Source organism: Rhinoderma darwinii, chromosome 4 (assembly GCF_050947455.1).
Source record: "Rhinoderma darwinii isolate aRhiDar2 chromosome 4, aRhiDar2.hap1, whole genome shotgun sequence".
In the NCBI taxonomy this organism is placed as follows: Eukaryota; Metazoa; Chordata; class Amphibia; order Anura; family Rhinodermatidae; genus Rhinoderma; species Rhinoderma darwinii.
In genome coordinates this window covers 182,969,065-183,113,243 of record NC_134690.1, presented here as the reverse complement: position 1 = coordinate 183,113,243, position 144,179 = coordinate 182,969,065, and the positions used below count along the sequence as shown (strand labels likewise).

Genomic DNA, 144,179 nt, shown 5'->3' with positions numbered 1-144,179 from the left:
TTCACAAACCCCCCTTTTTCTCATATTAACTTACATAAATTGTGTATTATGATTATAAAACTCAAACAATATATCAATAGGGCCACAACTAATATCATGGCATCACCAATATCTGGTTTGGGTATAGGGTCCCACCAGTGCGTTGACAAGTCCTGTACATCATCATCATCCTCTACTATCTTCTGCTCTTCACTGACTGTCACCCTCAGGGTAACCCACACAATTGTGGAGTCAGACTGTACGGTGGTGTCCAGAGGGGGATTTATTATTACCCTCCTCCTGGTCACTTACTTATTTAAACACTTGGATGCTGCAAATGGGTTCACTTAGTTTTTTTGGTCTTTGCTTTACTCTGATCTTTGCTGATGTCGTCAGGACTTGACTTGGTCATTCTCATCTGTCAGACACACCGTCTCTTTTAGTATATGGGCTGTACTGTGAGCCTGGGGTGAGTTCCCACGTAGACGGATTAGTGGAGTTTTATTGTGACTACCGCAAACCCTCCGCATCTGTCCTCTTCCTCCGGTAAGTTGCTTGTCTGCACAGCTGCTTAGAATTGTGACACTGCCGTCAGTTCAGGAAAAGCGCATTGTACTGGCTCAATCTACACCTGCTGCATCTCAGTGATGGAGTTCATCATGTTAAAGTCTTTTAGTTCAAGTTTACTGGCACTTGGTTGCGACCCCCAACCCTTGTCAATCGTTAAAATAAATGCTAATCTGGTGATAACATCATCTACATAATATAAAAAATGTTCTAAGTAAATACCATAACAATTTCAGGCCCTTAAACTAAATCAAACACACACCTTTATATAAGAAAAACTTATCCATCCCTATGGACAGGGCAACTAGAAGATGTGTAGTTACTGGGTACATTACTGTTACACTTTTCAGCTGGATTTGTACCTTGTTTTGAGCTGATTACCTGGAACAGCTTCTACGCACAAAAATATACACAGATTCCACATGTTTATGTGACAAATATCGCATACCAATTTTTCTTACTCTAATTTGTATTGCCTAGGAAGGCCTCTCAAGGTCTGTTCTCTTTGTGGGAGGCAGGTGTGACAAGGTTGGCACCGGTCTGCCAGGACTGTTCTGTAGGCAAATCAAACAGCTCTAAAAGAATTTAGCAGCATCAGCTGTAAAACCCGGGGCCTACCAATTAGATCTTTCCAAATCGATCCTTGCAGTCTTGGGGCATATGTGAGGTCACACCATCAATACAAGTGCCATCAAGAGTGCCTTGGGTGCTACCAGTTTACCTTCCTTTATCCATCCACATTCTGTTAGAATCTGGTTGGGACACTTCCTGTGGAGAAAAATCTTTTTCATCGCATAATCGTTAATTGATCTTAATCAGATAATTCAATTGAAGAAAAACATTAACAAATAACATCTTTACATTAAACATTCACATTGAGCAGTAACTAGATAGTGATACACGCAAATAGATTTTTCTTCTTTATATACAGACTGCACAGAATTTTCTGCTCTAAAATTTTCCTTTCACAGCAAAAAAAGTTTTCACATGGGAATATCCCACTGCCGTACCTTTTATCTGATGCCTACAATAGTCCAATGCTAAGGCACACTGGTCTAGAACTTTACAGGTCTACACATACGAGCACATTTCCATACACACCTACCTCGAGTAGTTGTATGTTCTGCAGTCGCTGGGATGGGTAACCTGGCCATGGTGCACTTTTCATAGGTGCCTTTGCTGCTTTACCTATGTCATGCAATGCGCATATCATGCAGGCTGCTACAAACCTAGTGGTAGCATTATTGTATCCAGGGACAAGCCAATTTAATGATACCTGGCTGCACATACTCTTGTTGTGAGTTCTCTCTTCTCTTGCTCTCTCAATTGGCTTACCTAATGATCCAATAAAGTTCCTACTACCAATGGGCCCATAATTGTGGGCGATGCCAAAAGCGTACCTTGAGTGAGTGTAAATGTCGACCGTCTTACCTTTTGCCAGCTTACAAGCCTCAGCGAGCACCTCCAGCTGCGCTTCTTGAAATGAACATAAAGGTGAGAGTGGTTTCTGAAAGATTTTCCTGGTGCACCGTATCCTGTCTTGTACATACTGTATATGATGAAGTATCTCTACATTACAAATTGACATTGGAAACGCATATTACATATAGATAGAACATTTCAAAAGGATGGAATTTTATTTTTCCACATTCATCTGATAATCCAGGACACTTGTAAATCCCACCCACCAGGTCCTGTAAATACCTGATTAATGCAAAAACAAACAAATTATGTTACTGAAATCTGGCATAAAATGAACAATGTTCAGACAAATATTTTTGTTTTGCCTTCTCCCCGTCTAAATCTGTAAAAACTCATCTGTGGGTGACGTCACCTCGCCCTCCTGGGTAAATTTGCTTGACGGGGATGGTCTCTTACACACTAACTCATATTGGGTGGAGACTACAGCACAGCATACCCAGTGACATATTTATCGTTCTGGAAGGATCTGGAAACAAGTACACAGAAAAACCTCAAAATGTAGGTTACTGTCATACACATTTAGGCCTCATGCACACGACCGTATCCGCAAATACTAACCGCAAATTCCGTATTGCTTTATAGTCATCAGCAAATTATCAGCAACGTACCCATTTCTGCTGAATGGTTTCCGCAAATACGGTCCGTAGTGCATCCGTATTACATCCGTATATACGGATCCGCAAAAAAAGTGGTCTGGTTGATGGGAAATACCCTTTGTGTCACTTAGCAACACTTCTGTATTTGCGGATGGCTATCCGTATTTGCGGACGCACCTCCGTAGCCATCCGCAATTTTGGTTTCCCCCATAGACTTCTATGGAGGAGTCCGTGCCGCAATTGCGGACCAAGATTGGACATGCTCCATAGTTCCCGGCACAGTTCTGCGGAACGGACACTCATCCGTAGCAATACGGAAAGGTGTCTGCATTCAATGGAAGTGAATGGGTCCGTTTTTGCGGACCGCAATTGCGGTCAGCAAAAACGGAGGCTTTTTACGGTCGTGTGCATGGGGCCTTAATCTGTGTTAGGCCCCATGCACACGACCGTGCCCGCAATCACGGCCCGCGATTGTGGGCACGGCCGGCCGCTGACTGACAGCCGCATTTTCGGGCCGTGCTCTAGCACTACGGAAGGGTGTCAGTGCCATGGAAATGTTCCGGGAATTATGGAACATGTCCGTTCTTTTGCATTTTGCGGGCCGTGCTCCCATACTTTGTATGGGAGCACGGCCCGAAAATGCGGCTGTCAGTCAGCTGCCGGCCGTGCCCGCAATCGTGATTGCGGGCACGGTCGTGTGCATGGGGCCTAACTCATTGGGGTCTCATACACATTTTGTAGACCTCCTAGAACCAAATTCATTAATTCAAAACAAAACAAAAAAATACAAAACAAAACAAAATTGTACCTGATCAGTCTCCTCACTACTCCCTCCTATTTGAATTCTGCGAAAGTAACGTTGCAGGGTTCAAAACTACATATCTCAACATAATAAGGGCAGGCAATCTATCTGGAGGTCACTAGTTTGGCCCCCTGTAATAAACAACAGCCTGGAACAAAAATGACTTTCTCCTGACGAAAATACATTTTATCTTTAAAATAACTTACAACTATTTACCTGTAAAACATCATACATTTTCAAAAATAACGTTTAAGCAGTACTATAGCACGTGCCTGCATGTGTGAAAACAAAAACAAAACAATTGTAATAGTTTATTCAATAAAACAGAAAATAATATTAATTACTGCAAACCAATAAAATATATGTGGGAGTAGGGAACAGTGGGGGTACATACATTTTCAAGAACCCGTGTCCCACAATATCTGTATTTTAATTCATTTGAATTAACATCAAAACGTTCCAACATTAAATCTTATCACATTATAACACATAAATATGCAACGTAACTTTTATCTTTTTGCAGACAAATCCAGCCGGCTGTAATATTTTTCTCACTTGGTGTACTTACGGACAACAGCGCATGCACAAAGATAAGAAACATTCTTTTACACAGTGGAGAGGAACTGATTTTAACCCCATACACAAGACACTAACATTTTTAGACATTACTGCTGTTAAAAATAAGAGCATACAATATAGATCTGCTATATTGTGGCAACTAGTTTCACACATGTTACATTACACACGTCTCGCACACCACACAGATGTCACATCACACCCGTTCACATTACACTCCCCCGTTCTGACCCACATTAGTCACTGCAATGTACCCGGCTGCTCCGTTTTCTTCACTCTTCCTATCAAAATTTACACCTGTTTTCAAATTGTTCTTTCTCTCATCAACTTACTTGTAACCACCTGTAATGACTTACTTTGTCATTTTAAATTATGCCTTATTACTCCTGGCCATCCACCATCCCTTTCTCAACTTTCCACAAACCATTCTATTTATCACATGCAACATCCATCTTACCGCTGCCAGCCTCTTCAACAATTATTTTACAGTGTGTTATTTTGCCTTCACATTCTTTACAATTAAAGCCCCAGCTCCTTTTGCTCATTCTACTATAATGATGGTCGGGACCCGTGCCCCAAGGCTGGCCCACATTTTTGTCTCACTTTCTCCTGACCCCATGGTCGGAGAGCAGTAGGGTGATTTCCGGTAAATGCCCGACCTCCGGGCAAACTGGCCACGTTTACCGACAGATATCTCAGACCAGTCTATCTCCTAGATTGTCTTACCAATACGATATCAAAAGTCGTTCCTCCAGATGTTCTAGCAGTAGGATATATTTTCCTCTGATCCCTCACTGTATTGAACATCAAGAACAGTCAAAATGCTGCCAATCAACAATTGCAAGACCAAATTCCTCAACACAATCGACATCCATGAACCTCCATTGAATCAAACAGGAGTTGGTCACATTCATTTCAAACATCTACAAACCCCTCACTGTCGGGGTATAGCTTTTGGTTCATACAGGAGGACCCTTACACACAGTATTACAAGCTGCCAGTGTGTCCTAAAAGTGTATCAATGGTTATTCAAAACAACATTCAAACTTTTCCCTGTTGCACTGGATTCTCCATTATCAGGACGTAAAGAGGCTCTGTCACCAGATTTTGCAACCCCTATCTGCTATTGCAGCAGATCGGCGCTGCAATGTAGATTACAGTAACGTTTTTATTTTTAAAAAACGAGCATTTTTGGCCAAGTTATGACCGTTTTCGTATTTATGCAAATGAGGCTTGCAAAAGTACAACTGGGCGTGTTGAAAAGTAAAAGTACAACTGGGCGTGTATTATGTGCGTACATCGGGGCGTGTTTACTACTTTTACTAGCTGGGCGTTGTGTATAGAAGTGTCATCCACTTCTCTTCACAACGCCCAGCTTCTGGCAGTGCATACACAGCCGTATTCTCCAGAGATCACGCTGTGTCGTCACTCACAGGTCCTGCATCGTGTCAGACGAGCGAGGACACATCGGCACCAGAGGCTACAGATGATTCTGCAGCAGCATCGGCGTTTGCAGGTAAGTCGATGTAGCTACTTACCTGCAAATGCTGATGCTGCTGCAGAATCAACTGTAGCCTCTGGTGCCGACACGATGCAGGACCTGTGAGTGACGTCACAGATCTGCACTGCCAGAAGCTGGGCGTTCTGAAGAGAAGTGGATGATAATTCTCGTCAGAACGGCCAGCTAGTAAAAGTAGTAAACACGCCCCGATGTAACACACATAATACACGCCCAGTTGTACTTTTACTTTTCAACACGCCCAGTTGTACTTTTGCAAGCCTCATTTGCATAAATACGAAAATGGTCATAACTTGGCCAAAAATGCTCGTTTTTTTTAAATAAAAACGTTACTGTAATCTACATTGCAGCGCCTATCTGCTGCAATAGCAGATAGGGGTTGCAAAATCTGGTGACAGAGCCTCTTTAACCATTGAAGCCCTTGTGGTACTACAGGATATTACTCACAAATATCCAACTTTTCTGTCACCTACAAACAGTCAGTACCTCCCAACTATAATCCCAGAGCAAACGGGTAACAGAGTAACTATTAATCCTCAACGATTTTACACAACAACTAAATAACAAATGACACACTACAACAGAGCAGCACAAGGTTTGTTTTTTTCCTCACTGTCCAAACTACAATCCTTTCATTTCAAAAGCTTCACATGTGAGTTTCAACTTCTCTCCGCCATGCGCTACATCACCGCATTCCAAAGGGAAAAGGTGTTACACTTCTCACAATTTTTCTGGTTAACAATGTAATTGCTGGCAAAAATTCTCTCATGTTTTTCATATCAACAGTTCAAGATCACTTACGCACCTGCAATCTTTCATCAGACAAAAAGTTTCAACATACCTTTTTGGATCCATCTTTCATATCACTGCTGGATAAAGTGCCCCGTCCAGAAGATGTGGCGTCATGACAGCTAAATTCCGAGGCTTATGCAATACATGTGTGAATGGTGTAAGAATAAGCTCCTTACCTACCGCGTTTTTTGGTAATTCACAGGTATAAAGCGCCAGACCTCTCTAGTGACAGCTATCAGATGAGCAATCTTTTTCAGCACCGTTACTGTCGTGGAAGACAATGGCTCAAAATATATTAGACTGAAATTTAGACGAGTGTTCCAAAAGACACTCACGCTGGGCACTTTATCCAGCATCCTAATCAGAATATTTCATAGAGATATATATCGAGAGAGGAGAAATAATACACAGACGCTGCTGGTATGCTCAAAATACTCCACTGGAGGTTTATTTCCAAACTCAATTATAATAATATCATTCAAATGGGGTGTAGACTTGAGGTTAACCAATCTGAGGCAATGTGATAATAACTCTTATTCAGCCAATAGCAGACCATAAGAATATTTCAAATACATAATTTGAATTCTTCATTAAAATGCTGACATCAGGTAAGACCTGGAGACAAGCATATAATGGGCAGTTGTTAGTGGTTTGTTCTCATGGGGGAATTTGTTGAGATAATGAGAAATAGTTGCACTTTATGTCTGGGCGTTCAGCCAACCCACTAGAATGGGTTATGAAGGCCACACGTTTAACACATGAATATAAGATGTTTCTTTGAATTATATAGAGGAAAGTTCATTACAAAATAGAGAATAATTATTTTAGTAATTCGGCATCCTGCTTGATAATTCATAATGTAATTTCATACAGAGAATATAAGCAAATAAACCATCCTTCACAGTACTAATGCTAGGAGGGCCACCTCGGGAGAAGCCGGTATGCTCGTCTGGCATATTTTATTGATATGTTGAAAATCTGATGCCAAAAAATGCAAACGTTTCGACCATTCCCACCAAATATGCAAGAAAGATCCAACCTCTTTACCACACTTCCAGCAAACAACTGAATAAGTGCTATACATTTGTTTTAACCTAACTGGTGTTAGATACCATCTAGAGATTATCTTGTACGCATTTTCCTGAATTTTGATACATCTAGATGTAAATTTAGGAGTCCTAAATATCTTCACAATATCTGCTGAAGAGAATGTGCTATTTAAATCTCTTTCCCACACTCTTATGAAATATGGCACAACCTCGCCCTCCAACCCAGCTATACGTTTACTAAGGTGTGATAATAATTTTGTAGGTGATCTGGATTGCAACCAAAGTTCTTCGAACCACGATAGTGGTCAATATATTCCAGTAGCCGGAAGGCAGGGACGTACCAATTTGCAAATAAGACTATATTGGCAAGCATTTAGTGTCTGACAAGACAATTTCTCCCTAGCCTGCTCCAATGACAGTAAAGTACCATCCAAGTCCAATAATTCCCACGGGGAAAGAGTGTTATATCTAATAGGTAGAGGTAGAGTGTGGAAACCTCGTTGAGAAGTTGCGATACAGTCTCGCAACTGAGTGAGTGGGGAGGGATGGGACGAGCATAATGATCTAATCTGTAAATACTGCCATATTGACATTGTTGTCTGTGGCAAACCTCTATAGCCCAAAGTCGAGGATCGCTGCACATCATTCTCTAATAACAATTGTCTTAATGGTCTCTGCATTAAGTGTTCTCTTATATCAACCCAAGATTTATGTGGTGGGTTGCGAAACAAATCCACTATTCTCCCAAGATGTGCTGCTTTATAATATTTGGATAAAGAGGGAAATCCAATTCCTCCCTTTCCGACTGGTAATTGCAATATCTTGAATGAGATTCTTGGTCTGGAACTATCCCAAATATAGTCTGAGCATATTCTACGATATTGGTTAAAAAAGCTCTTTGGTAAAGAAATGGGTAGTGCTTGTAACAAATACGTGTGTAATGTCTGTGGTCGCTGACCACGAACTCCTTCCATCCAGTTGACGCTCGTCTCTACAGAGATGTCTGCACACACGGCCATACTGCTCCACGGTGATTGAGATAATTGCTCCAGAGCACCCTGGGCTAGAAGAAGGTCCCAGCCCCATCCTCCCACACCTGAGCTTTGTTGTTGTATTCCAAGTCTGTCTTGCAAATGGTCCCCTAGTGTTTCCTGCTCCCAGTGTTCCCTGTTCCTTTATTCTGTAACCTGTATCCTGATCTAGTGTCGTGCTTAGCTGTAGCCGTGCTGTGCTGTATACGACGCCTGTCCTGCTACTCCATGCCTGACATCTACCTGCTGCCTAGTTCCTGCCAAACCTGCCTTGCTACTGTCCGAGCTGCCATAGGTACCCTATATAAACTATAGACTCTGACCTGCGCCCTGTTGGCCAGCTGCCATACCATCCATCAAAGAGTTCAACATATTTGTTCTGCCTATCCAAGACAGAAATGCTGGAGACCAGGAACTTAAGATTGAGCGGATAGTAGACAATAGTTTCTTATAATTCAAAGTATATAGTTGTTTCAAGTTAGGGGAAATGTTCACACCCAGAAAAGTCATGTATTCCGAAGGCCAAGAAAAAGGAGAGTTCTTCATCAGGGATTTTATCTGTGTTGCAGGGAGTGTTTTTATTTAGAGCTTGTGACTTTGACATATTTATTTTAAAGTTAGAAATATGTCCGAACATATATAAGATTTGCTGTTTGACTGGAAAGGCAATTTTTGGGTTTGAGAGCAATATCAATATATCGTCTGCATATGCCGCTAATTTATGTTCTAATTTCCCACAAATTAAGCCCTTTATCACATTGTTTTGTCTGACAGCTTGCCTCCATTGCTAGTATGAATAGCAACGGAGAAAGGGGTCATCCCTGTCTTGTGCCATTGTTAATCTCTACTGGTTTAGATAAGATATCATTAACCTTAGGCCTTGTGCACACTTCCATCACCGTTTTCACGTCCGTTTTTCATGGATCCGTGTGTCCGTGATTGGAACAGTGTGCTTCCCGTGTGTACTCCGTGTACACTTCGGTGTTTCAGTTTCCGAGAGGAAACAAACCCGTTCACACTATGTACACAATATTGTGAGTGCCGCACATGCTATTCCCTGTCCAGCGGTACTCACTGTCCAGGGTGCTGAAAGAGTTAATGCTGATCAGTGCAGCCCTTTAACTCTTTCAGCACCCTGGACAGAGACTACGGCTGGACAGGGAATATAGATGATTAAAGTTTCATTAAAAAAAAGTTACTACTTACCCAGAACTCCCTGCTTGCCTGCTTCTTCCTCAAGTCCGGCCTCCTGAGATGATGTTTCAGACCATATGACCACTGCAGCCAATCACAGGCTGCAGCGGTCACATGGACTGCCGCGTCATCCAGGGAGGTCGGACTGGATGTCAGAAGAGGGACGCGTCACCAAGACAACGTCCGGGGTACATATGAACTTATTTTTCTTAATATCGCTGCGTTCCAGCACTGATCAGAAGCCTCTTCCCTCTATCAGTGCTGACAGAGAGAGGAGGCTGCCGATTAGTAGTGCAGTATCTGTCTGTATGTGTACCTCTGCCTTGCTGGAAATCTCACAGAAAAGATTCAGAAGTGACAGGATTCTAACTACACATCACGTCCTGGCTGGAGGTAATGTATATTCATTGTCAGGACACTGCAGTAACGTTAGTGTTTGTGCATGTGGCTGCACACAGCGATATAGCTATATCGCGATGTGCAGTGTAAATGAATGGAGAGAAGTGTATGACGCTGATTGGTCAGCATCATACACTCCTCTGTACAATGCCCACTTGGTGTAAAGTAAAAACACGCCCACTTGGGCATTAAGAATTTAATTAGCATAAAGCTAAAAATCGCTCATAAAGTGGTAAAAATAGATAATTTTTCTAAATAAAAAGCACTGCTGTCACCTACATTACAGCGCCGATCTCCTTATGTAGGAGATAGGGTACTTATAATGTGGTGACAGCGCCTCTTTAAGTCAGGATGCTACAATTTTAGCGTATAACTTTAAGTCTATATTCAATAGAGAGATAGGCCGATAGTTTGCACAATTAGACGGGTCTTTACCAGGTTTGTATATCAGCGCTATATTTGCTTCTAGAGTTTGAGAAGTAAAGGGTATCCCTCTAACGCTGAATTAAAGGAATGTAACATATGTGGTGCTAAAACCCCTATAAAGCTGGAATAATAATAAAGAGGTAGGCCGTCTGGACCTGGGACTTTTCCTTTAGGTGTAGATTTCAGAGCTGTTTTGAATCATCATTGATTTCAATGGTGACGGATCCTGTGCAAATGGTTTCCATTTGTCACCGTTGTGTAATGAATAGCGAAGTCAACTACGGTATTGATTCTGTCAAAACGACGGAACCCTTACACAACGGTGACAAGCGGAAACCAATTGAACTGGATACGTCACCATTGAAATCAATGGTGATACAAATGGAAACCTATGATTTCCGTTTGTTTCAATTTGGATTCCATTCATGTGTTTTCCTGACGGAAAGCTCCGACGGAACCCATGAACGGAGTCCTGACATAGATGTGAACGAAGGCTTAAGTATGTTTTTTTGGTCAGATCTTAAAACGGTGGTCAGGCACATTGATGCATTTTTCAGATGTCCATGTATGGGACTTGGTGGCATTAATTTAACAGACATCAATCTCAACAACTTGATGACCCAACCCGTGTTGTTGGAGACTAGCTGACCAACACCTCAAACTACACTGACATTTCTCTTGACCAGCAAACCATGGCAGATGTGTCCACACTTAATTTTTATTTGAATTGCATTAAGTTATACAATTTGTCATGATACCAATTCAATACAATTTTGCAAAATCCAGTAAAATGTTAAACGTATATGTGTTCTTTGCATGGAAGTCTATGAGTGACAGATGGGCTATGGATAACCTCCATCAGAGGCATCTGGTAAAAATTTTTATATGTTAGACGTTTACGTTTTTTTAACATAGGAGTCTATGGGTGACGGATAGCCGACGAATGCTACTGATGGCTATTGCATATATGTTGTTTTGACAAGAGAGTCTATGGCCTACGGATGGCTGATGGATGGCATCCATTGGAGGTCTACTTTTTTTACATGTTTGTTTAACATCTCATGCCATGCATATCATGTTATGTCTGGTATAGAGAGAAAGTCCATTTACATCACGTTTTTCCTCTACATTTAACATGTATGCCGTGAAAGCTCTTGACGTACATGCTGAACGTGTCCATAGGCTTTCATTGCCAAATGGAAGCCAAAATAGTGTCCTTTTGTCCCCATCTGACTGGTATAAAAAAGTGTACCACAAAAAAGAAGGTATGGAGGACTACGCTATTCCATCTAATGGTATACTGTAAAAAAAATGTGTACTTTAAGGAATGCCATAATAGCCTATGGGTGATGAATTCCACTATATGGCATCCATCCCTGGTCTCTGTTGAACTTATCCATCTAGAAACTCCAGTGACGTCACTGTCCATAAAGTTGTCACTGAAGCTTCAAAATGGTCAAACCCATTCCTACCTGCAACTGAGGACTATGGAACTTGTGTCCTGTGTTCTGTGATCTAGCGCTTTTACATCAGCAGTTAAAAGATGCAACAAACATCCAGTGAGAAAATGCAGAACCCCCACTGTGCAAGGATCTCTCACTCATTAACCCCATCATTACCGGGTTGCTTGTGGCTGGAGTGCAACACTTCCAGTACCTACACATTGTGTACACATATGGGGATGTTATATGTGTGAGGGGGAAGGACTCGCAGGTCATCAGCAGATTACTCTCTAATCCATACAGTGTGTTAGTATAAAGTTCCCCAGGCAGCCCCCAGAGTCCGGCTATATACATAGATAAGCTATGCCATGCAGCAAGGATGCCCTGACGTTCAAACTTTTAGTATGCAATGGAAAGGAAGAGGCAGAGACTCAGCTCTGAGGCTCTGTTGCCTATGTCATTAGTGGAGCTGCAGCACAAGTGAGGAAGAGGTTAAGCAGCTGAACACAGAGACACTGAAATAAATTTATGTGGAGAGCACAGAGTATGCCCTTTGTGGGCACCTCACTCTTACTACTACTTTTAGGCTTATAGCTACCTTTGAAGTGTTATCAAGCAATTAACAGACAAGGATCGGGAGGGTCAGATTCTGTGACTAACCACTGCCCATCAACTGCTACCTAAAAAAATAGATTTCCAATCAGCACCTTTTTAAAGAAATTTGATTACTATACTACCCACCCTGGAATCGCCTACTGAGCAGAAAACATAGATGACATCTCTATAAATGACAGCTTCTCCTCGCTGCAAAATTTCTCCTCTCCACTATGTACTGAGAAATGGCCTACACACTGGATGAAATTTCCCCCCACAGGTTTTCTAATACGAAATACATCTGATCCCTCCACGCCAAAATGTGGCATGTCCAATTCAGACCTCTTACGTTGCTTATGGTGCTGTACCCACAAACAACACTTCTGGATGAGACTTAGACATTTTGTCACAACCCATCTCATATGTAACTGCCGTACTGTTAGGGATCTGCCAGGTACTACGTCTAGGTATACTCCTGGGATTAATCAATCCACACCTGAGGCCAGACCTGTTAGACTGACACCATCTCCCACCAACCAGGGTGGCAGGCTCAGGAGTGGGAGAGCCTATCGCGGCCTGGTCAGTCGGCGTTAGCTCCGCCCCCTGTCCTTTATTACCTGCCGTGTTCTCTTCCTCAGTGCTTGTAATTCTTCTGGATCCCTGGCCCCACTGCTGCTTGCTCCAGCCTGCTTCTGCCATGCTTCTGCCTTGCTGCAGTTCCGCTTAACCTGCTTCGCTTTGCCCCTGGCTTGCTTCCTTCTCCGTGCTCACGTTGGTATACTCCACTTCATCCTGGTCCTGACTATTCATTCACCGCTCCGTTTCCTCGCGGCGTTCCGTGGGCTACTGCCCCTTCCCTTGCGTGTTCCCTGTTTGTTCTCCCGTGCACTTAGACAGCGTAGGGACCGCCGCCCAGTTGTATCCCGTCACCTGGGGAGGGTCGTTGCAAGTAGGCAGGGACAGGGCGGTGGGTAGATTAGGGCTCACTTTCCCTTCACCTCCTTCCTGCCATTACATAATTACAAGCCCATACCTAGTCTACCATTCTCCTACGCTGACACTATCATGGACCCCCTTGAGACCCTGACCCAGCAGATGCAGGGCCTCTCCCTACAGGTCCAGGCCCTGGCCCAGAGGGTCAACCAGGGTGACGCTGCCTTAGTAGTACCCCTCACCTCACCTCTAGAACCCGACCTCAAGTTACCTGACCGGTTCTCAGGGGACCGTAAGACGTTTCTCTCCTTCCGGGAGAGTTGCAGACTGTATTTCCGCCTAAAACCCCACTCCTCAGGTTCCGAGAACCAGCGGGTGGGTATCATCATATCCCGACTCCAGGAAGGGCCCCAAGAGTGGGCCTTCTCCTTGGCTCCTGACGCCCCTGAACTTTCCTCTGTTGATCGCTTTTTCTCTGCCCTCGGACTCATTTACGACGAGACTGACAGGACTGCTTTAGCCGAGAGTCAGCTGGTGATCTTACGTCAGGGTAGGAGACCGGTTGAGGAATACTGTTCTGATTTTAGAAAGTGGTGCGTAGCTTCTCGGTGGAACGATCCGGCCCTAAGGTGCCAGTTTAGGTTAGGATTATCTGACGCCCTGAAGGATCTGCTGGTTAGCTACCCCTCTTCTGACTCCCTTGACCAGGTTATGGCCCTAGCAGTACGACTTGACCGACGTCTCAGGGAACGTCAGCTTGAACGTTTCAATGTGCTCCCCTCTGACTTCCCTGCGATTCCCCCCGAGGTCCCGTCTCCTCGCCCCTCCACGGAGGACTCGGAGGTACCTATGCAACTCGGGGCCTCCATGTCCCCTCGATAACGTAGGGAGTTTCGCAGAATGAATGGTCTCTGCTTCTACTGTGTGGACGACAAGCATCTACTGAACACCTGTCCCAGGCGCAAGAATAAAAAGCCGGAAAACTTCCGCGCCTAAGTGATCATCGGGGAGGTCACTTGGGCGCACAGGTATTTCCCGTTAATGTGAAACGCAATAAAATTTTGCTTCCCTTTCAGGTCTCGTTTGCTGGCCGGTCTGCCACGGGCAGTGCTTTCGTGGATTCTGGCTCATCTGCTAATATCATGTCTGTGGAATTTGCTATGTCTCTAAAGATGCCTTTTATTGATTTACCTTATCCTATCCCTGTAGTAGGTATCGACTCAACCCCCCTTGCTAATGGTTATTTTACTCAGCATACTCCTGTTTTTGAACTCCTGGTTGGCTCCATGCATTTGGAGCAGTGCTCTGTACTGGTGATGCAGGGATTATCGTCTGATCTGGTATTAGGTCTTCCCTGGTTGCAGTTGCATAATCCCACGTTTGATTGGAATACTGGGGAGCTTACCAAATGGGGTAATAAATGTCTTATGTCATGTCTTTCTGTTAACTCTATTTCTCCCCGGGAGGAGGTAAACACGTTTCCGGAGTTTGTTCAGGACTTCGCCGATGTGTTTTCTAAGGAGGCCTCCGAGGTGTTGCCCCCCCATAGAGATTACGATTGCGCCATCGATTTGGTGCCTGGTGCCAAGCTTCCTAAGGGTAGGATATTTAATCTTTCATGTCCTGAACGTGAAGCTATGAGGGTGTATATCCAAGAATGCCTGGCCAAGGGTTTCATTCGCCCCTCGACTTCTCCTGTAGGTGCTGGCTTCTTCTTCGTGGGGAAGAAGGATGGTGGTCTTAGGCCATGCATTGATTATCGTAACCTGAATAAGGTCACCGTAAGGAACCAGTACCCACTTCCTTTGATTCCGGATCTTTTTAATCAGGTTCAGGGAGCCCAATGGTTTTCTAAGTTCGATCTACGGGGGGCATATAACCTTATCCGCATCAAAGAGGGGGATGAGTGGAAAACTGCGTTCAACACACCCGAGGGTCATTTCGAATACCTGGTAATGCCCTTTGGGTTGTGTAATGCCCCTGCTGTCTTCCAGAATTTTATTAATGAAATCCTGAGAGATTACCTGGGTAATTTTCTTGTTGTGTACCTTGATGACATACTGGTGTTTTCCAAGGACTGGTCCTCCCACGTCGAGCATGTCAGGAAGGTGCTCCAGGTCCTTCGGGAGAATAATCTGTTTGCTAAGACTGAAAAATGTGTCTTTGGGGTACAGGAGATACCATTTTTAGGGCAAATCCTCACTCCTCATGAATTCCGCATGGACCCTGCCAAGGTTCAGGCTGTGGCGGAATGGGTCCAACCTGCCTCCCTTAAGGCGTTACAGTGTTTTTTAGGGTTCGCCAACTATTACAGGAGATTTATTGCCAACTTCTCAGTCGTCGCTAAGCCTCTTACGGACCTTACTCGCAAGGGTGCTGATGTCCTCCATTGGCCCCCTGAGGCCGTCCAGGCCTTTGAGACCCTCAAGAAGTGCTTTATCTCGGCCCCCGTGCTGATTCAGCCCAACCAAGAGGAGCCATTTATTGTGGAGGTTGACGCATCCGAGGTGGGAGTGGGGGCCGTCTTGTCCCAGGGTACCAGCTCCCTCACCAATCTCCGCCCCTGTGCTTACTTCTCTAGGAAGTTTTCGCCCACGGAGAGTAAATATGATATTGGCAACCGCGAACTTCTAGCCATTAAATGGGCTTTTGAAGAGTGGCGGCACTTCCTGGAGGGGGCCAGACACCAGGTAACCTTCCTTACGGATCACAAGAATCTGGTTTTCCTAGAATCGGCCCGGAGGCTTAATCCTAGACAAGCTCGGTGGGCACTATTCTTTACCAGATTTAATTTCTTGGTTACCTATAGGGCTGGGTCCAAGAATATTAAGGCTGATGCTCTGTCACGTAGTTTCATGGCCAATCCTCCTTCCGAGAAGGAACCTGCTTGTATTTTACCCCCTGGTATAATCGTTTCTGCCACGGATTCTGATTTAGCTTCTGATATTGTGGCTGATCAGGGTTCAGCTCCCGGGAACGTCCCTGGGGACAAACTGTTTGTTCCCCTGCAATACCGGCTAAGGGTACTCAGGGAAAACCATGACTCCGCTCTATCTGGTCATCCTGGCATCTTGGGCACCAAACACCTCATTACCAGAAACTATTGGTGGCCTGGGTTGCCTAAAGACGTTAGGGCTTACGTCGCCGCTTGTGAGGTTTGCGCTAGGTCCAAAATCCCTAGGTCCCGACCTGCGGGCCTACTACGTTCCTTGCCCATTCCCCAGAGACCTTGGACCCATATCTCCATGGATTTTATCACCGATTTGCCCCCATCTCAGGGCAAGTCGGTGGTGTGGGTGGTAGTAGACCGCTTCAGTAAGATGTGCCACTTTGTGCCCCTTAAGAAGCTACCTAACGCCAAGACGTTAGCTTCTTTGTTTGTGAAACACATCCTGCGTCTCCATGGGGCCCCAGTCAATATCGTTTCTGACAGAGGGGTACAATTTGTTTCCTTATTTTGGAGAGCTTTTTGTAAAAAGTTGGAGATTGATCTGTCCTTCTCCTCCGCCTTCCATCCCGAAACTAATGGCCAAACGGAAAGGACTAACTAATCCCTGGAACAATATTTAAGGTGTTTCATCTCTGACTGTCAATTCGATTGGGTCTCATTCCTTCCCCTTGCTGAATTTTCCCGGAATAACCGGGTCAGTAACTCGTCAGGGGTCTCCCCGTTTTTCTGTAATTTCGGGTTTAACCCAAGGTTCTCCTCCGTTTCCCCTGATTGTTCCAATAATCCTGAGGTAGAGGATGTTCATCGGGAACTGTGCACAGTCTGGGCCCAGGTTCAGAAGAACCTAGAGGCGTCCCAGAGCGCATAAAAGATTCAGGCTGATAGTAGACGTTCTGCTAACCCCCGGTTTGTCGTCAGGGATTTGGTCTGGTTGTCGTCCAGGAACTTGCGCCTTAAGGTCCCGTCCAGGAAGTTTGCTCCCCGATTTATTGGACCTTATAAGATCATTGAAGTCCTCAACCCTGTATCCTTCCGTCTGGAGCTGCCCCCATCCTTTCGCATACATGACGTCTTCCATGCCTCCCTCCTCAAACGCTGCTCCCCGTCCTGGTCCCCCTCGAGGAAACATCCTGTTCCCGTTCTCACCCCTGAGGGGGTGGAATTCGAGGTGGCCAAGATTATGGACAGTAGGATGGTCCAGGGCTCCCTCCAGTACCTGGTCCATTGGAGAGGATACGGGCCGGAGGAGAGGACTTGGGTACCTGCCCGTGATGTTCACGCTGGGGTATTGATCAGGAGGTTCCACCTTCTCTTCCCTACTAAACCGGGTCCTCTTAGTAAGGGTCCGGTGGCCCCTCATAAAAGGGGGAGTACTGTTAGGGATCTGCCACGTACTACGTCTAGGTATACTCCTGGGATTAATCAATCCACACCTGAGGCCAGACCTGTTAGACTGACACCGTCTCCCACCAACCAGGGTGGCAGGCTCAGGAGTGGGAGAGCCTATCGCGGCCTGGTCAGTCGGAGTTAGCTCCGCCCCCTGTCCTTTATTACCTGCCGTGTTCTCTTCCTCAGTGCTTGTAATTCTTCTGGATTCCTGGACCCACTGCTGCTTTCTCCAGCCTGCTTCTGCCGTGCTTCTGCCTTGCTGCAGTTCTGCTTAACCTGCTTCGCTTTGCCCCTGGCTTGCTTCCTTCTCCGTGCTCACGTTGGTATACTCCACTTCATCCTGGTCCTGACTATTCATTCACCGCTCCGTTTCCTCGCGGCGTTCCGTGGGCTACTGCCCCTTCCCTTGCGTGTTCCCTGTTTGTTCTCCCGTGCACTTAGACAGCGTAGGGACCGCCGCCCAGTTGTACCCCGTCGCCTAGGGCGGGTCGTTACAAGTAGGCAGGGACAGGGCGGTGGGTAATTAGGGCTCACTTTCCCTTCACCTCCTTCCTGCCATTACACGTACATCCTTTGTTTGTTGCCTTTTTGGCCTCCTGCATGCTGACTCTCCTACTAGACTCAAACCGGAAAATAAACGGTTCTACATATCAGCTTCACATAAAACTATATTACACTGTGGGATTGATTCTACCTCTCCCACCTTATGTATTTTACAGGACAATTTATTTTGTAAGGACTGGATAGAAGCCTCCCTGAGTAACGAGAAACAAGTGAAACTGTTTTCCAACTTTGGAACAAATTCATATTACTTTTACCTTCACACAATAAATAAAAATTAAAGCAATGCTTTGTTCTCACCAATAGGTACTTACAACAATGCTGCACAGACTCTGATATCCTGAGATTATGTCATAGCTAGCTTTTTGGACCTCATCCTCAGAGACCAAAAATATATTTGTCCTCTATCATTAGATGCCCGAGCATCCACCTACTTACCCCCTCCCCTTTTCTTTACTTGATTGCTGTTTTTACGATCTGTCTCATTACCAGGGGCGTAACTAGGAAAGACTGGGCCCCATAGCAAACTTTTGACTAGGGCCCCCCCTCCCCTGGGTGTCACACAACCCCCCCTTGTAGATAGTGCCTTTTTTACAGCCCCCCCCTGTAGATAACGCCATACAGTCCCCCTGTAGATAATGCCATACAGCGCCCCCCCTGTAGATAACGCCATACAGCCCCCCCCTGTAGACTGTATGGCGTTATCTACAGGGAGGACTGTATGGCGTTATCTACAGAGGGGTACTGTGTGGCGTTATCTACAGGAGGGACTGTGTGGCGTTATCTACAGGGGGGACTGTGTGGCGTAATCTACAGGGGGACTGTGTGGCGTTATCTACAGGGGGGGCTGTGTGGTGTTATCTACAGGGGGGAATGTGTGGCGTTATCTACAGAGGGGGACTGTATGGCGTTCTCTACAGAGGGGCTGTATGGCACTAACGCCATACAGCCCCCACTGTAGAAAACGCCATACAGCCCCCCCTGTAGAGAATGCCATACAGCCCCCCCTGTAGAGAACGCCATACAGCCCCCCTGTAGGGAACGCTACACAGCGCCCCCCCCCTTTAGGGAACGCCATACAGCGCCCCCCTGTAGGGAATGCCATACAGCGCCCCCCTGTAGGGAACACCATACAGCGCCCCCCCTGCAGGGAACGCCATACAGCGCCCCCCCTGTAGGGAACGCCATACAGCGCCCCCCCTACAGGGAACACCATACAGTGCCCCCCCTGCAGGGAACGCCATACAGTGACCCCCCTGTAGGGAACGCCATACAGCCCCCCCCAAAAAAAATGCGACCTATAGTGTGTCCTACAAATAACATGCATCCCCTATCCACAGGATAGGGGATACATGTGTGATCGCTGGCATTGATAGGGAAAACGGGGGACTGAAAGTCCCCCAAGTTCTCCATGACTAACCTCTGACTTCCGGCGTCTGCACAGCTCAATAAAAATGAAAGGAGCGCTGGTCACGCATGCCCACAAGCGCGACCGGCGCTTCATTCATTTCTACGGAGCTGCTGACACAGACCCCGGAAGTCCGAGGTTTGTGATGGAGAACTTCAGGGGACTTTCAGTCCCCCGTTCTCCCTATCAATACCAGCGATCACACATGTATCCCCTGTCCTGTGGATAGGGGATACATGTCTTTTGTTTAATGGCAGAGCGGGGAGATACCTCCCTGCTCTGCCATAGTGTTCAGTGGCGTCCCGCTGTAGCAGCCATAGCGGCTGCTAGCGGAGCCTCCGGCCATGGTGGGGGCCCGTGCCGGCGGGCGACACGGGCCCCCTCATGCCGCGGGCGCCGTAGCAGTCGCTACGGCTGCTACGGCGGTAGTTACGCCACTGCTCATTACCCTATTTGTTACATTGATACTTATTTATCCGATTATAACTTAATTTCATTGCATTGTCTACTGTGGTAGATAACTGTTTGACAACCCCCTCTTCATCTTTCGTTAATATGTTAAAAATTTCTAAAAGCATTCTTGGAAAAAAAAAATCAGATATGTATGATTTTCCACAATTTGGAGAACAGTAGACCTTTTCTTATTTACCTATTGTGCCCAAAAGAGTCTGAAACGTTTAATGTGTCCAATAGTCATGATACTACCTGACTTTGTGATCAGATAAATTGTCCTAGACTAAAATAATATACTTTACCCAATGAAGAGTCATGCTTCTTGGAGACACAATGGGCATCAAATTTAATCTATGATAGGATATCTGTTCCTAAATGTTCTAATTTAGTTGGCTTCGTTTTTTTAACAAATTTCTAGCAATTTAAAGAAAATCATGAGACATTTTAATGATCAGAATGTACAATAACTTCTTTTTAACTTTTTTTTCCCCCACAAAAGACCATATGAAATGTGTCAAATCAAGACATTTTAAATGTATCTTTTTCTGTAGAACACTTCAAAAGCTAGAAGTCTTTTTATACACAAGCCACTGGAAAAGAACATTTAAATTGTATAATATAAAAAGTGTTTACTTTAACAAAACCTGTCAGATGTTTCTTAAAAATGTATTGCAAGTAAAAATATATGTATGCAGTATGTTCTTCGTATTATTGCTATTATTATGTTTTATTTCTGTTGCTCATATAGCGGCAACGTATTCTGCAGCACTGTACAGAAGTTGTCCTCATTCGCTGTCCCCAGTGGAGCTCACAATCTAAATTCCCTATCTGTATATTTTTGTTGTTCTTGTAAAATTCCAAGAATTATTTCAAATACCAAACTATACATACTATTTATACTGGAAAATAAAAGTTATTAGATTTTCTCCAATAAAAATTAATGATCAAAACTTACAACTCTGCCCTTTGCCATGCCAAACAAACCAATTTCACCTGTCTCATATCCACACTAATAATGCAAAATGACTATTTCATACCGTCAATCTCTCCTTAGTCCTAAAGTGCAGTTGCTTATCACAATTCTCATTGCTGTAGACCTGGCCACTTATTTCAAAGTTCCAATTGATGTTCATCTGACTTGATATTATCTCCCAGTTCTAATCTGCCCAGATATTATCTCCCAGTTCACAGTCTCTAATCTGCCCTTCATCTCCAAACTCCTGGAATGCTTGGTCTACTCTCGCCTTATCCGCTATCTCTCTGCTAACTTCATTATAGACCCCTTACATTCTGGTTTCCGCGCTCTACACTCCACAGAAACTGTCCTTACTAAAGTCTCAAATGATCTCTTGGTGGCAAAATCAAACGGTAAATACTCTTTCCTGATTCTTATGCATCTCTCTGCAGCCTTTGACACTGTAGACCACAAACTCATACTTAAGATGCTCCACTCTATTGGCATCAAGGACGCTGCTCTTTCCTGGTTTTCCTCCTATCTCTCTGACTGCTCGTTCAGTGTGTCATTTGCTGGTTCTACTTCTTCTTATCCACTTGCTATCGGGGTTCCTCAGGGATCAGTCCTAGGTCCGCTCCTCTTTTCTCTCTACACTGCCCCTATTGGACAAACCATCAGCAGATTTGGCTTCCAGTACCATCTCTACGCTGATGACATCCAATTATATGCCTCTTCCTATGACATCACCCCTGCTCTAATACAAAACACCAGTGATTGTCTGTCCGCTGTCTCTAATATCATGTCCTCTCTCTATCTGAAACTGAATCTTTCTAAAACTGAGCTCCTTGAGTTCCCACCATCTACTAACCTCCCTAAACCTGATGTCTCCATCTCTGTGTGTGGCACTATCATAACTCCTAAGCAGCACACCCACTGTCTCTGGGTTATTTTTGACTCAGATCTTTCCTTTACTCCTCACATTCAATCACTTTCACGCTCCTGTCATTTTCACCTCAAACATCTCCAGAATCCGCCCTTTTCTTATGGAGGAAACATCCAAAACTCTCATTGTTGCTCTGATTGACTCTCGTCCTGACTACTGTAACTCATTACTAGTTTAGTCTTCCCCTCACTAAAGTCTCCCCTCTCCAATCTATCCTTAATGCAGCAGTCAGGCTCATATTTATGACCAACCGCTAAACCAATGCCTCTAATCTTTGCCAGTCACTGCACTGGTTGCCCATCCCCTTCAGAATAAAATTCAAATTTATTACTCTTACCCACAAAGCTCTCCACAGTGCTGCACCTCCTTACATCTCCTCCCTCATCTCTGTCTACCACCCTACTCAGGCTCTACGTTCTGTTTACGACCTTAGATTAAAATCCTCCATAATCCGAACCTCCCATTCCCATCTCCAAGATTTTTCTCGTGCTGCACCACTCCTCTGGAATGTGCTACCCCAGACAATCAGATTACTTCCCAATATCCACAGTTTTAAATGTGCCCTGAAAACACATCTATTTAGACAGGCCTATAACATTCCCTAATCTGACTCCTTTCCATGGCCCCCCTTTTAAATTAGTCATCAGAATAAGATTCCCTTACACTCCTTCTCTTCATGTCCGTCATACACGGATACTGGCTGGTGACCGGCTCATGCAGCTTTATGTGTACCAACAATGTGTATAAAAAATGGCTGGACTATTGTACAGAACAAACAATGTTACACTTTGTGTCTCCCTTATTTCCTCATAGATTGTAAGCTCTTGCGAGCAGGGTCCTCACTCCTCTGTTTTGAATTGTAAATTAACTTTGTCACTATGTAATGTCTGATATTGTTTGTTTCAGGTTCCCTCTAAATTGTAAAGTGCGGCGTAATATGTTGGAGCAATATAAATAAAGATTATTATTATTATTAGAGGGCTCTCCAGAACCTCGAGGTGAACTGAACCCCTCGATCCGAGATCCGACACAATATGCTTCAGGAAGCCATGCAGGCAGAAGAGGTGTTGGATAAACAGCTTGGCCAGTTGAGGAGCAGACGGAAGACCAGTCAGAGGAACAAACTGGGCCATTTTCGAAAATCGATCCACCACCACCCAGACAGTACTGCAGCCGGCAGAGAGAGGCAGGTCAGTAATAAAGTCCATAGCTATATGCTGCCAGGGAGCAACGGGCACAGGCAATGGCTGGAGCAGACCAGCAGGTCTGGAGTGAGAAACCTTGTTAGCTGCACACACAGAGCAGTAGGAAACAAAGTCCATAATGTCTTTGGGCAGCGTGGGCCACCAGAAATGACGGGCAATCAGATCCCGGGTCTTACGGGTCCCCGCATGACCTGCCAGTCTAGAGGAGTGTCCCCAGTGGAGGACTCTCCCTCGGTCAGCCATGCACACAAAAGTCCTCCCTGGAGAAATGGCCCCAACTTGCAGTGTATTGAACGAGACAATGCAGGATGGGGGTCGATAATGTTCTCTGGCATCTCCATGGTGTCTTCTGTTCCGAAAGACCTGGACAAGGCATTGGCCCTAACATTCTTCTCAGCCGGGCGATAATGGAGCTCAAACTGGAACATGGCAAAGAACAGCGACCACCTGGCCAGACGAGAATTCAGCCATTGGGCCGTCTGCAGGTAGGTGAGGTTCTTGTGGTCCATAAAAATTACGATGGGATGAGCTGCGCCCTCTAGTAGATGTCTCCACTCCTCCAGGGCCAATTTGATGGCCAGTAACTCCCGATCCCCAATCGAGTAGTTGCTTTCTGCGGAAGAGAAGAGCTTAGAGAAATATCCACATATCATTGACTTGCCCTTGGAACCTCTCTGGAACAGGAGTGCACCAGCACCAACAGAGGAGGCGTCCACCTCCAATGAGAACTGTAGGGAAACATGTGGATGATGAAGGATAGAGGCTGACGTGAAGGCACTCTTCAAGCTATTGAATGCGGACTCTGCCTCAGGAGTCCACACCTTGGTGTTCATGCTCTTCTTGGTGAGGTTAGAGATAGGAGATGTTAGTGAAGATAAGTTTGGGATGAACTGTCAGTAAAAATTAGCGAATCCCAGAAAGCGCTGTATGGCCCTCAAGCCTTGAGGACGTGGCCATTCCAGTATGGACATTAAGATTCAGGATCCATCTTGAGACCTCTATTCGAGATGATGTAGCCCAGGAAGGGTAAAGCATCTCTCTCAAACATGCACTTCTCCAACTTGGCGTACAGATGATTCTCCCTTAACCGCAGCAAGACTTGACGAACATGTCTCTGATGCGTCATAGGATCTGGAGAAAGAATCAAGATGTCATCAAGATAAACTACTACACAAACATAGAGGAGGTCACGGAAAATGTCATTAACGAACTCCTGGAAGACCACGGGGGCATTACACAGGCCGAAGGGCATTACTAGATATTCATAGTGTCCATCACGGGTTTTAAATGCCGTCTTCCATTCATCACCCTGGCGAATCCGGATTAGGTTGTAAGCCCCACGCAGGTCTAGTTTGGAAAAAAATCTTGGCACCACGTATACGGTCAAATAATTCTGATCTCAATGGCAATGGATACTCATTTTTCACCGTGATCTGGTTGAGACCCCAGTAGTCGATACAGGGACATAGAGAGCCATCTTTCTTCTTGACGAAGAAGAACCCGGCTCCTGCCGGGGAGGAAGTCTTCCGTATGAAGCCCCGCTCCCAGTTCTCTCTAACATAGGCGGACACGGACAGAGTCTCTGGCAAAGATAGAGGATATACCCTACTAGGGGGAAGGGATGCACCAGGAATCAGCTCGATAGGACAGTCATACACCCGGTGTGGGGGCAGTGTCTCCGCCTCCTTCTTGCTGAAGACGTCCGCAAAAGCAGCAAAATGACCAGGCAATCCTGCCAGTGACTGAGGTAGAGGAGGCTGAGCCAAACGAATCTGTCCCAGGCAACGATTGTGACACTCGGGGCCCCACTGGAGAAACTCTCCAGAGTTCCAGTCCAGGACTGGGGCATGTAGTCTGAGCCAAGGCAGGCCCAGCAGCACGGGGTTAACGGCCTTGGACAAGACAAAAAATGATAGCAACTCGGAGTGGAGAGCTCCCACTTAGAGCCTCAGTGGCTTGTCACATCAATAGCTGGATCTGGCAGAGGAAGTCCATTTACCGATGCCACCGTCAACAGCCTCTCAAGAGGGGTAGTGGGAAATTGAAGAAGATCCACCAGGTCTCTACAAATGAAATTAGCAGCGGATCAAGAGTCCAGATATGCAGAGACCTGATGCGTTCTCTCGCCGGACACTATAGTCACGGGTAAGGACAATTTAGACGGAAGTCCTTTTTTACCCAAGGTGGTCTCTCCTACTAACCCTTGGGCTTTTGGGGACACAGGCGCACATGATGGCCTCCGAGGCCGCAATATAGACAGAGTCCCAAACTGCGTCTGCGTAGTCTCTCCTGAAACGACAGCTTACATCGGTCCACGCTTACAGACTTCATATTGGGATCGGCCTCAGAAGATAACAGAGGTTGCTGCAAGAATGGGGCCGAACTAGGGAGGCCTCACTCCCGACGAGCTTCCTCCCTCCCGACGAGCTTCTTGGAACCGTTCTCGGATCCTCATATCAATCCAGGCGGACAGAAGGACGATATCATCCAGAGTAGACATCAGATATATCAGGCGGCAAGCTCGTTCTTAATTCTAGGGGACAGTCCATGCCAAAATTTAGCCACCAGGGACTCATTGTTCCACAACATTTCTCCCGCCAGGGGGCGGAAGTGGATGGCGTACTCGCCCACGGAGGTGTCTCCTTGCTGTAGGTTCATCAAGGAGGCTGCTGAAGACGAGACTCGCCCAGGCTCCTCAAACACCATGCGAAAAGTCCGGAGGAAGCCCTGGAAGTCACGGGTCTCAGGTCCTTGTCTCTCCCAGATAGGGTTCGCCCAAGCAAGGGCCTTGCGCCGTTAGATGAAAATGCACTTGCATACAGACGGATGTGGATATGGTGTAAAACCTTAAAATTGTTATTATAAATGATTGAAGTCTTAAATATATATATATATTTTTCTATGATTTTGTAATGCCTGCCGCTCCCCTCTCTATATTTACCTACTCCCAGCATTCTGGCCCACGCTGATCCTCTTCTAGCGGTTTCCCACAACGCTGACGCTCCATTCTTGGACCTAGTGCATGAATGCTGACCTTCGCATTCTTTAAGGGCCAGTGCATGCCAAAATAATTTCTCAGCCTTTTCTGGCTATAAAGGGTCCTAACCTTCCTTCCTTGCCAGAGCAATTTGGTTCTTACTAGTGTTCCCTGTGTTCCTGGTGTACCTCTGCTATTTCATCTTTTGAATTCCTGTGTTTTGACCTCATCCTGTACTTTTGACCATCCTTGCCAGCTGCCTGCCCTGACCTCTTGCTAAGAGACCCGTTATGAACCTTGCCACCTGCCCTGACCTTTTGCTATACCAGACCATGTTGATAAGGAAATCATAAACAAACTCTCTTGTTTCACGTTGAAATTAAATAAAAGCTTTATTAACAAAGAAAAGTTAAAATAATACAAGAGAGAGAGAATTAAGAAATAAGAAAAAAATGGCAACGGAGATCCTCTCAAGAGCGTTAGACTGAAGACCTAAAGGTTGAAATTTAGATTTACCTTTTAAAAGTCTTTTTTGGCTTAGTGCTATCAAGGAACCGCATTACAATTATTGGCCGCACAAGAAATGCGGACTTATAACACATCATTCTATTTACATGCTTTATATTGTCTGAATATTATGTCTGTTACCAGTAAAACTTGGCTGTCCTATCTCAGAAGGGCCTTGAAGACCTGATAAGGAAAGCAGTAGAACAAACCTTAGCTAGCATGGTTATATAAAATATATTTTAGAGGCAAAGTATACATATATGTAGCATAAGCATATAATAATGGCAATTGATTATTAGCTATAATTGTTATTTTTCTTTATCAACGTTTTCTCACGCTTCACATGTTAGGTTAGCTATCGCCAAGGGAGCCTACTCTGGGGTTGCCACCTGAGGTTCCTCTGCAGCAAAGTCCATATCCCTGTAAAGGTGTGAAAACCAGGGGCTCCCTTAGACTCTACTCCCCGGTTTAGCCCCATGTCAAATCCCTTGGTAAGAAAGTGTGTTCAAACCATTCTCTGCTTGCCCCGTGACAGAATATCCCACAGGCCCGTGACAGATATTCTTAAAATACTTTTAAAAGTAATTTTTTTTAGGTTCCTTACCCATCTGTTATAAATATAAACATGAGTGAAATGAAAACTAACTTTTCAAACAACTTATGCCAACAGAATACCTGCCTGCCAATAAAAGTCTATGAAAAGTGGAGGGGGAGTGTTAGGGATCTGCCAGGTACTACGTCTAGGTATACTCCTGGGATTAATCAATCCACACCTGAGGCCAGACCTGTTCGACTGACACCATCTCCCACCAACCAGGGTGGCAGGCTCAGGAGTGGGAGAGCCTATCACGGCCTGGTCAGTCGGAGTTAGCTCCGCCCCCTGTCCTTTATTACCTGCCGTGTTCTCCTCCTCAGTGCTTGTAATTCTTTTGGATTCCTGGCCCCACTGCTGCTTGCTCCAGCCTGCTTCTGCCGTGCTTCTGCCTTGCTGCTGTTCTGCTTAACCCGCTTTGCTTTGCCTCCGGCTTGCTTCCTCCTCTGTGCTCACTTGGGTATACTCCACTTCATCCTGGTCCTGACAACTCATTCACCGCTCCGTTTCCTCGCGGCGTTCCGTGGGCTACTGCCCCTTCCCTTGCGTGTTCCCTGTTTGTTCTACCATGCACTTAGACAGCGTAGGGACCGCCGCCCAGTTGTACCCCGTCGCCTAGGACGGGTCGTTGCAAGTAGGCAGGGACAGGGCGGTGGGTAGATTAGGGCTCACTTTCCCTTCACCTCCTTCCTGCCATTACATAATTACAAGCCCCTTACCTAGTCTACCTTTTCCCCTACGCTGACGCTATCATGGACCCCCTTGAGACCCTGACCCAGCAGATGCAGGGCCTCTCCCTACAGGTCCAGGCCCTGGCCCAGAGGGTCAACCAGGGTGACGCTGCCGTAGTAGTTCCGCTCACCTCACCTCTAGAACCCGACCTCAAGTTACCTGACCGGTTCTCAGGGGACCGTAAGACGTTTCTCTCCTTCCGGGAGAGTTGCAGACTGTATTTCCGCCTTAAACCCCACTCCTCAGGTTCCGAGAACCAGCGGGTGGGTATCATCATATCCCGACTCCAGGAAGGGCCCCAAGAGTGGGCTTTCTCCTTGGCTCCTGACGCCCCTGAACTTTCCTCTGTTGATCGCTTTTTCTCTGCCCTCGGACTCATTTACGACGAGACTGACAGGACTGCTTTAGCCGAGAGTCAGCTGGTGACCTTACGTCAGGGTAGGAGACCGGTTGAGGAGTACTGTTCTGATTTTAGAAAGTGGTGCGTAGCTTCTCGGTGGAACGATCCGGCCCTGAGGTGCCAGTTTAGGTTAGGATTATCTGACGCCCTGAAGGATCTGCTGGTTAGCTACCCCTCTTCTGACTCCCTTGACCAGGTTATGGCCCTAGCAGTACGACTTGACCGACGTCTCATGGAACGTCAGCTTGAACGCTTCAATGTGCTCCCCTCTGACTTTTCTGCGATCCCCCCCGAGGTCCCGTCTCCTCGCCCCTCCACGGAGGACTCGGAGGTACCTATGCAACTCGGGGCCTCCATGTCCCCTCGACAACGTAGGGAGTTTCGCAGAATGAATGGTCTCTGCTTCTACTGTGGGGACGACAAGCATCTTCTGAACACCTGTCCCAGGCGCAAGAATAAAAAGCCGGAAAACTTCCGCGCCTAAGTGATCATCGGGGAGGTCACTTGGGCGCACAGGTATTTCCCGTTAATGTGAAACGCAATAAAATTTTGCTTCCCTTTCAGGTCTCGTTTGCTGGCCGGTCTGCTACCGGCAGTGCCTTCGTGGATTCTGGCTCATCTGCTAATATCATGTCTGTGGAATTTGCTATGTCTCTAAAAATGCCTTTTATTGATTTACCTTATCCTATCCCTGTAGTAGGTATCGACTCAACTCCCCTTGCTAATGGTTATTTTACTCAGCATACTCCTGTTTTTGAACTCCTGGTTGGCTCCATGCATTTGGAGCAGTGCTCTGTACTGGTGATGCAGGGATTATCGTCCGATTTGGTTTTAGGCCTTCCCTGGTTGCAGCTGCATAATCCCACGTTTGATTGGAATACTGGGGATCTCACCAAATGGGGTAGTGAATGTCTTATGTCATGTCTTTCTGTTAACTCTATTTCTCCCCGGGAGGAGGTAAACACGCTTCCTGAGTTTGTTCAGGACTTCGCCGATGTGTTTTCTAAGGAGGCCTCCGAGGTGTTGCCCCCCCATAGAGATTACGATTGAGCCATCGATTTGTTGCCCGGTGCCAAGCTTCCTAAGGGTAGGATATTTAATCTTTCATGTCCTGAACGTGAAGCTATGAGGGTGTATATCCAAGAATGCCTGGCCAAGGGTTTCATTCGCCCCTCGACTTTTCCTGTAGGTGCTGGCTTCTTCTTCGTGGGGAAGAAGGATGGTGGTCTTAGGCCATGCATTGATTATCGTAACCTGAATAAGGTCACCGTAAGGAACCAGTACCCACTTCCTTTGATTCCGGATCTTTTTAATCAGGTTCCGGGAGCCCAATGGTTTTCTAAGTTCGATCTACGGGGGGCATATAACCTTATCCGCATCAAAGAGGGGGATGAGTGGAAAACTGCGTTCAACACACCCGAGGGTCATTTCGAATACCTGGTCATGCCCTTTGGGTTGTGTAATGCCCCTGCTTTCTTCCAGAATTTTATTAATGAAATCCTGAGAGATTACCTGGGTAATTTTCTTGTTGTGTACCTTGATGACATACTGGTGTTTTCCAAGGACTGGTCCTCCCACATGGAGCATGTCAGGAAGGTGCTCCAGGTCCTTCGGGAGAATAATCTGTTTGCTAAGACTGAAAAATGTGTCTTTGGGGTACAGGAGATACCATTTTTAGGGCAAATCCTCACTCCTCATGAATTCCGCATGAACCCTGCCAAGGTTCAGGCTGTGGCGGAATGGGTCCAACCTGCCTCCCTTAAGGCGTTACAGTGTTTTTTAGAGTTCGCCAACTATTACAGGAGATTTATTGCCAACTTCTCGGTCGTCGCTAAGCCTCTTACGGACCTTACTCGCAAGGGTGCTGATGTCCTCCATTGGCCCCCTGAGGCCGTCCAGGCCTTTGAGACCCTCAAGAAGTGCTTTATCTCGGCCCCCGTGCTGATTCAGCCCAACCAAGAGGAGCCATTTATTGTGGAGGTTGACGCATCCGAGGTGGGAGTGGGGGCCGTCCTGTCCCAGGGTTCCAGCTCCCTCACCCATCTCCGCCCCTGTGCTTACTTCTCTAGGAAGTTTTCGCCCACGGAGAGTAACTATGATATTGACAACCGCGAACTTCTAGCCATTAAATGGGCTTTTGAAGAGTGGCGGCACTTCCTGGAGGGGGCCAGACACCAGGTAACGGTCCTTACGGATCACAAGAATCTGGTTTTCCTAGAATCGGCCCAGAGGCTTAATCCTAGACAAGCTCGGTGGGCACTATTCTTTACCAGATTTAATTTCTTGGTTACCTATAGTGCTGGGTCCAAGAATATTAAGGCTGATGCCCTGTCACGTAGTTTCATGGCCAATCCTCCTTCCGAGAAGGATCCTGCTTGTGTTTTACCCCCTGGTATAATCGTTTCTGCCACGGATTCTGATTTAGCTTCTGATATCGCGGCTGATCAGGGTGCAGCTCCCGGGAACGTCCCTGGGGACAAACTGTTTGTTCCCCTGCAATACCGGCTAAGGGTACTCAGGGAAAACCATGACTCCGCTCTATCTGGTCATCCTGGCATCTTGGGCACCAAACACCTCTTTACCAGAAACTATTGGTGGCCTGGGTTGCCTAAAGACGTTAGGGCTTACGTCGCCGCTTGTGAGGTTTGCGCTAGGTCCAAAACCCCTAGGTCCCGACCTGCGGGCCTACTACGTTCCTTGCCCATTCCCCAGAGACCTTGGACCCATATCTCCATGGATTTTATCACCGATTTGCCTCCATCTCAGGGCAAGTCGGTGGTGTGGGTGGTAGTAGACCGCTTCAGCAAGATGTGCCACTTTGTGCCCCTTAAGAAGCTACCTAACGCCAAGATGTTAGCTTCTTTGTTTGTGAAACACATCCTGCGTCTCCATGGGGCCCCAGTCAATATCGTTTCTGACAGAGGGGTACAATTTGTTTCCTTATTTTGGAGAGCCTTTTGTAAAAAGTTGGAGATTGATCTGTCCTTCTCCTCCGCCTTCCATCCCGAAACTAATGGCCAAACGGAGAGGACTAACCAGTCCCTGGAACAATATTTAAGGTGTTTCATCTCTGACTGTCAATTCGATTGGGTCTCATTCCTTCCCCTTGCTGAATTTTCCCTGAATAACCGGGTCAGTAACTCGTCAGGGGTCTCCCCGTTTTTCTGTAATTTCGGGTTTAACCCAAGGTTCTCCTCCGTTTCCCCTGTTTGTTCCAATAATCCTGAGGTAGAGGATGTTCATCGGGAACTGTGCACTGTCTGGGCCCAGGTTCAGAAGAACCTAGAGGCGTCCCAGAGCGCACAAAAGATTCAGGCGGATAGTAGACGTTCTGCTAACCCCCGGTTTGTCGTCGGGGATTTGGTCTGGTTGTCGTCCAGGAACTTGCGCCTTAAGGTCCCGTCCAGGAAGTTTGCTCCCCGATTTATTGGGCATTATAAGATCATTGAAGTCCTCAACCCTGTATCCTTCCGTCTGGAGTTGCCCCCATCCTTTCGCATACATGACGTCTTCCATGCCTCCCTCCTTAAACGCTGCTCCCCATCCTGGTCCCCCTCGAGGAAACCTCCTGTTCCCGTTCTCACCCCTGAGGGGGTGGAATTCGAGGTGGCCAAGATTATGGACAGTAGGATGGTCCAGGGCTCCCTCCAGTACCTGTTCCATTGGAGAGGGTACGGGCCGGAGGAGAGGACTTGAGTACCTGCCCGTGATGTTCACGCTGGGGTATTGATCAGGAGGTTCCACCTTCTCTTCCCTACTAAACCGGGTCCTCTTAGTAAGGGTCCGGTGGCCCCTCATAAAAGGGGGAGTACTGTTAGGGATCTGCCAGGTACTACGTCTAGGTATACTCCTGGGATTAATCAATCCACACCTGAGGCCAGACCTGTTCGACTGACACCATCTCCCACCAACCAGGGTGGCAGGCTCAGGAGTGGGAGAGCCTATCGCGGCCTGGTCAGTCGGAGTTAGCTCCGCCCCCTGTCCTTTATTACCTGCCGTGTTCTCCTCCTCAGTGCTTGTAATTCTTTTGGATTCCTGGCCCCACTGCTGCTTGCTCCAGCCTGCTTCTGCCGTGCTTCTGCCTTGCTGCTGTTCTGCTTAACCCGCTTTGCTTTGCCTCCGGCTTGCTTCCTCCTCCGTGCTCACTTGGGTATACTCCACTTCATCCTGGTCCTGACAACTCATTCACCGCTCCGTTTCCTCGCGGCGTTCCGTGGGCTACTGCCCCTTCCCTTGCGTGTTCCCTGTTTGTTCTCCCATGCACTTAGACAGCGTAGGGACCGCCGCCCAGTTGTACCCCGTCGCCTAGGACGGGTCGTTGCAAGTAGGCAGGGACAGGGCGGTGGGTAGATTAGGGCTCACTTTCCCTTCACCTCCTTCCTGCCATTACAGGGAGCAGGAGGAGGAAACAGGGAGAGACGGAAACACAGATACGCTGCTAATACAATCCTTTGTAGAGGGGAGGGGAGCAGGAGCAGAGCAAAAATGACACAGACAGACACTGTATCAGCTTCCTGGTAAGTTATATCTCACGCCCGTTCTGGATTCTCAGCTACATTACTCAACAGTGCTGTATAATGACTTCCATGCTGCTGCTGCTTATATATATATATATATATATATATATATATATATATATATATATATATGTATATATATATATATATGTATATACATACATATATACACATGATAGATAGAGATAGGAGAGCAGGATTCTCCTCTTCTTTGTGTGCTGTTTATAGAAGACACGATAATTGTTAGGCTCCACCCACCAGCTCAGAGACAACTGGAAATCAAAGATGGTGCCTGGGGGGCGTGGCTAGCTACCACCACGAGCAGTCACATGCAGTAGGAGCTCCGTCCATGTCTCAGCGTCTCCACTAATAATCCTGACATAATACTGCCGCAAACATTTCCTGGACCAGGTATACTAGACGGAGGAACAGAGGAGCACTTACTATGAGCAAAACGCGACATTCGACGGCAGCGGACAACATGGCGCCGAAGTTCCTGAGGCGCGGCAAGAGCAGAGTGAAGGGGAGGGGGAGGGGGAGAAGGAGCCAACTCTGAAAGAAGTCACAGCTCAGCTATTAACGGCTATAAGGGAATCGACTACCTCATTGACTACCAGAATAGAGGAAGTTAAAATTGATATTGGCTTGATACGCCAGGATATGCATAAGCTCCGGGACAGAGTGAAAGACACGGAAACTCGCATTTCACAGATTGAGGACGATGCTGCACCTGTGGCTAGACAGCTTGGGGCCCTGGAGAGGGCAGCAGAAATGTGGTCACAAAAATTCAATGATCTGGAAAACCGCCTAAGGCGGAACAATGTACGGGTTCTGGGTTTACCGGAACGAGCCGAAGGTTCGGACCCCAGCACATTCATGGAGCAGTGGATTAAGGATATCTTACCGGACGCTAAATTATCTATGGCCTACGCGGTTGAGAGAGCACACCGAGTCCCCTCTCGCCCCCCCCCCCCCCCAGGGACTGCACCGAGACCCATGCTGGTTAAACTGCTTAGCAGTAAAGATAGAGATACCATCCTGAGAGCTGCGCGCCAAAAAGGTCACATTACCTACAACACGGCATCTATCATGCCTTTTCCAGATTTCTCTGCTATACTCCAGAAAGCACGGGCCACGTTTGTGGGGATTAAAAAGCGCCTGAGAGATCTACAGATTCCATACTCAATGGTTTTTCCTGCAAGACTACGAGTCGTCCATCAGGACAGGTCCCTTTTCTTTAACACGCCGGCGGAGGCCGAAGACTGGCTGAACAGTCGCAATGCCATGGTGCCAAGAAATTTACCATGATGCTGCCTGCGGTGAAGCAGGTCATGGAGCCTGGCAAGGATAGAAAAGTTGGACTGATAGGCTGAGTACCGTTTATTTTCAGCCCAGATTGATTTATTTCTATATCTGTATACTCAGAATTGCACCACTGTGTAAATTACCTGGTAGTTCTTTTCAAATATGTGTGGGGTTGTTTTTTCTTTATTACAAAAAGCATATAACCACTCCTGCTGTATTTTGTAGGTTTGGGTACATACTTGAGCAGTATGAAACAACTGATAGCTGTAAGTTTAACAATATATGTGGCTGATAACACACAAAGTATTAGAGGGAACTGGAGTGAAATTATTTAATAATTGTCTGCAAATACGGGTATATCTTTATAATGTGGAACAAAATGTCTGATACAGCCTGGGAGACGCTGAAGGGGCGGTGCAATAGTCTGTGATAGGTAGATCGTTCTTCACAGACTACCCCCGTGAAAATCTTCTTGATAGGATCTGATTAGTTTTACATCAGATTCGGAGGAAGTTTATAGTTTATTGTGTTAGTAAGTTCCGTCTCTCTTCTTTTCTCTTCTGTTGAAGCTCTCTGTCGTATAATACCCAGTAAATGGTAGTTCTCAATGTATTATCATGGAATGTAAGGGGAATGGGTACCCCAGGTAAACGAACCCAAGTCTTTTCTCAAATACGTGCAAGCGAAGCACAGATGATAAGTCTACAGGAGACACATTCAATTCCAGATACGGTTCGCTTTCTTAGACGGTCATGGATACAATGGGCAGCACATGCCACTTATTCTACCTATTCCAGAGGGGTTTCTTTGCTAGTTCATAGGTCCCTTAGGTGGGAGCCTGGAGTAATCAAAAAAGACCCGGAGGGTAGATACATTTTCATACACGCATGGATTGAATGTCAGCCCTATGTAATACTGTGTGTATATATACCCCCTACACAGGCCTTAGCTGTGTTATATGAGGCAGCGGGCTTCGCTTCAGCATATCCATCCACCGCAGTTATCTGTATGGGTGATTTTAACTCTTTAGCCGCTCCTGGGCTGGATAAGTTCAGGGGCGACGCTGCCCCGGATCCCTTGTCGAGTAGTAGGCCGTCGCCACTGGCAATATTTTTGGAGGAGGTTGGGTGGCACGACCTCTGGAGACACATGTGGCCCAGTGCTCGGGAGTTTACCTGCTTCACCCCTGGGAAGAATTCGATGTCTCGAATTGATTATATCTGCGGGAATGGCCAGATTTGCTTAGCCTTGCAGTCTGTAGAACATTTACCTCGCACGTTCTCAGACCACTCACCGGTCGTGGTGCGCATAAAGGTGACTCAGGAGGGTACACAAATGTTGAGTAGGAAGATACACTCCTTCTGGCTAACACAGTTTACCCAGCAGGACCGTATACCGGATCAATTACAGATATACGTAGGGGAGAATTCGATGACACCTAACCACTCTGCCTACTGGGATGCACAAAAAGCATACCTCAGGGGTTGCCTCCAATCTACCATCTCCTATATAAAGCGAGAGTCGGTTAAAAAAGAAAAAGAATTAGCGGAGGCTTGCACACGGTTGGAAGCACATTACATTTCTGACCCCTCGGAGGTTAACAGACTGACATGGCTGCAGGCGGGGAGACAGTATCTTTTATATCTTACTGAGAAAAGCAAGCGCAGAATGTTTTTTAATAACCAGAAGTATTTTGAACAGGGCAACCAATCTAGTAGCATGCTAGCACACATTATTCACCAGAATAATGCGTCACCGGCCATACTCAAAATCAAAACTAGAGAGGGTACGATTCTGACTTCTACACCTGATATATTATTGGAGTTTTATGAATTCTATAAAGATTTATATGTTACTAGATCTCATAGATCAAAGGAGGAGCTGGTTGGCTACTGTGATCAAGTCAGCTGCCCTAAAATAACACTAGACCAAAGACAGTACCTAGATAGTCCCATTACTATGGAGGAGATAGTGGAAGCTATAACGTCCATGCCTAAAGGGAAGGCCTCGGGCCCGGATGGCATCCCGCTGGAAGTCTATGTGAAGTATATAGACCAGTTGGCTCCTGAGCTGCTTAAGACGTATCATGCATCCCTTGTTGAGGGGGCTTTACCAGATTCATTTTCTGATGCAACTATAGTGGTCATATTAAAGCCAGATAAAGATCCCCTAGATTGCTCATCATATAGACCTATAGCACTTCTTAACGTGGATTATAAAATTCTGACGAAGGTATTGGCCAATAGGTTGAACGCTATCATGCCATCTGTTATAGCCCCGGATCAAACGGGGTTTATTAAAGGGAGAAGTACATCAGACAATTTACGTAGGACCCAAATTGTGTCTCAGATAGCTACGCCGCAAAAAAAGGACTGGGCCTTGGCCTCCTTGGATGCGGCCAAGGCCTTTGACTCTATTGAATGGCCATACTTACTGCATATTCTCCAAAAATTTGGGTTAGGGCCAGTTTTTATACAATGGATAAGCCTCTTATATTCACATCCCAGAGCGGCCATAGCCCTGAATGGGCAGTTGTCTTCATACTTCAAATTGGAACGGGGAACGAGGCAGGGGTGCCCGATATCTCCTTTATTGTTTGCCCTTGCCATAGAACCCCTTGCAATCTTGATTCGACAGGATGAGATATTCCGGGGTACGTGTTTAAATAGGGGCGAGGAACGGATTGCCTTATATGCAGATGATATGCTTCTATATATGTCGAACCCGGAGAAGTCACTTCACAGAGCTATGTCAATTATTGAACTGTTTGGAGACTATTCTGGTTTACGTATTAATTGGGGCAAATCTTGTCCGATGTATCTCTCCCCTACCCGGAATATGGGGGTGGGCCAGAAGATTAGCGGGCTACAAGTGGTATCTCAATTTAAATATTTGGGGATTCAGATAGCTAGATCAGATAATGACATGCTGAAGCTGAATGTAGAACCTTTGTTAGCAACCTTTAAAGACAAATTTAGAATTTGGTCGGCTCTACCTCTTTCGGTGGCGGGCCGGATTAATCTTGTTAAAATGGTGGTTCAACCTAAGTGCTTATATATACTGCAGCACATATTTGTTCCCATTCCCATGGCGTTCTTTAGAGAAATGGATTCTATGTTCATAAGGTTTATATGGGGGTCCTCCAGATCTAAGCTGCAATTAGCCAAACTACAACGGCCTAAAGACCGGGCGGGCATGGCACTCACAGACTTATACGTATATTATTTAGCTGGTCAATTGAAATACCTGGGAGACTGGGTGTCACATGAAGAACCGGTGGGTTTGGAGAGATGTCTGGCAAACTTTCTAGGATTAAGGAAAATGTGGTCAATACTGGAACCTTCGGCTCCACTTGGCAGTAATGCCCTGCCAATCCACAGGGTGGCAAAAAAGTCCTGGGGAGCCGCGAGGCAGCTCTCATGGAATGAACAAATAATGGCAGAAACCCCCTTGTGGCATAATGACACGATGGACCAGATGAGTACTTCACAGGATGCTGGGTTTTGGTCTAATCTAGGTATCAACACTGTCGGGGATGTGTTTAATAATAATGTATTACTTTCTTTTACCCAGCTGGAAGAGATATATCAGATCCCGAGACAGGCATTTTACAAATTTTTGCAATTCAGGCACTCTTTACAGGCCCAGTTTAGAGGTAGAGACATAGACATCTCCTCATATCCCCTAATAGGTATTGTACGGTCCCAGGGACCGGGAGGGCTGATTTCCTCGATATACTCTTATCTCATACACGCCAAAGCAAGCAGGGCAGCCTTTCCGGCGCTGGACAAGTGGCAGGAGCTGATCCCATCCATGGATGAGGAGGCCAGAGATAGCCTTTTGGAATCACATAGATTTGTATCCCCGGCCATTAATAACAAACTTATACAGCTATATATAATACATCAGTGTTACCTAACTCCACTACGATTATATAAAATGAGTAGAAGGCCCTCCCCCCAGTGTCATAGATGCCTTTATAGCCTGGCTGATTTCCGGCATATGATATGGGACTGCCCAGATATCCGCCACTTCTGGACGGAGGTTACTGCCTTGCTTGCTAGGGTTCTGTCGATTCCTGTGTTGGCAGAGCCAGGTATCTGCTTATTTGGGATGATGGAGGAAGACCTGATTTCTCCACATCTTCGAATTTGCCTTCGGGAGACGTTGTTTATGGCCCGCAAATCAATAGCGCTCAGGTGGATGAACGCCCGTCCACCTACCAAGGCTATGTGGATCCAATTGGTAAATGCAGCTATACCTTATGAGCGTATAATGTTTCTTCATAGGAATCGTCCTGAAAAATTCAACTGGATATGGGATAATTGGTGTAATTCGGATCTTACGTCTTACTCAGGAACGGAGATAACGGGTGCTATTAGAGGGATTCGCATATGAGCATTCAGGAGCTAGGTGGAATAGGGTTGAGTTGATTGATCGGCACTGCAGAGGGGGGTACCCTATACTCATATACCTGATCCTTTAATTGTTCATTTTGAGATACTGTATACTATATCAAGAAAGAAATGTAACTGACAAGAATTTGATAAAAAGAGACGTATTTTCTTTTATTGTATTTTATTTTCTTTCTTTTTTGTTTATGTGGTTAATATTTTTTTATTTTTTTTTATTGTATAGGAGTGTTATGACTCTTGTTATGTACTTCACAGTGATTATGAACAGATCGGCCCTGTATATGCATAACTTATGGACATGTCCGCTACGCGGGGGTCCTGCTGCTAACTGTGTTAATGTATTAATATGTCTCCTTCAATAAACTAAGTTTAAAAAAAAAAGATGGTGCCTGCAGAGGGGAAAACTGCTAAAAAAAAACAATCCTGTTATATACAAGTCATATGATCGCCAGATATAGTGTTATTCCTTATGTATACACATATGACAGTGTATTCTGAAAAGTCCCCTGAAAATTTAGGTACGTGTTAAATTAGCTGCTTTTTAGTTAGTGATATTATTGAAAAAAAGAGGGCCATAAAAATTAGCAGCAAATCCCTGCATTTAAAGAAGACCTCCAGTGGAAGCACAATTTCCCATTATAGCACCCACCACCCATCAAACTATTAACTTCATCCTGCTTGCTTCAGATCAGACACCATCTTGAATATCCTATTTCACACTACTTTGTCTTCCTCTGTGCTATGCTGCCAATCCCACGATGCCCCAGCACAGCTTCACATGAGCAGGTGCAGATAGTACCATCTATGCTCGCTGTGCCTAATGAAGACATTGTGATTCCCCTTTCCTCAATAGGATAAGAGATTATAAATAGAGAGATAGTAACTTTGCTTAGCTGTTCTTCATAATGTGTGAGCGTAATCTGTCTAATCATCATCAGTAGCTTTGATAGAGTTTGTGTCGCCCCCCCTTCCCCGTGGAAAGCCTGTGTGGAAAAGTCCATTTGATTTCATCATACAGAAAGCTTTAATGCCTGTATGAGTTACACAGGCTTATCCCTAGTGACTCAAGTAGAAAAAGCAGTCACCGAAGCTTGATTCAGACCATTGCTATGCAACGGTCACAGTGTAATATTTAGTGCTAAATGCAGCTAGAAAAAGAACATGTAAAAAACTGACACATGGAAGTCTTTAATAGAACACATGAAAACCTTTAGATTTGGGTTATTCTTTAAACTTCTTATATTCTATCAGAGGCATCACTAAGTGAACAAATGTGCATTATTTGATGACGACTTACTGATGATTATATCCTCTCCCTTGACCACCCTCCCTAAACTTTACCATCTAATGCCGAAATTTACAGAAAACTTGGCCTTGAAGATAAACACATCGGAGGTGCTCAACATCAATTTACCCAAAAACATAGTTAACGTACTCCAAATTAATTTTGAATTCAGATTGAATAAAGATGAATTGTTTTATCTGTGTCCTCCCTTTATGGCGCTAAATATCCTCCTTTACTGAGAACAGTGTGAGCGGACCTGAAGAGGTGATCTAGTCTTTCTTTCATGGTTAGGGAGAATCGCCTCCAATAAAATAAATGTTTTATCCAGTATAATTTATGCCTATTGCCCCCTCTACCCATGCATATCCACCTCGCCGTGTTGGAGCCAAACCTTTTACGTTTTGCTTGGGTCTTGAAGGAGAGGCATGTCAGGGCCGCAAAATTGTAAGTTTGTGTCATCAGGGAGGCTTGGGAATATCCCAAATTATAAAATATTATCAGGCAGCCTGATTGGACTAGCTTTCACAGGAAGCCACTGCTTGCACCAATTTCCCACAGGACCTTCTCCCACGTTCCTTTTCTAGAATGCAACCTATCCCATAAGGATAGAGAGTGGGAGGGTGGAACATAAGATGATTGTATCTTTACCTTATGGTATAAGTCCTTTAGAGTCGGAGCATGAGCCAGCTGTAGTGGCATTCCTTTATTGATAGGCTATTCACAAATTACCGGACTCCGAAAAACTTTCATTTCCAACAAATTTTTTAACAGTCCCAGAACCGACAATGTTGACATTACATAGAGAAATTCATTTGAATCCTTATGCATCAGTTCTGAATATGTTTCAAGAACAAACCTTAGCTGGAAAGTTTATATAAAATACATTTCAGAGGCAAAGTATACATATATGTAGCATAAGCATTCAATAATTTACTGTGAGACTGAATCTGGGGAATAGCCTACCGCAGGAGCTGGCCACAGCAGGAACAGTAGATGGCTTTAAAAAAGGCTTAGATCATTTCCTAGAATGAAATATCAGCACCTATGTCAATTTATAGAATACCTGTTTGAACATTGATCCAGTCTGATCACCACTTGGGATCAGGATGAAGATTTTCCTTTTTAGAATAGATTGGCTTATGCCTTATGGGAATTTTTTTTTTAACCTTCATCTGGATTAATAGGGGTAAAACAATGTTCTATAGTTTAGCCATATCCCTTCCCTCTCTTTCATGCCTGGGTTGAACTTGCTGGACAATCGTACTTTCTATGTAACTATACGTAATTTTCAGTTCTGTTTTTGTAACTAAAATAAGAATTGATACCAGATATTGCACAAAGTAAAACTGTCTTAAACTTTTATTTGATGTTTCCCTTGTTCTTTCCTCCAGTATCATCTCCTTTTTTATGGTTAAAAATAACTATGCTTCAGCTTTACATAGATATATTGTACCTCTTTATTCTATGCCATTTTTTAACATTACAATACAAATATGCTACAGGAAACAAAATTGGAAGTGTACATATAAAAGTGCACTTATGTGTTATTTTTTCTCTCACATATCGTTAAAAACAGATGGATGCAAAATGTACAAGAATAGCTACAGAAGCATTAAAACAAAAAACTTAAGCTTTATAGCTTTTTTCTTTAGGCTCCATATAAGACATGAAAAGAAGCAATAATACAGGTTTGTAATATTTATTTTGTATAATTAGTTGAATAAAAGAAATAGGAAATTATGAGGCAACTTTGAAATTATGATAAATTAGTCATCTTGTGTATGAATTCATTGGTCTCACACTAAATCTTCTGTTTAATGTAATAACATTTGTGCAAATCAAGTTATCCCAAGTTAAGCTAATTTAAAATCAGATCAAGGAAATCTTAGAAAGCCATTTCAATAGCATAAAAATTCCATATGTTATATAAAAGTTAGCAGTGAAGCAATATATGTTTATAAATGCAGCATTCAACTAATATAATGATAAAAAATAATCATCATGTTTCAATTGTATTATTTTACTTAATCAATATTACAAACATATGAAATTGCTATAATATGTAAACCATGTAAAACAAATAATTAAACTTGCTCCCATGTTAAACTTTACATTAAAGGAAATGTAAATTTTAAAAACATTGTTTTTTTTATTATATCATACTGTCACACCAAGCTCCTATTATCAAGCTTTCAATACCACATTCATTGTTTCCTCGAGCAATTTTGAAGTATCCATTTTCACCCCATGTGTTTCCCCACGAATTTGCAACAATCTGAAACACAAATGTAACATATTTAATTTATTACCGTGATTTAAATGGGCAACAGGAGGCATATGGCTATGGCTGGGGTATGTGGTGATAAGGGGTATGTTGATAATGGTGTGGTTGAGGACTACACCAATATTGGAAATAGGGACGAAGAACAACATATGAAAAGTTTTATTTTAAAGAAACAGTTACATGTGTCGAAAGCAGTGGGGTGATTGATGAAATCTGGTCGCTAGGGCATGTAGCCCAACTGCTAGGTGTGTTAGAAGGTGCTCCACCAAGCCATTCTGCCTTGGCCAGGGTGTTTAGATATAGGGCTTATGCAGCAAACTGAATTTTTGCCCCAAGTGAAGGAAAGTCTACGTAGCTTTGAGCAAAAGGGCAAGACTCTAAGCAATGGGCTGTGTCAACCTAATAAAAAACATCTCTTGCATGGCTCTTGTATTTCAAAATTATTTATGTCTGGGGGTAAATAAATAATTAAATAAACAAATTTCTTTAAAATAATATACAAAAGTTCTGTATATTAAATAAATCCAGGAGAAGGATCAGTGCATTTTTGGACAGCATAATGCAATTGCTTTATTCTCACAGACCAGACAAAAAAAATGCAGCTTAAATAGTTCTACTAATTAAAAAAAACCAAAGCACAATAATCATTAAAGGGGGGTTTCCCATCACAGACATTTATGACATATCCACAGAATATGTCATAAATGTCAGATAGATGCGGGTCCCACCTCTCTATCTCTAGGTATATTATGGCTTATGATATTATGATATTCCTTTTGCTCTTTGGAATTGTTGCATAAGTATTTGTTTTAGTTATTTTTTGAGGATTTGCCATTTAAGTCATTAAAAGCGGTTTTCCTGTCTTGGACATTTATGGCATATCCACAGAATATGCAGTTTATGTCTGATAGATGTGGGTCCCACCTCTGGGACCCGCACCTATCTCTAGAACAGGGCCCCCTAAACCCCGTACTACTGCTCTGTGTTTTGGCTGAAGCGTGTGATTCCAAAAAATAAATTACGGAAACAGCGTAGTGAATGGCAGTTATGGAAGCAGCGTAGCATGTGAGCTACACTGTTTTTGTAACTATCATTCAGTTATATGGGACTTACGGAAACAACGTAGCTCAGCGAGCTACACTGTTTCCGTAATTCATGGTCGAAAATCACACTTTTTGGCTACAACACATAGCAGTAGAACAGGGTTTAAGAGTCCCCGTTCTAGAGATAGGTGCGGGTCCCAGAGGTGGGACCCGCATCTATCTGACATTTATGACATATCCTGTGGATTTGTCATAAATGTCTCTGATGGGAAAACCCCTTTAAGTATAATTTTTACTGTTCTAATTACACCTTGTTGATGAACTTACCCAGAATTTTTCCTTATTTGGACTTAGCAGAGTACCCCATCTGATTAAAAAAAAAACAACAACAACACATAAACAGTACAAAATTGCAACACAGAGAATCCAAATTCAAATCTTGACAGGGGAAATGTGTTCGTGCCAGTTTCTACAGTAGTTACATACCACTATAACTCTGTATTGTATAGTATTTAAAGACGACCTATCATCAGGTCATAGAAAGCGAACCAGCAGACTCACCTTACTACCGCTGTCTCCTGGACTCCAGTGGTGCTTTAATTTTACTTCTACATCCCCCTGTTCCTGAGATATTTCCCCCGGTTGTTTTAGCGCCAAATATGGTAATGAATCTCTTACTAGCCAAGAAGGCATTAATGCCAGCAACAGTGTCAGAGGTTGTGAGCTAGCTCCACCTCAGGAGAATTGCTGGTTTTGATGCCCTCTTGGCTACTAAGCAATTTATTACCATATTTGGCCCCAAAAAAAACAGGGGCCATATCTCGGGTACGCGGTCCATACAAATAAAATGAAAGCACCGATGGAGTCCAGGAGACAGCGGTAGTAAGGTGAGACTGCTGGTTCACTTTCTCTGACCTAGTCACAGTTCCTTTTTAAAAAGTGTCTAAGGGCCTGTTCACATCACCGTTCGCTTTCCGTTCTGGGGTTCCGTCGGAGGTTTCCATCGGGTGAACCCCGCAACGGAAACTGAAGCTGAAACCACAGCTTCCGTTTCCGTCACCATTGATATCCCATTTCCAGAAATCTAGTACAAGATTTAAACAATACAACACTGGCTGCCTGCCGCTGCCGCCACTAGTTGGAGCTCAGGAGCTTACTGGATACTGTTATTATTGAGTTTAACCAGTTCAAGACTGGGCTATTTTGAGCCTTCAGGACTAGACACCGTTTAGCCCTTTTTAGCACGTGTTAGTTAAATGGCTATAACTTTTTTATTTGTTGTGCTAACTACGTGATTTTTGCGATGTTTTTTTCCGTAAGCAATGCAGGTTTCTTTTTTTATCGTTTTTATACACATCCTTTTTGCTATTTAAGAATTTTTATTCTTAAAGTTTGAAAATAATAGTAAAAAAATAAGCTTTTTTACATTTCAGGTATTTTTTTTGGTAATAACATAGTTTTACCCTAAAATAGACCTTTTATTTGTGATTGTCATTGTCTACCGTAAATTTTAATAAACTACATGTCTATATTAGGGTAATTGGGTCCGGGCTAGCATTACGACAATGATTGGCGAGAGGGGAACGTTTTTTTGGGGTGGGTATTTTATGTGTATTTATTTACTTTTATTTTTTTATTACTATGGTCTGCCCTCAAAGGTCAAAAAAGACCTTTGGGGAACTTTATATATATATTTTTCTTTCTTTTACACCATGCTTTTCCCCTGTAACTGGAGCTGCACAGCAGCCCCAGTTACAGGGGAAATCAGCCCTCTCATAGTGACGATTGTCACCAATAGGACTGTGCTGGGTCTAGCAAGACCCAGCAGCAGTCTGTCAGTAACGGCACCCGGCGATCATGTGACCAGTCACATGAACACCGGGATCAATAGAGACAGTCATCAGAGAAGACAGAAGAAGCAAAAGCTGTTTCTATCCTCTCCTCAGGGTCCCCGGCAGTCACTGACAGCCGGAGACCCGACATTCAGCTGCCCGATTGCTTGGGCAGCAAGTTAAAACCTGAGCCGTAAAAAGTCTATGGCTCGAGTTTTAAGGACCCTGACCGCTGGCCGTAAAAACACAGCCAGCGGTCGGGAACCAGTTAATGTTTAAGTAAGTATGCAGTAAACTCCTAATCTTTCAGTATTGGTTCAGTAGTGGCTCCAGGCAGTCAAAATTTTATAATTTAATGCTATGTCTATGCAGGGGATTTGGAGCCCTGCCTCAGAAAATATTTTAAAGACGTGTAGCTCGCTAATTATTTGCAATGTTATATCTGCATGTGAGGCATAACAATTCAACCAATTTAAATCATAAACGAAATAACAGCATGCAATGTCAATCAGCTGCTTCAATGGCCAGCAAGATATTGCCGTGTATTAAAAGAGGCATGGACTCGCGGGACAGGGATGTAATATTACCAATTTACAAAGCATTAGTGAGGCCTCATCTAGAATATGCAGTTCAGTTCTGGGCTCCAGTTCATAGAAAGGATGCCCTGGAGTTAGGAATAATACAAAGAAGAGCAACGAAGCTAATAAGGGGCATGGATAATCTAAGTTATGAGGAAAGATTAAAAGAATTAAACCTATTTAGCCTTGAAAAGAGACGACTAAGGGGGACATGATTAACTTATATAAATATATGAATGGCACATACAAAAAATATGGTGAAATCCTGTTCCATGTAAAACCCCCTCAAAATACAAGGGGGCACTCCCTCCGTCTGGAAAAAAAAGGTTCAACCTGCAGAGGCAACAAGCCTTCTTTACTGTGAGAACGGTGAATTTATGGAATAGTCTACCGCAGGAGCTGGTCACAGCAGGGACAGTAGATGGCTTTAAAAAAGACTTAGATCATTCCTAGAACGAAAAAATATTAGCTCCTATGTGTAGAAATTTTTCCCTTCCCTTTTCTCATCGCTTGGTTGAACTTGATGGACATGTGTCTTTTTTCAACCGTACAAACTATGTAACTATGTAACTACGTATGTAACCAGCATCTAAATATTCCTGATTATCTTATGGGGAAATTTATACTGATAAGACCTTTTGGTAAATCTTCATGTTAAGAGTATTTTTAGGAGAATTGCAGCTCCTCCCTTCAATATATAGCTAAAGAGTTAAATTTATTATGTAACTCACTGAGGAATTCACTCGTGTGTTTTTTTGTTACTCACTGATTTAGGATACTGTCGTAGGTTTACTTGTAGGCCCTTGTAAAACCACAGAGGACGCTATATTATGATGAGGTCAACCTAGTGGAAAACTCAGTTCTACATTTGAATGTACGTTTTATTATATAATAGATTAGCAAACATTATACTGGTATACCAGTTTACATCACTGTAGATTATTCGACAGTATAATATATACCTAGTGGAAATCATTTAACATACATTATGGAAAAATAGGCCATAGAAAACAACAATATAAAAATCAATGACAGCAAATGAAGCATATTGCATGTCAAATTTTAAGATTATCCAGGTGTCCCGTACATTGCACGAGAGTGAGGTGCCTATACTGTATATGGGCAATAGTTGCTATTTACTTCCAAAATATCACAGAATTGACTTCAAATATTCAAAAATTATTCCCACGTTGTCTTGATATTATGGTTTACTTTCCCAGTCCAGTGGCTCAGTGCATAACAGGGAGTTATTTATGCAAATTTTCTACCTATTGTTTTATTGAAAAGTAAAATAAAATACTACCATGATGTGATCACTGTCTAGTGCCACTTATGAAGATTTTGAATTTATTCTATTGTTTAGGGGTAAGATTTAACAGAAAAGATGTTTTGGAAATTGTTCAGAACAACAAGTGCAACAAATTTCTTTGCAAAAGTTCTTAGAGGAAGAAAAAATCACTTTCTCATCCAGGAAACATATTTCACATGTTTTTAGAGAGAGGGATTTCCTTTGTATTGATTATTTCACAACATTAAAAAGCAAGTGGATAAGTCAGGGTGGTATTGTAAAAACAATAACTTACCCAATAACCTTCACTGAATGTGCGCCATTTGTTCCAGGTTTCTTTTCACCCATGGCTGAATATTTGTAGATCCCAGTTTTATAAAGGAAGAAGTCTTCATGAACTGTCAATACAGCTGCAAAGAAGAAAGAATCATGTGAGTATTTATAAGCCATGGATCACCGTTACAAAGGAAATCATACAACAGAAGAGTAACAGGAGCAAACAAAAATGAGTTTCCTACTTATATTTTTTAGGCTCCCCAATGAATAGTTTTATGGTGGTGCTGTTTTTTATACAGAGGCTTGAATACGTTTTGAGCCAATGCTCAGCAACAAATTATGCTCTTGTGGCCATCAGTGTTATTAGCTCTAATAAGGCCAGATGGCTTGTATTGAAAAACATTTTTTCATGGTCAGCTAGAACTGTTTTATGATAGGGACCAGCAAAGGATGTTTTTTCGTGTATTTGGGGAAGGAAGAAGAAGAAGTATGTGATCTGAAATTAATATGTAACTTTTATTAATATGCATTAAATGAAATGAAAATAAACAGTAAAATATCCGATGGTGTAAAAGGTATGTGTGAGTGACCCCCAAACTCACATACCTAGGCCATATATATTGAAGATGTCATTGTTTGTGATTCATGACAAAGTGTTCAAAAAGGAACACGTGTGACTATGCTTCCAAACCAGCAATTGTATTCTCAGGTCTGCGGTAGTGCAGTGTTAAAGCAGGGTAGCTAGTGTCACCACCATGCAGCTGCACTACAGCAAAGTGTGAACATGGGTCTAGAGACTAACCCTCTCATAGGTATGATGTGTGCCAGACCAGGAGCACAAACAGCCACTCAGGCTGTGCTGCTGTGATATGCAAAGACCTTGTGTGTGTCCTTGTTATATAAGAAACCGTGTAGTAAATGAATTATTTATTATGAACTGAATTAGTCGGTTTCAGTAGGGATGCCGGCAACCTTATAAGAATTGAAGCAAACGGGTCAGAGTAGTGGGAGCCACTCATGCCCGTGATGTTCCTGGTTCAGGATGAATGTCCTGCGGCACCCATACACACAATTGCCGCAGAGGGTGTGAATAGTAAGCAGACAGCTGCGCTGTCATGCCTTCGCTCTGTGTGCCAGAGCAGTAGCCTGGAGATAAGCTCTATATCCCCTGCTGTGCCGAACTAAGACGCGTGTAGCCAGCCGCTCATGTGTGACAGCAGAATGCGCTGTGCTGAGCAGCACTGTCACTAAAGCACACGGGTCAGAGTAGTGAAAACCACTCATCCCCGTGATGTTGCTGTAGGACACGGCTGATTCAGGGTGAAATCCTGCCGTACCTACAAGCACAATTGCCGCAGAAGGTGTGAGTATTGAGCAAGCAGCTGCACTCTCACGCCGCCGCTCTGTGGATCAGAGCAGTAGCGTGGAGACCAGCTGTATCTCCCTTGCTGTGCTCGCGCCCAGTGTGAGCTCAGACGCGGCACAGATAGTGTGCCAGAGCGCAGATCCACTGTGAGTGGACCTGAGCTATTTGTGCAGCCCTGTCCCCGTGGGTGACCGGGGTAAGCAGTGATGAGGGAGCCGCACGGCAATTGCACCGGCGGTCAGATTAGAACGGCGGCTGGAAGAAGCGTACAACCAGCCGCTCGTATATGACAGCAGGATACGCTAGGCTGAATAGCACAGCCGCACTGTTAACTGTCGGCTGAATAAGCTGCTGTCAACCAGGTAGGAAGCATTGATAATTCATTAGCCTGTCAGGCATATATGGCCATGTGTTACATCCTTCCCTGGTGTAACACATGGCCATATATGCCTGACAGGCTAATGAATTATCAATGCTTCCTACCTGGTTGACAGCAGCTTATTCAGCCGACAGTTAACAGTGCGGCTGTGCTATTCAGCCTAGCGTATCCTGCTGTCATATACGAGCGGCTGGTTGTACGCTTCTTCCAGCCGCCGTTCTAATCTGACCGCCGGTGCAATTGCCGTGCGGCTCCCTCATCACTGCTTACCCCGGTCACCCACGGGGACAGGGCTGCACAAATAGCTCAGGTCCACTCACAGTGGATCTGCGCTCTGGCACACTATCTGTGCCGCGTCTGAGCTCACACTGGGCGCGAGCACAGCAAGGGAGATACAGCTGGTCTCCACGCTACTGCTCTGATCCACAGAGCGGCGGCGTGAGAGTGCAGCTGCTTGCTCAATACTCACACCTTCTGCGGCAATTGTGCTTGTAGGTACGGCAGGATTTCACCCTGAATCAGCCGTGTCCTACAGCAACATCACGGGGATGAGTGGTTTTCACTACTCTGACCCGTGTGCTTTAGTGACAGTGCTGCTCAGCACAGCGCATTCTGCTGTCACACATGAGCGGCTGGCTACACGCGTCTTAGTTCGGCACAGCAGGGGATATAGAGCTTATCTCCAGGCTACTGCTCTGGCACACAGAGCGAAGGCATGACAGCGCAGCTGTCTGCTTACTATTCACACCCTCTGCGGCAATTGTGTGTATGGGTGCCGCAGGACATTCATCCTGAACCAGGAACATCACGGGCATGAGTGGCTCCCACTACTCTGACCCGTTTGCTTCAATTCTTATAAGGTTGCCGGCATCCCTACTGAAACCGACTAATTCAGTTCATAATAAATAATTCATTTACTACACGGTTTCTTATATAACAAGGACACACACAAGGTCTTTGCATATCACAGCAGCACAGCCTGAGTGGCTGTTTGTGCTCCTGGTCTGGCACACATCATACCTATGAGAGGGTTAGTCTCTAGACCCATGTTCACACTTTGCTGTAGTGCAGCTGCATGGTGGTGACACTAGCTACCCTGCTTTAACACTGCACTACCGCAGACCTGAGAATACAATTGCTGGTTTGGAAGCATAGTCACACGTGTTCCTTTTTGAACACTTTGTCATGAATCACAAACAATGACATCTTCAATATATATGGCCTAGGTATGTGAGTTTGGGGGTCACTCACACATACCTTTTACACCATCGGATATTTTACTGTTTATTTTCATTTCATTTAATGCATATTAATAAAAGTTACATATTAATTTCAGATCACATACTTCTTCTTCTTCCTTCCCCAAATACATAGTTACTACAGGTGGTGCACACCAATGTGATCTGTTTACAACATTGTGAGATAGGTGGTCTTCCACTAGTTGCCTTAAGGATGTTTTTTCTCCTAGTGACTTTGTCTCCATAAGCAGATACCAGTTGAAGTGATTTGGCAAAGAGAACTAAAAGATGGAAACAGGAATAAATGCATTAATAAATCAGATGTGTGAAGACAAATCCTGTTTCAACACAGTCTTAGTAGTTTTCCAGCAAACCAAGGCTTCCAGATTGAGGGGTTGTAAAACAGTGCAATCAAGTTATCAGGTTAGAGGGATCAGGTGGCTGTATTGACTACTTGTTTTACGTACAGCACACTTAGGCAGATGTGCTACTGTGTCCGAAATGTGCAAAATTTTGCCGCAAATTTGTGCCGTTTGGCACAGTTTTGATGTTTGTAGCTCACTAGACACTTTTTAAAAGTGTTTTGAAAAGGGAGCATGTCTCAGTGGGAAAGTTGTGTGGCTTCCTGGAAAGGGGGTTTAGCTTAAAAAGCACCTCTGTGCACCAAAAAATTATCCAAAAAAGTGGCACAAAATTCTGTCACAAAATAAGCCAAATCAAAAGTGATATAAGGAAGTGAAAAGTGTCTAACAGGTAATGCAAGATTTGCCAAAATTATCATGCAGTATGCACCACTGTGAGAAAATTGGCACATTTTGTGACTGTCTGGTCTAAGTTTACATTCTCTAACTGTAAGAGAGCATTAGTAAATTTGAGTCTATCTTAATACTGTCTTGGGCCAATTAGTGGGTCCAACAGGATCATCTAACTTACTGTTATTAATCCATCCAATAGAGGCTCTAATATAAAGAGATCTGTATGGTATTAGATGCTTTTTAACATTTTAAAATAGTAAACACCTTCATAGTTTTGTACACAGGTGGCTAAGTGCAAGACCGGACTAGGATTAAAAAGCATCACTGGCATACAAACTCCGCCAGATCAGATACAATATCGCCCCCCTGTGCTGTGGCATATTTTTATTTACTTGGTCACGTCCCTCACCACTCCCTTAGGGCCGGTTCACATCAGCGTTCGCTTTCCGTTCAGGGGTTCCGTTGGTAGTTTCCATCGTGGAACCCCTGCAACGGCAAGTCAAACAGAAACCACAGCTTCCGTTTGCATTACCATTGATATCAATGTTGACGGAAACATTGCTAATGGTTTCCATTTGTCATCGTTTTGGCAGGTTTCCGTTTTTTCGACTGAATCAATAGCGCAGTCGACCGTGGCATCTGGTATGTCGTTAGTAGCAGATCAAGCCAAGTAAATTGTGAGGTGCGGCCTTCATGGATCAGATTTGTTTATCCATAACATCCAACAGATGCTTGATCAGATTGAGATCTGGGTAATTCGTAGGCCAAGACAACACCTAGAACGCTTTGTCATGTTTCTCAAACAATTCCTGAACAATTTTTGCTGTGTGGCAGTGTGGATTATCCTACTAAATAACGCCACTGATATTACAGAATACCGTTGCCATAAGGGGTATACTTGGTCTACAACAATGTAGGTAGGTGGTACGTATTAAAGTAACATTCACATGACTGCCAGGATCCAAGGTTTTCCAGCAGAACATTGCCCAGAGCATCACATGGTCTCCGTTAGCTTCCCTTCTTCACATACTGCATCCTAGTGCCATCTTTTCCCCAGGTAAGCGACGCACACACACCCGGCCATCAACATGATGTCAAAGAAAATGTGATTCATCAGGCCAGGACATTGTCTTCTATTGCTCCCTGGTCTAGTTCTGATGCTCACATGCCCATTGTAGGCTCTTTTGGCAGTGGACTCTCTGACTGATTTGCAGCTACGCAGCCCCAAATGTAGCAAATTACGATGCACTGTGTGTGACACCTTTCTTTCATAGCCAGCATTAGCATTTTCAGCAATTTGTGCCACAGTAGCTCTTCTGTGGGATAGGACCAGACGGGCTAGGCTTTGCTCTCCACAGGCATCAATAATTCTTGGGCGCCAATCAGCCGGATGCCAGTTCACTTGCCGTTCTTCATTGGGCCACTTTTGGTAGGTAACAACCTAAACATTAGAGTCTATGATATACCAAGTATAAAAGATATAAGTTTATTGATAACAAAGACATAAAAAAATCATTAAAATTCAGAGATGGTTACCACAGTGTGAAAAGATGGATCCCAGACAGTGACAGACTAAATGGACATATGGTTAGGTCCATAATTATTTGGACAGAGACACAAGTGTTGGCATGTTAGCTGTTTACCGAAACATAATGAATATACAGTTATATAATCAATATGGGCTTAAAGTGCAGACTCTCAGCTTTAATTTGAAGGTATTCACATTCTAATTTGTGAAAGGGTTTGGTAATTACAGCTCTTTAATATGTAGCTGCTTCTTTTTCAAGGGACCAAAGGTAATTGGACAATTATCTCAAAAGCTATTTAGTGGGCTGCATGGGCTGTTCCCTCATTAATCCATCCTCAATTAAGCAGGTAAAAGGTCCGGAGTTGATTCCAGGTGTGGCATTCACATTTGGAAGCTGTTGCTGTGAACCCTCAACATGAGGTCAAAGGAGCTCTCGACGCAAGTGAAGCAGACCAACGTTAGGCTGAAAAAAATGAAGAAATCCATCAGAGATAGCACAAATGTTAGGAGTGGCCAAATCAATAGTTTGGAACATTCTTGAAAAAAAATTGCGCACTGGTGATCTCGTGAACTCCAAGAGGACTGGACGTCCACAGAAGACAACAGTGGTGGATGATTGCAGAATCCTTTCCATGGTGAAGAAAAAACCCTTCACAAAATCTACCCAAGTGAAGAACACTCTCCTGGAAGTAGGAGTATCAGTATCTAAGTCTACCATAAAGAGAAGACTTTATGAGAGCAAATACAGAGGGTTCACCACAAGGTGCAAACCATTAATCAGCCTCAAAAATAGAAAGGCCAGATTAGACTTTGCCAAACAACATCTAAAGAAGCCAGCCCAGTTCTGGAACAGCATTCTTTGGACAGATGAAACTAAGATCAACCTCTACCAAAATGATGGGAGGAAGAAAGTATGGAGAAGGCTTGGAAAGGCTCATGATCCAAAGCACACCAAATCCTCTGAAAAACATGGTGGAGGCAGTGTGATGGCATGGGCATGCATGGCAGCCAATGGCACTGGGTCACTAGTGTTTATTGATGATGTGACTGAAGACAGAAGCAGACGGATGAATTCTGAAGTGTTCACGGATACACTTTCTGCTCAGATTCAACCAAATGCAGCAAGGTTGATTGGACGTCGCTTTACAGCACAGATAGACAATGACCCAAAACATACTGCGAAAGCAACCAAGGACTTTTTTTAAGGCAAAGAACTGGAATATTCTGCAATGGCCAAGTCAATCACCAGATCTCAACCCGATCGAGCATGCATTTCACTTGCTTAAGACAGAACTTAAGGCAGAAAAACCCACAAACAAGCAACAACTGAAGACCACTGAAGTAAAGGCCTGGCAAAGCATCACAAGGGAGGAAACCCAGTATTTGATGATCTCCATGGGTCCCAGACTTCAGGCAGTCATTGCCTGCAAAGGATTCTCTGCAAAGTATTTAAAAAAAACACATTTTATTTATGGTAATGTTAATTTGTCCAATTACTTTTGAGCCCCTGAAATGAGGAGGCTGCGTAGAAAAATGGTTGCAATTCCTAAACGTTTCACAGGATATTTTTATTCAACCCCTTGAATTAAACCTGAAAGTCTACACTTCAATTGCATCTCAGTTGTTTCATTTCAAATCCAATGTGGGGGCAGGCAGAGCCCAAATCATGAAGATTGTGTCATTGTCCAAATAATTCTGGACCTTACTGTAAATGCTAGATCAAAATATCACAGTGTATAAATATATGTACCAATATGGAAGACTAGGTGGAATCAGGAAATTGTACATTCCCCAGACTCCGCACAATGTCACAATTAAAGGTAATGGCGAAAAACAACGCAATTCACAGAAGCACTTGTCGTCCAATAGTATAAATCAAGTTTATCTGTATATATATATATATATATATATATATATATATATATATATATATATATATATATATAAAAATATATATATATATATATATATATATATTGTATGATGCATTAGAGCAACTTGACCATCAATAACAATTACTGTCTGGCGTCACACCCCGACGTGCGTTTCGGCTGAAAGCCTTCGTCTATTCCCCCATTCTACCTTGTCTTCCATATAGGTGCATATATTTATATACTGTGATATTTTGATCCAGCATTCATGTCCATTTAGTCTGTTACTGCCTGGCATCCATCTTTTCACACTGTGGTAACCATCTCTTAATTTGAATGAATTTTTTTGTCTTTGTTATCAATAAACTTATATATTTTATACTGTCTTGGTGTATCATAGACTCCAATTTTTTAGGTTGTTATTTTTGTTACTGAGGTTTTCACCATTTATTTCATGGGTATATTGGGCCCACATGCCTTCCCCCCATATATGATATATGCTATATATATGAGATCATCTCTATGATGTGGAGGGGGATTTTGATTGTTCTGCGTATCGGTATAACACTTTTGGTAGGTGCCTTATTAGCCACTGCATACCATGAACATCCCACAAGACCTGCCGCTTTGAAGATGCTTTTTTCTAGCTATCACAATTTGGCCATTGTTAAAGTTGCTCAGATTCTTACTCTTGCCCATTTTTCCTGCTTCCTACACATTAACTCCAAGAAACGACCGTTCTCTTGCTGCTTAAAATATCCCACCCCATGATAGAAGTCATTGTAACAAGTAAATTAATTTTATTCACTTCACCTGTCAGTGGTTTTATGTTATGGCTTATCTGTGTATATGACAAATATATGGTTTTATTTTTTAACCCAATATAAGACAATTGAAAAGTTAATTATTTTTTTTCAGATTAATTGTAGATAAAATTGTACATTTTATTTAAAAAATATCCTTGATTAATGAGTTTCTTTCACATCACTCTGACTGTAACTTCCATTTATGAATATGTATTGGAAACCTCTAGCTAATTATATATAGTTAAGTTCTGAAAGGTGCTATTCAAGGCACACTAGGAGACATTTATCAAAGGGCAAATTAATTAAACTTAGAATATTTCCTGTGATTTACAAAACCTTAATATAAGAGTTATGAGGTTGTCATTTACTTTAATTGATCAGGGTTGTTATCCTATATGGAAAATGCAACAGAGGAAATAAGCTTGGCAGATTTTTTTTTTGTTTTATAAAATAAGAATATAGAGATACTTGGAATTCATTAAATTAGTTGGGTTCTGCACATTTATTCGATTTAAAGTATTAGAAAGGCCAATTTGTATGTTGAATATTTATTAAATGGATGAAAAAAGTTTGACAGTTTGGAAAAGTAATCAATGATATTATGGACACTAAGATACCACTTTAATTTATTTTATTATATTGTATGCATTTTGTCATACATTTTCACAACTCATGAATCCCCATGTGTATTAACAATATGCAGCTTCTCTCTGTGAGCACATTTGTTGTGTGTTCTCAAGACGTCTCCTGCCTATACTTTCTGGAATCCAGCCATATTAGCTATCATGCAGCTCATTTCTCTACGCCCCTGTCTTCCAGAGGGTCTTCTCCCATCCTCTTACAGGTCTCACGAGTTTTATGATATTTTTAGCTTTAATTATAGGGGAGGCGTAACTATAATTCTAGCAGCCATTCTGCACCTAGTGACCAATTACAGTAATTGCTGCCCTATATTAACTCGCAGCCTTGTACTTCCTGTTATGACCAGCAGGTTGTGGACCCACTGGGCCACTCCACCGGTTTGGCTTGAGACCACCTCCAAGAGTGTTATCAAAGTAGTCTCACCGGTCTTCACCCTTTAACCCCATAACAGGAAACTGGTCGTTGCTGCAGGGAGGCTACCAGGTTGCTACCTCTTGAGGTTGTCCCGGCAGAGTAGCTGCTGGCACAGCGGATCAAGAACAGGCACTGGCAGATGATACCTTGATGGGTGGAAGCAGGGTCATAGCTAGAGAAGGGCAGGCGGATGCAACTAGGAGGGTAGGAAGGGGTGGTGCATAGATGCCAATAGTCCTGAATTTGCCAGGACTGCCCAAAATATACAGACAGTCCCGGCAAATTACTGTCCCGGACGTGTGGCGGCAACTGCCATATTCCATATTTCCCCATACGCAGATACAATTGAATATTATGACAGAACAGGAAACTATCTGCTCCCTGCTCGGCCATTTACGTCTCCTGGAGCGGAATCTCGACGCTCTGACTGGGTTTTATGTTCCTAGAGGAAGCCCTTGAAGTCCCTATCCATATATGGACAGTGATGTCAGGGGCTCCTCTTGTAGCGGAATCCTGGGCAGAGTGTTGCCAACCCTCTGGCCGGGTATTCCACTCCTAATTGGAGCCCCTGACAGTGATGGCAGGGGCTCCTCCTGGAGAAGAATACCCGGCCTAAGCATTTCCAGCGCTCTGGTTGGGGATTCCTCTCCTGGAGAAGCCGCTGTCGTCATTTTCCATATATGGACAGTGACTTCAGGGGCTCCTCCAGAAAAGGAATCCCAGGCCAGAGCATCCGCAACCCTCTGGTCGGGGATTCCATTCCTAGAGGGAGACCCAATGGCACTATTTAAATGGAGGGTGTGGCACTATCTACAAGGAGGTTTGTGGGGCACTATCTATAAGGGGACTGTGTGGCTTAATCTACAGGGGGGCTATGTGGCACTATCTATAAGGGGGGCTGTGTGGCTTTATCTACAAGGTGGGGCTGTGTGGCTTTTTTCTCTACAAGGGGGGCTGTGTGGCTTTATCTATAATGGCTATGTGGTATTATCTACAATATGGGGCTGTGTGGCTTTATCTACAAGGTGGGGCTGTGTGGCTTTATCTACAAGGGAGGTGTGAAGCACTATCTACAGCGGCGTGTGGCACTATCTACAAAGGGGGCTGTGTGGCTTTATCTACAGGGGTGTGTGTTTTGCACTATCTACAATGGGGTGGTGTTGCACTATCTACTAGGGGTATGTGTGGCACTATCTACCAAGGGGGATCGTGGCAGTATCTACATTGGGGTGTGTGGCACTATCGACTAGGGCGGATTGTGGCAATATCTACAAGGGGGTGTGTGGCACTATCTACAGGGGGGGTTGTGTGGCACTATCTACAAGAAGGGGGGTTTGGCGCTATATAGAAGAGGAGACTGTTCATTATGTCGCCATATATTCTCATCAGACTCAGTTATACAATCTGTTTTAGTCAGGCACTGACCTCTTTAATTTATTTTCTCTTAATTTATTGTTATGTTAACTGCCTTATATAACTATATTGCGTGCAAATTGTACAAATGGTTTTATCCACGAGTTAAATAACAAAAATGTGGGGGAAAAAATGGACTGCATTGATTGGTAGGGAAAGCAAACATGGTGAGAGGGGAGGAGATGTCAGGAAAGAACTGGGGGGCCAAATGGAATCTTTGCCCTCGGTGCAGCAGTACCTGGCTATGCCTTTCACGGAAGGCTTGTCAAGCTTGTCACCAACAGTAGGAGGCAGACTGACAGCGGGCAGCTAGATGGAAGCTAATAGCAGATCTCTGGAAGAAAGTGGATAGTGGACAGCTGGACACAGGCAGGTGGTGGCTAGAAGGACAATGACAGTTTCACGGATAGCTGTACACAGGCAGGTGGCTGGACACAGATAGATGACAGGTAGCTGGACACAGGCCGACAGCAGATAACTGAATACTGGCTGACAACATGCAGCAATAGCAGACTGGATACAGGCTGCTAGCAGATAACTGGATACAGGCTAACAACACATAGCAATAGAGGACTGGAATCATATGCACATAGGAACCTTTGCAGGATACAACTAGGTTGTTCCAATGTTGCTCAGGCACCAGGTGGATAGTGGAGATGCCCCAGAGGAAGCCGGAAGGGCGAAACCCAGGGTCGGGCGAGAGTGTTTGGCGTGCTGCCTAGAAATTGTAAAGATTTTTACTTACCTTGATGCTTTTATTTCTTGTTACTTCTGTGAGTATGGATTAAACTTGGCGTGGAGCAATCTTTTTTTAGAGGGTGTTGCACTATGTGTCTTCCTTTTTCCATCTATTAGAGACATAAGATCCTTTTCCTACCAGGAGTTCTTTGAATTTGGAGAGAGACGATAAGGAGCTTGGTGGAACTACAAGGATAAGAATTACCATCCACACCCTCATTGGATTGCGGACTGTCCACTGCATTTTTCTGGGAGAGAGTCCATACTGAATGATATTGGACTGTTACCAGTGCCGTCTGAGCGGTAAACTTCACTGTACTTTGGATAGTGGAGGTGCCTTAAATAGCCCTGGCTGGCCTCTCCCCTTAGGAGGCGGCCGAAGCACACGTGCACCGGGGACATTGTGGCCACAAGCAGACTACAACAGCAGACTCCGGTGGCCACCAGAAGAGGTATGAGACCGCCGGCAAGAGCGGGACCTGTCGTTGGCGCAACACTTCCTGTGCCTGATAATTTTGACTTCTCAGTGATCCCGCATTTTTGTGCTTATCTACTACTACACTTCTTGTATACCGAACCCTACATTATATTTGACCATGGCTCATCTGTATTTTTGTGTACCAAACCCTGCATTATGTATGGCCACGGCTGATCTCTCTACTTGTATAGCAAATACTGAATTATATGTGATTGTTACTGTAAACTGTGTAGTTTGCCACTCCTATTGGATTCCATATCTGTGAACCAGCATCATATCATTTAGGGTTTAATTTATATTAATTTCTATTTTAGTAAAAATGCAGAAACAAATTCCACAATTTTCTATTTTTTTTTAAACTCCTTATTTTATTTATTAAACAAAATAATAAGTGTTATATCAATAACGTTTGTTACTCATTAATACCAACCTTGGCATTTAAGTCGTTAGAAAAAGGAGGGAGCCTATCTATTACTCCATGGGTTCCCCACCTACACGATTGTCGGTTACCGATGGTAGTAATGGCAGCTTGGCGACCTAATGAAGGCCCCCAGATCTGCCATCTTTGCACTCATATTAGGTCAGAGGCAGGGTTTAATTACAGTCAGAGGCAGGGCGTAATAGAAGCTGGTATATAGCACACTACAGCAATATATAAGTATAATATACTGCAATATATACGTATTAAAGTGTAAAAGTAAATTTTTACCAAGAAAATTTTGTTTTCGCGCGAATAGATTTTTTCACAAGGAGCACTAGAGAAAAAACACTCAAAAATTTGATATTTAATTTTCCCCTAGTTTGAAAATCCACCATATATGTTTGTAAACTGCTGTTTGGGGACACGGCAGTGCTCAGATTGAAGAAGCACCATTTGGCTTTTGGAGTGCATATTTTGCTGTAATGGTTTCTGGAAGCCATGTTGTATTTGCAGAGCCCCATCAGGTAATTACATAGTTACATAGTAGTTACATAGTATGGTTGAAAAAAAGGACACATGTTCATCAAGTTCAACCAAGGGATGGAAAAAGGAAGGGAAGAATTTCTACAGATAGGAGCTAATATTTTTTTGTCCTAGGAAATCATCTAAGCCTTTTTTAAGCTGTCTACTGTCCCTGCTGTGACCAGCTCCTGCGGTAGACTATTCCACAGATTCACAGGTCTCACACTAAAGAAGGTTTGTTGCCTCTGCAGGTGTCCCCTTGTTTTTTTAGGGGGTTTTACATGGAACAGGATTTCACCATATTTTGTGCATGTGCCATAAATATATTTATATAAGTTAATCATGTCCCCACTTAGTCGTCTTTTTTCAAGGCTAAATAGGTTTCATTCTTTTAATCTTTCCTCATAACTTAGATTCTCCATGCCCCTTATTAGCTTCATTGCTCTTCTTTGTATTTTATTCCAACTCCAGGGTATCCTTTCTATGAACTGGAGCCCAGAACTGAACTGTATATTCTAAATGAGGCCTCGCTAAAGTTTTGCAAAGTGGTAATATTACACTACCGTTCAAAAGTTTGGGGTCACCCAGACAATTTTGTGTTTTCCATGAAAACCCACACTTGTATTTATCAAATGAGTTGCAAAATGACTAGAAAATATAGTCAAGGTTAGAAATAATGATTTTTATTTCAAATAATAATTTTCTCCTTCAAACTTTACTTTCGTCAAAGAATGCTCCATTTGCAGCAATTACAGCATTGCAGACCTTTGGCATTCTAGCTGTTAATTTTCTGAGGTAATCGGGAGAAATTTCATCCCATGCTTCCAGAAGCCCCTCCCACAAGTTGGATTGGCTTGATGGGCACTTCTTGCGTACCATACGGTCAAGCTGCTCCCACAACAGCTCTATGGGGTTGAGATCTGGTGACTGCGCTGGCCACTCCATTACATATAGAATACCAGCTGCCTGCTTCTTCCCTAAATAGCTCTTGCATAATTTGGAAGTGTGCTTTGGGTCATTGTCCTGTTGTAGGATGAAATTGGCTCCAATCAAGCGCTGTCCACAGGGTATGGCATGGCGTTGCAAAATGTAGTGATAGCCTTCCTTATTCAAAATCCCTTTTACCTTGTACAAATCTTCCACTTTACCAGCACCAAAGCAACCCCAGACCATCACATTACCTCCACCATGCTTGACGGATGGCGTCAGGCACTCTTCCAGCATCTTTTCAGTTGTTCTGCGTCTCACAAATGTTCTTCTGTGTGATCCAAACACCTCAAACTTTGATTCGTCTGTCCATAACACTTTTTTCCAATCTTCCTCTGTCCAATGTCTGTGTGCTTTTGCCCATATTAATCTTTTCCTTTTATTAGCCAGTCTCAGATATGGCTTTTTCTTTGCCACTCTGCCCTGAAGGCCAGCATCCCGGAGTCGCCTCTTCACTGTAGACGTTGACACTGGCGTTTTGCGGATACTATTTAATGAAGCTGCCAGTTGAGGACCTGTGAGGCGTCTATTTTTCAAACTAGAGACTCTAATGTACTTGTCTCGTTGCTCAGTTGTGCAGCGGGGCCTCCCACTTCTCTTTCTACTCTGGTTAGAGCCTGTTTGTGCTGTCCTCTGAAGGGAGTAGTACACACCGTTGTAGGAAATCTTCAGTTTCTTGGCAATTTCTCGCATGGAATAGCCTTCATTTCTAAGAACAAGTATAGACTGTCGAGTTTCACATGAAAGCTCTCTTTTTCTAGCCATTTTGAGAGTTTAATCGAACCCACAAATGTAATGCTCCAGATTCTCAACTAGCTCAAAGGAAGGTCAGTTTTATAGCTCCTCTAAACAGCAAAACTGTTTACAGCGGTGCTAACATAATTGCACAAGGGTTTTTAAGTGTTTTCTAATCATCCATTAGCCTTCTAACACAGTTAGCAAACACAATGTACCATTAGAACACTGGAGTGATGGTTGCTGGAAATGGGCCTCTATACACCTATGTAGATATTGCATTAAAAACCAGACGTTTGCAGCTAGAATAGTCATTTAGCACATTAACAATGTATAGAGTGTATTTCTGACTAATTTAATGTTATCTTCATTGAAAAAAACTGTGCTTTTCTTGCAAAAATAAGGAAATTTCTAAGTGACCCTAAACTTTTGAACGGTAGTGTATATCTCTGTCTCGCGAGTCCATGCCTCTTTTAATACACGACAATATCTTGCTGGCCTTTGAAGCAGCTGATTGACATTGTATGCTGTTATTTAGTTTATGTTCTTCAAGTACACCCAGATCCTTCTCAACAAGTGACTCCCCCAGTGTAGCTCTCCCTAGGACATATGATGCTTGCAGGTTGTTGTTACGCAGATGCATAACTTTACATTTATCTACATTAAACTTAATTTGCCAAGTGGACACCCAAACACTTAGTTTGTTTAAATACGCTTGCAATTTCCGAACATCTTCCATAGACTGAACATTACTACATAGCTTGGTGTCATCTGCAAAAAAAAAAATAGTGCCATCCTCTATATCATTAAAAAATAAGTTGAATAATAGTGGTCCCAGCACTGAACCCTGGGGTACACCACTTATAACCGTGGATCATTCAGGGTAGGAATCATTGACCACAACTCTCTGGATACGGTCCTTGAGACAATTCTCAATCCAATTACAAACTATACTTTCTAAACCTATAGTCCTTAATTTACCCATTAGACGTCTATGAGGGACAGTGTCAAATGCCTTTGCAAAGTCCAAAAATACTATAGCCACAGCGGCCCGTCTGTCTAGGCTAATAGTAATAGTTCAGTAGATAACAGCAAGAAGTGACCCCATTTTAGAAACAACACCCTCAGGGCATTTATGAAGGTGTGTAGTGAGCATTTTGACCCCACAAGTGTTTTCCAGAAATAAATGTGCAGCAGATGGTTTAAAATGAAAATTGCAATTTTTACAACAGATATGCCATTTTGGTGCCCAAAATGTTGTGCCCAGCTTTTGCCACTGTGAAAAGATATATCTCTTATTATTATTCTGTGTTTTCTGGTTGTAGAAACACCCCACATGTGGCCCTTATCTTTTGCCTGGACATACAATATGGCTCAGAAGCGAAAGAGCACCGTGCGCATTTAAAGAGGCTCTGTCACCAGATTTTGCAACCCCTATCTGCTATTGCAGCAGATAGGCGCTGCAATGTAGATTACAGTGACGTTTTTATTTTTAAAAAACGAGCATTTTTGGCCAAGTTATGACCATTTTTGTAGTTATGCAAAAGAGGCTTGCAAAAGTCTAAGTGGGTGTGTTTAAAAGTAAAAGTCCAAGTGGGCGTGTATTATGTGCGTACATCGGGGCGTGTATTATGTGCGTACATCGGGGCGTTTTTAATACTTTTACTAGCTGGGCTCTCTGACGAGAAGTATCATCCACTTCTCTTCAGAACGCCCAGCTTCTGCCAGATCACGCTGTGACGTCACTCACAGGTCCTGCATCGTGTCAGACGAGCGAGGACACATCGGCACCAGAGGCTTAAGTTGATTCTGCAGCAGCATCGGCGTTAGCAGGTAAGTCGATGTAGCTACTTACCTGCAAACGCTGATGCTGCTGGCCTAATTTTATCATTTACACTGCCGTGGCAAACAATTGCAGGTGCTCCTACGTCAAATAGTAAAATAAACTCCCAAGAAGTGACACCATTTTGTGTATTGAGGATTTAGACCACCCGTGAGTTTTCCAAAACTTAGTGCTTAGCAGATACTTTAGTGCAAAGTGAAAATTGCCATTTCCCCATATATGCCATTTCAGTGCACAGCTTGTGCCACTGTAGACACACACCCAATATATTGTCATATACTGTATGTGGAAGTAAACTGCTGTTTGGGCACACTGCAACGTTTAGAAGAGAAGGACCGCCATTTGGCTTTTGATGTGTGGATTTTGCTTGGTATTAGTTTTGTTTGGGGTTTTACTGATATTTCAATTTATAATGTGTGGTCATACGTAAGCTTTGTGGAGTACATCAGGGCATAATAAAATGGTATTATAATGGGGTAAATAAATAATAAGATTATCCATAGATGTGTGGTACGCTTTGAAACAGTCTTTTATGCACAGGCCAGGTTTTTTGGGGCACAATCTGTCTCTTTGCAATTTGGTAAAGTGTTGGCTACCTCACTTCCAGCAAATGTGCTTGGGCCCTACCATTCCTGGTTCCCAAATATTAGAACCTTGATAACCACCTCTTGAAACAGAAGAAATGTTCCCCTTTTGCCATAACATCAGGAAGTTTTTACATTCCCCTTAAGGGACCCAAAACTTTTTTATGTTTTCATATCTGCAGTCCTATGAGGGTTGTTTTTTTGCTGGAGTTTTTATTAGTACCATTCTAGGGTACAAGCAACTTTTTGTTTGTTTCTGATTTAATTTTTTTGGAGGCAAGGTGACCAAAAAAGAGTAATTCAGCATTTTTTTTTCACAGTGTTCACATTAAAATTTCTCTTTTGTGCCGCCACATTCTTAGAGATATAACTTTTTTACACTTGCATCTTCACAGCTTTGAGAGGTCTTGTTTTTTGTGACACATGCTCTAGTTTTTATTGGTACTTTTTTGGAGTACATTCAACTTTTTTTAATCACTTTTCATAAAATGTTTTGAAAGGTGGGCTACTAGATTATTAAATGGGATGGGATATGTCACTTACAATGAAAGGCTAGAGAAATTGGGCTTGTTCAACTTGGAAAAAAACGCATTAGAGGTGATCTTATTAACATGTATAAATATATGTGTGGTCAATAGAAAGAACTAAAACATAATTTGAATATTATATAAGCCCAATTTCAAAAATAATTTTTAATACCGAAATGTTGGCCTACTTAAAAGTATGTACAGTATATGCACTCAATACTTGGTCGGGGCTCCAACTCTGCATGAATTACTGCATTAATGTGATGTGGCACGGAGGCGATCAGCCTATGGCACTGCTGAGATGTTATGGAAGCCCAGGTTGCTTTGATAACGGCCTTCAGCTCGTCTGCATTGTTGGGTCTGGTGTCTCTCATCTTCCTCTTGGTGATACCCCATAGATTCTCTATGGGGTTTAGGTCAGGCGAGTTTGCTGGCCAATCAAGCACAGTGAAGCTTGTCAGCAGAGGCAAGCATGAAGTGCTCTAAAATTTCCTGGTAGACAGCTGTGTTGACTCTGGACTTGATATAACACTGTGAACCAACACCAAAAGATGGCATGGCTTCCCAAACCATCACTGACTGTGGAAACTTCACACTGGACCGCAAGATACTTGGATTGATGCCTCTCCACTCTTCCTCCAGACTCTGGAACCTTGATTTCCAAATGAAATGCAAAATTTACTTTCAAAATTTACTTTAATCTGAAAACAGGACTTTGGACCACTGAGCAACAGTGTTGGTCCACTGTTATATCAAGTCCATGGTCAACACAGCCGTCCACCAGGAAATTTTAGTGCACTTCATGCTTCCCTTTGCTGACAAGCTTTATGGAGATGCTGAATTCCTTTTCCAGCAGGACTTGGCACCTGCCCACACTGACAAAAGTATCAATACCTGGTTTAATAACCACAGTATCACCGTGCTTGATTGGCCAGCAAACTCGCTTGACCTAAACCCCATAGAGAATCTATGGGGTATTGTCAAGTGAAAAATGAGACACCAGACCCAACAATGCAGAGGAGCTGAAGGCCGCTATGAAAGCAACCTGGGCTTCCATAACACCTCAGCAGTGCCACAGGCTGATCGCCACCATGCCACGCCGCATTGTTGCAGTAATTCATGCCAAAGGAGCCCCGAACAAGTATTGAGTGCATATACTGTACAGTTAATATATTACCCAAAGGCACTGCAGCCACAATGCTTCTGCAGTTGCTGCTGACAAAGTTCCTCAGTTGTAGTTGGTGAGGAGACCTCCAGCGGGAAAAACAGAACAGCAACTGACCCGCTGTGTGGCTTCTCTCACCTGGTTCATCAGTTGTAAGACATCATGGCAGCACTTGAGCTTACACATGTGGAGGGGGTGGAAAAGCTCCTGGTTTAGGAAACAAACCTGCACAACCATAGAGGTGTCTCTAGCACCTGGCCTCATTGTGGTGGTGCATTGCTACCATTATCATGATTAACATTGACCCATTGGACCTTGTCTATAATTGCTGGACCACGTGTCAGTGGTGGCATGCACCTTGAACCTTACAGTCCACTCCCTCCTATCTATATCCACGCAAAGCAGTAGCATTTCATGGTTGGGCATTTTATAGTGAATATAAGTCATCCACTTATACTCCTTATGATTAGCTTTGATAAAGGGAGGGATAACCACAGTGCATTTTGGAAAGGCTGCCTGCAAGGCCGCCCAAGCTTATGTGATCCTTTTTTCAATCTATAAAGTGGCGGCTGGCGTGAATTTTGCAGTGAAACACTAAAAGTTTGGGATTCTGATGATTCTGAAACTTTTGCGAAATTCTAACTGATTTTTACTTGAAAATAATGGATTTGCTCATCTCTGGAGAGAACCCATGAACTTTAACTGCTCATCTAAATGTGCTAACACCCTCATGTGTTTCTTCCTTTCAGGTCCTCCTTCAGCATATCTATGAGGTCAAGTCTGGACTTTAACTAGGCTAATCCAAATATGCTTTTATTTCAGCTTACACAGAGATGACAGAACCTTCCCAAATCATGATGTCTTGTTTTAACATTTAGTTCTCTAGAGTGTCTGATAATTTTACACCCCCTGGTGAGATGACTATTGGTATCATTATTACCAATTAAAATGTGATTATACCAAAAAATATTCCCACTTATCCATAAATTTCATGAATGTAGACATTCTGCAAAAAAATGTATTAAAAATGTATTTAAAAAAAAAAGTACTGAGCTAGTTCTTGGATTTGTGGATGCTGATTCAGCAATTGAATTACGGACAATGGGGGCTAAATTAGGAATCTTTATTTAAAATGCTGTCATAAAACAGGGACATTTTAATTACAGGCATCTTTAAGATTATAAGATGCCTATGAGGAGCTCTAGGATAGCAGTGTAGAATGTTCTAACACTACCACTTTTCAAAAGAGAACCGTTTGACTCCTCAAACGGAGGTTTGGTTACATAAGGATGGCTGGAGGGTAAATCGGCATACTTGCAAATATCAAGTTTGGCTTATTATTATTATTCCCACAAACATGTAAGCGTGAAATCCCCAAGAAGAAAGGAATTCATATACAAGCTGCTTTGATTAAATCCCTCCCAGCTTTCTATAAATTGAACAGTAGAAGTGCAAATAGCTGTATAACAACTTTTTTTAGAGTTGTATTTATAATTATTTAACATTATTATAAAATTTGAAAACAATAAACATAACTACTTTTATTCGAACAGCAGCCAAAGGATTCATAATAGATCAGATTTTCTGCACAAACAAGAACCCACATAGTGGAGCCAGATAGCAGAAAGCCACCTACTTTTCTGCACCTAAGTTTGTCTCCTTACCATCTTATAGAGGCTCTGTCACCAGATTATAAGTGCCCTATCTCCTACATAATCTGATCGGCGCTGTAATGTAGATAACAGTAGTGGTTTTTATTTTGAAAAACGATCACTTTTAAACAAGTTATGAGTAATTTTGGATTTATGCTAATTAGTTTCTTAATGACCAACTGGGTGTGTTTTTACTTTTTACCAACTGGGCATTGTGAAGAGAAGTGTATGACGCTGACCAATCAGTGACCAATCAGTGTCATACACTTCTCATTGTTCCAGCCGAGCTTCTTTCACTGCACAATCACACTGTAACAATGGGCTGGAATAATGAGAAGTGCATGACGCTGATTGGTCACTGATTGGTCAGCATCATACACTCCTCTGTACAAAGCCCATTTGGTAAAAAGTAAAAACACGCCCAGTTTGTCATTAAGAAAGTAATTAGCATAAATCTAAAATTGCTCATAACTTGCTCAAAAATGATCGTTTTTCAAAATGAAAACCACTGCTGTTATCTACATTACAGCGCCGATCAGATTATGTAGGAGATAGGGCACTTATAATCTGGTGACAGAGCCTCTTTAACCTTATAGCAGCGGCTGTGAATGCTACAGCTGTAATTATGCTTATGATCCAGAGCTTTGCACCAGTCACCTTCATACAACATAGATTTTTGACAAAAATTTCAAGAAAGTTCACATTTACAATGATATGGTACCAAAGGCAATAATTCATGATATAGGAAGTACATATAAACATATATTCATATATGCACACTATATATTCAAACTACTTAAAGTTAAAACTTCCGCCTGTCTGCATAAAAAATCTGTAACTGTTGGAAAAGCATTAAAGGCTATGTACATCTTTGGGGTCTTTTTTTTAAATTGAAATACATTTATTTAGTTAAAATCATTTTGTAATGTACTTTTATAAAATAAAATGAAAAATCACAATTTTCCTTCTGAACCTTCTATGATTTACAGTACATAGAAGCTGCAGAAAGCCGTTCTGAACCAAATCCATCAGTGAGCTGCACTGACGGCTCAGCTGACAGCGGGTTCTTTGTGCTCCTGTGTGATCTTCCAAGCTCAGTTTCGATCAAGTCAAAGTGGTTCTTTTTTACTTTTTCAGAACTGAGCTGTGAATTTTCTTCTTTATTATTTTCTTAATATTATTTCTGCTAAGCAACAGGAATTGTATATTCATAGCCTGATGAATATGAGCTTTGATTGTCTGTGTATATGGTACCTAAATGGGGGACCAGGAGGGAAGGGAAGTGAATACTATAATTCTGTAAATACACTCACCAATAAATAAATAAATATTAAGGTACTGTACCTTGCACTGGACCATTTTCCATTATTTCCTTCATGATCTCTCTTTCCTATATAAAAATGGAAATCAGTCAAGATATGAGATGATTCCTTGTTATATTCATTTAAATACATTGAAACAGTGAACGTTTAATTGAGAACTGTCTCTAAGAAATGATTCCCCACAATCAGTCTGGCATTGGACAGTATAACTTGTTTGATACTGAATAATTAAATTTTCTAATTATTATATTATAAAGGTCAACAACATATGGTGGGGTTTGTTAATAGTATAGCCATATTAAATCACATATAAGTGGTAATCACACAAGATAATATATCATGAATATATTGTACACAATTATTTAATATTGAATACTGTAGAATATAAATATTTGAAGATAAAAGAAAAATATTAAATCCCAGGTGATATAATTGGAACAAGAACTGCAACAGTGAGTGTTGTGGGGATTTTAAGGGTAATAGATTTCTGAAAAGTTCCTGCTGGTCAATGAATGAATCGTCACACCAGGTAAGGGACATAAATAAACTCAAAAAATGCACTAAGCAAGGACAATTACTGATAAAGAGGCAGGTTAAAACCTCACTTCCCAGCAGGATGCAGGCAAGCCACAATTGCTAATAGAGGGAGATTGCAAAGGTGCAGATGCTGATAAAACAACCACTCTCAGGCCTACTATTTATGAGGTGGCTGGCTGCTTAGTATAAACATTGCACACAGATAAGGCTTCTGTAAGTGTGCCAGCCGCACGATTGTGTACTGCACTATGCTGGCATACAGCCTATTATTTACACTCATCATATTCCATTAGGCGGGTTGCACAGTACATATCAGGCGCACCACACATCACTAAGCGCTGACAGTCTATTTTCTCCTAGCATTCACAAGGCCTGGCTGCATCCTGAAAAATTATCCATGATAAACATGAGGTAGTTGATATTTTGGCCAAAATACGCAAGCGCATAGCCTATGTCAGGAGTCCTCATCACCTTGCGAGTCCCTACACTAAACCACTTCACTCTCCACATATAAAATTATCACACCAGGTAAGGGACATAAATGCACTCAAAAACACACTAATTAAGGCCACTTACTGATACAGGAACAGGTTAAAACACTGCTTCCTAGCAGGATGCAGACAGGCCACAATGTATAGATAAATATAAATATATGAATATATGATGTATATAGAAAGCTTAATAGCTAGTGGATTAAATTCACAATCAAGTCCTTAAAAAGAGGTGGTTTCATGCAGACAACCTATTTCCATATGCCCTGTTAGGGCATGCTCACAAAGAGGGTCTCTAGCTCATCCAAGTAATACATAACCGTCCAATCAATTGAATGGTCTGCATTTAATACTACTTTAATCTAAATGTATGGTTGGCTGCAACTTCTCCCGCTGATCAGAGGCAATCAACTGATTGACGGGCTGGCTTAAAACTGTAAAAAGGGTTGTCCTTGTGCGACACCCCCTTTTTAAGTATATTTTGTACTGATTTTAACTCTTCTATTTTTTTAATTCTACTGTATCATAGAGAAGTTTCAAAATAAGCTGTGTAACAGAAGTGATGGACTAAAATAAAATATATATTTTACAGAAGCAATGAGTGTTTGGGCAAGCCTTGACAAAGGGCAGAAAGTCCTGGCTGTCAAAGACATCAAGCATGCACTTTAGGTATGCTCATTCCAGGGTAGATGGTACCCTGCATGTCCCTGATGTGTGAAATATAGGCGTAACTAGAGGTAAGAAAAGTGTTAGAAATATTAAATTGTTCCATCGTAGATGGATTTTATTTGTTTTCTATGCATTACACAATGTACAATATAAACAAAAAAAATACACTTCATGAATCACATGAAGTCTAAATGAAAATAGGTCCTCAATAAACAAATAAATGTGGTAAAAAAAAACAAGTTAAAGTATTTTGTCCAGTAAAAAAAACACTCACATTTGACGGTATTCTGTAAGGGGGGCTGCATTGGTACAGGTAGTTGGCATATTCTAACCGGTTTGGACATGGCTCTGTTGCGTGACTTTTCCCATGTTTATCAGTAACGCTGGACATGTTACAGGTATTGAATGCAATTGTATTATCTTCCATTTCATAGGGGTAACATTTATGGGAGACCAGCCTGCAAGGAAAGTACAATAAATATGTTTAATATTGGTATAAAACCAACATTATATGGATGCAAAATACGCTCTCAAAAATGTGTATTTATACTATATGGCCAAAAGTATGTGGACACCCATCACTGGAAATAAGGAACCTAGCCCAAAACCCTGAAACACAGCCCAGACCATTATCACTCCTCCACTAAATTGTACAATAAGCATTATTCTACTGGCATCCGCCAAAGCTATATTCGTCCATCACACTGCCATATAGTGAAATGTAATTCACCCATCAGAGAACACATTTCAACTGCTCCAGAGTCCATTGGTGGCGTGCTTTACACTACTCCATCGGACGCTTGGCATTGTGCATGGTGTTCTTAGGCTTGTGTGAAGCTGCTCAACCATGGAAAAATATTTTATGAAGCTAACAATTCTTGTGTTAAAGTCACTTCCAGAGGCAGTTCGGAATTCTGTAGTGAGTGTTGCAACAGAGGATAGGAGATTTTAATGTGCCATGTGCTTCAGCACTCAGCAGACCCGCTCTGTGAGTTTGCGTGGTCTATCACTTAGTAGCTGAGCTGTTGTTACTCCTAGACGCTACCACTTCACAATAATAGCAACGGTTGACCAGGGCAGATCTAACAGATTAAAAACTCACAAACTGACTTGTGGCAAATGTAGCATGATATGGCATTACCACATTTAAAGTCACTGGGCCCCTTAGTGCGACCCATACTACTACTACCAATGTTTGTCTATAGAGATTGCATGGCTTTGTGCTTGATTTTATGCACCTGATTGCAATGGGTGTTTCTGAAACACCTGAACTCAATAATTAGGAGGGGTATTCACTTACTTTTGCCCCTATAATGTATCATGCGGTGTGTAATACAACTCATGTGTTTATATGAGTTACTTTTATTTCAGCATTAAAGTGTTTGTTTCTACAAGAATAAAGCGAAACATATAAAAGAAAACACAGGTACAGCTTAGAATCAATATGATCACATGTAATCTTTTATGTAAAATTAACATGTGAATGTCTGATATTTAAGCTATACATGTATTACTGATCCACAGTAGTGTCACTAGTTTGTGTTTATTCTACCATAAAGTCTTCTTGAAACTTATAAGCATGCCAAGAAAGGTCATTTTGATTGCATTCTATTAAATAACTAATAACAAAATGTTTTTGCAGCATATTATATAAAACGCTGAAGTCTTTCAAATGATGTCTTAGAGAGGATGTCACTAGTTTAGTAATGCCCAATCTCCTAGCTAATCTAATAGGCACGTCACAATGATAATGCTAGTGAAAATTGTGTCCCAAAAGTTTATTATTTTAAAAGTTATGAGCATTTTTCTAAATAGGCAAATGAGGCTATAATAGACATATGGGGGTCAACACCAGTGATTCTCCTGAGGTGGAGATACCTCACAGCCTCTGACAGTGCCCAATCAGCATGAAGCTGCTTCACACAGTGTGAGAGACTGAGGCTGGAGGGAAGGGGGATCACTTCAAATAGCCATATCTCCGGCTGTGGACCACATAAAACAGTGGTTCAAGCGGCATATGAAAGATGAGATTCTAGTCTTTCATATCCACCAGGATTTCAGTTTTAGCTGTGAAACAACCGGAGGTATCACCAGTTCAAAACAGTTGGAATGGAAGCTGTAAACTACTAGTATATGATCAGGCTGTGTTGCTGGGCTGGGTAGAGGAGAACTGTATGATGCTGATTAGACAGCGTCATACAGAAAATATAACACCGCCCACAGTGAAAAGAAAGAGTCACCTCCCATTTGGCAAGTATAGTCAAATTAGCACATTTAGAAAAATGCTCATAACTTTGCAAATAATAAACGTTTTGAAACATAATTTACACTAGTTATCAGCATCATAGCGCCTATTAGATTAGTTAGGAGATAGAGCATGAATAAACTAGTGACAGATCCTCTTTAAGCTAGCATTACACGTAAGATAGAAGTCAAATTCTGCAACCACTTTTGTCTTATAAATATTCCCATAAGCATGTATATCTAGATATCCCAAGTTTATGTAAAATGTGGATAAAATATATGAGGTTGTATAAAATTATAAAAAAGGATCTGTTGTTTTTTTTTTTGTAACAGCGCCATTCTTGGGATTACTCATGTACATAAATTGCACAGAGCTGCAATATCAGACACAGTCTATGGACAAGAGTGGCACATTTTCTGTAAAAAAACAGACATGTTTTATAACTTCATACAGTCCCTTTACACATAGATAAAGAAAGCCATATGAATGAACAAGCTGAAAAAGTTTGAATAATGTGGAAAATAATTTTGGGTGTTCAATAGTCCAATATATTGTTTTCTACTATCCAAATAAATAGCCAGCCTGGATCCTGTCAAACAGATAGAATGACATATATTAGAGGAATTTAGAATTCTTAGAATAGTTGATTTCATCCAATCACGAAGTAAACAGATTGCACTAATTGCGTTGAATGGTCAATTACATGTTGCTAGTTTTTTTGTTTGCAATATAATAATAATAATAATAATAATAGTAATAATTAACCCCCTCCCGAAATCCACCGTATATATACAACGCAGGTCAGGTGTGGTCAATAGCAACCACGACATTTAACAGGTTAGAAACAGAGTGCGACCCCCTCAGACATTTCTATCAGCCCCCCTGTGATACCAATCGCAGGGTGCTAATGGTTGGCATGGCAGGCTGGGGGCCTAATGGTCTGCTTCCCAGGTCTGCTATCTGCGCACTTCTATCAAAGGGGATTTCCCATGTAGGACATTTATGACATATCCACAGGATATGGATTTACTAGATTTACTAGTCGGCAGCACATCTCTATAAACAAAGGATGTGCTGCCGACATGATGCTGACATGATGCAAATGTATGTGGATGAACGATCATAGTTAAGATTATTCATCCCTATACATTATTGACAATTGCTCCTTGTGAATGGAGACAACAAGCGCAGATCAACAAGCTGTATCGGCGCTCGTTTTCACGGCCAGGATTGGGCGTTTAGATTGCTAAAGTGGAATTTCTGTAAAGGAATTAGGCTGATAATTAATAGTATCTACTTGATTACTCATATAATGATGTATTTGTAAATATTGGTTTGTCATATAATAATTACAATTATTTTTTAGACAGTTAAAAGTTAAAAAAACATATCTAATTGTTGAGTAAAACTTGGTATGCATAAATGTTAAAATCTTCCTAATATTTACCCACGTTTTCTCAGGAACCACCAAGCACCATCTATGTGCCCTCCTCTACATCCATATTGATTGTGAACATTGCAAGAAATAAAATCCTGAGGAGACAGATTTGAAGTGTGACGACCCTGAGAGTGTATTGCAACTCGATCTGCTGCAACACCTGTAATTGAAACAACGCACATTAGAACAAAATATAAAACAAAATAGCATTTTCATTTTACATACAGTGAAATGTATGGCAAGGCTTAGTTCATACTGCTGCTGTCAGCACTGCAGCTACAGTAGATTTGACAAGAAGAATAGGCTACATAAAATGATTTTTTTTCCGCCATAACGTCGGACACCATGATGGAACCCAAATGCCCCATTGAAAGTCAATAGGGTCCATCATGCTCAGTTGATATTCTTTATACTACGGATCTAGCTATGTATTGTGATTTCTGTTATTAATAGATACCATGACGCAAGTGTGAACATAGTCTTAATTAAAGCGTACCTACACTTTGAGATTACTTTTCTGAATAATCTGTCATATGTGTGTACATGAGGAATAACACTATTTCTGGACATTGTATGATTTGTATCCTTTATTGTTTAGCAGTTTTCCCCTCTGCATGCTCTATCTCTCTAATTCTCAGTTGTCTGTAAGATAGTGGGCAGAGCCTAACTGCTATCATGTCTTCTATACACTGCGCACAGAGAAGAGAAGAATCCTACTCTCCTATCTCTGTCTATCACATACAGTATATAAATAGAAGTAGCAGCATGGAGGAGATTATACAGTAGTAATGAGAGGTGTAGCTGAGAATCCAGCACTTGGGTGACATAGAGATCTTACTGTGAGCAGCTGCTGGATGTCTGCCTCTGTCTCTCTCCTCTTTCTCACTCTGCTCCTGCTCTCTCCTCTCCCCTCTCCATAGACTTCTATGGGCAGCTATCCTGATCCCTGAGTGAGCTGAAAGCCTGTCTTGCCATAAAGCAGCAAATTCAGAGTGCTTGAACAGTATTGGAGGGAGAGGGGGTGAAGGTGCCTGATAAGTGGCAAAAGATGCATTTTTCTCTAATAAGATATATTACAAAGTTTCTTATATTCACTTTGTTCAAAGTGCAGTGCCTATTTAAGAAATGTATACAGAATGTATGCTACTATTAACCCCTTCCCGACATCCGCCGTATATATACAGCGCTATCGGGAAGATGTTCCCGCAAACCGCAGTACAGTTACGTCGCGGTGATGGTGCGGGCCCAGAAGCAAAGCTGGCACCAACACCGCGGGGTGACAGCTGTATTATACAGCTGGCAACCTTCTGTAACGGTCAGGACCGGAGCTATTCTCCGATCTGGTCGATTAACCCCTCAGATGCTGCGCTCAATAGAGAGCGCAGCATCTGAGGGTTTTTTAACCGACCGGCAACCGGAGGCCAAATAATGTGTCTGCCTAGTATGGAAGCAGATGGGGACCTGCCTCAGGCGGGTCCCAATAGGCTTGCTGTCAGTTAATAAATGACAGCTGTAATACACTGCACTACATATGTATTGCAGTGTATTGGAGTAGCGATCGAAGCATCAGGCCTTCAGGTCCCGTAGTGGGACAAGTAAAAAAAGTTTAAAAAAAAGGTTAATAAAAATGTTGTAAAAAGATAAAAAAGCTTCAAGTAAAAAAAACAAAAAAAAAACAAACTGCCTTTTTTCCCATAATAAGTCCATTATTATTGGAAAAAACGAAGAAATTAAAAAAACTATACATAATTGGCATCGTCGCTTCCGTAACGACCAAAACTATAAAACTTTTTTGTAATTTAGTCATATCTCCTCCCAAAAAATGGTATAAAAAGTGATCAAAAAGTCACATTTACTCCAAAATAGTACCAATAAAAACAACAAACTGTCCGGCAAAAAAATAATCCCTGTCACAGCTTTGTTCATGCAAAAATAAAAAAGTTATGGGTCCTAGAATATGGCGACAGAAAACAAATGATTAAAAAAAAAAATTATTTTATTGTGCAAAAGCTGCAATACATAAAAAAAACTACATAAATGTGGTATCACCGTAATTGTATCGACACGCAGAATACAGGTAACATGTAATTTATGGAGACCGGTGAATGCTCAGAAAAAAACCAATAAAAAACGATTCCAGAATTGCTTGAGCCCGCACACAGCTTCATCAACCGAAAAACTAAAAAAGTTATGCCACTAGTAATGCGGTGATGAAAAAACATCCCAATGTGGAGGCCAGAGGGGAACATTCCTTCAGTTTCAGGGCCCTAGTATTTATGAACTAGGAAAGGGAAGGGACATAACACATCTGCTGGAAGCGAGGGTGCCCGTATTATACCAGCACAACACTTTCCCAGCAAAAGTTCCCAAACTACAATGGAGAAAAACTCCCCAAAAGGTGCAGAGCGTTACAAAAGGGGATAACAAAGAAAAACTTTTATCAGTGCGACATTGGCCTTAGGTTGGATGAAGCCCTGTGCAAGATTCTCTATTGCTGCACCCCACAAAACAAAAAATGTAACCACATATAAATATATATATATATATATATATATATAGACACGCACATACTGGAACATATATACTATACATACATAGAGGCACATATTTAGACATACAGGCAAATATACATAATATATATATATATATATATATATACACACACACATACACACACGCGAGGCATGTATATACACATAATGGGTCTTATACAAATACATATAGGTAAATATATGGAAATACAGGCCCAAATATACCCACGCAGGCACATATATACACAGAACAGATAGTTACCTGCAGTCCTGTGTAACACCACAGATAACAGTGATAACTCTCGGAGTACAAATAATGTAGTAGGTATTGCCTGCAGTCCTATATAACACCACACATAACACAGTGATAACTCTCTGATTACAGATAATGTAGTAGATGTTACCTGCAGTGCTACGTAACACCACAGATAACACAGTGATAACTCTCTGATTACAGATAATGTAGTTGATGTTACCTGCAGTTCTATGTAACACCACAGATAACAGTGATCACTCTCTGAGTACAGATAATGTAGATGTTACCTGCAGTCCTATGTAACACCACAGATAACACAGTGATAACTCTCTGATTACAGATAATGTATTAGTCTTACCTGAAGTCCTACGTAACACCACAGATAACACAGTGATAACTCTGATTACATATAATGTAGTACATGTTACCTTCAGTCCTATGTAACACCATAGACAACACAGTGATAACAATCTGATTACAGATACTGTAGTTGTGTTACCTGCAGTCCTATGTAACAGCACAGATAACACACAGTTATAACTCTGAGAACAGATAATGTAGTAGATGTTACATGAAATCCTATGTAACAACACAGATAACACAGTGATAACTCTCTGAGTACAGATAATGTAGATGTTACCTGCAGTCCTACGTAACACCACAGGTAACACAGTGATAACTCTCTGATTACAGATAATGTATTAGTGTTACCTGCAGTCCTACGTAACATCACAGATAACACACAGTGGCAATATTATTGGAAAGCACATCCGCCATACATACACGGATAGTGTTAAGAGGTTAAAGGGATTGTCCGGGTTTAAACTTTTTATGTTGCATCAGGAAAGAAGGGCTTCAAATAAAAAAGCAGCCCATACTTACCAGGGCCGGCGTCAGCACCCGGCGAACCCAGGTGAGTGCCAGGGCCCACTACCCTTGGGGGGCCCACTCGGCCGCTGGGTGCTGACGCTGCCGTTGTCACGGCATCACTGTCCATATATGGACAGTGATGTCAGGAGCAGAGTAGGAGTCCCGGGGCAGAGTGCTAGTAGTGCTCTGCCCAGGACTATGGCTCTGGGGCTGCCTCGGAAAACACTGTCCATATATGGACAGTGACGTGTGGTGCTGCTCCTATAGTGGAATCCCCACCCATAGTGTGGGCAATGCTCTGGCTGGGGATTCCACTCCTAGAGGGAACCCCAAAGATGCAACTACCATGGAGGGGAGCTATGTGGAACTTCCAGGGAGGGGGGCTGTGTGACACTATCAGGGAGGGGGGCTGTGTGACACTACCAGGGAGGGGGGCTGTGTGAAACTACCAGGGAGGGGTGCTGTGTGACACTACCGGGGAGGAGGGGGCTGTGTGGCACTACCTGGGAGGTGGGGGCTGTGTGGCACTACTTTGGAGGGGGGCACTGTGTGGCACTACCAGGAAGGGGGGCTGTGTGACACTACCAGGGAGGAGGGGGTTGTGTGGCACTACCTGGGAGGTGTGGGCTGTGTGGCACTACCTGGGAGGGGGTGCTGTGTGGCACTACCAGAAAGGGGGGGCTGTGTGGCACTACCAGGGAGAGGGGTTGTGCAGCAGTACCTGGGAGAAGGGGCTGTGTGGCACTACCTGGGAGGGGGGCTGTGTGGCACTATCTATGGAAGGTGCTAAACTTATGGGGGTACAAACTGGGGGCCTATATGGGGGCATAAACAGGGCCTAACGTCTATATGGGGGCACAAAGTGACATTTTCTGCCATTTTACTGCCGCCGTGATTTCCCCCACAAAGGGGCCTACTAAGTCTTGTGTCGCCCAAGGGCCCACATAAACCTGGAGCCGGCCCTGAAACTTACCGCTCTCCTCCCAGACGTTCCTGCACTGGGGGCTTCTGTCATCTCTGTTCTGTCTGTACACAGAGTGACTGCAGCGGTGACATCACGTCGACAGTGCATCACCACCGCAGCTAATTACTGGTCTCAGCTGAACTAGCTGAGGCTATTAATAGGCTGCAGCGATGGTGTACAGTCAACATGATGTCACCGCTATATACAAACAGAGAACAGATCTGACGAGAGCCCCCAGCGCAGGAACGTGTGGGAGGAGAGAGGTAAGTATAAGTTATTTCTTTTATTTTAACTCCTCCTGCTGCTTCAACAAAATGTTTAATTTGTATTCTGGACAACCACTTTAAAGGCTATGCCCACCTTTGAAATCGTTTTTTTTTTTTTTTTTTTAAATAATCGGTGTGTTTTGTGCAACTTTCTAAATAAATACTTTTTATTAAAAGCTATTTTTACTTTTTGAGATACAGCTGCTTTGTATTCTGTATACAAAGCAGCCGTATCTAGCGCTGAGCCCTGAATCCGTCAGGCCAGTGGGACTGATGGGTTCAGTGTCAGCAGGTCCTATGTCTCTGACACGCAGGATCCACCTGTTATCGATCACATCTAAGTTATGAACCGTCGACACGCAGGACCCGCTGACACTGAACCCGTCAGTCCCACTGACCTGATGGACTCAGTTCTCAGCGCTAGACACGGCTGCGCTGTATACAGAATACAAAACAGCTGTATCTCAAAAAGTAAAAACAATTTAATAAGGCTCCGTTAACATGTGCGTCAGGGCTCCATTCAGCCAATCCATCTGAGCTTTTCGTCAGAACGGAACCCTGACTGAATCAATAATGTAGTCGACTGCGCTTTTGATTCCGTCAAAACGACGGAACCCTTGCACAACGGAGACAAACGCAAACCATTTGCACCGGATCCTTCACCAATGAAATCAATGGTGATGCAAACGGAAACCTATGGTTTCCGTTTGTTTCAGCCAGGGCTCCGTTCTGACGGAAAGCTCAGATGGAACGCCTGAATGGAGCCCTGACGCAGATGTGAACGAGGCCTTAAATGTAATTACAATGTTGCACCAAACACACTGATATTTATAAAAAAAAATTAAACAAAATGTCAAAGGTGTTCATAGCTTTTCACGTAATCTGAACAGGGTTTAAAAGGACAACAAAAGGTAAATGTGCACTATGAAGGCACTGAATTCTGTGCCCATTTGACATTTATTAACACCTTAGTGCCTTTCGTGCCACCATGGTGCCCATTTGCCACCTATTGCTCCTTTTGCGTCCTTCTGTTTGGAGGCCCCTTGCTGCCCATTTACTGCCCCTGTAGCCTTTAGCACTTTTTGTCACAGAAGAGCAATAACGGGGCAAGAAAATGGCAAATGGGCATCAAGGGGGCACTGAATATAAGGACACTAAAGGGGCAATAAGTGGCAAATAGGCACCAAGGTGGCACTGAATCCTATGTCCATTTGCCATTATTGCCCTTTTTAGAACCCCATCAGTTCCCACATTCAGTCAGTGACTTACCTGCTGGGCTTCCGGCAAACGCTTCCTGTTGGAGCTGGAGATGCCCTGGAGAAAACTTTCCCTCTGTGTCTCCACAAGCCCTGGAAGCGCAGTGTCTCCTCCCTGTCTTGCATCCTGAATGATGTAATCACGCCTGTCTCGTTATTCAGGATGCAGGACAGGGTGAGCAGACGAGCGGTGGCCTGGGCGCGGGGCAGCCAGTATCAGGTCGGTGCAGTAAGTGAGTGGCACCTGACCCGCTGGCATCCCGAGTAGTGGCCATGGCACGGGGCATGTACTCCCAGTGGCGCCCCCCTTACAGTGCGGCGGGCGGCACCCTGTGCAACCGCACTGGTCACACGTACCTAAGGCCGACCATGCCTGTGCATAACAGATTGCTTCACAGCGTACCACACATCTATGGATAATTGTATTATTTACCGCATTATTATACCCTCTTATTACACCCTGATGTATTCCACACAGATTACATATACCCCCACATTATAACTGAAATACCAGTAATAATTCAACAAAACTACTACCAAGCAAAATCCATGCTCCAAATGGCGCTCCTTCCCTTAAAAGCATTACAGTGTGCCAAAACAGCAATTTACATCCACAAGTAAGGCATTACCATACCCGGGAGAACCGCTTAACAATTTATCGGGTAAGACTCTCCAGTGGCACAAGCTGGTACACCATATTGTGCGGTGAATAGGCAGATCAGTGGAAAAATTGCAATTGCGCTTTTATTTCTGAAAAACATCTGTGGGGTCTAAATTCTAACTACACTCCTTGATAAATGCCTTTAGGAGTGTAGTTTCTAAAATGTGGTCACTTTTATTTGGTACATCAGGGGTTTTGCGAATGCGACATGGAGTCCGCAAACTATTCCAGCAAAATCTAGGCTCCAAAAGTCAAATACCACTCCTTTTCTTCTGAACCCTCCCATATATGTAAACAGAAGTTTATAACCACATATGTGGTGTTACCATACTAATGTTGGGGGGCTTTTTCTTCATTATTCCATGTGAAAATGAAAAATGTTGACCTAAATATGCATCTTATTGGAAAAAAAAGTTACATTTTTCATTTTCATGGCTTATTTCTAATTAAATCAGCAAAAAAAACTTTGGGGTCAAAATTCTCACTATACCCCTAGATGATTGCTCGAGGGGTGTAGTTTCCCAAATGGAGTCACTTTTGGGGTGTTTCCACTAAACTAGTACTATAGGGGCTCAGAAACCATTCCAAAATCCAAATGGTGCTCCTTCCGTTATGAGCCATACTGTGTGTCAAAACAGCAGTTTATTACCACAGATGGGGTATTGTTCTAATCGGGAGAAATTGCTTTACTAATGTTGTGGTGCTTTTTCTCCTTTAGTCCTTCTGGAAATGAAAAAAATTAGCTAAACCTACATTTTCTTGAAAAAATTTAGATTTTCATATTCACAGCCTACTTCCAATAGTTTCTGCAAAACACCTGTAGGGTCAAAATGCTCAATATACACCTAGATAATTTCCTCAAGGGGTGTAGTTTCAAAAATGGGGTCACTTATGGGAGGTTTCACTGTTTTGTACCCTCAGGGGCTTTGCAAATGTGACATGGCCTCCGCAAACCATTCCTGCTAAATTAGAGCTCCAAAAGTCAAATGTCACTCTTTCCCTTCTAAACACTGCCATGTGTCCAAACAGCCATTTATGACCACGTATGGGGTATTGTATTACTTAGGAGAAATTGCTTTACAAATGTTTGGTGCTTTTTCTCCTTTAGTCCTTGTGTAAATGAAAAAAAAAATTGCTAAACGTACATTTTCTTTGAAAAAATGTGGATTTTCATTTTCATGGCCTACTTCCAATAATTTCTGCAAAAGACCTGTGGAGTCAAAATGCTCACTATACCCCTAGATAAATTCCTTGAGGGGCGTAGTTTGCCAAATGGAGTCATTTTTGGGTGATTTCCAATGTTTTGGCACCGCAAGATCTCTTCAAACCTGACATGGTGCCTAAAATATATTCTAATAAAAAGGAGGCGCCAAAATCCACTAGGTGCTCCTTTGCTTCTGAGGCCTGTGCTTCAGTCCAGTAGCACACTAGGGCCACATGTGGGATATTTCCTAAAACGTCAAAATCTGGGCAATAAATATTGAGTTGCGTTTCTCTGGTAAAACCTTCTGTGTTGCAAACAAAATGGATTAAAAATGAATTTCTGCAAAAAAAAAAAAAATGAAATTTGTAAATTTCACATCTACATTGCTTTCATTCATTGTTAAACGCCTAAAGGGTTAAGAAACTTACTAAATGCTGTTTTAAATACTTTGAGGGGTGTGTTTTTTAAAATGAGGTGACTTATTTTGGGTTTCTAATATATAAGGCCGTGAAAACCACTTCACCACTGAACTGGTCCCTGAAAAAATAACCTTTTGACATTTTATGAAAATGTGAGAAATTGCTGCTAAAGTTCTAAGCCTTGTAAGTCCAAGAAAAATAAAAGGATGTTAAAAAAAACAATGCCAATCTAAAGTAGACATATGGGAATGTTAATTAGCAACTATTTTGTGTGGTATAACTTCCTGCCTTATAACCAGGTACATTTAAATTTAGAAAAATGCAAATTTTTGCAATTTTTTGCAAAATTTTGGTGTTTTCTACAATTAAATACTGAATGTATTGTACAAATTTTGCCAGTAACATAAATTCCAATGTGTCACGAGAAAACAATATCAGAATCGCTTGGATAGGTAAAAGCATTCCGACGTTATTATCACGTAAATTGAAACATGTCAGATTTGAAAAATGAGGCTCTGTCAGGAAGGTCAAAAGTGGCCACAACGGGAAGGGGTTAAAAATATATGAAATAAAAATGTACAGAGCCAAACACAGAAGGTTAGTTATGACTGTTCAATAGAGCAAAACATCTTTCTTATCGCAGATTTGTTGTCCCAGAGATATTTAGTGATGACGACACATAGCAGTTATTGCCAGGTTGTATGTAATGTATTGATTTGTATAAGCAATGCTAAATTGTAACACAGACTTCACTCTATCAAAAACTATTATTTTCTGAATGGATTTTTCTTATTGCTAACATATATTCCAACATGTTTCACAGCTACATGCGCAGATTGTATTCATTCACATCAGCCCCTGAAACCAGTTTGGCTCTTATCACATACAAACACCTGGGATAATTTGCAGAAAAAATACATTTAATCGATGTATGTTTTTATTGTGTAAAAGAAATCCAAACTACCCAGAAGAAACTTGTGTATAAACATAAAAATTCCGTACAGATGTTCACCTCATCTGACTCAAGCTCTAATCCCAGCGTCCAGGGAACTAGTGTTACCGCCTAAGCCACCATGCTGTCCGTCATCTGAAATAGATACCTCCAACTAACATATGCATAAGGATGAAATCCAAATATCAAGCACTGCGATATCATGCCCTCTGTGACTTGAAAGCAATGGCCCTTCTTTCCAACACAAATACAAAGGTTTTGCCACAAAATGTGGTGGGGAAAAGGATAAATATGGCACTCATGGTGTCTTTGCTTTAATAAACCTACTATAATGTTAATTTAAAGATTCCACAAGGAATAATGTCTAAACTGAAAATCTGTGTTGTCTTTATTGATAATCCCAAAAATGTTTCATATTTTAGCCCATGTTTCAATGTAATTGATTGGGTAAAGTAAAACCACAAGGCAATATGTCCTGATATGACTTTGTTTCAAATGTAACAAACATTTAATGAAAAAGCAGCTTCACACCAACCAAGAAAATCCTTAATAATAAGATACCACTCATTGTCTCTAAAACTTACAGTATGTGTCACGTTTCACCTTTCCCATCTGCCATGTTAGGAAATATAGGAAATACGGTGGGTTTATCATTAAGGCTATCTCAAAGGGCCGTAAACGGCCGAAAAGCGGCCGGTAAGATCGAAAGCAGAACGCCTCCAAACATCTGCCCATTGACTTCAATGGGAAAAACTGAGTTCTGTTCCGATGGGCCGTTTTTTTACACGGCCGTTTTGAAAAATGGCCAAATAAAAATTGCCTGCGAAAAAGAAGTACATGTCACTTCTTGAGCTGATTTCTGAGCCATTTTTCATTGACTCTATAGAAAAACAGCTCCAAAAATGGCCGTAAAAAACGGCTGAAAATCAGGAGCTGTTTTCCCTTGAAAACAGCTCTGTATTTTCAGACATTTTTTCCTAAGCGTGTGAACATACACTCAGGGTCTGTCCGCATCAGTGTTTGCCTTCCATTTGGGCTCTCTCTCTTCCGTCAGAGGAAAGTATCGTTTCTGTTTGCGATACCATTGATTTCAATGGTATTTTTTTGGTTTCCGTTTTTTTCCCCCACAGAAACAATAGCGTAGTGTGCTGTGCTATTGTTTCAGTGAAAAAAAACAAAAAACAGAAACCTAGCGGAACGGAAAACCCCAAAATACCATTGAAATCAATGATTTTACAAATGGAAACAATACTTTACATTTGTCTTTCCGTTCATCTGTTCCTCTGACAGAACAGATGAATGGGAAAGCCCAAATGGAAGGCAAACACTGATATGAACAGGCCACAAAAGTACACATATATAACCTATGTTTACTTCTTTTTTTTTTTACTTCCATTTTTCTTTCCTTTAATGTATTTATTTGTACATATTATAGTCTATTGTTAAAGGGAACCTGTCCATAGGTTTTGAGCCACCAAACCACCTGCATGGCGTTATGCAGCTGGTGTTTAGTATTCCAAACCTGCCTACCTCAAAACAGATGTTTAGGCAATAATCAGTAAAGTAAATGACACCTTATCAAGATGAGCCCGGGAGCAGGCACATGCGCATTGTGCACATGAAGACAGTTCACTGCACATGCGTAGATAAGTAAGGTGTACTGTCATTGGTTTCATTTGCGCAATGCACATGCTCCGATGCTGCCAGACTACTTACTCAGACTTCTTTTGGTACATTTTAATTTTCTTTACTATCTATTCCCTAAATGTCCGTTTTTGAGGTAGGCAGGTTTGGAACACTAAACCCCAACTGCATAACGGTACGCGACTGGTTTATTGGCTCCAAGCCTAGTGACATGTTCCCTTTAACAATAGACTCTAATATAAACAAATAATTAAAAATGCTGTAATAGCATAGATTCAACAATAACAGCAATCAAATGTATATAATTAAAGGAATAATGATATTACTTGCAGTAGAAAATGCCCATGATGCAGCACAATTCTTTTGATCCAAAGGTCTATGGATATATTCAGGCCATTTATATGAAGATATGAAAAACAGCGGGAATTCTTCATCCGGAGAAACGCGATGCTAAAGACAAAAGATTCATTGTTTAGAAGGTAATAGTATGTAAGAATAAAATATGCAAATAGAGAAGATACTAGAAGCACTGAAGCGCTGCTTTTGGAATAAACAAACCACTTTGTTCACTGAATGCTGCCTGACTTTGAACTTTGTAAAATATGTTTATACAAGACTGCAAGTGGAAATATATCAACTATGTACTGAAATTATCGTCTTATATGTATATGGTGCGTAATATGGCCCAGTCTTCCTCATGGCCTTCCCATTATGGAATAGTTGGACATGCAGTGTTTCAAGGGCATCTCCCTTTTTGTCTTGTGGAATATCTAACATTTCTGTACCCTCAAAGTATTGCCTGTGCAGGTGCCACTACACCAAGGTGAGAAAACATGGCTGAAGGCCCTTGAACTTGCTTGAACTTAGAACTGTAAATTTACGGATACCAGACATTCACGATAAAAGTGAGCTGAAGCTTTTTCCTGTTGTCTTTCCTGTTGGATTTATCCTGTTATCACAAGACTATGATGAGTGGCGATTGCTATGGGGCAGGGAGAAGAGCCTGCAAGATGGTGCAGACACATGATCTGATAGCACTATACTGAAGAATACTATATTACAGAGTGAGCCACAATTTTCCTTGAATTGGCTAGTTTAAATAGCCCATGTAACCAACATTGGAGTTCAGCACTGATAGCGTGGGACAGCCAGGGACGGCCTTAGGTTAAATGGCAACATTTCTTTTTACCTCCCTCCCATTAGAAAACATGAGTAGACCACCTGATTATATGATCTGAACCAGTGTTTCTTTAAACTGAGGGGACCTCATCAATGAGTTGCCCCTTAGTTGTAGGGGAAGCAGGTTTCACTGATTTTATCATAAGCTGCACCGGCCTTTCTCTGGCTACAGCAGATTTTGGTTTAGCAACAGAATACACTCATTTTGTACTGTGTTCCGGAAATAAATGAATTGAGTAATAATTTAAATTTTGTCATGGACTTCAACCACCGGAGGAGAGGCCCAAGCCTCACCATATTCTGATGGATGAGACCTCAGGATATAAAGTTTGAGAAGCCCTGATCTAGACTAGCCTTAGTCCTTCAGTCTACTGCAAACCAGTCGGACCTCAATCAAACAAAACTTACTTTACCCTAGGGTTCTATAGTGATCTCAATTTGGTTTATTAGAACCACTGGAGTGTTTTGTGTGGTAATATAGGCACTAAAATGCACTTATAATACAGCAGTGTGAAGGCAGCTTACAGTAAGTCTCTTGATGGACAAAGATATTGACTAGCAATTTTTACCTTTTCATGACAAAGGGTCATTGATGCCCCTGAGTCCAGGTCAGGCGGTAAAAACTGCACATTCACCTTATTCTACAGGTTGATACGATTACGGTGATACCAAATTTATATGTTTTGTCTTATGTTTTACCACTTTTTAAAAAAATAAAACGATTTGCTAGAAAAAAAACCAATGTTTTGTGTCGCCATATTCTGAGAGCCATAACGTTTTTATTTTTCCATCAATATAGTTGTGTGAGGTCTTAAATTTTGCGGGGCCAGCTTTAGTTTTCACAGATACCATTTTGGGGTACATGCAACTTTTTGTTTACTTTTTATTTAACTTATTTGGAGAGCTTAGGTTACCAAAAAACAGCAATTTGCGTGTTTGATATATATTTATTTTTACGGCATTCACCGAGCAGGTTAAACGCTATATTGTGATAGTTCAGACTTTTACGGACTCGGCAATACCAGTTATGCTAACTTTTAATATTTTTTAACATTGCTTTAGTGAAAAAATGGGAAAAGGGGTGTTTTTTGAACTTTTAATATATTAATTATTTTTTTGGAACATTATAAAAAAAAATATTTAACAGTTTTTATTCTTTTTTTAATAGTCCCCCTAGGGAACTTGAACCAACGATCATTGGATAGCTTGCATGATATATGCAGTATATCGTGATACTGACAGTCTCCTTTGAAGCCCTGCCAGGCAGGGCTTCAAAGGAGTAAAAGATGGCAGACCTGGGGGCCTTCATTGGGCCCCCAGGCCGCCATGATAGCCATCATCACTGGCCGATCCCGTTGCAGGGGGGGCGCGATGGCATGTTTGAGGGTGCGCCCCCCTGATTCTAACAATTTAATTGCTGGGGTCGCGTCGGAAGCGCTCTTGCCGGGGATTCCGCTCCAGGAGTAGCCCATGATGTCACTTTCCAAATACAGATAGTGATGTCAGGGGCTTCTGCAGTAGCAGAATCCCCGAGAATAGTGTCGGCCAGGGATTCCGCTCCTAGAGAGAGCCACTGACATCACTGTCCAAATTAACATCAGGGGCTCTCTCTAGTAGTGAATCCCCGGCCAGATCAATCTGACTGGGGATTCCCCTCCTAGAGGGAGCTTATGTGGTGCTATCTAGAGGAAGGGGGGGGGGTGCGATGCTATCTACAGTGTGGGGGTTGTTCTCTACAGGGGGTAGCGCTATCAGCAGGGGGGTGTCACTACCTACAGTGGGATGGAGAGAGTTTATATTTATTGCTCAGATTCTGCATTTTTTTAAATAAATATCCCACATGTGGCCCTAGTATGCTAATGGACTGAAACACCGGCCTCAGAAGCAAATGAGCACCGAGTGTATTTTTAAAAAAAAAAAAAATATTTGAATATGTTTTATACACCGTGTCAGTTTTGAACAGGTCTTGTGGGGCCAAAACAGTGGAAACACCCCCAAAAATACACCATTTTGCAAACTACACCCCTCAATGTATTTATAGAGGGGTATAGTGACCACACAGGTTTTTTGCTGAATTTAGTGGAATTAGGTTGTGAAAATAGAAATCTAAGGCATAAAGGAGAAAAAGCACTCCAACATTTGTAAGAAAAATTTTCTGAGCCCAGCAATACCCCATATGTGGTAATAAACTGCTGTTTGGACACACAGCGGGGCTTAGAAGGGAATGAGCTTTTGGAGCTCAAATTTAGCTGGAATGGTTTTCGGGTGTCATGTCGCATTTGCAAAGCCCCTGAGAGACCAAAACAGTGGAAACACCCCAAAAGTGACCCAATTTGGGAAACTACACCCCTTAGGGAATCTATCTAGGGCAGGGGTCTCGAACTTGGCCGGGTAAGTGGGCCACATATAGAAAAATGTGAAGTTGATGGGCCGCATTACTTTCAAATTTGATACATTACAAAATTATTGTTAATCAATTAGTTATTTAAACTACTATAACAGTACTACATTACTATAACAATACTATAACAATTACTATAACAATTACTATAATAATTCTACATTACTATAACAGTACTACATTACTATAATATTACACTACTATAATAATACTACATTACTATAATAATACTACATTACTATAACAGTACTACATTACTATAATACTAAAGTACTATAATAATGCTACATTACTATAATGCTACATTACTATAATAATACCGCTGGGTTTAAACTTAACGGAAATTTGCGAGTTTTCTCCATGTGCTTATTTTATTAATCCAGTTTTCCAGTTAAAGTGTCGCTAAATGCAGTCCGGGGGCCCAGTTGGCAGCGTTTGGCAGACACACGAATGTCTAGATTGGGCAGTCTCTTTTTAGATAGCGACACAGAGCCCTCTGCAGATCATGCCACAGTGCCCTCTGTAGATACTGCCACACACCCACCTGTAGATAATGCCACAGTGTCCTCTGTAGATAATGCCACAGTACCATCTGTAGATGCCACCTCCTAGATACTACCACAGTGTCCTCTGTCGATACTGCCTCAGTGCCCTCTCTAGATACTGCCAAAGTGCCCTCTGTAGATACTGCACAGTGCCCTCTTTAGATATTGCCACAGTTCCCTCTGTAGATACTGCCACAGTGCCGTCTCCTGGAGGAGCCCCTGATGTCACTGTCCATATACTGGACTGGAATGTGATGTCAGGGGCAACCACAGTGCCGGTGTCCCAGAGCAGAGCACTAGTATAGGCTCTGCTCCAGGACTCTGGGGAAGCTACTGACATCTGTGTCCATATATGGACAGAAATGTCAGGGGCAACGCCAGAGCTAGAATCCCAGGCAGAGCGCTAGTAGCGCTCTTTCTGGGACTCCAGCTCTGCAGCTCTGCTCCTGACATTACGGTCCAAATATAGACAGTGATGTCAGGGCAACCCCAGTGCCGGAGACCCAGGCAGAGCGCTACTAGCGCTCTGCCTGGGACTCCTGCTCTGCTCCTGACATCACTGTCCATATATGGACAGTGATGTCAGAGGCTTCCCCAGAGTCCCGAAGCAGAGCCTATACTAACGCTCTGTCTAGGACCCAGGCTCTGGGGAGGCCCCTGACATCACTGTCCATTTATGGAGAGTGATGTCAGGGGATTCCACAGAGTATCGGAGCAGAGCCTATACTAGCTCTATGCCCAGGACTCCGGCTGTGAGGAAGCCCCAGACATCAGTGTCCATAAATGGCCGGAGGCGGGTTCTTATAGACTTCCATACATGGCAGACCATGAGGTTTCACAAGCGTTTCACTGCTGGCCGGCAACAGGCGAGTGTCAGCTGTCAGGGAGAGCTGATCCCCCTGTTCCCGGACACTGTCGGTTTGGACAGTGCTCATCGGGAATGTCTCAGTAACTGTACGTCCTGGTGCGGGAAGTAACCCCTCGCCAGGACATAGTTTCGTCCTCATGCGGGTAGGGGTTAAGGAGGTATGGACAGGCTGGACAGTGCACTGCAACACAGAAGAGCAGGCTGTTAGAGAGAGTACATCCAGGGCCTACCATCAATATCTCGGAAACTCTGCTCTTTGCAGCTAGCTGATATGCTGAGTTACATAGTTGCATAGTACGGTTGAAAAAAGACACGTCTATCAAGTTCAACCAAGGGATGGGAAAAGGGAAGGTAAAAATTTCTACATATAGGAGCTAATATTTATTTGTTCTAGGAAATTATCTAAGCCTTTTTTTAAACCATCTACTGTCCCTGCTGTGACCAGCTCCTGCGGTAGACTATTCCATAGATTCACAGTTCTCACAGTAAAGAAGGCTTGTCGTCTCTGCAGATTGAACCTTTTTTTCTCCAGACAAAGGGAGTGCCCCTTTGTTTTTTGAGGGGGTTTTACATGGAACCGAATTTCACCATATTTTTTGTATCTGCCATCAATATATTTATATAAGTTAATCATGTCCCCCCTTTAGTGGTCTCTTTTCAAGGCTAAATAGGTTTAATTCTTTTAATCTTTCCTCATAACTTACATTCTCCATGCCCCTTATTAGCTTTGTTGCTCTTCTTTGTATTTTTTCTAACTCCAGGGCATCCTTTCTATGAACTGGAGCCCAGAACTGAACTGCATATTCTAGATGAGGCCTCACTAATGCTTTGTAAAGTGGTAATATTATATCTCTGTCCCGCGAGTCCATGCCTCTTTTAATACATGAGTTCTAACACAGCTTCACCTTTTTAATGGGAAAGTGAGGTACCCTCTGCAGTCGCACAAATAGCACGCCTCTAAGGCCGGCCCTGCCTCAGAATGCTATTGGTGTTAAGCATCCTGGCCATGTACATGCTGAATAACATGATAATAATTACTCTGCTGGCTAATACTGGTAAATTTTGCCTAATTAAAAATGTCTGTAATGTTACTTTTTATCTTCGTCTCTAATACGAGGATTTCACACTCTCTTAGGCCTTATTCACACGAACATGTCCATTTGACGCACGTAAAAAATGCAGCGTTTTTCTTGCATTGCAGTTCCGCATGACATCCGTGTACATTGCCTGTCTGAGTTTTTTACGCGCGTATGTCATCCGTATGTCAAGCATTTTTTACGTCAGCAAAATAAACTGAAGGAGGTGTTTTTTTACCTAATCATTTCTTTAGCAACTGTTGCGTGAAAAACGCATGGCACACGGATGTGCGTCCGTGTGCTGTCCTTGACTTTCACACACCCATTGACTTTAATGGGTGTGTGATGCACAAAAAACGCACAAGTATAGGACATGCAGTGAGTTTCACACTGCGGACACACGCTGCGTGAAAAACACTGTATGTCTGAATGGCCCCATTGAATTGCATAGGTCCGTGTGACGTCCATTGTTTTAACGCACGTAACATGGACGTGAAATATGCTCGTGTGAATAAGGCCCTAGTGTTAGGCCACGTTCACTCGTGGCAGAATTATTCCGCTGCAAATGTTGGTGCAGATTCGGGGCAATAACGCAACGAATCTGCAACAACATTTGCATATTTGACAGGTAATTCAGACGTTGCAGATATCACAGCGGACTTGCCACAGATTTCAGTTTTTGCATTGCAAAGGCTGAAATCCGCAGTGAAATTCCGCTGCTTATCCGCAACATAATGTGCATGCTGCGGAGGGAAAGTTCTGCACCGCAGCCTAATTTTCACACAGTTATTTTCTGCATTGTCTGGACTAAGTTTCCTAAAAATGTATAGAAACAAATTTAAAAAACGGCTGCTGCAGACTGTACGCAGTGGAATTCAACAGCAATTCCGCCATGTCTGAACGGGGGCCTAAGGCCCCACTTGGACGGCGTTGACACAGCTGCGGTGCGGCTGAAAACCTCGCCAACGTGCTGTTCAGCACAGTTGTCAAATTGCTAGTCAATGGTCACGCGATATTGCGGGGAAAACTGCTATATACCTGCAAAGTTGTGTGGCCAATGCGCTTATAGAGAATTTATGTAAGCTGCAAGTGCGGATATTATTGATGATCTAATTTGGGATTGTCAATATTATTGGGCGCACAGAACAGGATATCAATATCCATGAGAATGCAAATACAAAATTATTTTGTTACAAGATCTGCAATTCACGTTTTCTTGACCACATAATGGTTTTAAAGTTGCTGAAATAACTCATGTCTAACAACTGAAAAAAATAAACCACAAAAAAACAAGAAAATGCTCAGCAGTTATTATTTTTTTACATGACTTTCCTGCATTAGGCTTTTTTATATAATTTTGTTGTTGAGTGTCCTGTAGGACAGTGAATAGAACACAAGAGAACTAATAATTTGTTATTGAATAAAGGTTCAAGACCTTTTTCAACCAAGACTCACATATGTCCGTCTGAAAAAGCTGTGTGACTCAAAGTCCAATGTCATATTAATATTATCTAGTATTTTCTTTTCACCGTATTGAGATCTACAAATTCTATTATGTATTGGTGTCAAAAGTACAATGATGTGTACTAAATAATAATGATCAAACATACATAAAGAGCCTCGTTCACTGCTTTATGAGTCACACTTAGTATCAGCTTATAATAGATTCTCTTGGAAAAATTAAATGATAGTTCTTACTCTTTTAGTATCCTGTTAAACTGATTTCAGAAATTTGTAAAAGTGTTATGTAAATAAAACTTATATGCTTTACAATAAAATTAATTTGTCTCCGTTGTACAAGGGTTCCGTTTATTTGACGGAATAAATAGCGTAGTCGACCCTTGGTTTCCGTTTGTGTCAGCCAGTGTCCCGTTCCGACAGAAAGCTCAGACGGAACGGGACCTTGGCGCAGATGTGAACGAAGCCTTAGCTGTGATCGGGACATAGTTAGTACCAGTTTTTTGCCTCAAATTGAAGATAAGAATGTTTATGTTCACTGAGAGCAAGCAGAGATTTTGAAGATTAAGTGCAAATATTTAAAACATTTTGCATAACATTTCAATATGCATTGTGAAGCATTATTTACATTATGTTGGTCAACCCCTCAAATTAGGAGCAAACAAGTCTAGGAAGTTTTCCTATTTCTGATCGAGCCTATGATGAGGAGCTTTAACACTTTCTCAGTGGGAGCCTTGACCAATCAGGTTCAGCTATGAGCGTGTGGCCATTTGGACAGATCAGTCAACTATAAGCATGTGGAGAAAGTTGAAAAATTATGTATTAAGGGAGGGCTGGACAGGAGTAGAACATCAGTGGATATTCACGTGAAGCCATTTTTATGTAATCCTTGATGGCCTTGATGCCCAGAACAAAATTTCACATTTCCAAATGCTTGATTCAAGGACTTGAGTTCACACTTAACTTATTTTTTGCAGAAAATTTCCGCAGCAAATCTGCAGGTAAATCCCAAGTGGCAAATCCACATTGTCCTGATTTTGGTGCAAGTTTGTCTACTAAATACAGTAGAGTGTCTTAAAGAAAAAAAAATAAAGCTATTCTGACCTCCTAAGGCAACACTTCCCTCGTCCTCTGCTGGTCTCTGTACACCCGGCCTCCACCAATGACGTGTCATCACATGTGACCACTGCAGCCTGCAGCCACAGGCTGCAATCCACATCACAACCACTGGATGGCCACACATACATATACACTAAATGGACAAAAGTATTGGGACACACCTATTAATCATTGAATTCAGGTGTTTCTCTCAGTCTCATAGCCACAGTTGTATAAAATCCACCACCTAGCCATGCAGTCTACTTTTACAAACATTAACGAAAGAATGGCTCATTCTAAAGAGCTCACTGAATTCAGGTGTGGTACTGTAATAGGATGCTAATTTTTTCCCACCTAGATATTCCATCGCCAAATGTGGGAGGTATTATTGCAAAGTGGAAGAGTTTAGGAACCACAGGGCCAAATAAAGTTACAGAGCGGGGTCAGCAAGTGTGGAGATGCGTAGTGCATAAAAGTCGTCAACGCTCTGCGGACTCAATAACTGCAGAGTTTCAAACCTCCTCTGGCATTTACATTAGCACGAAAACTGTGCGCCGGGAGCTTCATGTCATGGGTTTCCATGGCCGAGCAGCAGCATTCAAGCCTTACATCACCAAGCACAATGCCAAGTGCCAGATGGAGTGGCATAAAGCACGCCGCCACTGGACTCTGGAGCAGTGGAAACCTGTACTGTGAAATGATAAATCACCTTTCTCTATCTGGCAGTCTGATGGACAAGTCTGGGTTTGGCGAATTCCAGGAAAACGTTTCCTGCCTTATGCATTGTGCCAACTGTAAAGTTTGGTGGAGGAGGGATAATGCTATGGGGTAGTTTTTCAGGGGTTGGCCTAGGCCCCGTAGTTCCAGCGTAGGGAAATCTTAATGATTCAGCCTACAAGACACTTTGAGCAATTGTATGCTTCCAATTTTGTAAGAACACTTTTGGGAAGGTCCTTTTCTGTCCCAGCATGACTCCATAAAATTTGGTCCCAGAAAGGTCCATACAATTTGGTGTGGAAGAACTTGACTGGCTTGCACATAGTCCTGACCTCAACCCCATCAAACACCTTTGGGATGAACTAGAACGGACATTGCAAGCCTGGGCCTCTCATCCAACATCAGTGTCTGACCTCACAAATGCTCTTCTGGATGAATGGGCAAACATTTCCACAGACACACCCCAAAATCTTGTTGAAAGCCTTCCCAGAAGAGTGGAAGCTGTTTTATCTGCAAAGAGGAGACCAACTCCATATTAATTCCTATGGATTTAGAATGGGAGTCATAAAAGCTCCTGTAGGTGTAATGTGTAGGTGTCCCAAGAGTATTGTCTATTTAGTGTATCACAAAATCATGTATATTTTCAAAGCTTGCTATATCAGGCCACACATCTCAGGATATGTTGAGATAAGAAGAAAGGACAAATCTGTATAGTGTTTTTTTTATTTAAAGCTTTTAGTTTCGTGTTTTTGTTGTTTTTTTTAAATCAATCTGGACTTGCAAATTTTGCTGCACATCCGCAGGTAATCTGCGGATTTCATCTTCCCCATTGAATTAAATCGGGAAAATATGCAATAAATCCATTGACTTCATGCAGCAGAAATTGACTGCAGCAATTTTTCTGCATTATGTGCATGAGATTAGTTCAAGTATTCTCACTTTTGCTGCTACTGTGTTCCGCTGCCAATTTTCAGTCCACAAATCTGGATAGAAAAATCTGCAGCAAGTCCATACATGTGAATGTAGCCTAAAGATGATTTTTCTTTCTTACTCTGCCGAAATAATTCTTTATTGCATATCACAACGTGCAACAATTTTTCAGTAAAATTTGCAACATTTCAACAGCTCACCAAATTTGGAAAGTGAAAAGGGGGCGTGATCTCCAAGAAGATGTAGTTTTAATCTAATTTATTAAGTAAAATGCCTAAAAATGGCACAAACTTTGTTGCAAATCTGCTCTAGGTAGGCGTAGAATTGATTTTCTGCCTCTCACATAGTGCAAAAGGTGCTAAACTTATTAATAAATTTGTTCCAAATTACGCCAACTATCTCTTTTACAAAGACTGGTGTAGGATATGTCAGTCTTAGTAAATGTGTGCCATATTACTTTCTTATGTTTCCAAAGTCAAGTTGATAATTATTTTATTTTATAGCTCTTATATACAGGGAAATAATTTGTAGAAACAGGAAAGAAAATAAAACTTTTTCTACTTTTTTCATATTTCTGTTATTTATATTCATATTAAAAGGGTTTTCCCACCAGGGACATTTATGCCATATCCACAGGATATGGACCTGTGTATGGACCAATATATGTGGCAATATTACTGTGTGAAGCACAAAGGGGGCACTATTACTGAGCGGGGGTACTATTACTGTGTGGCGCACCAAGAGGGGGCATTATTTACATCGGGGGCCTATAAATGGTGAGTTTTTGTAGAGGGTGGGGAATAGGTGGGGAGGGTGCTAGAAAAGCGAGGAGCCAAAGATGTTTGTGTTGCAAACACAGCAGAGGCGATTCGTGGCTGGAAAAAGTCGCCATATCGTTTTGGTCCGGATCAAGAAGAAAAGAGAAAGTGAATGACTCCAATGTGAGAAGAAATCACCGGTGAGTCACTGCATATGCCTGTACCGTAATCAGTTATATAGTTTTGTCATGATCTGTGGGTATGTGCACCTACTGGGCAGTACCGCTGAAGCTGGATAGCAGCAGGCCACACAGTGTACCAAGTAAAGTCTATAGTCCGAATAAGGGTACCTGTGTTAGTTCAGACAGTAGCGATGGTTAGGCTCATTTGGGAACTTGTCACCAGGCGTGGTGTAACACAGCAGATGTAATCAGTGGCACAACACGACTCCAACTCTCTAAGGTACAGGAACAAGGTAGCACGGGCTACAAGATACAGGTAGCAGGAACAGGAACACTGGGAACTGGAAAACACTAAGGGACCATTTGCAAGACTAAGGGTATGTGCACACACACTAATTACATCCGTAATTGACGGACGTATTTCGGCCGCAAGTCCCGGACCGAACACAGTGCAAGGAGCCGGGCTCCTAGCATCATACTTATGTACGACGCTAGGAGTCCCTGCCTTGCTGCAGAACAACTGTTTGCTTGGGTCTTGAAGGAGAGGCATGTCAGGGCCGCAAAATTGTAAGTTTGTGTCATCAGGGAGGCCTGGGAATATCCTAAATTATAAAATATTATCAGGCAGCCTGATTGGACTAGCTTTCACAGGAAGCCACTGCTTGCACCAATTTCCCACAGGACCTTCTCCCACATTCCTTTTCTAGAATGCAACCTATCCCATAAGGATAGAGAGTGGGAGGGTGGAACATAAGATGATTGTATCTTTACCTTATGGTATAAGTCCTTTAGAGTCGGAGCATGAGCCAGCTGTAGTGGAATTCCTTTATTGATAGGCTATTCACAAATTACCGGACTCCGAAAAACTTTCATTTCCAACAAATTTTTTAACAGTCCCAGAACCGACAATGCTGACATTACATAGAGAAATTCATTTGAATCCTTATGCATCAGTTCTGAATATGTTTCAAGAACAAACCTTAGCTGGAAAGTTTATATAAAATAAATTTCAGAGGCAAAGTATACATATATGTAGCATAAGCATTCAATAATTTACTGTGAGACTGAATCTGGGGAATAGCCTACCGCAGGAGCTGGCCACAGCAGGAACAGTAGATGGCTTTAAAATAGGCTTAAATAATTTCCTAGAATGAAATATCAGCACCTATGTCAATTTATAGAATACCTGTTTGAACATTGATGCAGTCTGATCACCACTTGGGATCAGGATGAAGCTTTTCCTTTTTAGAGTAGATTGGCTTATGCCTTATGGGTATTTTTTTTTTAACCTTCATCTGGATTAATAGGGGTAAAACAATGTTCTATAGTTTAGCCATATCCCTTCCCTCTCTTTCATCCCTGGGTTGAACTTGCTGGACAATTGTAATTTCTATGTAACTATACGTAATTTTTAGTTCTGTTTTTGTAACTAAAATAAGAATTGATACCAGATATTGCACAAAGTAAAACTGTCTTAGGGTATGTGCACACACACTAATTACGTCCGTAATTGACGGACGTATTTCGGCCGCAAGTAGTGGACCGAACACAGTGCAGGGAGCAGGGCTCCTAGCATCATACTTATGTACGATGCTAGGAGTCCCTGCCTCTCCGTGGAACTACTGTCCCGTACTGAAAACATGATTACAGTACGGGACAGTTGTCCTGCAGAGAGGCAGGGACTCCTAGCATCGTATATAACTATGATGCTAGGAGCCCGGCTCCCTGCACTGTGTTCGGTCCGGGACTTGCGGCCGAAATACGTCCGTCAAGTACGGACGTAATTAGTGTGTGTGCACATACCCTAAAACTTTTATTTGATGTTTCCCTTGTTCTTTCCTCCAGTATCATCTCCTTTTTTATGGTTAAAAATAACTATGCTTCAGCTTTGCATAGATATATTGTACCTATTTATTTTATGCCATTTTTTAACATTACAATACAAATATGCTACAGGAAACAAAATTGGAAGTGTACATATAAAAGTGCGAAAATCGGCGTGCAGGGAGAGGAAAATCTGCCTCAAAGTTCCAAACGGAATTTTGAGGCAGATATTCCTCCCCCAAAATACGTGTGAACATAGCCTTTACAGCCCAACCAGGAAATGCTGCTGCAGATAGATAGTGGATTTGTGTCAGTGAGTGTGTTTCAGAGTGAAAAGAGAATAGATAGTTACATTTACAATAATTTGAAAGAGAGATAGATTTTGGAAAGGGATAGGGGTCAGTCAGTCAGGCCGGATTCACACGAGCTTGTGCGTTTTGCGCGCGCAAAAAACATGGCGTTTTGCGTGCGCAAAAGGCACTTAACAGCTCCGTGTGTCAGCCCCATACGATGCCGGTGTCGGCTGTATGTTACAGCCGACACTTCAGAGTAACTAGCGGCATCGCGCTCGAGCGCGATCCCGCTAGTTAACTCGTTAAATGCTGCGGTCAATACCGACCGCAGCATTTAAATAGTCAGAAAGAGGGGAGCGACCCCCTCTAACAGCTCATCGCGCCCCCCGCAACGTAATCATGGGGGGGGGGCGATGGTTGCTATGGCTGCCTGGGGGCTTAATGAACTCCTGTTAACTCTGCTCTTACCATTACGTAGCTCAGTCTGTTACCTCTACTCCACTCTTGTCCTCAATGACACCTTCACATGATTGGCAAGTCACCACCCCGCACAAGATCCGCACGCTCATCTCCTGAAATACTCTGTGCTGCCTTAAACTCTGTGGACAGGTCAGGATCCTGTTTCTTTTAAATGCTGCACTGTAGCGCAGCATTATATAGTGGATCGAGCGGGTTCCCCAGCAGCATTTAAAAGAAACAGGATCCTGACCTGTCCACAGAGTTTAAGGCAGCACAGAGTATTTCAGGAAATGAGCACGGCCGGTCACGGGCAGCCGGTCATTTTTCCGAGCCGTGCTCCCATTATAAAGTATAGGAGCACGGCCCGTAAAATAAAAAAATAGAACATGTTCTATCTTTTTAACGGCACGGGCACCTTCCCGTGAGAAAACAGGAAGGTACCCGTGGCTAACAGAAGTCTATGGGCCCGCTATTTTGGGTCGAAATTACGACCCGTAATAACGGGTGTTTTTACGGTCGTGTGCATGAGGCCCCGTAATGACGGGTGGCTACATGTGTGCACCCGTCATTACGGCAGCGTTGCTAGGCGAAGTCAGTAAAGAGTCACTGTCCAGGGTGCTGAAAGAGTTAACTGATCGGCAGTAACTGTTTCAGCACCCTGGACAGTGAATTCCGATCAGAATATAGTGTAACCTGTAAAAAAAAAAAAGACGTTCATACTTACCGAGAACTTTCTGCTTCCTCCAGTCCGGTCTCCCGGCCGTTGCCTTGGTGACGGGTCCCTCTCGACATCTGGCCCGACATTCCAGGATGACGTTACAGCCCATGTCACCGCTGCAGCCAATCACAGGCTGCTGCGGCCTCTGCAGCCAATCACAGGCTGCAGAGGCCTCTGCAGCCAATCACAGGCTGCCGCGTCAGAAAAGAAGGTCGGACTGGAGGACTCGTCACCAAGACAACGACCGGGTACGTATGAAATGCTTTTTATTTTATTTTTAATCAGCAGCCTCTTTTCTCTATCAGTGATTGATAGAGACAAGTGGCTGCCGATTTGTATAATATTTTTGACCGGGTTCGGTCAAAACGTGTTCGGCCGAACCCGGTGAAGTTCGGATTCGCTGCGATTCGAACCGAACTTTTCCCGATGTTCGAACCGAAACCGGGTTCGGTTGTCCCGGTTCGCTCATCTCTAGTCACGATAGTGACATAACTCATTGTTTTTCAAATATTTAATTGCTAATAATAGTGCCACCAAAACTATGTATCATTCTGCATCAAGCTGTTATACAGCACTGTTATACATCAGTCTGAGTCCAAGCAACAACTTTTTTTTTTAAATAAATAGCGTAAAAAGCCATTGCTTCCTAACTTTCCAGGACAATCAGGCATACTGTCACTGTACATGTAGTTGTGGCAGTGGAAGTGGTGGATCATTTTTGGATGGCTTGTTAAAAAGCCATTGCTTCTTCCAATACCACTGTGTGTGTATAAATAACATCAGGCAAAAAAACTAAAATAATTTTTGAACCGTTTGTTAATTTTAAAAAGCATAAAAATCTTACAGTGCAGTGGGTTTTTAAACAGGCTGTTTGTTACCACCGGTTACCATTAGTAAAACCATAGCGATGTATGTTGCTGTCACTTTGACATTACTAATGCTGTCTTGGCGTTAAAGAGCTTAAAGAGGCTCTGTCACCAGATTTTGCAACCCCTATCTCCTATTGCAGCAGATCAGCGCTGCAATGTAGATAAGAGTAACGTTTTTTTGTTTTTTTAAAACGAGCATTTTTGGCCAAGTTATGACCATTTTTATATTTATGCAAATGAGGCTTTCTAAAGTACAACTGGGCGTGTTTAAAGTTATGTACAAGTGGGCGTGTATTGTGTATGTACATCTGGGCGTTTTTACTTCTATTACTAGCTGGGCGTTGTGACTAGAAGTGTATGATGCTGACGAATCGGCATCATCCACTTCTCTTCACAACGCCCAGCTTCTGGCAGTGCACAGACACACAGAGTGTTCTCGAGAGATCACGCTGTGACGTCACTTCCCCAGGTCCTGCATCGTGTCGGACCAGCGAGGACACATCGGCACCAGAGGCTACATTTGATTCTGCAGCAGCATCGGCGTTTCAGGTAAGTCGATGTAGCTACTTACCTGCAAACGCTGATGCTGCTGCTGAATCAACTGTAGCCTCTGGTGCCGATGTGTCCTCGCTGGTCCGACACGATGCAGGACCTGGGGAAGTGACGTCACAGCGTGATCTCTCGAGAACACGCTGTGTGTCTGTGCACTGCCAGAAGCTGGGCGTTGTGAAGAGAAGTGGATGATGCCGATTCGTCAGCATCATACACTTCTAGTAAAAGAAGTAAAAACGGCCAGATGTACATACACAATACACGCCCACTTGTACATAACTTTAAACACGCCCAGTTGTACTTTAGAAAGCCTCATTTGCATAAATATAAAAATGGTCATAACTTGGCCAAAAATGCTCGTTTTAAAAAAACAAAAACGTTACTCTTATCTACATTGCAGCGCCGATCTGCTGCAATAGGAGATAGGGGTTGCAAAATCTGGTGACAGAGCCTCTTTAAAAGGGGTTGGATACAGTCCTAGAAGACCTCCAAGTGTCATACACGACTTTCAGGGCAATTGGAGCACTTTTGATTAGGTGACTAGTGTGTTCAGGCTGAATCGAATCTGACAGCTGGCTTGACGGAATCAGATCCGAAACAAATTTTGGGAAATTCACTCATCTCTACTTAGTGCACAAAGCTCAGTAAATGTAGACACAGATTTGCGGTCTGGCAGTTCTGTCAATTGATGAATGAGATGATGGTGACAAAGTTATTTGAGGAAAACAATCAGATTGAAACGTACTGCAGATTGTTTATTTGTCACCAGAAACATGAGTAAGTACCCCCAAAATACTTTGTAAGTTATAAGCAATTTCCAGATTCATTTTTCAGGAATATCGTAGTACAGCCATTAAAAAACTTACCGTCATTTCATTCATGCTGAGGAGTGAAGGAGATGGAGGTCTAGTACCTAAACGATATTCAAATCCTTCCCTCAAAGTCATGCCCCAGAATTGGCTGTAGTTGCCGGCATTCCATCTACAATTAAAAATACATTATTTATTTTCTTTACATTACTCACAGTATATTGTGCTAACAAATTCTGGAGCGCTGTACACAGAGTATATTTTTTCACATCAGTCCCTGAACCCAATGTGGCTGACAAATTAATTTCCCTATTTCAAAAACATACTGAGGCCAATTTCATGGAAAATCCATCATTATGTTTCAGGAGTATGGGAGAAAATTGGCGTACTCAGAGGAAATCCATGAAAAACATAAACATAACCAGATCCAAACACAGCAACCAAAAGACTAATTCTATAGTATAAACTATTTTCGCTAATTAGTAAAAACTAGAATAATTGCCAGAAAATATGACATAAGGCCTTAATCACACAGCATGTATTTGACAAATTTTTTCCGCGTTTTCCGCGCCAAAAAACGTGCCTAAATGCATGCTTTTATCTTCCCATTAACATCAATGGGAAAACACAGTGAAGTGCATACGACGCTTTGTTGCGCTCTCGTGATTAAAAAACGCATTGTGTAAAAAAAGAAGAATGAGGTAAATTCTTGGCGCATAAAACGTGCTGAAAACACGCTGAAACGCACCTAGTTCCCATAGTCAATGGGAGTCCTAATTACGCAAAAAAACACGTCAAAAACGCATAAAAAAAAACATGCCAAAAAACTTGGCAAAAATGCAGCAAAAATGTCTGGACTTTAAAAAAGCGCTTTGCAAAAATGCTAGCCTTTTTGACACGTTTACACGTCGGTTTTTTTAGCACCGTGTGAACAAGGCCTAACTATTTTACTCTTCTAGTATGTGCATACTCATTTGTACTTTTCGGCTATGGACACCTTTGACATAGAAAAAATAATTTTTATATATATTAGTGGTTACATTGAGCTTAAAAAAAGTTGCATTAAGTGTCCGGCTGCATTCGCCATTCCTTAATTTATTTTAAAACCCATTGAAATGCGGTTTGTAATCGTCTCCTAGTTTCAGACTTTTCTCATGTGGACATGTATGTGGACATAATACTTGCTGGATGTGATGTCTGTGAGCCTAGGAGCGCTGCCTTTACTAGCACTCATTGCTTCATTGCTGTACTGCTTACTTTATCTACAGCCATGAGGGATCTCTTCTCCTTTGTGCTGACAGAGATACTGATGCTCCTTAGCATCAGTGTGTGACTCGGATGCTTCTCCTCTCTTCATACTTTGATCTGCTGTGTACAATTTACTATTCCCTTCCTGCTGCTATCTCGAACACTAAGGCTACATTCACACGAGCGTATCAGATTCACACGCATGAAAAACGTGCGTGAATCTGGTCCGTATGTGTTGCGTTATTGCATCTATGCTTTGCGAGGGGCATACGTTATTCATGCACTTGCAAGGCACATCTTTTTTTTTTATTATTATTTTCAATTGAATTGATGTGTAAATCACGCACAGCACACGGATGTGCATCCGTGTGCTGTGCGTGATTTTCACGCACCCATTGACTTCAATGGGCGATTGGGCCCATTCAGACGAACCGTGAATAACGTCCGTTCTGCAGGAGTTTTCATGCAGCGTGTTTCCTTGCCTAAAACTCACTGCATGTCCTATATTGGTGCGTTTTTTCACGCACCTATCGCCCATTGAAGTCAATGGGTACGTGTAAATCACGCACAGCACACGGATGCACATCTGTGTGCTGTGCATGATTTACGCATCAATTCAATTGAAAATAATAATTAAAAAAAAAGATGTGCTTTGCAAGTTCGTGAATAACGCATGCCCATCGCAAAGCACAGATGCAATAACACAACACATACTGACCAGATTCACGCACGTTTTTCATGCGCGTGAATCTGATACGCTCGTGTGAATGTAGTCTAAGAGGAGGAAAATGTAGAGCAGAGAGAGTGAACAGAGATGTTAGAAATAGCAGGACAACCAGCTATGTACAGGAGCTATAGACTAGTAGCAGCAAAATTGTATAATATTTAGAATGTTGCTTAATTTTGCATTTAGGAAGCAAATGAACAATCGGCTGGTTTTCGGGTTTTTAATTTTCGCTTTTTCCTCCCCACCTTCCAAAAGCCATAACTTTTTTGCGGGATGAGTTGTAGTCTTTTGAAGGCACCCTTTCTTGTACCAAAAAATGGCCAAGGAAACGGCAAAACAAATTATTGGTGGAGTGGAATGGGAAACAAGCGCATCAGATTCACGCGCATAAAATACGTGCGCAAATCTGGTCCGTGTGTTGCGTTATTGCATCTGTACTTTGCGAGTGACATGTATTTTTAACGCACTCACAAAGCACATCTTTTTTATTTTTCAATGGAATTAATGCGATAATCACGCACAGCACCCAAATGTGCATCCGTGTGCTGTGAGTGATTTTCGAGCGTATCAGATTCACGCAAGTGAAAAACGCGCATGAATCTGGTCCGTTATGCATCAGTGTTCTTTGCAAGGGGCATGCGTTATTCACGCACTCGTAAAGCACATCTTTTTTTTTCTTCAATTCAATTGATGCATAAATCACGCACAGCTCACGGATGTGCATCCGTGTGCTGTGCGTGATTGTAACACACCCATTGACTTCAATGGGCGATATGTGCGTGAAAAACGCACCAATATAGGACATGAAGTGAGTTTGGGTATGTGCACACACACTAATTACGTCCGTAATTGACGGACGTATTTCGGCCGCAAGTAGTGGACCGAACACAGTGCAGGGAGCCGGGCTCCTAGCATCATACTTATGTACGATGCTAGGAGTCCCTGCCTCTCCGTGGAACTACTGTCCCGTACTGAAAACATGATTACAGTACGGGACAGTTGTCCGGCAGCGAGGCAGGGACTCCTAGCATCGTACATAACTATGATGCTAGGAGCCCGGCTCCCTGCACTGTGTTCGGTCCGGGACTTGTAGCCGAAATACGTCCGTCAATTACGGACGTATTTAGTGTGTGTGCACATACCCTTTTACGCAACGGACACACTCTGCTTGAAAACTCCTGCCTGTGTGAACGGCCCCATTGAAATCAATCGATTTTATTCGTTATTTGTTATTCACATTCGTCTGAATGAGCCCTTATTCTTCCATTGTGTTTTCGTTTTTGTTTCTACGGCGTTCACTGTGTGGTAAAAACTACATGTTAACTTTATTCTGTGGGTCAATACGAATACAGTGATAACAAATTCATATATTTCTTTTATGTTTTACTACTTTTGCAAGAAAAAAACAAAATGTTAAAAATAAAAATTGTTTTGTTTCGCCATATTCTGAGAACCATAATTTTTTTTATGCTGTAGTTTTTATTGGTACTTTTTTGGGTTGCATGCAACTTTTCAATCACTTTTTATTATTTGTGGGAGATAAGGTGACCGGAAAAACAGCGATTCTGGCATTTAAATTATTGTTTTTTTTACTGCGTTTGCATTCACGTTAAATAATATTATATTGTAATAGTTCAGACTTTTACAGACACAGCAATAGCAGTTATGTTAATTTTTTTTTTTTAAATATATTGTTTTTAGAAGAAATTGGGAAAATCTTTTTTTTTAATCTTTTAATAAATAAATATATATATATATATATATATATACACAAGCACACACACACATATATATATATATATATATATAATATATATAAATATATACACATATGTATATATATATATATATATATATATATATATATATATATATGTATAAATGTCACTTTATGTGGTGATCACGTTAAAATGTTTTTACTTATCCAAGTGATTCTAAGATTGTTTTTTCGTTTGCGATATATATAGCTGTATTTACATTTTTTTATTAGTTCCCCTAGGGACTAATGTATTGCAGTATATCAGGATTTTTACAGGCTCTTATTAATTAAGCTCCATTATAGAAGCACAAAGATGGCAGACCTGAGGGCCTTTATTAGGCCCCCAGGCTGCAAAGACAACCATTGACACCCCTCATTTTAACAGCTTAAATGCTGCAGTTGCTATTGACTGTGGCATCTAAGAGGTTAAACTAGCTGGGTCCAGCTCATTGCACTGATGTTTTGGCTGTTTCATAGAGCCAACACGCTCATCTAACGTAGCAAGCTCAGCCCTTGAGCCTGCTCCATACATCACCCCCAGCCCCCGTTATATATATACAGCGGATGTCATAATGGGTTTAAGAACGCAGCCTGTTTTGTACTTCAAGATGCAGCCCCATTTTTCAATTCTAACATGTGTCACTTTATGTGGTGAATACTTTAACCCCTTCCCGACATTTGACATATCCATACGCCAAAGTCGGGTAGGGGAAGTATGGAACGGGCTCACGGAGTGAACCCGCTTCATACAATGCCGGTGTCGGCTGCATGTTACAGCCAACACTTCAGAGTAACGAGCAGGATCGCGCTCGTTTAACTCGTTAAATGCCGCGGTCAATAGCGACCGCAGCATTTAAATCGTTAGAAAGAGGGGGCAACCCCCTCTAACAGCTCATCATGCCCCCCACAATGCAACCGCAGGGTGGCAATGGTTGTTATGGCTGTCTGGGGGCCTAATGAAGGCCCCAAGGTCCGCCATCTTTGTGCTTCTATTAAGCCCTGCCTCCGGCAGGGCATATTAGAAGCCTGTCAGAATCACGATATACTGCAATACATTAGTATTGCAGTATATAGTACAAGCGATCTAACAATCGCTGATTGAAGTCCCCTAGGGGGACTAATAAAAAAAGTTAAACTTAGTCAAATAAAGTTGTTTTTTTTATGTAAAAAAAAATGTTTTCATTAAAAGTAAAAAAAAAAAAACCTTTTCCCATTTTCCCCCTAGAGCATAGTAAACAAATAAATAAACATAATTGGTATTGCCGCATCCGTAAAAGTCTGAATTATTACAATATATCATTATTTAACCCGCACGGTGAACACCGTAAAAAAAAAAATGTATGGCTGGGTTCACACGACCTATTTTCAGACGTAAACGAGGCGTATTATGCCTCGTTTTACGTCTGAAAATACGGCTCCAATACGTCGGCAAACATCTGCCCATTCATTTGGATGGGTTTGCCGACGTACTGTGCAGACGACCTGTTATTTACGCGTCGTCGTTTGACAGCTGTCAAACGACGACGCGTAAAAATACAGCCTCGTCAAAAGAAGTGCAGGACACTTCTTTGGACGTTTTTGGAGCTGTTTTCTCATAGACTCCAATGAAAACAGCTCCAAAAACGGACGTAAAAAACGCCGCGAAAACGGCGCGAAAAACGCCGCGAAAAATGCGAGTTGGTCAAAAAACGTCTGAAAAGCAGGGTCTGTTTTCCCTACGTGTGCACATACCCTAAAGGTAAAATTACGCGTATTGGGAACAATACAGCGTTATACCCATAGAAAGTAATGGGCAGATGTTTGACAACGTATTTGAGACGTATTTTCAGACGTAAAACGAGGCAAAAAACGCCTCGTATACGTCTGAAAATAGGTCGTGTGAACCCAGCCTCAACGTCAGCATCTCTATTTTTTGGTCACCTCATCTCCCACAAAAAATGAAATAAAAAGTGATCAAAACGTTGCATGTACCCCAAAATGGTATCAGTAAAAATTACAGCTTATCCCGCAAAAAATAAGCCGTCATACCACTTAATCAACGGCAAAATAAAAAAGTTATGGTTCTCGGAATTAGGCGACACAAAATAAATTTTATTTTTTACAGGTTTTTACTTGTAAAAGTAGTAAAGTATAGAAAAAACAATATATATTTGGTATCGCCGTAATCGTATTGACCCACAGAATAAAGTTAACATGTTGTTTAATTGCACTGTAAATTCTGTAAAAACGACGCGCAAAAAACAATGGAGGAATCACTGTTTTTTTCATTTTCTACCCCACAAATAATTTTTTCCCTGTTTCCTAGTACATTATATGGCACAATAAATGGTGCTATGAAAAACTACAACTCGTCCTGCAAAAATCAAGCCCTCATAGGACTATATTGACGAAAAAATAAAGACGTTATGGCTTTTGGAAGGTGGGGAGGAAAAAACGAAAATGAAAATCTGAAAAAGGGAAGGGGTTAAAATGCTTTTACTTATCCAAGTGATTCTAAGATTGTTTTTTGTGACACATTATCACACCCTGCAATCGTGTCATAGGGGGGGGGGGCAATGGGACATCAGAGGGGGCCGCTCTATCTTTCTCATGGTTCAGATGTCGCGGTTGCCTCACTCTGGCGTCCCTTGCCAGACCCGCGACGTGATTGCGGGCTGTAATAATGTGTTATAACTGACAGCATATTGTAACTAAGAGGTAGCCTATGGTCAGAGGCAGAGCCTAGTAGGCTTCCGTTCATGTCACACTAAGAGCATATTTCTAGGCCTCCGGTTTCCATAGCAATCCATCAGCACCTCGCGATCGCTCGCGGGGGGATGTGGTAAAGATGGAGTTCCCTCCCTCTGTCAACCACTTAAATTCTGCAGTTGCTATTGAGTGCAGTATATAAGGGGTTAAACATCTTAGATTGAAGCTCGCCCCTTTTCCAGTCATAGTATTTTACAGCCGGCTCCAGCTGTTGATGATGCGGGCCCAAGTCCTGAGCCCACAAAACTTGCGTGCTGTAACTGTACATCAATTTGCGGGAAGCAGTTCCCTCCCATAACGCACCCATACGTCCTAGGGCGGGACGTTTTGATCATGATTTCAATGCTAATTTTAGAACTTATATAGATATATATTTTGTTCTTGATTATACTACATTGCTTTTTTTTTTAAAGTATTTGGACTGCTAGAATATCACAGATTGAGAAAGAAATAAAGACTAATTTAAAAAAAATTATTGACTATTTCATATCTCTACATATAATAAAAGTGTCAACTTTGCGTGTCTGTACATTGAAAATATCAGGAAAAATTAGTTGAAGACTTTTTCAGGAATGCACAACTAAACAATAACGGCGAACTGGATTACACGTTGCATGAAAGTAATATGAATCAATGTTTGCTGGCTATCCAAGACATCTATGGGGTGTAATCCTGTCTGTCAATATGGTATGCCCGCACCAGCTTTGGATGGGGAACTCATTAATAGGGAGTATGCGGCGGAAATAAACTATAATCCAGTGGAACTGGCCGAAACATTGCAAAACGGTGTCTCGAGTCTGATAGCGGAACAGTGCATGATATTTGATCACGTGTGTCATAGCGTAGATGGTACTTTGGGAGAAATCGTGTTTTTAGATGCACCCGGTGGGACGGGAAAAGCATTTCTCACCAAAGTCATCTTGGCCCAAATACGCAATCAAAGCTCTTGCTGTCGCTTCATCGGGCATAGCAGCCACATTGTTGCCCGGAGGCAAAACCGCCCATACAATGTTCAAGATCCCGATTGACTTAAATCTTACAGAAAACCCAGTGTGTAATGTTTCTAGAAACAGCAACAAAGCAAGGGTTCTATGCAATTCCTGCTGAGTAATATGGGACGAGTGCATTATGGCAAATCGTAAACCGGTAGAAGCAGTAGAGAGAACCTTGCGAGATATCAGACAAAATGAACAGCCCATGGGTGGTATGACAATGCTTTTCAGTGGCGATTTTAGGCAGACTTTGCCAGTCATACCACGAGGAACGAGGGCAGATGAAATTAGAGCCTGCCTAAAGAGCTCAAGTCTGTGGCGCATTGTTATACCGAAGCATTTAACAATAAATATGCGGGCGCGAACAGGAGGCAACCCAAATGCAAGAGTTTTCCGATTTATTACTAAAAATTGGTGACGGCACGTATCCCCAAGAAGAAGGGAAAGTTATTTTGCATGATAATTTATGTTGTACTGTTCCATCACTGCAAGACCTCATTTCTTCTGTGTATTGTGACCCAACGCAAATAACAAAACATGAAAACTCTTGGCTATGTGAAAGAGCTATTTTGACCCCTCGCAACGAACAGGCAGCAGCAATAAATGCTGAAATATTGACATGTGTTCTCTATCCACAGAGTCATTGAACAAGAAGACGCTACCAACTATCCGGTGGAACTTTTAAATTCCCTAAGCACACCCGTTCTTCTGTCACACAACATTAATTTAAAACTCGGCGTCCCCATAATTCTCCGTAGAAATTTAAGCCCACCAAAACTATGTAACGGCACCCGACTAAAAATCACATTCTACAACAAAACTTGATAGAAGCTCAGATTTTAACCCCTTCAGGACTGAGCCTATTTTGGCCTTCAGGACGAAGCCCATTTTTCAAATCTGACATGTGTCACTTTATGTGGTAATAACTCCGGAATGCTTTTACCTATCCAAGCGATTCTGAGACTGTTTTCTCGTGACATATTGTACTTTATGTTAGTGAAAAAATTTGGTTGATAAATTTAATATTTATTTGTAAAAAAACACCAAGATTTGGAGAAAATTTGCAAAAATTAGCATTTTTCGAAATTTAAATGCATCTGCTTGTAAAACAGATAGTAATAACACACAAAATAGTTACTAGTTAACATTTCCCATATGTCTACTTTAGTTTGGCATCGTTTTTGAACATTCTTTTATTTTTCTAGGACGTTACAAGACTTAGAACTTTAGCAGCGATTTCTCATATTTTCAAGAAAATTTCAAAAGGCGATTTTTACAAGGACCAGTTCAGTTCTGAAGTGGCTTTGAGGGCCTTATATATTAGAAAGTCCCCATAATTCACCCCATTTTGAAAACTGCACCCCTCAAAGTATTCAAAACAGCATTCAGAAAGTGTATTAACCCTTTAGGCGTTTCACAGGAATTAAAGCAAGGTAGAGGTGAAAGTTACAAATTTCATTTTTTTTTTTACAAAATTCATTTGTAATACATTTTTTTCTATACCACAGAAGGTTTTACCCGAGAAATTTAACTTATTATATATTGCCCAGATTCTGCAGTTTTTAGAAATACCCCACATGTGGCCCTAGTGTCCTAATTTACTGAAATACAGGCCTCAGAAGCAAAGGAGCACCTAGTGGATTTTGGGGCCTCCTTTTTTTTAGCATATATTTTAGGTACCATGTCAGGTTTGAAGAGGTCTTGTGGGCCAAAGCAATAAAGACCCCCAAAAGTGACCTCATTTTGGAAACTACACCCCTCAGGGAATTTATCTAGGGGTATAGTTAGCATTTTGAACCCACAGTTTTTTTGCTAAATTTCTTTGAATTAGTTTGTGAAGATTAAAATCTACTTTTTTTTCTGAAAAAACGTAGACATTTTTAATTTTTTCAAGGAATAAAAGAGAAAAAACACCCCAACATATGTAAAGCAATTTCTCCTGATTATAGCAATACCCCATATGTGGCAATAAACTGCTATTTGGACCCACAGCAGGACTCAGAAGGGAAGGAGCACCATTTGGATTTTGAAATTCTGATTTTGCTGGAATAGTTTTCAGTGCCGTGTCGCGTTTGAAATGCACTGGGAACAAAATAGTGGAAACCCCTGGAAAGTGACCCCATTTTGGAAACTACACTCATCAAGGAATTTTTCTAGGGGTAAAGTTAGCATTTTGACCCCACGGTTGTTTTGCTGAATTCATTGGAATTAGTCTGTAAAGGTAAAAATCAACTTTTTTTTCTGAAAAAAGGTAGCCATTTTTTACTTTTACAAGGAAAAAAGGAGAAAAAGCACCCCAACATTTGTAAAACAATTTCACCCGATTACGGAAATATGCCATATGTGGTAATAAACTGCTGTTTGGACCCACAGCAGGGCTTAGAAGGGAAGGAGCGCTATTTGGCTTTTGGAGCTCAAATTAAGCTGAAATGGTTTTTGGGTGCCATGTCGCATTTGCAAAGCGCCTGAGAGGCCAAAACAGTGGAAACCCCCCAAAAGTGGAAATTACACCACTTAAATAATCTATCTAGGGATATAGTGGGCATTTAGACCCCACAAGTCTTTTTCAGGATTTATTAGAATTAGGCCGTGAATATGAATATCAACATTTCTTCCACTAAAATGTTGCATTTTTTTCAATTTCACAAAAGATAAAGAGGGGAAAAAGCTGCCCAACATTTGTAAAGCAATTTCTCCCGAGTACGGCAATACCCCAAGTGTGGTCATAAATGGTTTTTCATTAGAAAGTAATTAAACCTTTCTGGACTGATCCATTTCTTTCTTTTCCTTTTTAGTTTTTTCCTCCCCGCGTTCCAAGAGCCACAACTTTTTTTATTTTTCAGTCAATAGAGCGGTGTGAGGGCTTATTTATTGAGGGACGAGCGTTCATTTTTATTGGTACCATTTTTTGGTACATACAACTTTTTGAGCACTTTTTATTACATTTTTAGGTAGAGCCAAGGTCACCGAAAAAACAGCGATTTTGCCGTTTTAAATTCTCTATTTTTCACGTGAGACGCTCCATACATCACCCCCCACACTAAGACATGCTATGTCGTGGTGCCCGAAGGGGTTAATGTGCAGCGGATGGTGCAGAGTGAAAATTAAAATTTTCCACTCATATGCCATTTTAGTGCACTATATGTTATGCCCAGTTTGTGCCACTGAAGACAAATACCTCATAAAATATTAACCGGGTTCTCCCGGGTATGGCGATGCCATATCTGTGGACGTAAATTGGTGTTTAGGCACGCTGCAGGGCTCAGAAGGGAGGGACGCCATTTGGCTTTTGGGGCGCAGATGTAGCTTGGTAGTTGTTCTGTTTGGGGTTTTACTGGTGTTTCAGTTTATAATGTGGGGGCATATGTTATCTGTGCGGGGTACATCAGGGTATAATAAGAGGGTATAATAATGCTGTAAATAAATAATAATCCGCAGATATGTGGCCGGTATTGCACTTATAAATGGCTCCCGATCTTATCTGCTTTTGGACACTCTGCACATTTTGCATCGCCATATTCTGGGAGCCAGAACTTTTTTATTTTTTCACCACCGGAGCTGTGTGAGGGTTTATTCGTTGCGGGACAATCTGTAGGTTTTCATTGGTACCATTTTGGGGTACTAGAAATTTTTTTGATCACGTTTTATTCCATTTTTTGGCAAGCAAGGTGACCAAAAACCATCAATTCTGACAATGTTTTTTATTCTTTTTTTTATGGCCGTCACCCTAGGCTATAAATGACCATTATACTTTATTCTGCGTGTCGATACGATTACGGCGATACCAGATGTATATAATTTTTTTATGTTTTGCAGCGTTTGTGCAATAAAATCACTTATTTGTAAAATAAATAATTTTTTGTGTCACCATATTCTAAGAGCCATAACTTTTTTATTTTTCAGTCAAAAAAGCGGGGCTTGTTTTTTGCGGGACGGTATGTAGTTTGTATTGGTACCATTTTGGCGTACATGCGACTTTTTGATCACTTTTTATTGTATATTTTGGAAGGGTTGGTAACCAAAAAATTGTGATTCGGGCACTGTTCTTCGTTTATTTTATTCGCTGTGTTCACCGTGCAGGAAAAATAATATTATAGTTTTATAGTCTGGGTCGTTACGAACGCAGCGATACAAAATATGTGTACTTTTTTTAACGTGTTAATTTTTTTCCTATAATAAAAGACTTATTATAGGAAAAAAAGCATTCTTTGTTTATGTAACTTCTAACTTTTATTTTTACACTTTTTAAAAACATTTTTATTATCTTTTTTTTACTTTTTTTACTTGTCCCACTAGGGGACACTTAGACTTGCAGCTCTGATCGCTGCTGGAATACATTACACTACACACGTAGTGTAATGTGTTATAACTGTCATTGTGACGTAACTTTCACACTGACAGGAAGCATCGGAGGACCGGCCAGAGGCTGCTCCTCCGAGGCTTCCATACATGGCAACCCGGAGGTCATTGTCTAGCCTCTGGTTGCCATGATAAAGATCGCCAGCCCCCGCAAATGCATGTGGGGGGCTGCCGATCCGCTGTAAACCTCTTCGATGTGGTGATCGCAATCGACCACCGCATCGAAGGGGTTAATTGCCGATTTCAGCGGCGACAGGCCGCTGATCGGCAACGGGGAGAGCAGGGCTAACACCCTGCACAGTTAACCGCCACTGCGGTGTAGCGCCGCCCGCCGGTTAACTGTTAAAGCGAGGACGTAACTGCACGCCCAGGTGCGCGAAGTTACTGCTCACCTGGACGTGCATTTACGCCCAGGTGCGGGAAGGGGTTAAGAGGATGTGGCTCAGGTGATAGCGTTTTTATACCCCAAATCGCCCACATTCCAACAAATTTTCCCTTCAGTTTTAAACGTGTACAGTTTCCTGTCAGCTTATGTTACGCTATGACCATCAACAAAGCGCAGGGCTAAATGCTGCGCGCTGCGGGCGTGGACCTCAGTGTCAGCTGCTTTGTGCATGGCCAGCTCTATGTGGCTCTCTCCCGTGTTACCAACTCCACCAATCTTTATGCACACATCCCTGGTGGTCCTACTGCTAACATTGTTTACAGGGAAGTGTTATTGTAGTGAACCTGACTACTGAAAGAAAACTATTTTTAATTGAAATTTGTTTATTGTATTTGGCGGTTTTTTTCACTTTGTTTTGAATATGGTCCAAGGCTAGGATTATACTTATAAAAAACAGCATCAGTACGTTTTTCAGTGGTCTGCGCGTACGAAGTCGCGGGCACAGCTAGTATTTTATATCGAATAGGAGGTATGTCCACCTTAAGACATCAGTTCACATTTATTAGCAAAATGAATTTACCTAAAAAAAATTAAGGAACTTTGTAAATACATTTCATTATGTATATTGTACAGAATCTGTGTAACAGCTTGTAGTCTGCTCCAGAGCTGCATATCCTATTTTGCTGACTTCTGAGGTGAACTCTCCCAACATTCCCTGGTAGTTTGGTGTGCAAAGAACTTTCTCTGTTGATTTGAATTCTGTTGGGGATCATCTTTACATCAGGTATTGTACAGGAATTTGATGTATGGAAAATTAGCTCTACCGATGTCTTATAGAAGCTAGACTAACATGTGTCTGGCAACAAGCTTGTCATCGTTTTCAATGACAACCAGCAGAATTGTGAATTCAGCTTTGCACTTTGAGGGCAGGTTCATCTAATATACAGGGTGGACCATTTATATGGATACACCTAATTAAAATGGGAATGGTTGGTGATATTAACTTCCTGTTTGTGGCACATTAGTATATGGGAGGGGGGAAACTTTTCAAGCTGGGTGTTGACCATGGCGGCCATTTTGAAGATGGCCATTTTGTATCCAACTTTAGTTTTTTCAATGGGAAGAGGGTCATGTGACACATCAAACTTATCGAGAATTTCACAAGAAAAACAATGGTGTTCTTGGTTTTAACGTTACTTTATTCTTTCATGAGTTATTTACAAGTTTCTGACCACTTATAAAATGTGTTCAATGTGCTGCCCATTGTGTTGGATTGTCAATGCAACACTCTTTTCTCACTCTTCACACACTGATAGCAACACCGCAGAAGAAATGCTAGCACAGGCTTCCAGTATCCGTAGTTTCAGTTGCTGCACATCTCGTATCTTCACTGCATAGACAATTGCCTTCAGATGACCCCAAAGATAAAAGTCTAAGGGGATCAGAACGGGAGACCTAGGGGGCCATTCAACTGGCCCACGACGACCAATCCACTTTCCAGGAAACTGTTCATCTAGGAATGCACGGACCTGACACCCATAATGTGGTGGTGCACCATCTTACTGGAAAAACTCAGGGAACGTGCCAGCTTCAGTGCATAAAGAGGGAAACACATCATCATGTAGAAATTTCAGATATCCCATGGCCTTGAGGTTTCCATTGATGAAGAGTGGCCCCACTATCTTTGTACCCCATATACCACACCATACCATAAATTTTTGTGTTCCAACAGTCTTGGAGGGATCTATCCAATGTGGGTTAGTGTCAGACCAATAGCGGTGGTTTTGTTTGTTAACTTCACCATTCACATAAAAGTTTGCCTCATCACTGAACAAAATGTTCTGTGTAAACTGAGGGTCCTGTTCCAATTTTTGTTTTGCCCATTCTGCAAATTCAGTGCGCCGATCTGGGTCATCCTCGTTGAGATGCTGCAGCAGCTGGAGTTTGTAAGGGTGCCATTTGTGAGTAGCTAATATCCGCCGAAGGGATGTTCGACTGATGCCACTCTCCAGTGACATGCGGCGAGTGCTATGCTGTGGGCTCTTGCTAAATGAAGCTAGGACAGCCACTGAAGTTTCTTCATTAGTGACAGTTTTCATGCGTCCACATTTGGGCAAATCCAACACTGAACGAGTTTCACGAAACTTGGAAAGCAGTTTGCAAACTGTAGCATGGGAGATGGGTGGTCTCGTAGGGTGTCTTGCATTGAAATCTGCTGCAATGACCCGGGTACTGCGTTCACCAGACATCAACACAATTTCTATCCGCGCCTCACGTGTTAACCTCTGCGAGATGTCAATGACTGCAAACAAAGAGAAGCTTGTAAATAACTCATGAAAGAATAAAGTAACGTTAAAACCAAGCACACCATTGTTTTTCATGTGAAATTCTCGATAAGTTTGATGTGTCACATGACCCTCTTCCCATTGAAAAAACGAAAGTTGGATACAAAATGTCCAACTTCAAAATGGCCGCCATGGTCAACACCCAGCTTGAAAAGTTTCCCCCCTCCCATATACTAATGTGCCACAAACAGGAAGTTAATATCACCAACCATTTCCATTTTATTTAGGTGTATCCATATAAATGGCCCACCCTGTAGTTTTAAATGTGCTTCTTTTATACAAAAGACAAAGTAGTTGAAAAAAGACATAAAACTGCTCTTCATCTATCATGTAGGAATCCAGCCTAATATTAACTGTAAATCCACTGGTAAAATGGTACATTTGAATTTTTAAATCGGACTGCAGAATTATACTTCACTCTAGTCTCTTATTTAACATGTATTTCCCACCTAAAATAAGAAAAACATGCCAGTAAATATGACTTAGTTGTCCTCTCCTATCAAGTTCATCCACAGAATTTGTCACCTAAATTTTGCAGACTACTGAATGGCAAATCTGAATAAATTGGCCAGAATGGCTGAAAATAATTTTTCGTTCTACAAAAGAAGGTGTACTAGTCTATTTTTGGATTTAAATTTTTCAAATTAAATGTTATTTTATAAAATCATACAATTTTTATTGTATGATTATATTTCATTTACTTACCCAAAGTTTCCTGTATTAATGAAGTTAATCAATTCTGGCTCAACCAAACAGGTATGGTCTGTACATCTCCAATGATTCTCATAGCAATAACTGCAATATAAAATAACTATGTGAGACAAAAGAGAAAAAGAACAACATATAGCACTGTAATAAGCAAGGGGGCATTGTGGCTGACATGAAGGCAGAATGGCTGGCATAGGAGGCATTTTGGATAGCATGAGGGCAGTGTGGAAGGCATAACAACATTCTGGCTGACATATGGGGCATTGTGACTGGTATGAAGAACCTTGTGGCTTTCATGGGGGTACTGTGGTTGGCATAGGGGACATTAAGGGCATTGTGGTTGTCATGGGGCATTGTGGCTGTTATGGGGACATTATGACTGTTGTGAGTGTCATAGGGATACTGTAGTTGTTATGGAAGCGTTGTGGCCTTTTGGCTGGCATAGAGCAAAGTGACAACATTGTCGTTGTCGAGGGGACATTGTTGTGGGGACATTGTAGCTATCATTGGGGCATTAGGGCTGCCATAAGGGTCCTTGTGGATGGCATGAGAGCACTGTGGCTGGCATAAGGGACATTGTCGCGGTCTTGGGGACAATCTGTGGCTGTCATGGAAGGTACAGTATATGGTGTAAATGTGAGAAGCCTGAGCAGCACAGTCTGCAATGGCACGCCATACCTGAAAGAAGCCTTAAAGGAACAGTGTCATCACAAATAATTTTTTTATATGTTAAAGATGTTAGTGCCTTAATATAAACGTTTATTTTCATTTGTGTGTTTGTGTTTTACTGTTTCTTATTTTTACACTTTTTCTTCCCTATGGGGGCTGCCATTTTTTGTTCCATTTCTGTGTGTGTCGATTAACGACACACACAGACATGGAACACGGCAGCCACAGTCCCATAGGGACTGTGAACGGCTCCCGTCCCATTGACTGCCGTGTACGGCGTCTGTGTGGGAACTGCGCATGCGCCGCTCCCACACAGTCCTATTCGAAATTGGCGCCGTCCGGCGCCATTTTCCTGTGGACCGGAAGTCGCGGCCGGACAGTAATATTACTACTTCCGGTCGCGGCTTCCGGACTTGTGCACATGGAACAGCGGCAGCAAAGGGAGCGGACGGGCCGGAGGGAGCCGCGGCGGCAGGAGCAGGTAAGAGATTTCAATGTATGTTAGTGTTTGTGTGTGTTTACTACTGTATGTAAACCTACTACACTGTGGGTTACCTCAAAAAATGGCGACACACAGTGTAGGAGGTTAAACCTTTCAAACCCCTCGTTTATCCCGGCACTAGCCAGGATAAAGGAGGGGGGGATGCTGAGAGCTCACTAGAGCGAGGGCTTTTAACCCAACGTTGCAATGCTGCAATTTTGGGAACAGCTCCATCTAGTGACCAAAAATGGGTAGTATTATAAATTAGAAATAATTTATAATATTTCCTGGACTCGTGCAAAAAAATAAAAAAAATTTGAACAATGTTTAATCACCCACACACTAAATGTTTAATTTTTTTTAAAAAAACATGTTTTTCGGGCAACACATTCCCTTTAATGTCGGTTTTGGCCAGATGTAAAGATGAGGTAAATAAATAGCTACAATCAGAGAACACATCAACTGATCAGTTTTGTATATGCCTGTCTGGTGTATAGTAATATTAATTGGTCATGTTAAGGTGCTATTTTTTTTATATTTAGAGGTATACTATACGTATATTTACAGTTTGATGGGACAAAGAATTTTGGATTTTGAAATAAAGTAGGACACAAGTTTATATTTTTGTGCGATGCATGGCACCAATGAGTGTCCTGCCCTTACTTCCCCTTGGTTAACCGGTGCCCCAGGCTTTTTCAGAGTCTATCTACTCCCCTGCTGAACTCTCAGTGTCTGTCTCCCTCTACAGTAGCCATCCTAGCTCAGAAACAGGAAATCTCGGCTCTCTACAATGTAGGTTTAATGCATGCACTGGGAAAAATCTCCTGGTGTATATGCCAAAGTTTTGGCATGGATACTACAGTGGACGAAATAAGTATTTGATCCCTTGCTGATTTTGTAAGTTTGCCCACTGTCAAAGACATGAACAGTCTAGAATTTTTAGGCTAGGTTAATTTTACCAGTGAGAGAGAGATTATATAAAAAAAAAAAAAAAAAATCACATTGTCAAAATTATATATATTTATTTGCATTGTGCACAGAGAAATAAGTATTTGATCCCTTTGGCAAACAAGACTTAATACTTGGTGGCAAAACCCTTGTTGGCACGCACAGCAGTCAGACATTTTTAGTAGTTGATGATGAGGTTTGCACACATGTTAGATGGAATTTTGGCCCACTCCTCTTTGCAGATCATCTGTAAATCATTAAGATTTCGAGGCTGTCGCTTGGCAACTCGGATCTTCAGCTCCCTCCATAAGTTTTCGATGGGATTAAGGTCTGGAGACTGGCTAGGCCACTCCATGACCTTAATGTGCTTCTTTTTGAGCCACTCCTTTGTTGCCTTGGCTGTATGTTTTGGGTAATTGTCGTGCTGGAAGACCCAGCCACGAGCCATTTTTAATGTCCTGGCGGAGGGAAGGAGGTTGTCACTCAGGATTTGACAGTACATGGCTCCATCCATTCTCCCATTGATGCGGTGAAGTAGTCCTGTGCCCTTAGCAGAGAAACACCCCCAAAACATAATGTTTCCACCTCCATGCTTGACAGTGGGTACGGTGTTCTTTGGGTCATAGGCAGCATTTCTCTTCCTCCAAACACGGCGAGTTGAGTTAATGCCAAAGAGCTCAATTTTAGTCTCATCTGACCACAGCACCTTCTCCCAATCACTCTCAGAATCATCCAGATGTTCATTTGCAAACTTCAGACGGGCCTGTACATGTGCCTTCTTGTACAGGGGGACCTTGCGGGCACTGCAGGATTTTATTCCATTACGACGTAATGTTACCAATGGTTTTCTTGGTGACTGTGGTCCCAGCTGCCTTGAGATCATTAACAAGTTCCCCCCGTGTAGTTTTCGGCTGAGCTCTCACCTTCCTCAGGATCAAGGATACCCCACGAGGTGAGATTTTGCATGGAGCCCCAGATCGATGTCGACTGACAGTCATTTTGTATGTCTTCCATTTTCTTACTATTGCACCAACAGTTGTCTCCTTCTCACCCAGCGTCTTACTTATGGTTTTGTAGCCCATTCCAGCCTTGTGCAGGTCTATGATCTTGTCCCTGACATCCTTAGAAAGCTCTTTGGTCTTGCCCATGTTGTAGAGGTTAGAGTCAGACTGATTAATTGAGTCTGTGGACAGGAGTCTTTTATACAGGTGACATGTAAGACAGCTGTCTTTAATGCAGGCACCAAGTTGATTTGGAGCGTGTAACTGGTCTGGAGGAGGCTGAACTCTTAATGGTTGGTAGGGGATCAAATACTTATTTCTCTGTGCACAATGCAAATAAATATATATAATTTTGACAATGTGATTTTCTTATTTTTTTTAAATATAATCTATCTCTCACTGGTAAAATTAACCTAGCCTAAAAATTCTAGACTGTTCATGACTTTGACAGTGGGCAATCTTACAAAATCAGCAAGGGATCAAATACTTATTTCCTCCACTGTATATATTGCCATGTTAATAAGTCGTATACCACACAGCGATGCATAACATCCAGATATTTTCCAAAAAGGCACATATGCCAAAAGGACATGTCAGATTCATAGAAGTCTATGGAAGCATTTGTTGTCCACACCGGGACCATTTCTCAAATGCAGTGTGAATAGAGTCTCGCAGCCGACTTCATCAGAGCTGGGCTCATTTCTTAAAATGACACAACTTTTCTCACTAAATTAAGGAGGGATTTATGTTTTCCTAATTATATAATTTACAAAAGGATTCTCAAGAACTGATAGGTCCTCTTTGCTTATGACTTTATTTTTTTTCAATAGAAGTGGAATTTTTTATTTTTTTTTAAATATAAAACATAATCGTACATTTGCAAAATACCATATCAAAATTTATACAGAAGAGAAACTATGCTATACATAGTACAACTAATATACCCACCCAAATCAACTTACCCACCCTTAACCCATATGGCAGTGACAACTGGGGAGACGGAATGTAAAAGAGCACCACAGAATAAAATAGAAAAAAAAAACACAGACAAAATAGTGTGTCACTGGGATATTACTCTGTAGACAGTAGTCTATCCCATATTTTAGCATAATCATCAAATAATTATTATCCGCTTGATTAATCCTAGTATTACAAATTTTGTAAAAGAGCCCTAATTTACGCCTATGAAAATATGTACATTTTTCAAACAAGACCAGGAGGTTAATAGCGTTTTTTCCAAGCTGCAAAGCAGAGGGTCGACCAGTTCTTCCAGTTCCTAGTCAATAATTTCCTTTTAGAAGTATAATTTAGTTTAGACGACCTACTCAAGAAAGCAAATTCTAAGCATATTTCTATGTACTCACTGTTATTTGAAATGTTTTTTTTGTTTATTGAAGAATAGTGTTTACTTGGCTACAAATTTGCCAGTAATTTATGATGTATACACTATATAGAGGACAAGTAAAGCTGACCTTTTCCTACATATTGCAATAATTAATTTTAGGCCTCTAGTTCTCAGAAGCAATTACTACTGCACTGCACGACATATCCATGTAATGTTCTATTCACCTCAGAATCCATTAATACAATCAGTGTTTACTGGTGGTTCATGGGAAACACATAACTATATATTCCCCTACGTCCTACAGCAGCACAATAATGGGGTATCTCTGCCCCTGTGAACTAGTAGGACAGATGGAATCAGTGGCGTAACTATAGGGGTCGCAGCGGTCAAAATTGCGACTGGTCTATCCTGAGGATACGCCATCAATGTTTAAGGACTGGACAACCCCTTTTACGTCTACTATGCGGTAGGCTTAGATACAGGGCCCCAGCAGACAGTAATCTTATACTGTATAAGATTACTTTCTGCTGGACCCTGTATCTAAGCCTACCTTAGGCTTAGATACAGGGTCCAACAAACTGTATCACACGTGCACTTGGGCCCTGTATCTAAGCCTACCATATGTGTTAGGCTGTGTTGACATCAGCGTTGCCCTTCCGTTGAGGGGTTCCATCGGAGGTTTCTGTCGGGTAACCCCTCAACGGAATGGCAAACTAAAAACTCGGCTTCCGTTTCCCTCAGCATTGATCTCCATGGTGACAGAAACGTTGCTAAAGGTTTCCATTTGTCACCATTGTGACAGGGTTCTGTTGTTCTTGATGCAACCAATAGAGCAGTCGACTGCGCTATTGTCACAACGGTGACAAACAGAAACCTTTAGCAACGTTTCCTTCACCATTGAGATCAATGGTGAGGAAATGGAAGCTGAGGTTTCAGTTTGCCTTTCTGTTGAGGGGGTTAGCCGATGGAAAACTCAGACGGAAGGGCACCGGTGATGTGAACAAACCCTTACCAGGGTTTGTTGTGTTTGTGTTTTTTTAAAGGTTCGGTCGTTGGACTACGCTGGATTTGAGGACTACTTCGTTGATGGCTTTTTTTATTATCAATAAAATGGTTAATGAGGGTTGTGTGTTTTTTTTTTATTTCAATAAACTAGTTTTTTCTATGTCTTTGTTTTTTTTTTTAAACTTTATTACTACCTACCGCCTTATTAAAAGCTGCCGGCTGATTGACAGCATCCATTACTAAGGCGGGGCTTAGTGTTAGCCGGTGCAGGGGCTAAAACACTAACCCCCGTTATTACCCTGGTACCCACCGTCAACAGGGGTGCCGGGAAGAGCTGGGTACGATCCAGTACCCGACCATCTGTAGCGATGGCCGGGGACCGGGTCGTCCGCAAGCTGGTAATGCTAGGCTGCTGCTGTGTTGTATCTGGCTGGTTATAAAAAATGGGGGGAGGGACACCACGTCATGTTTTAAAATAAATAACTAAATAAATAATTGGAAAGAACGATGTGAGATTCCCCCATTTTTATAACCAGCCAGATACAACATAGCAGCAGCAGCCTAGCATTACCAGGGTGGTAAGGGCCACTGTTTTTGGGCTTTCCTTGCCTGATAATACCAGCCTGCGGCTGCGTCAGTGCCTAACCATTACTACAGATGGCCAGCGGCCATTAGTAAGTTGGTAGTAATAAAGTTTAGAAAAATACAAAGACATAGGAAAAATAATTAGTAACACATAAAAAAGTAAAACACTTATTATTCTTACCTTTCCTGGTTCCAGAGCTGGAGCCACAATGTCAGCAAGCTGGGCCTAAATCTAATCCTATCATGTGTGATACTGTCTGCTGAGCCACTGTATCTAATCCTATCATGTGTGATACCCTTCTGCTGAGCCACTGTATCTAATTCTGTAATGTGTGATAATGTCTGCTGAGCTACTGTATCTAATCCTATCCATAGCCATAGGGTCATACTGCTATAGATATGCTGTTTCATATATACACATATATATATATACACGCACACACATATTTTTTGGGGGGGTATATGTATTGGGGCTATTTCCCCTGATGTTTTAAGACCTTAACGACGCTCCCGGCTGCTAGTGCTGCATCGTTGGGTCACTTTGGAGACCCAGCGATGCAGCTGAAAGCTGCGGGCCGTCAGCCATGAGAAGTTTTGAGGGAGGTGGGCCAAGAAGAATCTTTGCTTTAGGGCCCATGAGCCTTTAGCTGTGCCCCTGGATGGAATTTTCAATTTAATCAAACTAATTTAACTAGAGTCTCCTCCCTACATAAGGACGTCTAGCCCCTCTCACCATGTGTTTTTTACAGGTCCTGTGGACTTGGATAAGATGGGTTTGCACTGCTTGTTTGCTTAGCGTTGTGTTACTTTTTTTCATTTGTTTTGCTGAACTTCCTAGATACCTGGGAGGTGTAGAAAGGTTGTTGTAATCCTATGCAATCTGAAGACTGCTGCTGCAACCTGTTATTAAAGGGAATGTGTTGCCAGCAAAACATGTTTTTTTTTTGTTTTTTTTAGTTAAACAATTAGTGTGTAGGTGATTAAACATTGTTCTAATTTTTTTTATTTTTTCCACGAGTCAGGAAATATTATAAATTGGATTCAATTTATAATATTTCCCAGCACTGGTCACTAGATGGAGCAATTCCCAAAATTGCAGCATTGCATGTGGTAAAGCAACCACATTGCTTTATGCTGCAAAATTCGGAAATAATCCCTCGCTCTAGTGAGCTCTCAGAATCCCCCCTCCTTTATCCTGGCTAGTGCCGGGAGAAACGAGGGGTTTGAACGGTCTAACCTCCTACACTGTGTGTCGCCATTTTTTGAGCTAACACACAGTGTAGAAGGTTTACATACACTAGTAAAACACACTGAAACACGAACATACATAGAAATCACTTACCTCTCCCTCCGGTCCGTCCGCTCCGTCTGCTGCCGCTGCTCCATGTGCACAAGTCCGGAAGCCGCGACCGGAAGTAGTAATCTTCAGCGTTTCTCAGATAAGAGTTTTCCAGAGAAAATGAGTATTTCTATGAAGAGGAAGCCTCTTCTTTTGTTTGATGTCTGCATTTAATCTGGACATAGCGCTACACTGCCTCATTGAGCGCAGCTATCACTTAGGTTTATACTTATTTTCTGTGAAACCAGATATGTATTTTTTATTTCTTGGTATAAATTTCTAATCCTTTACTTAGATGTCTTCAGCACGTCTGGCGACAGAGATTGGATGAAGCTCCTCAGCAGAAACAGTTGCCTGCTAGGGAAGGAGCAATATACTCAGACATATTGGAATATGTCTGCTGTGTAACAACGGTCTGTGTGCAACCCCAACTGTGGGTTTTAAAATAAAAACAACCTCCAATTGAAATCACAGTAGCTGCAGGGACTGTGATATTCCCCTTCCTGTAGCTATGAACTTATAAGTGCCAAGATTGTCGCCCTTGTGACCTTTCTGGTGAACCATCGCTACAAGATGAGGTTAATGGCCATTGTGAGTTAAATTTGCTTACCTTTGTGAGATTGCAGAAGCTATACAGCTTAAGGCCTGGCAAGTACCTGTATGGGACTGGTGATTTAAAGAGGCTCTGTCACCAGATTTTGCAACCCTATCTGTTATTGCAGCAGATAGGCGCTGCAATGTAGATTACAGTAACGTTTTTCTTTTTAAAAAAGGAGCATTTTTGGCCAAGTTATGACCATTTTTGTATTTATGCAAATGAGGCTTGCAAAAGTCCAAGTGGGCGTGTTTAAAGTAAAAGTCCAAGTGGGCGTGTATTATGTGCGTACATCGGGGCGTTTTTACTACTTTTACTAGCTGGGCGTTCTGACGAGAAGTATCATCCACTTCTCATCAGAACGCTCAGCTTCTGGCAGTGCAGACACAGCCGTGTTCTCAAGAGATCACGCTGTGACGTCACTCACTTCCTGCCCCAGGTCCTGCATCGTGTCGGACACATCGGCACCAGAGGCTACAGTTGATTCTGCAGCAGCATCAGCGTTTGCAGGTAAGTAGCTACATCGACTTACCTGCAAACGCCGATGCTGCTGCAGAATCAACTGTAGCCTCTGGTGCCGATGTGTCCTCGCTCGTCCGACACGATGCAGGACCTGTGAGTGACGTCACAGCGTGATCTCTCGAGAACACGCTGTGTGTCTGCACTGCCAGAAGCTGGGCGTTCTGAAGAGAAGTGGATGATACTTCTCGTCAGAACGCACAGCTAGTAAAAGTAGTAAAAACGCCCCGATGTACGCACATAATACACGCCCACTTGGACTTTTACTTTAAACACGCCCACTTGGACTTTTGCAAGCCTCACTTGCATAAATACAAAAATGGTCATAACTTGGCCAAAAATGCTGGTTTTTTAAAAATAAAAACGTTACTGTAATCTCCATTGCAGCGCCTATCTGCTGCAATAGCAGATAGGGGTTGCAAAATCTGGTGACAGAGCCTCTTTAAGGATTGTTCAAAAATCCATGCTGAGAGGAAAGAATCAGTCTTCTTTCTATCAGGAAGGTCTAAGCGTTGCCATGGGCAATGCCACAGTCAGTTAAGCATTGTAATATAAATTGTTGAATTCCATTTGGTCAGGGGACCAGGATGTTGACCAGGGGCAAGCACTAGTCCCCACCTCTAGGGGGTGTAGGGCATTCAAAGTGGATGAAGCTTTGGAAAACAGCTATGATGGCAGAGGAGGAAACATCTGAATATGGTCTGTTTCCTATGAATGGGCTACACTTAAGCAGTGAGGTCCTCCTCCAAAGATTTATAAGGCTGTCGCCTAGATTGTCCTGTTGTTCCTGCCGAGTTCAAGTCAAATCTTCAAGTGTGCATTTGAAGGGCCTACTTTGCTGCGCAGGGCCTGTGGCACAATTTATTATATTTCTGGCTACGTATAACAAGAATGCATCATAGGATGGGGGTCAGCAACCTTTGGCACACCAGCTGATGTGAAACTACAACTCCCAGTATTCCCTGACAGCCAAAGACTTTATTTTTTAAAATAAAATAAGAAAGCTAAGCCTGATCGCACATGTTGCACAGCTGTGGGCCTGGTGGGTGTCAGCATGGGAGATTGGCTGGGAATCCCTTAATCCATTGACTTCTGGAAATCTCCAGGGCTCAGCAAAAATGGATTCTGCAGATCAGAACAGAAGTTGGTATAGATGCCGGAGCTACATGTGATGATATCAGCAATTTGGCCCCTGACTACCTGGATAATACTATCCAAACAGGTAAGGTTGTCAGACAAGACTATGACCATATCTACCACTGGTGGACATTCTCTCTGGCTTAAATTCAGAGTCACAGTCAAGCTGATTAAAATTGTGGAGAGCTTCTCTGACAATAAGGGGTAATCATTATTGTAGTCATTTGAGGTAGACATAGACCCTTCAGTCATGGAAAAATTGCATCTGACGTCACAAAAGTCAATACCGAGGCAAATCAAGGTACCCTAGAAGGTTGTTAAGAGGCTCCATAGCCCTTAAGAAAGTCAATTAGGGTTACCGAGCAGTCTAGGGCTCTGCGTTAAGGTCGCAGTTGCCCCTGGAGGCGGTGATTCAGGTTCCATTCTCTGACTCCAGGAAGCCCAAATTCTGACACCAGATCCTTTCCTGTAGGGGGTGCCTCCAACTGTCTTCTGAAGCTGGCAAAGTATAGCGTATTTCCTGCGGTTGATGTCCAGCCGTTCCTCTGGGAGCATTTCCCGTACTACTCCTTTACACCAGGTCATCCTGGATGTCTCCTTTCTACAATTCCTAGAAAGGAAGATCCTAAAAAAGGTCCCCACTCCTGGGAGAGCAAGTGGAGTGTATTCTCCTGTAATTATAGCCCCTAAGCCTTTGAAAAAATGAAGGAAAGGTATCAACCTCCGATTCTTCAGAAAGAAGAAATTCAAATAGGAAACAATCAGATCTAAGAAAAGGATTTCATGGCCTCTCTGGACTTGAAGGATGCATACCTACACATTGCCATTTTTCTGCCTCTCAGAAAATATTTAAGAACAGCTGTGCAGATAAGAGGCAGTGTTAAGCACCCTGCAATTCACAGTTCAACTTTTCTAAGGTGGTGACCGCTATAGCTGTCTGTAAAAACACAGGGGATATCTGTGGTTCCATACCTGGATGATTCATTGGATGCTATATGTTACAGTGCAGAACTTGGTGTCTCAGAGCATTGAACTCTGCCAGGACCTGAAGAGGTTTAACCTGACAGTCTGAAGGTTGACAAGACCCTTTTATAATCTAAAAGGCTCGAATAGATTTTTTCAATTTAGTGCTCCATTCAAGGAGTGGATAGTTTTAACCTGCAGTTTAACAACATCCTACACTTCCAACAGGAAGGATTCGGAAAAGGACTGAGTCTATCGACCTGAAAGGTCCAAAATGAGTCCAGCATTCACGGGCCCTGCTGTTCTCTCGTTTGACAAGCGGACAAACAAGAGAACAGCAGGGACCGCTCATGTGCATTACTGGCTGTATAACAGAACAGCCCATACACGGCACGTCACTAGTGACGTGTCGTATACCAGGAAGAAATTTTGTACAGTTTGACCACGTAACAGGTATACGGCTGATAAACACAGCAGGCAAAGAGAGTGACGTCACCAGTCATGTGCCACACGGCAGCATCGGAAAACGGGGCCAATTTTGAAACTGTAAGTACATTACAAATGTAAGCACATTTCCAGATTAAAAGCACTGACTCATAAATAGTTTTAACTCGGAAAAGCCCTTTAATATTTATCAACCATTGTAGGCCGAATTTTTGGTTCTCCGAGGAGACGGCTCTTGAGCGATAACTTTGAGTTCCACCAGTCAAGAGGGCCCTTCCTATGGGGCTTCTTTTTGCTAAATCCCCATTATTGTGCTGCTGTAGGACGTAAGGGTAGTGTAGATTTCTAACGTTAATCTGTTTTCCCTTAGTCCTAACAGAAGCACAAGCTTACCGCCCTAATTAAGGCTACTACTTTATAATAAACATATGGTAGGAGGTGCTAGATGTCCTTATGTAGGGAGGAGACTCTAGTTAATTAGTTTGGTTAAATTAAAAATTCTTTCTGTCCTACCAGTTCAGAGGGGCAGAAATACCCACATTATTGTGCTGCTGTTAGGAATAAGCGAAAAAAAAGATTAACGTTTGAAATCTACACTACCATAGAAATATTTGCAATGCACTATATTTTTTAATGTATGCAAAATCCAAAATAACCTCATGACAATTACAATTTAGTCAGAATCAATTTGTACACTAAGTAAGTTGGAAATATAAAATATTACCTTTGTGGCACATGAACATTCTTAGAAGCTGATATATTATTAAAGGGCAGCTAAACACTCATAGTGACATGTCGGATGTTTTGGTGGGGGTACGTGCACTGAGACCCGAACCAGTCGCTAATACGAAGTGGCAGAAGTGCTCATGTGTACGCTCAACCATCTCGTTTCTGTTCGGCTTTTTCTGGAAACCGATATATTGCAGTATGGGCTCATAGACTTTCTATTGAGCCCGTACTCCGCTACATTGATCTCAGTGCTCAGACCCCACCAATCAAAACTTCTGACATGTCGCTATGACATGTCAGAAGTTTGTTGAACATTTAGTTACCCTTTAACCTAAAGGTTCAATCTCAATGCAAGGCCGCAGAACCATTCCCATTCCATTTTGTATGATGTGTCAGTAAGGCCCTGCATTCTGCCCTAGAAGCAATGTGGCATGCGATGGAGCACGTCATTAACTGCTGAGTAACCCCATATAAAATTGAAGACATAGAGATACAGATTTGGCCCGCAGTAGACTTTGGGCATTGAATTACAGATCTGTACAACAGGGATCCATAAGGCAGCCATATACATCTTTGTGTCAGTCCCCTAGCCAAGATGTTCCATTTATGACTCAAAAGTATATTGCTGCTTAAAAAAGTCTCGCTAATGCCCCTTAAGCAGAATTACATTTATACCTATAATACTTCTAGCTCTGCTATAAAGGGGATATCTATATATTTTAGATAAATTAATGCAAACTAGTGGAACGTCAATCTCAGCAATTGTACATATTAGTTCTACTATACTTTCTCAAAAGAATGTGAGTAATTAAAACTAGAGACAGATGAGCTTAAACGGTAACTACATTTTCAATATACTCCTGACATGTTGTAGTAACATGTCATAAGTTTTAATAGGAGAGTGTGAGCACTGAGACCCCCACCGATCACTAAAGCAAAGGGGCAAAAGCGCTCGGGTGAGCGCTGAACCACTTAGTTTCTGATCGGCTTTTCTTTGAAAGCCAAGCAATTGGAATACGGGCTCAATAGAAAGTCTATGAGCCCGTACACCAATTGCTCAGCTTTCCGAGAAAAGATGATTAGAAACCAAGCCACTCATCGCTCACCCGAGCGCTTCTGCCACTTTGTTTTAGGGATCGGTGGGGGTCCCAGGGCTCAGACCATCACCGGTCAAAACTTCTGACATGTCACAATGACATGTCCGAAGTTTTTGGAACCTTTAGTTAATTACTAAGGGCTCATGGAAGCACAGATCAATGTCTGCTTAAGGAACCAAAGAAAATGAAAGCATGCAGATTTTGCATTGCAGTAAAGCAGATAAAGGGTAGTCCCAATCTACAACAGCCTAGGAAAATACTTCTAAACCTAAAAAATAACATTTTGTCGGTTGAGGCTATTAAATAGAGTGTGAAGAAGGATTTTTTTTTTTTAATATGTCAGATTGCGTTGTAAAGTCTCACAAAGTATATTGATCCCTAAATAAAATTATGCTGAGCTGATCTAGTGACAAGCAAAAAGAGTTATATTTGGTACCGGAAAAACAAAAAAGGGGTTGCCCACTTTGAACAATCCTTTTAGTTACAAGGGCTCCTTGACGATAAGCTGATCACAAGATGTAACACTACTAAAATGCCTTGGCAGCAAGTGTTTAATTCCAATGCAGTGTCACCAGAGGGAAAATAAAGTATTACACAAGTCCAATTGACGAAGCTGTACATCTAGAAAGAGTTGATCTTCATATCCACTCTTCTCTTTGGCTAATAGATAAGGTTCCTTAACCCCTTCCCGACCACCCCACGTAGATTAACGGGCTGAAGCACTGGTCCTTGTGCCTGCAGCCCGTTAATCTACGTGTGCTCCTAACAGAGCACACAGGCGCTCCCCGCAGCCCGGCATCTCCCAGTACAGGCTGCTACAAGCAGCCTTAGTACTGGGGAAAAACATCGGGTCGGATCACAGCGGTGATCCGAACCGATTAACCCCTTAAATGCGGCAGTCAATAGCGACCACCGCATTTAAGGTGTTACAACAATATCGGCACCCCGCTACGCGATTGTTGTAACAAAGACTTTCACTCTGCCATCTATGGAAGGCAATTAGATATGCCCCCTGTCAGTGTGAAACTGACAGGTATAATACCCTGCAATACATAAGTATTGCAGGGTATTATAAAAACGATCCAACAATTGGATCTCCAAGTCCCTAGTGGGATTAAAAAAGTAAAAAAAAGTTCCAAAAAAATGTACAAAAGTAAAAAAGTTAAATTTCAAAATAATAAAATTAAAAATCGTCCTTTTTCCATTATAAAGTCCTTTATTATCAGAAAAAAATGAAAAAAATAAATCAACTATGCATAATTGGTATTGCCGCGTCCGTAACGGCCTGAACTTTAAAAATATAATGTCATTTATCCCGCACGGTGACCGCCATAAAAAAATAGTAAAAAAACGCTACCAGAATCGCTATTTTTAGTCACTTCAGCTCCCAAAAAATGTAATACATAGGGATTAAAAAGTCGCATGTACTAAAAAATGGTACCAATAAAATCTACAGTTTGTTCCGCAAAAAACAAGTCCTCACACAGCTTTCTTGATGGAAAAATAAAAAAGTTGTGGCTCTTTGAATATGGCGACACAAAAATCGTGATTTTATCGTGCAAACACCGTAAAACATAAAAAAGCTATATACATATGGTATCGCCGTAATTGCATCGACCCACAGAATAAACTAAATATGTCATTTATAATGCACAATGAACACCGTAAAAAAAAAAAAAGTAAAAAACAATAGAAGTTTTCACAGCCTAATTCAGCAAAAAAAAGCTATGGGATCAAAATGCTCACTATACCCGAGATAAATTATTTCTAGGGCAGTAGTTTCCAAAATGAGGTCACTTCTGGGGGATGTCCACTGATTTGGTCCCGCAGGGGCTTTGCAAATGCGATATGACACCCGAAAACCAATCCAGCAAACTTGAGCTCCAAAAGCCAAATAGCGCTCCTTCCCTTCTGAGCTCCGCCGTGTGTCAAAACAGCAGATTCTTACCACATATGGGGTATTGCCATAATCAGTAGAAATAGCTTTACAAATCTTGGGGTGCTTTTTCTTCTTTTTTCCTTGTAAAGTTAATAACGTCTAAGTTTTATTGGAAAAAATTTAGATTTTCATTTTTACGGACGAATTCCACTAAATTCAGCAAAAAACCTGTGGGGTTAAAATGCTCACTATATCCCTTGATAAATTCCTTGAGGGGAGTAGTTTGCCAAATGGTGTCTTTTTGGTGGTGTTTCCACTATTTTGGCCCCACAAGACCTCTTCAAACCTGACATGGTGCCTAAAATATATTCTAATAAAAAGGAGGCCCCAAAATCCTCTAGGTGCTCCTTTGTTTCTGAGGCCTGTATTTCAGTCCATTAGCACACTAGGGCCACATGTGGGATATTTCTAAAAACTGCAGAATCTGGGCAATAAATATTGAGTTGCGTTTCCCTGGTAAAACCTTTTTTTGTTACAGAAAAAAATTGATTAAAATTAATTTGCTGACAAAAAAAAATACATTTGTAAATTTCCCCTCTACATTGCTTTAATTCCTGTGAAACACCTAAAGGGTTAAGAAACTTTCTAAATGCTGTTTTGAAAACTTTGAAGGGTGCAGTTTTTAAAATTGAATGACTTATGGGTTTTCTATTATATAAGGCCCTCAAAGCCACTTCAGAAGTTCTAAGCCTTGTAACGTCCTAGAGAAAAAAAAGGATGTTCAAAAAACGATGCCAACATAAAGTAGACATATGGGGAATGTTAATTAGTAACTATTTTGTGTGGTATTGCTATCTGTTTTAGAAGCAGATACATTTAAATTTTGAAAAAAGCTAATTATTGCACATTTTCCAAAGTTTGGTGTTTTTCACAAACAAATACTGAACTTATTGATCAAAATTTTCCACTAACTTAAAGTACAGTATGTCATGAGAAAACAATCTCATAATCCCTTGGATAGGTAAAAGCATTCCCAAGTTATTACCACATAAGTTGACACATGTCAGATTTTGAAAAAATCGTCTGCGTCCACAAGGCCAAAACAGGCTCAGTCCTGAAGGGGTTAATATGGGACCCTTATCCATTATTTCAGAATTCCTTAATACAGTATTTGATAGATTTTCTAAACTAGACAACCCTTTTAAGATATGTGTAATACTGAAAAGAACATTTTAATGCATAGTCCAAAAGCTCTGGTCCTGGAAGATGTATAGTGGGAGCCTTTTGCAGGAAACTAATCTAAGGCCCCATGCACACGACCGTAAAAAACCTCCGTTTTTGCGGACCGCAATTGCGGTCCGCAAAAACGGACCCATTCACTTTCATTGAACGCGGACACCTTTCCGTAGCACTACTGAAGGGTGTCCGTGCCGCGGAAATATTCCGGGAATTATGGAACATGTCCGTTCTTTCGCATTTTGCGGACCGTTCTCCCATGCTTTGTATGGGAGCACGGCCCGAAAATGCGGCTGTCAGTCGGCGGCCGGCCGTGCCCGCAATCGCTGGCCGTGATTGCGGGCACGGTCGTGTGCATGGGGCCTAACCCTCTACTGTGTAGGTTAGTGCCTCAGTCTTATGACAGAGGTAAATGAGGTAATATCCTATTTTAAAATGTTACTATATGACAATATTCGGTGGCAGCAATATTATGCTGAAAATACCTAATGGAAAAAAAATTTATGAAATTAGCCAGTGAAATTAAAAAAATTAAAAATAATATGTATTTCTGCTGGAGAAAACATGTTCCCTGTATTCTTAAATAAATAAATCCCAATGAAACCTACTAAAACCAATTCTATAGGGAAAAGCTCTGTAAATGTCCATTATTAGCAGCTGTGGTTGATTTTTTAATGGAAACCAAACCATAAAAAAAAAATTCAGATCAGCCTGAGAAAATAATTAAATGTTATTCTTGGCAACTGTAACTAATCGTTTGGTTGCCATGGCAGGCCAGCAATAGAAAAGAGAAGAAACAACTCAACAGTGATAGACAGTAAATAACAGAAAAAATAAAGTGAACTGGGATATCTTTCAGCCATCCCACTCCGAATCCGAATCTTAGACCATGGCCACAAAGTCACATCAATATAACGTATGTACACTAAATGGCCAAAAGTTTTGGGACACACCTCTAAATAATTGAAATCAGGTATTTAATTTAGTCCCATTACCACAGGGGTATAAAATCCAGCACCTAGCCATGCAGTCTGCCTTTACAAACCTTTGTGAAAGAAGGGTCGTTCTACAAAGCTCAGTGAATTCCAGAGTGGTACTGTAATAGGATGCCACCGTTTCAACAACTCAGTTTGTGAAATTTCTTTCACCCTGGATATTTCACGATCAACTGTGAGTGGTATTATAACAAGGTGGAAGCGTTTAGGAATCACAGCAAGTCAGCCACGAAGTGGCAGACCATGTAAAGTTACAGTGCATATAAGTCGCCAACGGTCTGCAACTCAATAACTGCAGAGTTCAAAACCTCCTCTGGCATTAACATATGTTCATGGCATTGGTCTCCATGGCCGAGAGTAGCTGCATGCAAGACTTACATCACCAAGCACAATGCCAAGCGTGGTGTAGAGCACGCCGTCACTGGACTGAGGAGCAATAGAAACGTGTTGTGGAGTGAAAAATCACACTTCTCTATCTGGCAATCTGATGGACTAGTCTGGGTTTGGTGAATGCCAGGAGAACGTTACCTGAGCGTTACCTAGAAAACCTTACCAGAAGAGAGGAAGCTGTTTTAGCTGCAAATGGGGAATCAACTCCATTTTAATACCTATGGATTTAGAATGGGATATCATAAAAGCTCCTGTAGGGGTAATGTCTACGTGACTTAATACGTTTATTTATATAGTGTATATAGATATAGAAAGATAGAGATAGAGATATATAGTAGTGCTATTCACTATTCAACTAATAGTCCCATAAAGACAATTAAAATAGTGCTGGTGTAATAAATGGCAATGTAATACTAGCAAATCTACTCTCATAAAATAATATTATCCATAGTGCTCAGATAGCATCATTGTCAAGTATTAATACCAAGCATAGTAATAATATAAAAATACAAACCATAATAACCATAAAATAGTACCAGGCATATAACTGCACCATGCATATAACTGCACCAGGCACAGTGTGCATAAAATATATTAAATAAAGTACAGGCTGGACCCGGCAGAATGCCATAGGGGGAGGTCACCATGATCAGGGATGTTAAGGAGTTAAGGAGTTAGGGGGGGTGGTTAGGAGGGGGCGTATGTAAGTGGGGCAAGGTCAGGTTACTTAAGGGTAGGAGAGAGGAAGGACGCCACCATCTTTAGTAACAGCACAGGGAAGCTTGTCCCACCCTCCCTCCCAAAATGTTGTGTTCGTCTGTGTTGGTTTTTTGGTATTTCGCTTTGTTGCTCGTTGTTTTTGTTTTTCCGCAGGTACCGGAGGATGCTGTGGAACAGTTTTGCAATGTTGCAGCAGTTGTATGGCGGATTGGGGGTCCTTGGAGTTGGTGGTAAATTACTGTGGGGGGGGGGATTCATAGGGGGTATGGTCCCTCCCCAATTTATTATGGTTGGTAGTCTGGTCAATTTGGGCTCCTGCTGGGTGGTGTCCCGGGGAGTGGTCAATTTGGGCCCCTGCTGGGTGGTGTCCCGGGGAGTGGTTGCGGTTGAGGTCAGCTAACTGCAGGTATAACGGTGCCCCTGAGCCAGTAGGGTGACAGCTGGGAGTAAAATACGATGCAGGTGGGCTGTTTCGTGACAGACTTTTGTAGCTCCAAGGACTCCCCTTCCATTGTTATGATTATTATTTGTAAATTGTTGTTCTTGATGTTTGTTTGTAAATAAAATGGCTGCTGTGGCCAAATTTATCCAACCCAAGTGTTTGAGTCTTATTAGAGGGACGGGAGGGGGGGGGGGTTTGGAAAAGGTATGGCCATTAATGGGGAAGGTGAGTAGGTGAAGCCACATGCCCCCGGTAGGAGTGTACGCACTCTACAGTCCCCTGATCATGTATAATATGATAGTATCTTATTTATATAATATTGTCATTCGATGTGAATATATAATAGTATCAGTTCTAGTACATTTATTACAGTATAAGCAGTAGTGCATGTTTAATGTATCTGTATCTATAAATAGCATCCATCAGTATTATTCTAATTGCCTCCTGATGTGTGTATTAATAGTCCTATTTTAATAGCCGATTGGTGTCTGTAGCTATTCATCGGTATAGCACCAATAGAGAAACTGCATGATTAACCCATAGGAATAAAAGTAACATGAATTTTATTGGTATACATTAAAAGCCAAATACAAATAGTATAAAAAAAAACACAGTACAAATCACATAAAAGACAATGGTGAATATGCCGGGCAAAAAATATTCTCGCAAACAAAAGGGAAAAGAAGTGTTCAAAACCACGAGACACAGTTAAATAAATGAAATCAGCAAATCAAAATAGATGAAGCAATAAAGTGCATATAGTATAGGATACAGGGTAAATAACCTGGTATTCCTGAATGAATAAAGAGGGATAAATCAATATTCAGGAGGCAAGTGTCCTAGACCAGTGACCATGCATACCCACCCAACCCGATGCGCATTTCTCTCAGAAAGCTTAGTCTGGGGTGAGACAAGCATTAATATTGCTTTGGGTAGATTTTTACTTTGGTACTCTAACATCTTTTACCAGTGTCTTCTTAGTGTGAATTTATGAACACTGACCTTACCTGATTCTAGTAATGTGGGTAGCTCTATGGAAGTTCTTCAGCTCCTGGTTGAAATACTGCTTCACCTCTGGAGTAATTTTAGCAAACTGGCTACACGGGGAACAGTTTAGCATTGTTACGATTTATCTCCATTGGAGATGAGTGCCTCCACTGTGGTTTTTTATGACTTTGTAATCCCTTCCAAACTTAGTGCTGACTTCCTTAATGTGGGTTTACATAGGCAGATTCTGCCCATAACAAGCGCCGATCATCAATATAATATGTTGATTGGCGCTGGTGAAATGGCCCTTTTACACAAGCTGATGCTATACTGTATGGGAATGAACAATCATTAATTTGATAATTTGCTCCTCATCAGTTTGCATCACTGTCAGCAACACATCCTCTGCTTACACGTGCAGATGTGCTGCGGACAATGATGATTTTATAGGCTGCATAATCTATGTGATCAGCTGAAAGACAAGCATTTGCTCGTATGCCGGCCGATCGCAGCCGTGTTTACAGAGGACAATAATTAACCGAACAAGTGTTCTTTGGAATGCTCGCTTCTGATTATTGGCCCTTTGTAAATGGTCCTTAAAGGTCCTATTGCACAGCCCGATATGGGCCTGTGAAAACGAGCGCCAATCAACGAGGCAGCTCGTTGATCGTTGCTCGTTCACAAGGAGCTTTGATTGGTTATGTATGGATGCATGGCCAGCCTTTGGTGTGTGCGACCTGTGCCATCGCACAGGGCTCATCACTCCAGCAGGTGGAAGGGGGCACTGTGCTGGCTCCCTTCCCCTGCTTGTGTTTCTGAAGTGCCCGGTCCCGGCGACTCTCCAGCTGACTTTCCGCCCAGGTGCTCCTTCTCTGCTCTCGGTGGCGTAACTACTGCCGTAGCAGCCAAAGCATGTAATGACCCGCCTACCGGCTTGGGCCCCCCGCCCACCGGCACTAGCCCCCCCATGCCTGGTGGCGTCGCTAGTAGTCGCTATGGCTGCTACAGTGGTAGCGAAGCTACATTCAATAGTATATGTGTCCTTAGGATGCAGATACTACTGCTTTGCCATTTACTAGACTACAGTAAATGGCCCTGCGCAGGCTGGCATGATGATCTCACTGGAACACGCCGTACTACGCAAGGATCCTGTCGGTGTTGTGGAGCAGCTCCGTCCATCACATGAATGGGGCCTAGGTGAGTATAATATTTTGTTTTATTTGTTTGGGGGGTACTGTCTACAAGGGGAAGGTGGGGGGGTTTATAACACTGTCTACAAGGGGGAGGTGGGGGCTGTATAGCACTGTCTACAAGGGGAGGTAGGGGCTGAATGGCCCACTCTACAAGTGGGAGGTGGGGGGCTGTATGGCACTGTCTACAAGGGGGAAGTCAGGGCCTGTATGGCACTATTTACAAGGTGGAGGTGGTGGGCTGTATGGCACTGTCTACAAGGGAGAGGTGGGGGGCTGTATGACACTGTCTACAAGGGGAGGTGGGGGGCTGTATGGCATTATCTACAAAGGAGAGGTGGGCGGCACTGTCTGCAAGGGAGAGGTGGGGGGCTGTATGGCCCTATATACAAGGGGGAGATGGGGGCTGTATGGCACTATCTACAGGGGGCACTATCTACAATGGGGGGGGGCTGTGTGTGGCACCCCAGCGAGGGGGGACATTATACTGTGTGGGGCCCACTAAGGGGACATTATGCTGTGTAAGGGCACTACAGGGTGGAATATACTATATTTGGCACTTAAGGGGAATTATACTGTGTGGGCACAATTAGAGGACAAAATACTGTGTGCTTAAAGGGGTTATAATATATTAGATTATTAAATATTATTATTATACTGTATGGGGCAGCTATGGGGTCATTATACTGTATGGGGGAACTAAAGGGGCATTATACTCTGTGAGAGGCACTAAAGGGGCTTTATATTGTATGGGGGGCAATATACTGTGTGGGGGAACTTAGGAGACATTATACTGTGGGGGGCACATAAGGGGGCATTACACTGTTCAAAGGCACTAAAAATGGCATTATACTGTGGGGGGCATTATACTTTTTTATGGGGCATTTCTTTTATGATGGGGTGGGGCGCCAAAAGAAAATTTCGCACAAGGTGTCATCTATCCCAAGGCCGGCCCTGTATTGATGACCCCCTGAAGGCACTTGTGTAATGCATCTACAGTGATAAGACTGATGTGATATTTTGTCTGTCTTATTTATTTATTTATGTTTTGTTTGACCTTTTTTCTTATTTGTCTTGTTGTAAGTAAAGGAAAGAATAAAGAAAATAATTTTAAAAAAAATGTATGGGTGATCGTTGGACGATAGTTTGTCCGCATACATTTCCATCATGTCACTTTACACAGGGAGATGTGCTGACAATATGATAATATTTCTTGCTGTATAAACGAGCAAATCAGCCGCTGAACGATCATTTGCTCGTTCATCGGCTGATCGTTGCCCTGATTACACAGGGCAATGATTTGGAACGGGCGCTCATATGAACGCTCGTTTGCCCGGTCATTGATCCGTGTAAAAGGGCTCTTAGGTCCTGAAGCACACTTCAATGAAATGTTTCAGTATGCTATCAGTTTTTTTAACGGGTAGCACACTGACCCATTCATTCATCCGTTTTTTTAACGGAACAGTGTGGCCGTTCCACCAAGAATAGAACAGGTCCTGTTCCTGTCTGTTTTTTGCAGATTAGTCTCGGCCATTCTATTAATTTGGTCTGTTAAAACAATGGACTGCACACAGAAGCCATCCATGTGCGGTCCGTGTTTTGCGGTTGTATATATGGCAAACGATGTGTGCTTGAGACCTTACTCTTATTGCACATACACATGCAGATTTGTTACAGAAACTTCTTCGACTGTCTCATTCTTCTGAATGCAGTTACTAGAAGTCCAAAGACATGGCGCAGAGACAACCCCATTCAGATGAAGTCAACCATCTAGAAGGGGAAAATGCCTCTGTACAGCACTGTACTTTACATATTATGGCAGTGAGCCAATTTATACAAAATAAGAAACATATGACAAATATTTAACACAAAGGCATTACCAGTAATTGCAGTTGTCTTTCCGTATTGATTTATCTTCATAATAGGATTCATCTTTAAAGCATCCTGTCAATAAAACATATATCATTCATAATAGAAAATATAAAATTTTTAATATTAAAGTTTACATTTTTTGGCAACATTTTTTTTTTTTACCGTAACACAGAAGGTGCTAACAGAGAAACACTACTCAATATTTATTTCCCTAATTCTGCAGTTTTTAGAAATATCCCATATGTGGCCCTAGTGTGCTCCTTGACTGCAACACAAGCCTCAGAAATGAAGGAGCACATGGAATTTCGGGCCTCCTCTTTAGCTCTCAGGCGCCATTTCAGGTTTGAAGAGGTGTAAGAAACACCCCCCAAAAAAAAACATTTTGGAAACTACACCCCTTATGGAATTTATCTAGGGGTGCAGTGAGTATTTAGACCCCATAAATTTTATTAGATTTCGACCATGAAAATGAAAATCTATATTTTTCCAAATAAAATGCAGTTTTAACCTCAAATTTTTTTTATATCCAAAAGGAATAATAAAAAAAAAAAAACAACATTTGTAAGGCAATATCTCCCGAGTACAGAAATACCTCTATATGTGGTCATAAACGGATGTTTGGACACCCGGCAGGGCTCAGAAGAGAAGGAACGCTATTTTGCTTTTGGAGCTCAAATTCTGCTGGAATGGTTTGCGGGCGCAATGTTGCATTTGCAAAGCACCTGAGCACCCAAAAGAGTGGAAGCCCCCAAAAAGTATATTTGACCAACAAACATGTTCTCGCTGGTTAGTGCCCTACTGTCATCCTTTCTGACTGTTTGCCCAATCAGTGTTTTAGAGAGACCTCTATGGTTTTTGTGCATGGTACCGCATGTTGTAGTACTTCTGGAGGAGAGGCACTTAAGTGCTTGTATAGAAGTTATCCATGAATAAGTGGCAACCCTGGTCCAGCAGTGATTGCACCCAATTCCAACTAATCCTACACAGCACCAATCACCAGCATAACATTGTGCCCTGTGGCACAGTAATTGTCTTTTAAGAAAATGCTGTGATTGCTCAGTCTGAGTTGACTGGCAATTGCAGCGATTGGCGATGGCGCATGGAACATGATGTTTGTATAATCACTCCATTGTCGTACTTCAGTACACCATTTTTATCAAACAATCGACAATTAACGGTATCTTCAAATAAAGGACCTATTACAGGATATGGGCCGTGAAAACAAGTGCCAATCAATGAGGCAGCTCTTGATTGGCGATCCTTTGCTCCTTTCACAAGGAGCAATGCTTGGTTATGTATGGTGACGAACGCCATACAAGGTGGCAGCCACCATACTGCCACCATGCTGCCTAAAATCGACTATTTATCGCAGCATTCAAAAAGTCATGTATATTTTCTGCTGTACTGCAGCACTCCTGCTCATAAATTAAGCATTTTCAATATCTGGCAACAGACGCTTGAGATCAACCAGTTGAATAACTGCAGTGAATTAAAGCATGTACTGTATGTATTCACCTTTGGATATGATACAAACATTCTGAAATGTGTTGTTTACTGATATGCCAAGTCATCTTCTAGCCTATGTGTGCTTTTTATGTGAACTTTACTGCAGTTTCTTTGTTTCTATATATAATGTAACTAAAAAAAGAAAAAAAAAACGTACTTTATGTTTATCTAGACAACGCACATATTTTTTTTACACCTGAGGGAAAAGCAACCGCAGTGACTATAAAGCGAACTTCAATGACAAAGGGTGTGTCATTACCTTACCATTTTTATCAGAGGATACGGGGAACAAAGTGAAGGGGACTTTCGTTGTTGAAGGCTCTTTTAAATTCTGTCCAATGCAAGTGATCCAGAAGTCTGGGCAGCAGTCGACATGTCCCAATGGTGCCTGGTCACAAAAAGTGTCACAGTAACATGTTGCATTTTTCCCAAGGTAAACTAGGTTGCAGTCATCATTTCTACTGTCACAACAGCCAGTTTTAGTGCAGTAACTTTCTATATCCAGCGATCTTTTTGCTCTGGAATTCTTTAACAGCTTATTCTCTTCTGCAGAATATAGGTTTTCCATGAGGCGTCTTTTGGAAAAAACTTCTCCAAAATAAAAAAATATTAGGCATAGTAAATAAATATAATACGCACGGCCCATCTTTACTAAGGAAGTAGATGTTCACCATATGAACTGGAATTTAAATAGAGATTAACATACAGTCTTATTGAATGTGAACTTTGTTAGGTAATTTTGATTAACAATTAACTAGTGTTATCAAGCAATCAGCTACAAAATGTGAAAAAGCTATTAAAATGTGCAAACACAATTATATGGCATAATCTCTGCATTGCAATAGACTTTGAACCTCTAATTGTTACTATAAAATAACTTGTTCAATCGTACATCATTCTTAAAACGTACAAATCTATATACAATGATATAGATTTGTACTGAATGGAAGAAAGTTTTCTGTTGACTTCAACATTGTAAGTAACATCTGCCAAATTTAAATTCTTAGTATTGTAAAAATATCCACTATATCAACATGGACTAGGAAAAATAATTATGCATCCCTCAATACTTTTGCCATGTCATTCAGTCATATCTGAGGCAGCAGCTCACATCTCATTATTAACTTTAGCCTAGTAACATTGACTAACTCTAATAAGGGGACCACTAAGCAACAAGGATTATCTTATGTCCCAAATTTGTCCACAATCACATAGTCTGAAATCTACGAAGCACTACTTCTGTAGCCGAAGGAGAGCTACAAGCTGTGGTCAGAAGGTGGGAATGAAGGGTGACTTAGTTAATCTTAGGTCTTATGCACACGACCGTAGCTGTGTGCATAGTCCGTGATTACGGCAAGGATGGCCTGACCAGTGTCATCCCTTCACTGTCCGCAATCATGGACCGTTCACACACGAGTGCATTGAGTGACCCCAGACCGCAAATGCGGCCCGTAAAATGACATATCCTAGTTTTGTTTTTTTTGCAGTCCGGGCTCCGGGCAATGCACGGACCATGTAAATCACGGTCGTGTGCATTGGCCCATAGGATATAATGTGCCCTATACTATCCGCAATAGCAGCTCTGTAGTTGTGGATAGTATGCGGACGCAAATGCACGGTCATGTGCATGGGGTCTTAAAGCGATCGACAGGGAGTGACTTTTTACTAAAGGGGATCTGTCACTAGGTCAGACCCCATTAACTTATGGAATCTATCAGATGTCCTAAAAAGTCAGTGGTTGGTCCTACACACTCTGAGTAAACCCTCCTTGAACTCACATTTTAAATTCCTATTTATCTTATTGGGCAAACAGAACCATGTGGCAACATTCACTGAACTTTACATACTAGAAATACAGTAGTTATATTCATCCCTGACATATGACGTTTTACCAATCTTACTAGTTGCCACTGATGCGCCTACAGCTGTATCTATCACCCTGACTTTAAACTACCTCATGCCAGATTGAGCCGGAAGTCGGCCGCTGACACTACCACTGCAGCCACCATATTTGTATATTGTATGTTAACAAGGAGACCTAGCACTGGCAGTTATATTTTGGATTTAATTTGTTTGTGTCAAACAAATTAAATAGATAATGACCATCATCACTTACCGTTCTTTGCTCTAAGGCCACCCTTACCTCCAGGCGCCACTGCACTAGGTACTGACAGGGTCCATCACTGCACACAGGGTCCTGATGAGTGCTAGGTGGTGTCAGTACATAGTGCGGTGACATCTGGAGGGAAGGAGGACTCTGCGAGTAAGGAGCAAAAAATAAATGGATGGGTCTGGTCTGTGGTCTGATTTGATGTCTGGTCTGGGGACAAAATTATCTTTGGGGTCTAGAATAGGAATTAATTCTGTCTGACTTTCCGTTTGGCTGCCGTCTTGTCACTTCTTAGTTTTGACTTGTCTCTGTCCCTGTCCGTAAGTTTTGTATATCGTTTGGCTTTGATGTCTTCTCTGCTGACTACCTAGTATTGACCCGTGGCTTATTGTTACTTCTCAGTTTAACTGTTTGCTCCACCAGTCAGTGGATGCTCTGCTGATCCAACCTGGGGATTTGCAACAGCAAAGACGAAATTCCAGTACAATTGTTAAAGGGCGAAAACCTGCTTTCCCGAGACTCTGCTAACAAGAGTGGCCAGCCCAAAGCCTGACTGTGAAAGCGCAATTGCTGTACACATGGTACCATACTCAATCCTTACCCCCTGCAGCTTACTACTGATGCCCAGGCCTTCTGCTGCATTCTAGACTCCCCCAATAAGGTGGTTAGAACAACCTGCCTCAACTTTGGGCTCCAGTGCAGCTGAACTGCATTGAGATGTGCGAAGTGAATCATTAAGAAAAATAGTACAATGTTCATTTTGCTTCTATTTTGCAATTCAAATCTGTAGACTAATGTGAGTTTATGCAGATCATTATTTCCTGAAACCTGAATCTTCACAATGAGTTTACATCTGTCTTGCAGAATTAGGAAAAAATATATTTAGGAATTAAACTATACACTTGAGTGAATCTGGGACGTAT

General features: G+C 42.3%; 1 protein-coding gene across 1 annotated transcript; it reads right to left on the bottom strand.

Annotated features, from left to right (window-relative positions):
- Positions 1-39,797: 39,797 nt before the first annotated feature.
- Positions 39,798-141,792, bottom strand: TINAG (tubulointerstitial nephritis antigen). The gene is made up of 12 exons (XM_075863680.1): positions 141,411-141,792; positions 139,649-139,712; positions 117,070-117,159; positions 101,859-101,973; positions 85,392-85,515; positions 74,052-74,202; positions 70,634-70,817; positions 68,685-68,730; positions 47,296-47,410; positions 43,630-43,669; positions 42,139-42,250; positions 39,798-39,838 (listed from the first exon to the last, which is right to left on the bottom strand). The coding sequence occupies exons 1-12, from the start codon at positions 141,790-141,792 to the stop codon at positions 39,798-39,800; spliced, it is 1,464 nt and encodes a 487-aa protein (XP_075719795.1).
- Between the last annotated feature and the right edge of the window lie 2,387 nt (positions 141,793-144,179).

What these genes read in the sequence shown, in the direction of transcription:
- TINAG (XM_075863680.1), bottom strand. Translation starts at nt 141,792, where the DNA reads ATGGGCCGTGCGTATTATATTTATTTACTATGCCTAATATTTTTTTAT. An exon ending in CATTCAGTGAAGGTTATTGG is followed by an intron (nt 43,670 to 47,295) that starts GTAAGTTATTGT and finishes TTTTTTAATCAG; the next exon opens with ATGGGGTACTCTGCTAAGTC. An exon ending in CAAATAAGGAAAAATTCTGG is followed by an intron (nt 42,251 to 43,629) that starts GTAAGTTCATCA and finishes TTTGTGTTTCAG; the next exon opens with ATTGTTGCAAATTCGTGGGG.